Source organism: Mustela nivalis, assembly GCF_964662115.1.
Source record: "Mustela nivalis genome assembly, chromosome: 1".
NCBI classification, from domain to species: domain Eukaryota; kingdom Metazoa; phylum Chordata; class Mammalia; order Carnivora; family Mustelidae; genus Mustela; species Mustela nivalis.
This window is the reverse complement of record NC_139020.1, coordinates 45,725,091-45,869,269: the sequence shown is the minus strand read 5'-3', so window position 1 is coordinate 45,869,269 and position 144,179 is coordinate 45,725,091. Positions and strand designations below refer to the sequence as shown.

Genomic DNA, 144,179 nt, shown 5'->3' with positions numbered 1-144,179 from the left:
GTGACATCCTTGCCTACTTGGTGATTTTCTAGGAAGATTTATGGGCAAAGGAAATTTATTTGAGCATATCAGGTTTTTCAGCTTAATTTTGTTAGAAATTGTTAACATTTGTGAGAAAAAGTCTTACTGTCCAGTATGAAGTATCAAGCTTGTTTGAAAGATGAGGGATTATTGCCGGTGCTTGGCATTCTCTTTTTGCTCTGTATGTTGCTGTGGTGACCTTCCATAAAGGTTAATTGGATCTGTGGCTGCAGGGAGTTTTTTAGTAGGCTTCTAGCCCAGCGTGGAGCCCAACAGAGGCCTTGAACTCACAACCCTGAAATCAAGACCTGAGCTGAGATCAAGAGTCAGATGCTTAACTGACTGAGCCACCCAGGCGCCCCTTTGGGGGGAGTTTTAAACAGATATATTTATGTTGGTGCAGTTAGGTTGACTTTTTGGCTATAAGAAAGTGAAAATGATGTGTGTCCAGACTGAAATAGAAAAGATCATAAAAAAAAGAAAAATTATGTGCTTGTTTTGTAAGAGCTAGTATCTTCTTTTTCCTGTGAGTGTAAATGCCCAAATATGAATGGACTTTAGATGGCACTGGAAGAGTGTCTTGCCTCACTCTACGGTCCAGATCTAGCTGGTGAAATTAGTGACTTCTGTGGTTGTGCCTGCCTTCTGAAAGGCATTGGCTCTGTCCTTGTATAACCTCTGTTCTTGGGGTCTCATGTCCTTCGCTGAAAGTTCATACACATCACTGCTAGGTGTTCTGCCACCCTGGAGACAAGATGTGAATAAAAAGTAGAGATAAGTCTTGGAGGCTTCCAGTAGTCTTCTGATTACTACTAATCAGGCCCCTAATTTTAAGGTACATTCTAAGCTGCACGTGTGGGTGGATTATAAATCTATCCCTTGCTCATTTGAATCGTTACCATGACAGGTCACTTTTGGTTTCTTATAACCTGTACCAAGGGTGTGCAGACTTTAAGCTGTAGGATACCTCCAGGTTCACTTGTGATGTGTCTTTGTGCAATCCTTGAGCTAAGAATGAATTTTGTATTTTTAAAGGATTATTAAAAACAAACAACAAAGAATATGCAAGAGACTGTGTGGCCCCACAAAGCCTAAATTAAAGTTATCTATTATGTGACCCTTTATAGGAACAGTTTGCTGACGCCTGGTCAACCATTGTCTGCCAGACTTCACACTATAGCTTAACCATTTTGACTATATTTGTATATTACCTGAAGTATTATTTACTTAAATTTTTACTCTTCTTATTTTTTCTGAGAATTTATTTAAAAAGGCAAACTGATTATTATTGCCACAAATAGACGGTAACACATTAAAATAAATGCATAAGTATTATGCTAAAAATAAAGTTTGCCCATGGATCATTGGAGGGTCTATGTTTTATGACACCCTAGTTTATAGTAAAAGTATATTTTGGCTCCAGGATATTAATGTTAGCCAAAGAATGGTCAGGAATTATTAAAATACTTTGTTTCTTTAGCAGCACCTATTTTTATTTTTTTACTTATTTTTTTAAGTTTTTTTTTTTTTAATTTTTTATTTCTTTTCAGCGTAACAGTTTTCGTTGTTTTTGCACCACACCCAGTGCTCCATGCAATCCGTGCCCTCTCTAATACCCACGACCTGGTTCCCCCAACTTCCCACCCCCGCCCCTTCAGAACCCTCAGATTGTTTTTCAGAGTCCATATGGTTCACCTCCCCTTCCAATTTCCTCAACTCCCTTCTCCTCTCCATCTCCCCTTGTCCTCCATGCTATTTGTTATAGCAACACGTATTTTTAAAAAGGCTAGTGGGTAAAAGGCATATTAGGTGCATTGGAGACAAGGAGGTATAAGACATTTTTTACTCTTCGAATTTCATTTTTCATCTGTTTTGAGTAGAGGCATGTGTATTGTTCATTACAGTTTTTATTATTACATGTTTTGCTTTTGTTTTGGACCTTTGTAGGTGGGAATACATGCATTCACCCCCAGAGAACTCCAAAGAAGCAGAAATTCTGGAAGTTCTGCGCCATCCGAGAGACTGGGTGCGCTGATGCACACGAGCGGCCTTCCCGGGGCTTGGGGAGGACACAGACTGTGCGCCCCGTTCCCCGGGCTGGCGGTCTTGCCACTGTGTGGCGGTTCGTAACCGTGTCTTGGAGCTCCAGTCTCTACTCTGCAGCCTGCTTCCTTGGCAGATGCTGACGTGTATTTCAAGTACTACAAGTTTCTTTTGGAAGCTGCGGGTGACAGGTGGTGATGTGGCAGCTTGTCAGCGTCAATTGGTTGATATAAAACTCATTTATACTTTTAGAATCATTTCATATGACTAGTTTACAAAATATGGAATTGAGTTTCCCAGTGTTGAGCTAAGGGAATCTAATTATAGTTTGTGTCAGGAAACTTCTCATGCTATTTTCGTTTCCTGTATTTGTTAAAGTTCTAGTTTCCGCCACAAAAATCTGTTGGATAAATTTTATTTTCATTAATTCAGTGAGGTTAAGGCTTAATATGTTTTAGAAATCAGCTTGAAAGGAAGGTAAAATTTTTATTTTGTTGTGACTGCAGTTTCGTTGATCATGATCTTTATATGTCTTTCTCTAGAGATCATAATATTGTAAAATGTTCATTTTATAATGATATTTAGGAACACTTGAAGCTTTCTTAATCTCTGCATGTGTTAACAATTCAACGATTCCCTGTAGTTGTTAACTCTGAACTGACATCCCTGTTGCTTAAATAAGGGGCTTCTAAGATGTGCTTCTGATTTTTGAAGAACTATAATTTCTTAATGTTGGATTCTCTGCACTTTTGAATGTGAAAGCTTATAACCTTGGAGTCTGATATTTAAAATTTCCTATTCCAGACTTTTCTATACGGAAGTTTAGACTAAGAACAATCCAGGGGTTAGGAAATATTTCTCATTTGGCAAATGAGATATTTTCCTTTGTTAATTAAAGTCAACATAACTAGTGTGAGAAGCATGTAGGCATTTTATAAATGTATTTCTTTGGAAGGTGGACTAATTAAAATTTGTTCTCTCATTAAATTGGAGATTCTACAGCTCTTTACCCTTAAGAGAAAAATCACAACAGAATCCTTAGTATGGCTTCTTTGTTCACATAATAGTGTGAGTGTATTTCTTTATTTTATTATTTTGAGTGTATTTTAATTGATATAATATATTGAAGTTTGTAAGGATTATTATCTTCCTCCATATTATTAAGCCTTATCTTGGAATATGTTAAATGTATGTGATTGTGTGTGACTCTTTAGGGCTAGAAAATGTATGAACTCTTCAACTGTCTTACCACAGATCTGCTGGTAAATTTTATTATGAAATATGGCTAAGAAATGTTTGTATTTTTCGTTTTTTAAAGGATACTTGATAAAGAGAAAATAAATATTTTTTAGGACTAAAACCATCGTTCCTCATTTCTAGGCATTTTACCCACAAAAAAATACAAGTTTTGCACTCAGATTTCCATAGCAGCTTTACTGACAGTAGCTAAAACTTAGAAACAACAGAAATGCCCATTAACAGATGACTGGATAAACAGGTGATGTTATATTAGTATGTGAAAATACTACTCATTAGTGAAAAGGAACAAGTACTTGGGCAAATAGCAAAATGGCATTATGCCAAGTGAAAGAAGCCAAACACAAAAGAGGACTTCCTATATGACTATGCTATGTGAAAACCTAGAAAAGCCAAAATTCAAATAAGAGAAAGCGAGTCTGTGGTTGCTAGGGCTAGGACTGGGAATTGATTGTGGAAGAAAATGAAAGAATATTTTGAGGGGATGGAAATATTCTATATATTGATTGTGGCAGTGATTACCAGATTGTTTACATATATCAAAACTCTTTGACCTTGGCACTTAAAATCATGGAATTTTATTGTATATGTCATTTATACTTCAATAAAGCTGATTAAATGAGAAAAATACAGGCATATAGGAACAAATGTTCAAATAAACCTCAGTTTTTACAATAAAAAGTCTCTTGGTTTATAGTTCTGCTAGTGTATTTAATTGTGTTTAGGGCTGTCAGGTCTGGGCATTGGACTGAGATGAAATTTCAAAATTTCAGAGTATCAGTTTTTCATACTTTAAGTAACCATGTATTTCTCTTACAGATGAGAACTATGGGGAAAAATAAAAGAATTGAGTAACTATTAGAGAAAAGATCATTCTACTCTTACTCAGAATGAATTTGTCTTTTAAATTCATATTGATGTTTATTCTGAGTCTACTAGACGCCCAGGGTGTACCTTCTAATGTCCTGAACACCTAACTGCTCGTGTCTTATATATGCATATTAGTGGTCATAGGGGTGGGGATTTGGGGGATAGCATGTAAATGTTTTGGAGAAAATTTCTAACCACTGCTTTATATCCATCATTGTACTCAGCTTACCCACCCACACAGCTGAGTGTTTAATGAGATAAAAACTTCTGTATGATAAAGAGCGCCATATTAGAAAGCCGAATAATCTGTTCCTTTATGGTTTATCCTTCTATGTGTCTTTTCCTATTACAGTTCATCAAGCCAGGAATCATCTGACACCTCTATGCCCAGGCTAGGAAAACTCGAAGGCTAGGTTCAGCTCGGGACTCAGGACTGTGGACCACAGTGCTTTCAGGTGGCTCAGAGCGTGTATTCCAGCAAACAAGGCAGCGGTGTCATGGTTGCCTTCTGATGTAGTCCCAGACAAGTTACGTAGTATCACTTCCTCCAAACTGCATTGGTTCCCAGTGAATCACTAAGACCAGCTCCAGACTCAAAGGGAAGGGAAATAGATCCCAGAACCACAAAGTAAATCTGATTCTTTCCCTCTTTCATGGCCCTACTCAGATCCCTACTGTTGAGTATACCTTTGCAGTGTTTCTTGTTTTCCCAATCTTCTGTCCGTTGCCACCACTCTACCTTGGTCCCACATTCCCTCTTACTTGGACTTCTTCAATGTCCTACCTGTTTCTGGTCACTTTGACTCCATTCTCTCCCTTCAGAAGAACTTCCCTAATTCCCATTATCACTGCTGTCCTCAAGTATTCTAAGAATCCCCCCTTCTACAGAAAAGATGCTAAACTCAACCCAACATTCAAAGCAATCTACCAATTTACTCTGCCCTTGCTTTTCTGCCCTTCCTTCTACATTCAGACCTCATGACCACCACTCCTCATGTTGCTGAACATTTCCTAACCCTCTCCCATCCGGCATGTGGTCAGGCTGCTGCCACCTCTGCTTAGAATCTCTTATGCTTCTGTCCATCCTTCCATGCCCAGTTCAGATTTCCAAGAAACCTTCCATGGAGTCAATCTCTTCTACCCCTCTGCACATTCATCTTTTGCATTGCTCTCATCACAGTCTGTATGAACTCAGTCATTTAATGTATACTATGGTTACTCCAAAATATCCAAGGAGGGTCTTTATTTATAATGCCAGCTCTCTTGTGAATGGCTTGTTAACCCTTGTGTCTTTCAACACTGTTCTGCAGTATATTGTGTGATCAAGCTTAGTATTGTTTGGCTTTCTATATAACTGTCTTATTTCTAGTCTGTGAAGACAGAAGTTCCCCTTAAGAGAAGTATACATCTCTTAAAATCTGTTTAGAAATGGTTTTCAGGGTTGTATTGTATTATCCCTGACATAACTACTGTGTATTTGAAATTCCACATTTTAAAAAGTTGATCCTCCTTCCTAAAGAAACGTACTTGTAAAATTCCAATTTCATAATAAACCTAAATTAACACCTTTAAGTTAGTGAAGCTTAGACATTTACAAATAGTTGACTAAATCTAGTATTGTTACCCGAAACCAAGTCATAGGCGATACAAGAAAAAAACCTCACAGACCTCTTTCTAAGGGTCGCTTAATACCAGATACACACTAGCAGACCAGCAGAGCAAGGTAATTAAACTAGATTTCACCTTCCAATCAATGTACTTGGTTTTGAGTCTAGAAGTTAAAGTCATGAATCAGTAATCAGCATTTTAAAGAATGCTTCACCTATTATTATGGACATTGGGGAAGGTATGTGCTGTGGTGAGTGCTGTGAAGTGTAAACCTGGCGATTCACAGACCTGTACCTTTGGGGCTAATAATACATTATATGTTAATAAAAAAAAAAAAAGAATGCTTCACCTATTAATTCCATTCATACTTCAAAGCATGCTTGAATATAGAAATTGACACAGTTTAATCCATCATGGTTTCAAGGAGTTGACACAAATACAGTCATCTGGGAAAGCAGATTGGCTTTGTCTTCCTTTAGAGTTGCAACACCAACCCTGTCATGGACACATTTGCTTATGAAATGGATAGGGAAGTATCAAACTAAAGTTTATAAATAAAGTTGCACCAGTTGGATGCCTGTTTAACAGCAAGGGAATAATGCATCTATAAATTAAAAATGCAGGTTGGTCGGGGTGCCTGGGTGGCTCAGTGGGTTAAAGCCTCTGCCTTCGGCTCAGGTCATGTTCCCAGGGTCCTGGGATCGAGCCCCTCATCGGGCTCTCTGCTCAGCAGGGAGCCTGCTTCCTCCTCTCTCTCTGCCTGCCTCTCTGCCTACTTGTGATCTCTGTCTGTTAAGTAAATAGGTAAAATCTTTAAAAAAAAAAAATGCAGGTTGGTCAAGCTGCTTTCCTTTTCTGATTTAATAAGGCAGCCTGAGACTTTCAGAATGTTCCATGTCTGCTGTTTTACATCCTTCAAATAAGTTTAATTTGCAAAATTTCAAGCTAACTTATAGCTTATAGCTAAAGTTGGAGTTTCTTTAAGAACTTCAGTAGAGGGATGCTTGGGTGGCTCAGTTGGTTAAGTGTCCACCTTTGGCTCAGATTATGATCCCAGGGTCCTGGGAAGGAGTCCTTCCTCCGGCTCCCTGCTCAACAGGGAGCCTGCTTCTCCTTCTGCCTGCTGCTCCCCCTGCTTGTGCTCTCTCTCTCTCTGACAAATACATGAAATATTTAAAAATTAAAAATTTCAGTACATATTCTCTCTCTCTGACAAGAAAATAAAATCTTAAAAAATTTAAGTCTGTTCAAAAGAACATTTTAAATTATATCAGTACAGATTAACTTCTGCAGGAAGTAGTTTTTATTCTTTGTTATGAACTTGATTTTATATGCTATTTAACATGAATGTGATACTTAAAAGTAATGTGAATGTTTCTAGGAAACAAAGAACAAGAACCTCTTTTCATCTTTACCTCCCTCTCCTCCTCCACTGTTTTGGTAATGTGAGGCGAATACAATATCTTGTAACAGCAAGATAGTCTTTTCAGCTAACGCCCTGCCCTTGTATGTGGAGCAGAGACAAGCCGGCCCTGCTGTGTCATAATCTTTGACTCAGAGAAGCTGTGAACATAATAAAATGGTTGCTGTTTTAGGTCATTAAATTTGGGGTGACTTGTTCAATTGCAGTGGATAAGTGGATAAGGTTCAATGTCCTGAACAAAAGAGAGGAGAACAGTTTGGATGAGCTTGATGTGCCTGCAAGCTGGTATTTAGAGATGTGAGTCTAAGACTCAGGAGAAAAGTTCAATCTAGAAACAAATATTTACCAATTATTGGTGTAAAGGCAATAACTGAACAAGTGGAAGAAGGTGAGTCATGCAAGGATGTTCATGCAGTGTAGAAAGAAAGGAAAGTCAGAGACTGACTGGGGGCAGAAAAATTAGCTTGGGAAAAGGGGACAGAGAAGGAGGGTGAGAAGCATCTCCCTGAGCCAATGGAATAGAGAAGCAGGACATCAAAAGGGACAAGTTCGGGGAGGTGCCTGGGAGCCCGAGTCCATTATGCAACCAACTCTTGATTTCAGGTCAGCTTGTGATCTCAGGGTCCTTGGACTGAACCTCTCATCCAACTCCATGTTCAGCAAAGAGGCTGTTTGGGATTCCCTCCCTTTCCCACTTCTTTTGCCCCTCTCCCCGTTCACATTCAACCCTCTCTAAAATAAATAAATAAATCTTAAAAAAAAAAAAGAGAGAGAGAGACAAATTGTATATGATTGTGTTAAGTTTTAAAACATTACAATAGCTGGGGCGCCTGGGTGGCTCAGTGGGTTAAGCCTCTGCCTTTGGCTCAGGTCATGATCTCGGGGTCCTGGGATCGAGCCCTATTTCGGGCTCTCTGCTGTAGGGAGCCAGCTTCCCCCTCTCTCTCTGCCTACTTCTGCCTACTTGTGATTTCTCTCTCTCTCAAAGAAGTAAAAATTAAAAAAAAAAACAAAACCCAAACCCAAAGCATTACAATAGCTGAGCTTCTACATGAGAAAATATTGAAATAACACATGCTCCGTATGACTATGTTTGATAAATCAATTATTAAGTTTAAATTTTTGGAAATGATCTTAGTCCATAAATTACCAAGATATCCTGAGGTATTAAAAAAGTTAGGTAATAAAATCATCTCCCTCTACATATCTGATAGGGTTTCTAGTTTGTCAAATTGTGTTTAAATATGAAACTCTTTAAGGTACCAGTAGGTGGAGCACATTTGCTGAAGAAAATCTAATCCTGGGTTTGGGGGCCTTTTTGAAAGGCAGGAGGGGAGGGAAGAGAAAATGAGAAGTGAACAAGGAGGGTGAGACAAGGGAGGGGAAGAGGAGGGACAGGAGAGAGGGAAAACAGGACAGAAGAGGAGAGGGAGGAAGGAGAGACGAGAACTGCTTGGGATCTCTCCTTCATTCAACTATGGTACTGTTGGAGAGGTTAACTAGACACGTTATTCCATGTTTAATCAAGCAGGGTTATTCTGACTATCTTGACAAATGGCTCCCTTATGTTTCATTCCCCTCTTCATTACAGAGATTCTGGAGTGGGCAATGTCTATATTCCCAATAACGTTGAATTCCTAGGAAGTTCCTGAGTTGTGATTTGCCTGACGTCACGTTGAAATGCGTGCATTTTTCTTAGAGTTCATAGTGCTAATTTGACTCCTAAAAGGATACATTACCCTGAAAGGACTGAAGGCTGTTCATCTAAATCAGGAGAGCGTCTCTACGCCGGGGTATGTGCATGGGAATTCAGTGAAGAAAGATAACATTTTTATCCTTTCAAAAGTTCTACTTTTATGTGTAATTAATCATTTGTCCATAATAAATGAGTACATTGATGCATATATTTAATTTACAAATAAGCAAGGATATTTCAAGGGTACAAAGTAGCACATGACCAAAAAATTTCAAAATTTGCTTGTCCATATAAATGGTGTATAATTTTACTTTTAAGGACTAAAAATGAATGTGGAGAAATCAGAAAGCAGACTATATGGATAAATCAAAGGAAGAAAATGTACAAACGATATGGCTTAACTTCCGGCTGGAGTTACAGGGGAGAAAATGTAAATATGCTAATTTCTCACTGATTTTAGAGGAAACTAATGGATACTGTCCAAAGAAATGAAGAACTAAGATGGTAAATAAAGATGTAATAATAAAGGTATTCACTAGAATAGAAATATAAATACCAGAATTACCCACAAAACCCTCAAACATAATATGGAGCGAAAGAAAAAAAAAAACAACAATCCTGTAGATTAAGACATACAGTATGATTTCATTTGTATAAAATTCAAAAGCTACAAAGCTAGACTAGACTTTTTTTATTATTGAAGTGTAGTTGACATACAATGTTAGTTTCAGGTGTACAGTACACTGATCCAATAGTTCTGTACCTTATTCAGTGTTCACCACAAAGCGTAGTCCCTGTCTTTCATCATGTAACATTATTGCGATACTATTGAGTATACTCCCCAGGCTGTGATTTTCACCTAGGTTGGCTGTTTTTATGTGATAAAACTAATGAAAACCCAATGACTACACAAATTGTGAGTGGGGAGTGGGGAGAAAGATAGAGTCAGGACTTAACAGGGCTTCCAAGTTCTCAAATGGCCATTTCAATACTTTGACATATCAGTAGAATATTTCTTAGCATACTACTCAGATTTTCTAAATGTAAAGAAATATTAAAAATTTAGTTGTAAATCTTTTAAGCTAGGAGCTGAGAAACTTTTTACTCTGATATCAATATGTAATTTGGTGGGTTTTCTTGTTGACATCTTGATATGTGTTTTTTTAAAAAACTGAATATTTTTTCCCTAATATTTAAATTAATTTCTATACTTGGTGGACATTTTGGAAAATAAACAAAAGTATCAAGAAGCAACTAACCATCACATTTTATACACTACTCAGAAATAGTCAAAACTACTCAACATTTTGGTGTATTTCTCTCTAGCTATTTCATGCATGTTTGAATATAGGTAAATCATACTGGGTATATAATTTTGTATCCTGATGTTTCCCCTTTAATTTTATGTTGTAGGCATTTCTCCCTATTATTGAAGACTTTCAAAGGCAGGGGACAGGCTGGGACTGAAAATAGGTTTTTGGAAAGTGTGCTACTGACTGGGGACTCAAAACCATTGCTCACCCTCTTTCTCGAAGAGAGTTTGCCTTCCAGCTGGGCAGGATATTCAAGGGCTGTTTTCTAGAAAACTATTATCTGGAACAGATCTAAAGGAAAAAAAAAATATACCAGTGGGAGCTTTGGCCTTTTACCACAAAATTATTAGCTCTTCCCTTTGCATGCCCCCATTTCTGCATATCCATCTCTTCACCCCCAAAGGACCCAACCCAGTTTTTAGTGCCTCTTTAGAGGAATGGATCACCAGACTTTTGGGAAAATCTCCAAATATGAAAAAGAGAGAGATAGAAATAAGCAGAGACAACAAACCAACAGACCTGTAGTATTAATGTCCTCAGACAGGTAAGAGATTAAATTTATTATTTAGAAATATGGAGGTAAAAGAAGATGGACCTAAAAGATTTAAAAGTCATTGCTTTTGGAGAGCAGGACTGGGGTAGATAGAAATGGGATAGAAAATGGTTGCTTTTCATTATAAGCCTTATTTATATTTGATTTTCTTAACTGCAGGCATTTATTTATTAGAGTAATACAAGTATTTAAAAAAATATGGGTTTTTTAGGGTCTCAAGACATCATTTTCTTTTTTATTTTGTTTTTTTTTTTAATTTTTGAAAAGATTTTATTTGTTTATTTGACAGAGAGAGAAACAGTGAGAGAGGGAACACAAGCAGGGGAGGTGGGAGAGGGAGAAGCAGGCTTCCGACTGAGTGGGAAGACCAACACAAGGCTCGATCCCAGGACTCTGGGGTCATGACCAGAACTGAAGGCAGACACTTAATGACTGAGCCACCAAGGCGCCCCAAAACATTATTTTCTTCATGCATATTTTTCCATCATGTTAGTGTTTCTTATCAGAAAGAACTTTCCATTCTGTTACATTAATTTTTTATCATGAGTTGTCATTACTTTATCAATGTTTTTAAAGAGCTCTTCCTGTTTTTACCCTCCCTGTTAAGATAAATTAAATTCATGTGATGTTCAGAATAGTCTTTAAGAGATCAGATGTGGTAGAAAAAAAGAGTTATTTCACAGATTCTAATAACTCTTCAGGATTTGTATAACTTTCTGTGTAGCACTCAAATATCTTTTCTATACATGCTAGTAAGTAAATCCACTGTTTGTAAAATTCAAACTGTATAGTCACAGCTTTCACACCCAGCAAGGTATATGGGGAAGGTTATTTCAGAGGGTGGGTGCTGGACAATGCCCCAGATATGTGACCTCTTTAGGGTTTTAGCTTGGGCGTTTAGCAGTTACACTGAAATTAATGACCAAAAACCAAGATGACCACAGTTTCTGGGTTATGTTTTCTAAAGGCAATAGCTTTCTGGTTCAACCACAGAGACATCTCATGAGTTGTAGAGGGACTTGAGCATATTCGTGTTTGTAAAGAAAGAAACCTAAAAAAATTCCAGTTTTTATAGCTTTCCTTTTTGTTTTCTTCAAATTATATTTTAGTGACACTTGAAGGGCCTGTTACCAATGGCTGCAAAACCTCAAACATGGTTTCCTTGACAATTCCTAGAATGGGAAAATGAAAGGAAAGTTACCCAATTAAAGAACAAAAACCCACAACCCTTCACGCTCCCCTTTGATTCCCACCAAATTAGAGGAAGCTCTGTGGAGGGCATAAGCCAACCCAAGTATTAGATGGGTCACACAATCTGTGGGAAGCCACCACAATATTGTTACTTCATGGTCAGACTGGTATGAGATACAGCACAGGTGAGCAAAGAGATGAGACTGAAGAATATTTTCTGTTGAGGAAAAATGAGTTAGAAGCTGAAGAACACATCTTCCTGAAGTCTTTAGGCTTTTCTTCAGTGTTGATACATGGTTAGGTTTACACCCTGGCCAGGTTCTTATGTGGGCAGTTGGGGTAGAGTCCTCTCATTCTTATTATACTTCTGCAGTGGGACATTCTTTCACTGTTATTTGTTCCTCATAATTTTTCAGTGCCTTGCTATCATATTACATAAAGTCATAAATGCCTCAGATTCCTCTTATTAGCATAGGATGAAATTGTACATCAGTTATTATCAATTCAGAAAAATATGTTAGAGTATACACATTTGAAATGCGTGTGTACAAAGACAAAATAGCAAATGTTTTCATTGTTTGACAGTTTTCTCTACTCCTATGTCTTTTCCTTGAACCCTTCAATTTTCTCTCATTATAAAATATTTTTAATTATTTTAAAATCTCATAAAAATTTAGATGGATATCCTAAAACAAACTCATTTTCCCTTTTTTGTAACTCATCTTTTTTTTTTTTAAATGTAGAGTTTTTAGTTCATTATCATATCTCTGTGACTTGATGTTTTATCCTCTGGATTAATTTCAATACTTTCTTTTCTGTTATTACAATATTTTTCCTTTGCACACACACTTGGGCTTTCATTGAACATCTTTTTAAATCCTGGGGATTTATCACCTGTATCTCTTCATCATTTCTTCTTTGATTTGGATAATTCATGTGTCCCTTCCTTATATGTGGAAATCAAAAATCTAGCCTTACATAATTACTTCAAATAATGACAATCTGTTTATTTATGATACTTCTAATGTATCATAAAAAAGAATTAAGATGATTTATAATCACACATAAAATAGGATGGGATGAATTCAATTAGAAGTAAGAAAAGTTAGCAAAGGGAAACTAATGCTAAAAAATTAAGGAGCCAAGTCTGTATTCTGCACCCGTATGTTGCCAGAGCCACAGTTTGTCTTCTTAGTGTTATATCCCTGGTTTTTGTTCACCAGCTTCAATTTTCTTTCTTGTAGTCTGAGGATTACAACTTACTTGTATTAGTCAGGGGTTTCTAGAGAAATCAAACCAGTAGGATGTATATGGGATGGATAGATAGATAGATAGATAGAGATATAGATATATTTCCATCCATCAAGGTATATATGTGTACACAGAGATCTATTTTAAGGAATAGCCTCATGTGGTTATGGAGGCTGGCAAGTCCAAAATCTTAATCCCACAGACTGGAGACCTAGGAAAGAGCCAATGCTTCAGTTCAAGTCCAAACGAAGGCCAACGACTGCAGATTTTCCTCTTGCTCGAGGGTGGTGGGTATTTTGTTCTCTTTGGGCCTTCAGAAGATGGGAGAAGGCCCACCCACATTATGGAAGGCAATCTGCTTTACTCAAAGTTCACTGATTTCAATGTTAATCTTATTGAAAAATACCCTCTCAGAAACATCCAGAATAATTTTTGACCACCTATCTGGGCACAGTAGCACAGCCAAGTTGACATATGAAAACAAAGTGTCACACTGCTAAAGCCCTCTCTTTACCTTAATCTTTTACCCTAGCCTTTACCCTCCACTTACCTTTCTTTTCCTCTGTATGTGCTCCCTTTCCATTTTTCCTAATCTTTGAAACTTCTCTTCATCCTTTTTTTCTTACATCCTACACTAAAACTAAAGAGACTCCAAAGGGGCCATCAGGCCACAAGTTCATATTTCCAGGATTGGGTGCAACTTCACACCTTTTTTGGTGGCCAAGGACCGCTTATCAGTAGGTTCTTGGGGCATCTTGGGCTCCTGATAACACATCCTCCAATGGCCTTGCTCCCCCTCTCTCTTGAAAAAACTCTTTATGTTGCTCCAGGCCTGTCTTGAACCACCACTTCTGTTAAAGCATTTCACAGTAGGAAGTAGCTTTGCTAACCCAGGCCATATTTTCTAGGTGCTCATGAAGCCAGTACACAGGGTTGTGGCTTTAACAATTGACTTTAGTCCCAATGAGGATGAAGCAATGGGACAGTTCTGGGAAAAGCTTCCTGGGGCCCAGCCTTCCGAAGTGTCTCTGCTGCTGGAGGGGCATCTTGTGCTATCATTCTCTCTCTTGTTTCTCTGAATAGGGGCCCCAGGCCATAGTCAGGAAGTCGTGGGAATTAGTTGCTCTCCCTGGCAGGGTTGTGAAGCTTGTGAGGAAAAATAACCCTCTAGTTTTCTTTCAGAGGGAAAACAAAAACAAAAATGAAATGAAAGTAAGATCAATAGAGGACAACACACACAAAAAATATAGGCAGAGACTCAAATATAAGTCTGTATTGTCTGTCCTTCCCCCAAATTTTCCTTTTTCAACCAGACACCAGGGGTCCCTTAAATGCATACTGATCATTTCTGAAGCCTTTTACAATATTCCCATTCTATCCAGCAGCAGACGGACCAGTCACCCCTCTGTGATCTAGGGAAAGTCACACAGACTCTACTCTTAAATTACCTCATTTGGAAACTAGAATGAGTAATGTGAACTTCTCCAAATTACTGTGAGATAATGTGTGAGAAAGAGTTCTGTAACCTCGTAAGTGTTGTCTGAACATTAGGTATTTAGTAAATCAGTTAAAATCACCCCGAAGACATTAAAACAAGCGATCAGAAAAATGGACCAATGAATATTGGTCACTTTATTTTTTTACTCTCACTATATTTACTTATTTATTTTTTTATTGTGCTATGTTAGTCACCATAAAATACATTAGTTTTTGATGCAATGTTCCACATTTCACTGTTTATGTACAACACCCAGTGCTCCATGCAATATGTGCCCTCCTTAATACCCACCGCCAGGCTCACTTTAGAAGTAAGGAGTAGATGAAACTTGTCGGGAAGAAAAGTTGAGTTATTTACATTATGCTTACTCCCCTCCAGGTAGGAATTATAAATGTACCTGAATGTTTTCCTGTGTGGGGAAAGCTGGACTTTGCTGCCTTACACATAAACACCTGTGCTACCTGCTGGGAGCTTTCCACCTGGCCGGGCAGCAGTGGCCTTCAAAAGTGACCTTACCAATTCCAGGGCTTCAGTCTGTGGGGTCTTAAATAAAAAACCCTTTTGGTGTGAAAAAAAAATTTTTTAATTTAATTTAAAAATCAAAATTAAACTGCTTTTCACTTGTTCTGATCAATGTAAGAAATAATCATTACTTTTTAAGATTTTATTTATTTATTGGACAGAGAGAGAGATCACAAGTAGGCAGAGAGGCAGGCACAGAGAGAGGAGGAAGCAGGCTCCCTGCTGAGCAGAGAGTCTGATGTGGGGCTCAATCCCAGCACCCTGGGATCATGACCCGAGCCGAAGACAGAGGCTTAACCCACTGAGCCACTCAGGCGCCCCTAATCATTACTTTTAAAGCTAAAAAAGTTGAGGGATGCCTGAGTGCCTCAGTCCATTAAGCGTCCAGCTTCGGCTCAGGTCATGATCCCACAGTCCTGGAACCGGGTCCGGGGGGGAACCTGCTTCTTCCTCTCTCTGCCTGCTGCTTTCCCAGATTGTGTGCCTCCCCTTCTCTCTGACAAACAAATAAATAAAATAAAATAAACTAAGAAATTTGAGACATCCAATGGAGAAATTTAGCTGGAAAAGTGGAAAACAATTCAGTGATTCATCTATCAAAATATTAAACACATTTTAATATATATATTTATTGGGGGAAGGAAGTAACAAGTTACCTCTGTGTATCTAATTCTTTTATTTAGCCCTGTTTCCCATGTATTATTTAACATTTTAATTCTCTTCTTTATTTTTCTGTTTTGTTCCTTTATGGCCAAGTGCACATCACAGACTGGGGACAGCATTTGAAAGTATGTCACATCAAAGATGGCCAGAAGAATTTGTTCCCTGGCCCTGCAAAAGCCTCATACCCCTGACAGTCGGCCCTAGTGCCCCCACCATATCCATCTCACCCCACGTTGAACCCAGGAATATTTGGTACCTGTAACTCTTTTCTGATTCTCACGCACTGCTTAGCAGTATCATTTACCTCTTCGCAAATTTAGATTTACACTTAAATGCTCTATTTCTCCTCACACTAGCTAATATTAATAGCTCCCCTAACTGGGGATTTACTCCGTGGCCGGCACTGTTCTAAAATTACATGAGTTAATGTATTCAATATTAGAAATATTCCTATGAGACAGGTACCATTATCCCCATTGCAAGTATGAGTAAAGTTGAGGTGTGGGGCTGGGGTAAGTGTTCCCAGCCACAGGTTGTCTGAGTTAGGAAAGCTCCTTTGGAGTCAAGACTTCCCCTGACAGCTGGGTACCTTTCAGTAAGTCACCATGATTTGCATTCAATAAGGGACCTGTAAATGCAGGTGGTAGTTCTGTGAAAACAAAGCCTATTTTTTCTTTATGGAAAAAATAAAGAAAAAAAAAAAAAGACCAGGGAACTTACTCTCTGCTAATGCCATTTTTATGGTTATTCTTCATTAAATTAAACATTTTAGATTAAGCTGACTTGTACTCAATTCAGAAGCAAAGAATGTTAATGATACGGAGGCTTTTCTGGCACTGATTTTTTTCAAAGTATCAACCTGTGCTTTGGAGACATAACTAGAAACATGGACAGAAACTCCCTATTATGCAACAAACCACTTCCTGTGTCTGTTTATTCATTTATCTGCAGTATTTTAGCTAAACTCTTCTTCTCCGGTAGGGTCCTATAATTGCGACTATCTCACTACAATATCACAGTGTGGAAGAGCATGGATTTTGTAGCAAGATATTGAGGTTTGGACCTGAGATAATTCGGTGTAAATAATACTTGTCTCATTAGGGTGGTTGAAAGGATTACTTATGTTAATATATGTAACACACTTAAAACAGCGCAAAACACATAATTAAGTACTTTATATCTGTTCACTATTACTAAAACCCCACAATCTTAGGAGACACACTTAATCACGCCTTCTGCAGTCAGCAGCTTCAACTCAGTTCAACCTGAAGGATAACAAAATAGAAGCCTCCATTCTTACAGCAACATCACACACTAGATGTGAAAGGAACCCCAGGATACGCTGTTCACACTTCTCTACTATGCACCTAACAGGTGGCAGTTGCAATTTCCCTTGAACATTTCCAGTGATGGGAAGTTTACTATCTCAGGCAATTTCCTTCCATGATTGACAGTTTAATTATGAATACATTTATGCTTTATACTGAACAGAAATTTATCCTGCTGTAAATTCTACTTACTGGTTCAAATGTTGGATCAGTGGTTTTCTGATTTCTTAGGCAGAAGTGCTTTGGGAGTTTTTAAAATGTTTGATTCAACTTTTTTTTTTTTAATTATTTGTTTTGAATTATTTGTTGAAACTGAAATTCCAAAACAAGTTATCTAATATCCCTGGGAAGATTGCTTAGCTTCTCCTATTCTCCTCATTTTAATCTGTAAAACGGGCATAATTAGTAAATGAATCATCAGCATTCTATAAATGTCAGCTGCATCTTTATATAGTTATTATCATTGTGTTTGTGGCATTTTGATAGGAACTATTAGGAGGAGACCTTAAAAACCTATAACTCTAGCTTGCTCATGCTTGCTGTGGACAGTCCTCAACTGCCCTCTTCCTCAACCCAGCGGAGGTCTTTTTGAGTTTGTCACAGAAGTTTGTAATACAAACTTGACCTTGTAATACACTGAGCTGGGCCCACATCCCCAGCCTGATAATTCATCGTAAGTGATCACTCTTGCAGTCCCCGAAGATCTTCCAGGAACGATGTTCACATTCCCCGTTCTCCTGGTAGCAGATGCCTTGGAAATCCAGGGTAGCTGAGTTTAACTCACACTGCAGTGTCGAGAGGCTTTCCGTGCCGGTTGAGTGACCCTGTGTAACTGCTACCCACTGGGAATCCTGCCATTCCTGCACGTTTTGAGCTGCCAGACCCTCCGTAGGACTCTGTGGCCTCAGAATAGGGGGAAATCCACCACCGCGGCTTTTTGCTTTGGGATAACTCCCGTCTCATGTGAATCCAGTTTTGCAGAGTCTAGAGACCTGGAGATTAGGGAGACTTCATAGCACTCAATCTTCCAATTCAGAAAATCCTCTTAAGTTTTTCCTTGCAGCTCTGAGCAGGAGCTAGAGTAAGGAGGAAGTCTGAGCTTGGCTAAAATAACATCCCCCTTTCTTTATCTGTCCTATAAATATCTATGAAGCATATTTTTAAACGAGCTTTAAAAATTATAAATGTAATATATGTACATAGTAACATTTTTCTCAAACCTTACCCGCATAGGTATACAGCAAAAAACAAAAAGTTACATATCCCTAACCACTATCACCCTCCATTCTACCCACTAATAAAACTCCTTATAAGTTGTTGCAGAAATTGTATACTCTTATGTATATCATTATGCAATTATGCCTATATGCCTATTTTTTATGAGAATACTCAGGGATTCTTACTATAAACATATAAACGTATGCTCCAAATTTGGGTCATTTTTTCTGTGGCAGCACATACAGGATGCTTCTGCTTCCTTCTTTCCAAAGGCTCTATAACATTTCGTTTAAGCAATTTTTTTAACCAGCACCTTATTTGTTAATGGATACTGAGATTCTTTTTTTTGTCATTGTTACTTTAGACTGCAGTAACCAGCCTCAAAGGATGCCCTCCAGTGAGTCTCAGGTGCGGGCCTTGCCCTTGGGAATCCCCGTCCCTCACTGAATGGAGCTGACCCGTGTAAGAAGAAGGAAATATGGATACAGTGATGTGGAACTTCTAGGACTAGGTCATAAAAAAACATTGGGACATCTGCCTTGCTTCTCTTGGGTCGCTCTGTCTGGTAGAAGCCAGTTACCATGTCATGGGGACCCTCCATTCTTCCGCTGACTGAGAAGTCTGTGGGGTGAGGAATTGCGCATCCTTCGGCTTGTCAGCCATATGAGTGAGTCACACTGGAACCTGATCTCCCAGCCTCAGTCAGGCCTTCAGATGCCTCCACCCACACCTCGCCTACAGTCTTGCCTGAGAACCTCTCCCGAGACACATAAACTGTATAAGATAATGAGGTTTATTATGACTTGAAGCTTTTAAATCGTGGGGTAATTTCTTATGCAGTAATAGATAACTACAACACAAACAGTTCCATAACAATCATCTTGGTCTGCTCATTTTTGTGAAAACATGAAAGCTTATACAACAAATTCCTAGTTGTCAAATTACTGAGGTGGAAAGAATGTGAATTGCAAATTTCACTTAATAATGTTGTTTAATTTAATAATGTCTTACAATGGCAATGAATGAGTGGGTTTCCTGACATTCACCCCAGCATCACAGCCTACACTAGATTTTTGCCATTTTATAAATTTAAAAACGTATTTCTTATTTTTTTTTTTAAAATTTGGATTTCTTACTTATGGATGAGGTTGAGCATGTTTTTCATAGATTTATTAGCCTGTTATATTTGTTAACTATCAACTGCTGTCTTTTATTCACCTTTATATTAAATTGCTCAGCTTCTTCCCATTAATTTGTTAGAGCTCTTTGTATAAGAAAAATTAGCCCTCTTTTTATATGTGTACATATTTCCCCCCATTTTGATATTTTAATTTTAACATTACTTGTAGAGCTTTTTCCGAGAAGAGGATTTTTAGTCTTTGTAGGGTATCTTTTAAAAAATATTTTGGATTTTGTAAAAAACTTTATCACCTCTAAAATTACTAAAAGAAGTCTTCATATTATCTTCTTAAAAAAACATCATGTATGTTTTTTTTTCTACCAAGAGGCGATTGGAAAATTAGGTCTCAAAACACAAAAACAACAGCAAGAGTCCTGATTTGTAGTATTTGCTAATTACTGAAGTGTAAACACTTCCACCATGCCCAATTATAAGCTATCAATGTGAACCGAACACAGAGTGAACTAGGAAAGGATGCGCACAATTGGCTACTGCCAGCTGGTGTATGGCAGGTCTAGCACATCCCTGCACCAGAAATGTAGTTTGACATAAGGGATGAGAGAGATCCAGGTTCTTTTTTTGTTGTTTTCCATATGGCTTTTTCCCCCCCAAAAATGGTAAATTCACTTTTTTTTTGCTCAACTTTATCATATTCATATCTCTTATATATATTTGGGTCTATTTCTGTACTCTTTTCTCTTTCATTGATTGTCTATCTATTCCAACACACAAATAGTTTAATTACTAGAGTTTTATAATATCTTAGACTACCTGGCAAGACTAGTCCTCTTCAATAGTCTTCTCTTCCGGCATTTACCGTGGCTCTGTTCAGAGATTGCTCTTATAGATAAGTGATTGATTTAGAAAGCCTTATAGCTTGACACATGCAAAATTTAAGCCTATGAAGGCACACCACTAAAAGTATACCATCATAATGGTTATGTGATCGTGTTCCCGGCAAGACCCAAAAATACCTTTTGGTGAATGTTTTTGTCATATGTCAACACTCAGATAAAAGCAATTGAGCACATAACTTGGTCGTATTTTGATAATTTTATATAGATAGTGTTAATGCTAACTTTATGTTTTAGATACATATTTATACGAGGGAATGAAAGAAAGTAGTGCCCTCAAGAAGTTTTGATTCAGTTTATTGGAAATAGTCCAAGACAGCCAGGTGAGTTCTTTTAAGGAACTATTTGTATATTATTTATTATTATAAATTAGATTTTTTCAATGCCATACAACAGCAATTTTAAACGAATAGATTGGAGGCTGTTAGCAGACGTAGATGCTGAGGTGTGTATAAGACTATAACTTTCATTGAAGTAACTAAATTTTCTTTTTTTTCAATAATTTTTAAAAAAATAAACATATATTTTTTATCCCCAGGGGTACAGGTCTGTGAATCGCCAGGTTTACACACTTCACAGCACTCATCATAGCACATACTCTCTCCAATGTCCATAATCCCACCCCCTTCTCCCAAACCCCCTCCCCCCCCAGCAACCCTCAGTTTGTTTTGTGAGATTAAGAGTCACTTATGGTTTGTCTCCTGAAGTAACTAAATTTTCATTTTAACATAAAATTTTACCAATTACATTTTTAGTTAATATTATATATATATATATATACACATTATATATATATATATATATATACATAAATGTAAGCTTTTATTTCAACATAGGTTTTCACTGTTAAAAATGTTTGAAATCCATGAGCTGAGCCTTCAGCAAGATGTATGGATGGCTGGGGCAGAGAGTTGCGTCTCTTAACTCAATTGTAAAAAGTTGCTAGGGTTTTTCTTTTGATATTCAGTTCCCCAACCCACATCACTCCATATACCTTGGGAATGAAATGCCCTCATCTTCTATGTTTTTTGTCTTTTTGTTGTTCTAATGTTCATCTACCCTCATCAAAAAGTGATTTTAAAGATTTATTATTATTTATTTATTTGACAGAGAGAGATCACAAGTAGGCAGAGAGGCAGGCAGAGAGAGAGGAGGAAGCAGGCTTCCTGCTGAGCAGAGAGCCCGATGCGGGACTCGATCCCAGGACCCTGGGATCATGATTCGAGCCGAAGGCAGAGGCCCAACCCACTGAGCCATCCAGGCACCCCCCAAACTGAAAAAACTATTTACATTTAGAAATGTAAATAAAAAGATCAGTGGTTGCCTGGCGTTAGAGTGGAGGTAGGGATGAATAGGCAGAACATAAAGGGTTTTTAGGGCGGTGAAACTACTCTGTGTGATAAAGTAATAGTGGACACATGTCATTATGCATTCATCCAAACCTCTAAAATATGCAACACCAAGAGTGATTCCTAGCGTAAACAATGAATTTTGGGTGATAATGATGCATTACTGTACATTCATCAAATTGATGATGATGGGGAAGGCTGTGCAAGTGTGGGGCAAACCCATTCATTCAGGGGTGTGTGGGAAACCTCTGTACCCCCCCTTCAATTTTCCTGTGAACCCAAAACTGCTCTAAAAAGTAAAGTTTATTAAACAGAAGTGCAAATGAAAGATTTGAGGTGCCCCTTCTCCGAAGGGTTTCCACGTTTTAACAGGGAACAAAGCTGTAGAGCTGATGGACTAACACTTCAGTTCTGACCGCAGGTGAATGTGAGAATTTACAGACATCACAGCCTTCCCATGATTCATAAGGAAAGGAGGGGGAGCAGAGATGAAAGGCAGAAGGCAAAACTGAAAAAGCTAAAGAACTAAAGGCACAGGATTTGTGTTCTAGTTGAGGCTTTATCATTTCCTGGATGAGTGATCCCAAGACTCATTTTTCTTACCTGAGTAAGAGGCTTAACAGCAAGAGCATCCTATCAGTGCTTTTTGTTTTGTTTTTAAGATTTATTTACTTATTTTGGAGAGAGTGAGCACGGTGGTGGGGGAGATGCAGAGGAAAGGAGAGAGCCTTAAGAAGACTCCCTGCTGAGTGCAAAGCCCAAAGTGGGGCTCCATCTCCCAACCCTGAGATCACAACCTGAGCTGAAACCAAGAGTCGGTCACTTAACCAACTGGGCCACTGTGCACCCCTATCAGTGCTTTAATGAAGATAAATTGAGATCATATAAGAGAACATGCTTCATTAATTGAAGTAATACAAAAATGTTGTCCAGTCACATAGAACGTAGATCTGCTTTAGAAACATCTAGACTCCAAAATGGCAAACGGATCAGTCTGCCTTGATCTCATCAGTTTTACTCTCCTTCTTAAACCCTGTGTCTCAACTTCCTCATCTCTAAAATTGGGATAACAATATTTACTTCTCCAGATTGTTTGAAGGACTAAAATAGATAGGCTTATAAAGTATTTAGAAAAGTGTCTGTCTCTCCCTCCTCCCACTCAAGTTAAGTGCTTCACAAGGGTTGTTGTTGTTGTTACTGTTTCCTCCCTAGATCCACAGGAAAAGACGTTAGAGTCTGTCCCTGAAATTCAGCTCAATCAAAAGTCCAGCCCCTTTGCCCCAGGAGGGAAGGAACTCTGACCGTCCCACGACTTCTCTTAGGGCATTTATGACTTCCTACCTCCCTCCTCGCACTGCTCCCACGCTCCTTCCTCAACACTTTGGGTGGGTGTGTGGCTTTTGCCCCAACGTTCTATTAAAATTGCACCTGTTTTAGAGGAAGTAAACTTTAAAGGGTTCTTTGGACAGTTAAAAGTGAAGTGACACATTTAGAAACGCAGAGAACTTGAAAAAGACAACTTTACAAACACGATAATTCTATTTTAACTTGCAATATGCAGTTAAGAAGAGAACTGGAGTAACACATTATTTGTAACTGCTGATACAAATCTGAAAAAGATGTTTATTCTTCTTTTCTTCATTTTTATTTTCAGTTGCCACCTGTCTTCTTAGATAGAAATAACTTCCTTTCTATAAAGCTGCTCTGTTTCTCTGGGAGCGGGGAGACTGAACATCGCGTGTGATTGCTTTACTCATTTTAGTAAAGAGATCAGTCACCAAGTCACCCTTTGCTCTCCAGTGATAGCTCTCACCTCTTGTTTTCGCAAGAAATGATAGAGCAAATGAGTCAGCCCCAGGGCCCTTCAAGAATGGCACGCGATGCTCTGGGCAACCTCCACCTTCGCTAGACCAAAGACGTTTTACAAAAAGCCTTCAGAAACCCTTCTTCATGAAATACAGGCGCACATCTGGTTTCCTCTTTTTTTTTTTTTCCTCCTTCTATTTGTCTCTATTTGGCTTTCCGGATTTCATTTAACTTTTTCAAAACACCAAGGAATGATCTTTAGTAGGAATAAAAGAGCAGAGATAGAGTAGCCTTGATGGTCCCCTTTAAGGTAAGATTCTGCATGTTTATGTGTAAAGAAGGTATTTTGAATAGCAGAAAAGGGTGGGTGCATTTATTTTCCTAATCATCAGCACCTCCAAGTCAACAAGTACAATACTAGAAAAATCTTTTTGCTTAAGCTGCATTCTTGGTTTCCTTTCCTTCCTGAGATAAATTTGATTTTAATGAAATTTTCAAAACGAGTACCATGTTCCCCCTCCCTTGTTTTTCTATGTTTTTTAAAAAATCACAACAATGTTGAATTACTTGGAATGATACGTGCAATAAAATAATTCTTAAATAATTGGAGAAAAACAAAATATGTGGCTGAGAAATTCAAAATGAATCATAAGTTTAAACTACTTTTTAACCAGCTTTGTAAATAACCACTTGTTTGTAAAGGAGGAGGTAATTTATGTGGTGGGAGGGGGAAGAAAGATTTTGGCTCCTCTGAACTTTTATTATTGTTCCTGTATGTATATCCTCTAGAAAGTAAGTAAACCAATAATATTTTTAAATGGTTTAGTCCCTAACTATTCATTGCATCTCATGAGCATTCTTTCTTGTTGGCCAGAATTCAGTGTGTTATCAGGATGGGTAGTGTCAGCCTGGTATCATTAGACACAAGGACTTTGGGCAGCAGGACAGTGAATAAAGTGGGTGTGAAAGGAAACTCTGATATTAGAGAAACTGTTGTAACCCCATACACAGGATAGAAAAAGTCAACTATTTGACCAAAACATCTGTCTTTAAAAAAATAAAATAAAATTCTAATCGGATGAACAAACGGGACTTCGGTTGGAGTGTTTCTTTTTGTCTATTTATACATGTTCTTGTAATCACTCTGATCAAAGGGTTTGGATTAGGTAGTATTATTCTTATGCATTGGAATAAATCAATATCTATAATAAAAATGTTGAAAGATGGTAAGAAATGGCAAAGTGGGCCAGATCTATGATCCATCCTCCTTAATCCCACCTGTTTCAGACTGATCCAGGGGTAGTAGGTGGAATGACCTGGTAGTTACCCTCCAGGCAACATCTAAAGTTTGGGAAGAGCCTGTGAACAAAGCCAGTTGCCAACAACTGGCAAATATTTGGCTTGGTGATGCTTAATATTTGTTGAGCAAATGAATGGACCAAGAATAAACTATCTTATAATTATCTATATTCCCTTGAAGCGAATCTTCCTTTATATTCCTTATTGGATATGACAAGTTCTTTAAATGTCTTGCATTATCTTAAAAATTACCTGTCTTCAGCATTAAGAAAGTTTTTTTTTTTTCTCCCAACTTGATATTGCAGGATTTCATTTGAATCTTAAAGCATAAGACAGAGAGGAAATGTTATATCCCCCTAACTGATGTTCTCCCTGCCTCAGTTAAATTCCGGTTTCACTCAGAAATGGAGGAAATCTGGTTTAGTTGTAAATGACAAACCTGTAAGAAAACAAACTGCTGACCAGAGTATTTATAGCATGGCCACCGTGAGGTTAAATGTTAATTAGTTATGATTACTCCTTACTACCAGGGATGTTACAAGATCAACAGGAGCAGATAAGAAAGAGGAGCATAATTTATAAGCAATGCCAACTGAAGGTTAATTGCAGGGGAATGAGCAATTATTATGTGGTAATGACTTACTGCAATAGACTCTAATAAGGCTTTTGTAGTATATATGAACACCATTTGGAAAGGCCTGGAGGGACTAAAAGAGGAAGGATGCAGAAGATAATTCCTTTGGTTAACAAGAGAATTTGTTGACAGAGACACTACCATATTTCACAATTTCCAGGAACTAGAAACAGTTGATTAGTCACATCTCTTGTGAGTATGGGAGCGAAAGGTGGAAACCATTTGCAATATTATGGGCTACTCCTGATGAGACATTGTAGAGAATTTGGCTTATGCTTTGGGGCATTGGAATGTAACTAAAATAGATCCAACATGGAGGGGACACGGGATTAAAACAGGACATAGTATAAGATTCTCAGATTGAAATAGCTTTAGGGTAAGACTGTAGAAGTGTGATTCCAATGGCCTTCTGAAACAAATGCTGGGCATTTAAGAGAGGGCTCCAGAGTGACTTCCACCAGTGTTAAGTCCAGGAGTGTGGTCACTGGTTCCCTGGATTCACACTGAGTGTATCCAAACAAAACCCAGTCTCTTGTATATTTAATTACAAAGAATGACAAGTAGCAAAATTTAAGACCTTTTTTTTTCTTTTTTTTTTTTTTGGACAACCTTGTTCTCTCAGGTAAAAGAGCTTATTCTGGGCGTAAGGAAGCATTCTAGATTTACATCTATCCCACCAAAAATTCTGCATTGCTTAGAGAGTTCATTGGCACAACAATTTTCTGCCTCTGGCTTTTTCCTCTGTAAGGATACATTTTTACCTGATTAGGGACATTGTGGGAATTATTTCAGGAAGTACGTCAACTAGCAAGGGCTGAAATGTTTTTCAAATGCCTTGTGTTGGTTTCAAGGGTATTTATTCCTTTGGCTCCTTGTCTGTGGGGTTGCTTCAAGTCGGCAGCCCCCTTCAGTGATGCTTGCGGGTGGGGCATGTCTTTCAGTGTGGCGGTGTCTTGCTCCCCCTCTGCTTCCCTTTGAACACAGATTCAAGCTCTGCTGTTACCAATCTCGGGTTACTGTGCTATCCTTTATTAACCCTCTTTATTAAGCCACCTTGAATTATTGTAACTTTGGCAAGCCATCTTTTTCCTCCTGGGAGCCTGGAACATCAGCTGATAAAATGAGAGAATATAAGATGTATCTTCAATGTGAAGTAAGAGTTTGTATAATCTGAGAGTGAGACAGAGAAAAAGACAGAGAGAGAGAGACGGAGATCTTCCCCTGATTGTAATAAGGCTTTGGACTCAAATGGTGGAACATGAAGTGCAGAAAGGCGACCAAGGTCTCTGCTTGCCCACAGCCTGGGAATGGCTTGGTCTTTTCTAGTTGCAAGACTTACTTCTCTATTTCCCTATAGGATCATCTGATGCTGTAACACTTGCCATAGGCATCTACCATAAAACCCCTCTACTGTGCTTCAGTAATGTTTCCATGTTTTCAGTGATACTTCTTCTTTTTGTTCTTTTTAAAATTAACCAGAGATAGAAGATTACAGGATCCATACCCTCCTCTCTTGTGAACAGAGAATCAAAGTCATAGGATTTTCATGTTGTAAGGGTCATTTGAAGCCATGCAGTACAACTTCCTCCCTTCATGCAGAGAAATAGGTCTCCGTAACCAGATGGGGAAGGTCCTCATGCCAAGCCCCACAGCTAGTGTTTTTTGGGGGTGTCCAATCCCATGAAATGTATAGCCCTATTTTCATTTGTCTAATCTTTCTCTCCAGAAACTTTGGACTTGATGTGCCACTATTCAGATTTGAGACCTGAGGAGTAAAGGCCTCCATAGGGTGTTTTGCAGGAAGGATGAAGAAAGAGAACAATAGAAAAAAGGGAAAATGTTTTTAAGTCCTGTGAACATTTTCTAAGGTATGCTTTGAAGTATGTGCTTTACCAGGAAGCTTATGGCGATTGAGTCACCAAAAATTTCTGTCTTTTTCTTTTTTTTTTTTAGGTAGGGAAGACATTTTCAGCAAATAGTCAGTGGTCAGGGCATACATGAGGTAATTAGCCCACTTCCTCCTCCCCCAACTTTGTTTCAGTCGTGCCCCCTAAATGAGGGCACTGGGGTGGCTCAGGAGCTGGCATGGGCAGGGCTGAGCTGGGCTCAGGCTTCCCCCTGCTAGTTACAGGGAACGAAGTAGAGCCAGTAAGTGCTGCAGCTTTTCTATCATTGGCTGAATCCCAGGGTTTATCTGGTAAAATTAAAATTTACAGGCACACTTCATTTCATTGTGTGCTATTTTATTGTGCCTCACAGATACTGCATTTTCTTTTTACAAATTGAAGGTTTCTGACAACTCTGTGGCAAGCAAGTCTCTCTCAATGCCGTTTTCCAAAAGCATTTGTTCACTTCATGTCTCTGTGTCACATCTTGGTAATTCTCACAACATTTCAAAGTTTTTCATTATTATGGTATGGGTTATCATGATTTGTGATAGGTGATTATGGCTCACTGAAAGTTGAGATGATGGTTCACATTTTTTTTTAGTAATGAAGTATTTTCTAATTCTAGTTATGTACCTTGTTTTTTTTTTAGACATATTGTGCACTTAATAAACTACAGCATAGTGTAAATGTAACTTGTACATGCACTGAGAAACCAGAAATATATTTGACTCTATTGCCATTCATACTGTTTCAGTGTTTGGAAACAAACTAGCAGCATTTCCAGGTGTGTCTGTATTCTTAATGCAACTTGGTTGGCCTCTAACACAAATGTTTTCTTTTTAAATGTGGCAACCTCAGAAGAATATACCTGTTACCCCTTCAGTAAAAGAGATGGTTTCTTAACCATTTGAAATAAAAATTGAGAATAAGAAAACAGCATTCTCGTCAGTTTAATTTCATCTCCTTAGTATCTTCATGATGTGGGCTTCTCCTATGTAGAATTTCTACCAACGTCATTGGAGAGCTCCTGGATTTCGAGGAGCTATTGAAAGTGGGCAGGAAGGAGGATAGGATGGCCGCTTTTAGGAACTGGCACATTGGGAGAGATCTACTTTCAGATAATTTATTAGTTTCCCAGAGCTGCTGCAGCTGTGCTCTGAACTGCATGGCTTAGGACAATGGAAATGTGTCCTCTCATAATTCTGGGGGACAGAAGTCTGAGCGCTGTCACCAGGGCAATGCTTGCCCTAAAGCTCTAAGGAAGGATTTGCTTTGTTCTCTCTTCCAATCTCTGGTAGCTTGTAAATGCCATCTTCTCCCTCTCTTCCCAACATATTCCCTCTGTGTATGTCTGTGTCCATTTTTCCCCATTGGATAAGAGCATCAGTCCTGTTGGAGTAGAGCCCACTCTAAGGACCTCATCTTAACTTGATTACCTCTGGGAAATCCCTGTCTTTAAATAAGGTCACATTCTAAGGGTCTAGCAGTTAGGACTTCAACACACCCTTTTTTATTTGAGGGCACGGGCACAGTTCGTCCCATAAGAATACAGTCTGTCAATACTGGGAATGCAATGTCTACATGGCTACTCAAGCTTTCCGTGCTACTCAGAACCAAACATCCTGACTGCGACTTCTCCCCGGCGTCTCTAGCGTCTCCCCTGGCTTGGCGTGTGCTGCTTACTGCAAGTTAGGACACAACCATGCATCTCCAGGGAGTGGTCCTGGGGTGTGTGCTAGCGGGGCTTGTGTTTTTGGTGTTTTCCTCTACCCTCGCTGAGTTTCACATGAAAGGGAGACATTGCTCAAAAAGCAACGACAGTGGTGTGCGTAGCTGGTTCTCTCAGTTGGGGGTCGGGGGCTTCAGGCAGAGCTGCGAGTGATGAAAAATCGCATGGCAGGAATGGTTGCATGTTTCAGAAGTTTGGTTATGAACTAGATCACTCTGTGTTTTGCTGTTATTATTCTTACCCAAAGTTGCTAAGGATGTTCTTTTTTCTTTGAGAGGAAGTTCTCTCCTTTCTCTAAAAATTACCTAATGATAGCAGCAAGGGTAGTTCTTAATTATAGAATCTTCTAACTCTGTGAAAATGAAGCCCAACATTTCAAAAAAGTTTTGTGTTCCTAAACACGAGAGGATTAAAAAATTATGGTATTATTTAAAGGACTCCTGGGGCATTTTGATTCACTTAGGTATATTCCAGTGTACGGAAACATTTGCTTTTCAGATCTGTAGAAGTAGAAACAGGTGGATTTGCAAACTAACACGGTGTCCCAATGCGTTTAAGATTGCCATTTCATAATGATCACGTAAGCAGCCCCACGACTCCTACTTTGACCGCAACCAATGCTGTTACTACTAATAGAAGCTGAATTTATTGAGTATGTGTTCTGTGCCAAGCACTGTTCCAAGTTATTTGCCATGTTTTGACTAATTTCACTTCCACAACAACTCAGTGAGGTAGATACCATTCTCTTTAATTAATTAAAGAAACTGAGGCACAGAGCCTAAATTTATACGCCAAGTGGCAGAGCCAGAATTCAAATCTGGACTCAGACCTCTTAAACTTGCTTTCAATCACAAAACAAAAAATATTCTAGAACAATGCATTCCAAAGTCTGTGCCACAGAACACCCATTTTGTTCAAATCTCCCAAAAAAAAGGAAAAAAAAAGTTTATGTAATTAAATACATTTGGGAACTACTGCAAACTACCACCCCTTCATGTAGACTCATAATGTATGCTATATTAAAAGTTGTGAGAATTTTCCCAGAAAAGAAACCTATAAAACAGAATGTAAAATTGAAATTTCAGCTAGGCATGAAGATAAAATAAATGCTAAATTCCCAAGTGAGTTGCTAAGTCACCATGTGCAGACTTTACAAGCATAATATCTGGGTACCTATTCCACAATTCTTGGATCCTTTCAGAGAATTGAGAGGTTTTTGTGAGATTTTTTTGGGAAAGGCTGGTCACTGTGCTATGGGGTCCCCACTTTTAACTGTTGGGAAAGTTGCTGCCTCTTACACCAAGCCCAGTGGCTTCAGTGGGACTAGTTAAGAGATAAATATGTGTTCGCGTATGTCAGGGACACTGCAGACTGAGGTTGATGCAAAAGTTGACTTATTAGCATTTTGGTGGCCAATCTGGGAGCTTCCTGCTGCAAAGGGCCAAAGATGTCTCACTGCTTCCCATAAGACAATGCAGAGGGTGGTAATCACTGTGGGACCTCACTGCTGGTGGACTAGGCGTTAAATGGGATGGATGTCAGGAGGGAACAAGGAGTACCCCTTAAGTCTTGACAGTTGATGCCAGAGAGATCTCCTCGGATGCAATGTCCAAAGAACTCTCCAAATTGGCACATATGAGTCACCTTCACCATCTGCTATGCCCAAGGGACGTGAAGTCACTCAGGAAAGTAAGCACTATAAACCTCCTCACCTCTTTTTCCTGGGCTCACCTAGGGCAGCCAGATAAAATACAAGATGCTCAGTTAATTTAGAATTGCAGATGAATGTTGAACATTTTTTTATTATAAGTATATCCTATCCAATATTTGGGACATACTTATATTAAAAATTACTTGTTATTCATCTGAAATTCAAATTAACTAGGCATCTTATATTTTTATCTACAAAATCTGGCAAACTTACCCCCTCCCCACCTTTCCCCTAGCAGCTGGTGAGTAGGTGAATGGTGAGGGGCAGGAAAGAACAGAAGTTGTTCTGTTTTCTGAATTAATACTATTTAAAGAGATTTAAAGATCTTCCCCAAAGAATTAGTAGAAAAGTCAATAGATCTGCTAAGGTCATTAAGCATGGGCAGGGAATTATTGTACTACTAAATAAATTTGAAAAAAATTGAATGAGAATAAAAAATTAAATTGTATTTTGAGTGTACCACAAATCTTCTTGGTTAGATGATCCAGGTCTATCTACTTGACTTTGTGTGTTGAGCTGTTCCTCTCCAGGACCGTAACTATCAACTTCTCTTAGAAGTTGTGCTCTTCGGGATACTTTTTTTTTTAATCATTATATTTTATTTTAATTTATTTCATCATGATAAATGAATTCTTTAATCTCCATCCCCTATTTCTCCCATCCCCCACATACCTCCCCTCTAGTAACCATCAGTTTGTTCTCTATAGTTTAGAGGCTGTTTCTTGGTTTGTCCCTTTTTTTTTTCTTTGCTCATTTGTTTTGTTTCTTAAATTTCACATATGAGTAAGATCATATGGTATTTGTCTTTCTCTGACTGACTTATTTTGTTCAGAATAATATGATCTAACTCCAACCATGCCATTGAAAATGACAAAATCTCATCCTTTCTATGGCCAAGTAATATTTGATATATATATATATGTATACACACACACACACATATACATATATATTAGTCTTTATTCATTCATCTGTTGATAAATACTTGGGCTGCTCCCATAGTTTGCCATGGCAAATAATGTTTTTATAAACATAGGGGTGCGTGTATCCCTTTGAATTAGTGTTTTTGTATTTTGGGGGCAAATGACTAGTAGTGTAATTGCTAAATCATGGAGTTCTATTGTTTGGGGGACCTCCATACAGTTTTCCACAGTGACTGCACCAATTTACATTCCCACCAACAGTGCAAGAAGTTTCTTTTGTCTCCATACATTAGCCAACACTTCTTTCTTGTATTTTTTATTTTAAACCATTCTTCAGAACACATTTTGAGAAATTCTGCTTTGTTCTGTAACTTTGTGGTGTAATTTAACGAAAGGGCTGTCCTGGAGAATTTTAGCAGACTTAGGTGGGAGGCCATGGTATTAGCATATGAGGTCCCATAAGCTTTAAGATTAAAAAAACAACAACCCAATTCAGAAGGGCTTTATACAACAAAAGAAATGCTTAGGTTCAGGTGACTGGAAAGTCCAAATTAGGGAGGACTTCAGGATTGGTTGAACTAGCAGCTCAGCCATGCCACTAAGGACACAGTTTCTTTTGTTTTGTGTTGCTTTGTTTTTCTGTCTTATCTCTTTACCGTCAACAATGTTAATTTTATTCCAAGACTGGGTCCCTTGCTCTTAGTAAGGTGGTTACAAATTTCAACAGGGCCTGGGAAGGGAGAGAGCAGTGTTGTCCTGGCATTCTGGATAGCCTGGTGGGGCAGTCGCCTGCTGGCCCTGTGCTTTCTGTAGCCAGAGGATGGAAGTTACCGAGAACCTGAAGTTTATCCAGGCTTTTCCAGGGGCTGAGAGTGGGTTCTAATTTTACCAAAACATAGGAGCTGTGTGGGAAAGAACAGATAGATGATTGCCAGGGATGGGGGTGGAGTGTGAGAATGGATGCTGGGTCAAACAACAAACGTCCAATACAGCTGGGAATTTGTGTTGCTACCATTCTGCATGCAGGGGTGATACTCACAATTGTCAACAGTCAGGGCACCTCGGTGGCTCAGTGGTTGGGCATCTGCCTTCAGCTCAGGTCATGATCCCAGGGTCCTGGGATCCAGCCCCCCATAGGGTTCCCTGCTCTGCGGGGAGCCTGCTTCTCCCTCTCCCACTCCCCATGCTTGTGTTACCTCTCTTGCTGTCTCTATCAAATAAATAAAATCTTAAAACAAAACAAAACAAAACAAAACAAAACAAAACAAAACAAAACAAAAAACTGTCAACAGTCTGTACTCTCTTGGGCACCAGCCAGTCTGAAAAGATACTCTCCTCTCATTAGGCTGGTACCCAAAGGCCTCTTGCTTGCAGAGTGACTTTAATCCTTTAGTTGTTTGATATTGAAGGGTCCAGGAGCTCCTAAGGAAGGTGACAGAAGGCTATGATAGGTGGGCACCCAGAGGACTCAGAGCAGTGGCTATTTAACAGCTGAAACAGAAATATAACATTGTCTTAATTTAACAGCATTTATAATTGTACCCATGTATACTAGCTCAATTATTTTTTTTAAAAAATTCATTTACTTATTAAAGAAAGAGAGAGAGAAAGATTAAACAAAGAGGAGGAGTGGCAGAGGGAGATAGAGAAAGAAGCAGGCTCCCTGCTGATCAGAGAGCTGACTCGGGGCTCGAACCCAGGACCCTGGGATCATGACCTGATCTGAAAGCAGATGCTTAACAATTGAGCCACCCAGACACACCTAGCTCAATGATTTTTTTAAAAAATTAAAAAAAAATTAGGATTCTGAGTAAAATTCTTCACTTAATTCCTTATTTGAAAAATGAGTGGGTTAAATTAGATGATTTTACAACTCCTTTGACAGCAATGTTTGTGCTGTATTCTATAAAATTTATATAAATAAGCCTTTAATTTTATCTATCATGCACATTGTGATATGTCTGCATTAAACAGAACATAGTAAACAGTTATGTATCTTTAAATGCAGAGAACCAAATTTGCATTTAAACTTGGCACATAACATTTAACTGAATTAAGTCTGAATTTAACTAGATCTTTATGCTGAAATTTTCAAATGCACTATTTCTAAGGACCATGAGGGTCTTTCTCTTGTTTTTCATATTCTATGTTTTACAGTAAAACAAGGGGGGAAAACAACCATTTAGCGTTTTAAAAACCATAAATGTTGTTTTGACCTTAACAGAAAGCAGAGAAATGGCTAGAGTTGCCAGGCTTTCACATGAAGATGGTTCAGTGGCTGAAGTAATTCATTCATGGCCACTATTTGTAGGGTTACCGAAGGGTGGAGGGGTAGAGGGAGTAGAAGCCACAGGTCATTTCCTCTCCCACTGGGTCAGGGCCCACAGGGCAGAGCTGATGTGCAATTTGGAGAACATGAGTTTTTCTCGAGGGCTTTGCCTGCCTGCTCTCTCACTCCCTGAGAAGGCTTCTCAACTTCTTAGGTCCTCAACTGGCTAGTCTTCTCAGATACAAAAAAACACAGGGAAAGAATTTTTTTCCTAAAATAAATGGAAAATCAGTAACAGTGACAAATCTTTTCCCTATTTCCCATCGTCTTGTCCCTTCTACCTCCCCACCCATCCCTTGTCCCCAAACAGAGTTAATTATTCCAGAAGGTAGTGTTGTTTGTAGGCACCAGAATTACAGGTGGGAAGAATATTATTACGTATTTCCTATTTTTTTCCTACATAGAGACATGCATAAAATGTTTGGGATATTTTCAATTTTTCAGTCTGAGGAGCATTTAAAATATTTGCAGATCTATTTTTGTGGATATTTTTTTCTGTATTTTAAGTCATCAAAATGTCAAAGTCAAGAAAGGTTTTGACTTTCTAAGAGAGAACTTTTTGACTATAGCCAATATTTTCTCCTATCTTCAGAGCAAAAAGCTATCCTGATTTGGTAGATCCATAGGTCCTTCTTTCCTTCTTTATACATAATTTATGATAGAGTTATAGGCATGCACATATCTGCATTGATTAATCCAGTTGAAAAACCTTAGAGACTTCCAAGAAAACACATAAGCCACAGGAGTAAGGACTGATCATCCTATCCCTTTAGAGGTGCTTTCTGTTACAGGCCTAGCTAGACCTAAATAATAAATGTATTATAATGTTTTGAACAAAGTAGTTCTCAAATATAATTTATAAAATTTGCCACCCAGACACTGTAATAAATTTATTAACCATGAACAAGGACCCTGTTTTTTGGGGTCTGCGTCTTTGGCTATATACATATCCAAACATATCCATTTATGTATATAGTCTGCCTTATCTTTAATGTTACATATAGTTAATATATACTCTAACAGCAACTTGATAAACCTTAAGTCTCCACAATTAAATTATTTTAAATTAAAATTTGTTTTTGAAATATATGTAACTGTGTTTGGGCATACAGGATTCATACAGAATTTAAAAACAAAACAAAAATTACTCTCATCACCTGCGTAAGTTTGCTCATTTAGTTCTCAATAACCGCCAAGGAACAACGTTACCCACATTTTACAGGTGAGAAAACTGAGCCAGAGAATGTCAATAACTTGTTCAAGGTGACACAGACTTCTTTAGTGGTTTGTTGTTGTGGTTTCCAACTCATATTTTGCTGATTCTAAAGCCTTTATGTTTTCTACTACATCACATCATGTTTTTTATACTCCATTATTTGAAGGCATTCTTCATTTTAATTTTCTAGGTATGTGGGTGAAAGGTTGAAAAGAGTAGAAAAGTGCAAATAGATAAACTCTAACGATGACTACAATAGTAGCCATCACTATAGAGCTGAGAATTATTACCTATTACCTGAGGTGTCATCGAGGACTTTTCTTAAGACAGCTAATCAAAATACTTCTCAGAGGCACATATTTATAGTTCTCTGCTTAACATATGACTTTAACAGTATAAAAATGCACAAAACACTTGTTATTCCAATGTACAACATGCTCCATCTTTGACATGTCTGAAAGAAACTATTTTCCGAAAGGCTTCTTTAACCTTAGAAATTTATATTTTCTCTCAGAATTTTTTCTTTATATGTTAGTTCAAGTTTGCAGAGAAGCAGGCCCCATGGAGTATGAAAGAGATTTATTGAGAGAAGAAGGTAGAGAAGCTGGGGAGAAAGGTTCAGACTGAAAAAGTGCTCTGACCACTGTGGAAAAAGAAAAGGAAGGAGGACTGGATAGGTTTTCTCACAGGTTGGATTAAGCACAATAACATGCAAACTATTCAGCAGTTCCTTGGTACTAAATGAATACTCTGGAAACATAGGTCTTGTTCTTAATCTCTGTTTTTAAAAATCATTGAAATGCGAACTGTAGATACTTTTTTTAAAAAATTTTGTTTATTTATTTGAGAGAGAGAATGAGTGAGAGCATGGGTCTGTAGAAGGGGCAGAGCCACCCAGGTACCCCAAGAACTGCAGATACTTGTTACAACTCATCTGCCCTGTGCATTTTTTTGGTAAGAGCTGTACTGTTACAATGGAAAATGGATGTCAAGCCAGTGGTTTTTCCTTCCTTGAGTGCTTAGTGAACAATGTTTAGGCATCCTGAAAGCTAGAAAAGTTTCTAGGAAAGTCAAAGTGACAGAGAAAAGCTTTAAAAGTCAACATTTTCCCTAATTGATTGCTCAATTTAAAAAATTAGTTTCTTATATTTTAGAAATCTTTCAGTTGGAAATATTTACACTTTTTGAGAAGTATGTTGTTTGCAAATACTTTAAAATAGATCATATGGACTAAATGGTAAAGCTCATAGTCAACTATTATCTAATCAATTCTAATTTGCACTTAATTGAAAAGTTGAGGTATTTTAAAATAAGATTAAAAAACTGTATCTATACACACAAACTAGCCTCACCTTTGACTTAATGAGCAAGCCAATTTAATGTAAAAGTAAATTGGAAGCTTTGAACTGAACAATGACTTCCTGCACTTGATATGCGAACAAATATGATTTGGTTGAGTTTTATTAAGGCTTTGTCCAAAGTTAATAAATCCCAAAGTTATGGATATTAAATTTAAAATTGAACATGATATTAAAAAAAAATCCTGTTTTGACTTTAGAGGAAGAGACAAAATTGGGCTGAAACATTAATGCATGCTTTATACCACATCTGACATTTATTTCAGCATCCTTTATTTTACAGTTTAAGAAAGAAATACATATTCATTAGAAAAAAATGTAAAGCTTGCATAAAAATTTTTAAAAATAAAAATAAAATTGTCCTTGGTTCTACTACCTAAAACAACTATTGTTAACGTTTTAATATATTTCCAAAATAAAGCAAGCTGCAATAATTATTCTCAAAAAACATGTATACTTATAAAATAAATAGCAGGTTTAATTCTTGAATACTATGCTCTCTCATTCTTAAGAAATTATGTTTCCCTTCTCCTAGATTATGGTCTTTGGATTACTGACCTTATTGTCATCTTACCTAAGAACATTCTTAACTGACCCTCTTAAAAATGCTGCATGAAAAAATACTATTTCTTATTTAGAGTAAATATTATTTATTTAAAATAAATTTTAAATCAAGATTTTACATGTTTGGGGCAGCATATAATGTTCCTAATTTGAAAAACCCCTTTCTTTTTTAAAGCTCCACTTGGAAATCCTTACTAATATTCAGGAGTCATTTATGCAAATTTATACATGTTTTCTAAGAAGTATAAATGAGGTTCCTAGAGGACAAGTCTTGTCTATTTTTCTGCACGTAGAGCAGCGAGTGCAGCTTCTTGTCATAGCAAACAGCATTTCATAAGATGATGAACCTTTCAGTGTCTGATACTAGTTCTGGGGACATAGTCCATAGACACATAGTCTATGGTGGGAGTTTGGCACTGGATTTCTCTTTTCTTCTTGTTTTGGGAATATCATAAGAAATCGGTGGCTAGAAAAAATTTGAAAAAGAAAGAATATGAGACTATAATTCTTACCTAGTATTTGTATGCTCTGTAAAAAAAGAAAATGTTTTCCTGTGAGGTCACTGTCTTAGATGCTACTGTCCTTTAATGTGGGGTTGGGTGTGAGAGGGAGGAAAAGAGACAGCTGTCCCCTCCTTACATGCAGTATATGTTGGATTGTCTATATCAGATTTTTAGTGACCACTGAGAGGGATAGAAGATGTCATTTTCTTTTCTTTCCTTTCTTTCTTGCTTGCTTTTTAAAGATTTTATTTATTTGTAAGAGAGAGACAGAGAAAACACAAGTTGGGGGAGAGGCAGCCTCTCCACTGAGCAAGAAGCCTGATTCTGGACCCTGGGACCCTAGGATCGTGGTCTGAGCTAAAGGCAGACGCTTAACCCACTGAGCCACCCAGGTGCCCCAGAAGATGTCATTTCTGATGAATCACAATGAGGGGATCACATTCAGGGAAATGTGTTGCAAGAAAATATTCTTTTGAGATTGTATTTTCAATAAAGTGGACTTCCTCTTCCCTTGAACAGTATCTTTATTATGTTAGCCATAAATAGGTAAAGGGTTTAGTGATTTGAGATATTCACATTAGAAAAAAATAAGAAATAGAGCTTGCATTTGAAGAGTAATTAAAGATAGAAAGAATAAACTAAAACAAGGGAAGGTTGTGGTGTTAACAGAATCCATTAAAGAATCTGGGAATCAGAGGGGGAAAAAATATGAAGTGGAAAATGCATAAGTTTTGGAATCACATAAGTAGCCCTGGGTTTCATTGAAATCAAAGTTTTGTTTTTGGTCCAGTTCATTAAGAATGATGTGAAATCTGATTTCTTTGAATCCAATTTCCTTCATCTACAAAATGGTGCTGTTTCTCAATGGTCATTTATCAAGCTCTTTTTTTTTTTCTTCAGGTTTTATTTATTTGAGAGAGAGCAAGAGAGAAAGAAAGCATGAGTGGGGGGGTCGGTGCAGAGGGAGAAGCAGAGTCCCTGATGAGCAGGGAGCCTATGGGGATGGATCCTGGAATCATAACCCGAGTGGAAGGCAGACACTTAACCGACTGAGCCACCCAGGCACCCCTCATCCAGCTCTTAATGTGTACCAGATACTGTGCCAAATTCCTTACATTCTCACTTTAATTAATTAGAGTAGACATCATCTAAGGCAAGTGTAACTGTCCACATTTTATGGAGAGAAATAGACACAGGAATGTTAAGAAACTTGCTCACCTTTGTAGATTATAGATAGCAAATTTGGATCTGTGTTCTTTAGCCACAGTGCTATATCACTCTCCCTGTGGTCGTAGCTATATCATGATGACTATTATAAGCTAATAATTTAAATGTTTTATACCATGGTGTTTGAGTTAAGTTAGCTCTGCTCTTCCCAGGTAGTGCCAGAAGGAGACTATTAGCTGCTCTGGCATTTTCTTAGTTTTTATAGAGTTTATCTTCCAATTACTTGACCCATTTCCTCATTTCCTCTCAAAAGTGCAGAGTCATATACATTAGTTACTGTCTAATATGAAATATAGGCTTGGAGTTTGTGAAAAGGCTTACAGTATCCTGGCAATGGCTGGAGGAATTCTTGACTATTGTATGATTATAACTGCGAGTCACTATTTTTTTTTTTTATTACAAATAGTATTAGATTTGCACCAAAGAAAAGTTTTCCACTTAAATAGGAAATCAATGTCCAGAGAGAAAGAAATGAGTAGGAATTAAGTAAAAATTATTATACCACTTATTTCTCTAATCAAAATACAACTAGAATGACCTAAAAAGTTAAAGGAGAATGGTGAGATGTGTGTTCCTAAATGAAGTGTAACTGGGTACAGGTTTCCAGGCCCTCCCTCATAGTTACAACATATTAGAAGCAAAAGAAGTAATATTACAAACTGGAATATTTAATATTTGTAAAAATTCTTTATCTTAATGTTAGCCAAAGGTGTATAATCCTAGAATGGTCAACTTAGTTCAACAGTCATGAGGGCCTGATTTGTACAAGGATATAGATATACACAAATGAAGAATGTCTCTTCCTTCTCCTTAGCCAGGGGACAGACCACCAGTGACTCCATAGGCAGGTGGCAGTGCTGCTGTGCTATGGGAGGGCACTGGGAAACGGGGATTGAATGTTGGAATGGTCAAGCATTGATCACCATTTAAAAATTTTAAATATGTTACAACTTTGAAATTGTTACTCTTAAGGAATCAGGTACTTGTACAGGTAACAGAAAGACCCTATTGAAAAGAATCATTAAATTATTAGGGAAAGTTTCAAGGCCAGTGTAGGGGTTATACTCACTCAGAAATCAGAAATACAGTACAGTGAAGAACTGGAGGACCTATGATGCAGAATTAGTGTTTTACAACAAATTTACTTTTAGCTACTATTTTTACTTGTGTACTTCATTTAAAAAACTTGAACTAGGGATGCCTGGGTGGCTTAGATGGTTGGGCATCTGCCTTTGGCTAGGGTCCTAATCCCAGGTTCCTAGGATCGAGCCCCGCATCGGGCTCCCTGCTCAGTGGAGAGTCTGTTTTCTCTTCTGCCTCTCTCCCCTTCTTGTGCTCTCTTTCTCTCTCAAATAAATAAAAATCTTAAAAAAAAAAAACTTGAACTAAATTCAGCTTTATTTTTATTATTTATTTATTTAAAGATTTTCTTTATTTATTTGAGAGAGAGAGAGTGAGAGAGAGTATGAGAGGGGAGAAGGTCAGAGGAAGAAGCAGACTCTCAGTGGAGCTGGGAACCCTAATGGGACTCGATCCTGGGACTCCAGGATCATGAGCTGAGCCAAAGGCAGTAGCTTAGCCAACTGAGCCACCAAGGCGCACTTCAGCTTTATTTTCTTACTGCAAAATTAATGCATATTCTTTTTAGAAAATACAAAGAATAACACAAATAAAAATCTCCCTTTACCTTGCTATGTAGTGCGGAACGAAGCTAACATTTTGCTCTATAGGGTTCTGGAATTGCTGTATTCTAATGTAAATGATATAGTTGCAACCATGTGATTATTCTCGAAGTACTGTTTTGTAGCCTGCTCTTTTTTTTTTTTTAACTTAATTTCATTTAATTTATTATGAAGATCTTTTTCATGTCAGTACATGGTAGAGTATTTTAAAGGTTATATCGTCTTCCATTATAAGGATGTATAGGAACCTTAATTATTCAGTCAATTCTCAATCAGTGGACATTTAGGTTATTTTCACTTTTCTACTTTTGCAGACAATGCTGAAATAAAAATGCATGCACATATATTTTTGCACAGGGCCATAATTACATACACAATTATATTCCATGATTACATGAAAATCCTAGAAGCAGAATTGCTTTTTATGCATGTTTCTAAATTTTCTCTAGCTTAGTCAACTTATACTCCTTCGACAGTCCAGGGAATCTTGCCCATACCTCACATCTCCAAACCTGGTCAACTCAGTACTTAACATTTAAGTCTTTGCCAATTGACTAGGTAAAAATTATATTTTATTATTCTAATTTGGCTGTCTTTGATTATCATGCTAAATATTTTCATAAGTTTATTGGTAGTATTTTTTTCTATATTTGAATTATAGAATTGAAATTGCTGTTGTTTATAATCCTAAACACTGTATAAGTTATACAGTTTTGCATTTACTTTTTTCCAATTCTTTACTAATTTTCTAATTTTAAACATTTCTATTAATGCACATGAGTCAGGTGCACTGTATGACATCTTTTTCATTAAAATGGAATAGCCACCTCCATCTACCTTTAACTGGCCTGAATCTGTTTTTCGTTTTTTCTTTTTTCTTTTTTCCTTTTGCTTTAAACATGAAACCATGGGTCAAGTTTCATTTCTCAGTTGCCACTTCTCCCCTTGAGTTGTCAGTTTTGTTTTTGGTCTAAAAGGAAGGGTAAGTGAGAGGGCATCTCATTAAATCAATGTCTTTGGGCAAGATTTGTATAGTTATCTACTTTGCATATCTTATTTTAGTTTGTCATTTGAAAATAAATTTAAACATAATAATATGCATTCCCGTGTTTAAAATAATCATTTATACCTGAGAGTCTTTAAAAACAACAAAGGCAGGCATTTTTATTTGGGGATACCAATATGAACATTTCTTTAAGGAAATGTGACACTCTTTAAGAAACAACCATATACAAAATGGCAATTACATGTAGTAACTTATATAAGACTGTTCATGGGCCTTTCCCTAAACACTGGAAAAGATCAAAGAAAGCAATTTGACTTCACCTTCTTTTTTTTTTTCCTGGTCTAACAAGCTCCTCTTGGGTGTCAGTACTTCATTCCTTGGTTCAAAAACACAGGTAACTGTGGGGATTATAAATTTCATGAAGAGACAAGTTCTACTGTTACCTCTTTAAATCCTACAGTCTATTAGTTATGTATGTATATAGTATATGACTGTGGGAACAGGCTATTTATTGCACCTTTTAACAGGGAATTATAATCCACTTATAATTTCATTGTGATTGTTGATATATTTACATATGCCATTTTTCTTTATATTTCCTATTTACTATATGTTTTCTTCTCTTTATTTTCTTCTTTCTTGCATTCTGTCAAGTACTTTAGACAATATTAGCAACAAGATTCAATAGGTACTTATCAACTGCATTTGTACAGCATGTGTTTGTGTATTTGCGTGTGTGTGTGTGTGTGTGTGTATGAGAGAGAGAGAGAAAGAGCGAGGAGTATTATAAGTGACAGCTCTAGGCATATTTATGAATCTCTCAGTTATAACAACAAATTTTGGGCTATCATAGTACATTGTGTACAATAGACACTGCAAGAACAGTGTAATTTTTGAGTTATTGACTATTTTCAAGGAACTCCACAAGTCTATGGCATAAAAGGCATAAATTTAAACCACTGACCTACGATGTGATGAGCAATAAATGACCCGGTGGGTGAGGTCAAATGTGCAGAATTGACCTTTCAATTCTGCTTAATTTTTTACACATCATACCATAGCTCTAAATAGTTTACACTGTCTTAAATTTATATAAAGTAAATGGTATGCTATTCTAGAATTTGTAAATTTAGAGATTTGTAAAAGTTTTGTAATACAAATTTCTTTTCTTTTTTTTTTTTTTTAAAGATTTTATTTATTTATTTGACAGAGAGAGATCACAAGTAGGCAGAGAGGCAGGCAGAGAGAGAGGAGGAAGCGGGCTCCCTGCTGAGCAGAGAGCCCGATGTGGGACTCGATCCCAGGACCCTGAGATCATGACCTGAGCCGAAGGCAGCAGCTTAACCCACTGAGCCACCCAGGCGCCCTGTAATACAAATTTCTTAAATGATTTTCTCCGAAAAGGAAAAGAGCAAAGTTGCTTGTTGAAGACTCTCCCACAGGAAATTTTTTAAAAATTAAAAATAGTCTTTAGTCACATATTGTTTGATGTGTAACATTTTATTTGATCTAAGAATACCACGAGAATATTTATGTCTTCTGTCTTGTATATAATTAAGAGCAAATGGAAGAGTGAATTTATACAGTATAGATCATAAAGTATTCTAGCAGGGAGAACCGTTTATATTTCATTTTGAACTAATGGTAATACGGAAGTGAAATCTTTCCAATCAGAACTCATAGGAGCCAGCAGATAAAAATGTCTTGTCCCATCAGCGTTGACATACAAAGCACTCGTATATGAAGCCTAACTCTTATTAACATGGCAGTGATAGGAAACTAGCTTAGTATATCAAGTAACAAATAAGAAAGTCTCTGAATGATGTCAAATTGATATCTTTTACTAGGTCTGTAGAGCATTATAAAAATATTATGAACATTGTATCATAAATTCTCTAAATCAGCGACTTGCCCAAGTTAACTATAATTTAACTTAATCACATATAGTCAACTTAAAAAAGTTCCACCATAATTTAAAAGTTACCTTTGGATATTATAAAGTTGTTACTCACATACTTAAACCAAGAACTTTTTAATTTAATAAGATCAGTCAACTAACAGAATACTTCCCCCCACTTTGAGATTAGTAAATAGACATTTCATGTGAGTTTATGTTTTACTGTGACTTAACTCGTCATAAAAGCCTTCACTTCAATAACAATTTGACATATTGGATATTTAAAAGTAGATTTGTTTGTTTTCTTTTCAGTGTTGCATGATGCAGTCTTAGGATGCAATTCCCATTTTTATACTTCAGAAATGTAACTCTACTAAGCAGATGACAAAGACAACAAGAAGCTATGTTAGCTCATTCTCGGGTGGATTTTTGTATCTGCAGTGTACAATCAGGTAACCAGTACTACAGTTTTTCCCTGTACACTTACGTAAAGGCTAGTCATAACTGTTTACTCATAGACTTGATAAAAACAAAGAATGTTGACTCAAAGGAAAGAATTTAAAACAAGACGCAGCATTTGCAACAGACAGTCCTATACATACCAATCTCTGTGGAAGACAAAATCAAGTAACTGTTTACGGATATTCGGATGGTTGGAATTATCCTCCAGTTTTTTTTCCTGGCACTTCTGTCTGGTACTGAATGCCATCATCTCGCTTCCTGGCTATACCAGTGGCTCTTTTGCAGGAAAATTTGTTATTATTTTAATATGGCTTAACTTCTCTGAATGAACTCTGCAGGAAAACTGATGCTTACTGTTCATTGTGGCACGCACGGCTGACAAGTCATTTCTCACTTTTGAGATTGCCAGGGGGTATAGAGAATGATTGAAGGAGTCGAGATGAATCATAGAAGAGTTCTTTCACTCACCTCACCACCATCCTGTACATTTCTGCATCTATTTAAAAACTAACTGTGACCCCTAGTAATATTCCACCTTCAGTCACGCACATAGATTTCCTTTAAGACTGTTACTCTCACTAGCGTTAGTCTCACTCAGAGGTGATTTTGACTTGTTACAGTGCACAAATCATGGGACTTCCAGAAGCATCAGGTTGGTTGGTTTCTCACTATGGCCCAAATGGAGTAAATGCGTGATTGTGACTGTGTGCGCCTTCCGTACGTTGATTTTAAAATTAATTATAAGTTATTTGATGACATCTCATGCAGACTTTCTTGGAGAGCTTTTCTGTGGTAAGTTCAAGAAAAATTGCTTGAGAAATGCTTGGGAGATGACTGTGCTTTTATATTTGTTGTTAAAGTCCTGGATTTGGACCACTTAGACAAATGACAATAAATAAGATTACTCTGCAGTGATTTCCTTATATATTTACTCTTAAGGTTTGTTTTGTTTTTCTAACTTTAGATATAACTGGCAAGGCACAATTGTTAGGCTGTCAGATTAACTTTCTAGAAAAATTCATGGCAATGTGTAATGATTTGTTTTAATAATGATGTGAAATTAATACCAAGTAGTCCTCAGAGTAATTCGAGATAATAAAAATCTTGACAAGTTATGTTTCTACATGTATCTGTATGTATATATGCATATAAATAAATTTGTATTAAAATGTGGAAATATTATGGTTTAAAAATCTCTAAAATGAGATACATGTAATTTAAAATATAAATTACAACCATGTATTTTATAATATATGATTTATAATGATTTATAAATTATAGCCATATAATTTATAATAAACCTTTTAATGCTCTTATAATGTAAATTACATTTCCTACTAGAGGAATTCATGTATGACACACCAACTTAATCAAGTTTCAAACTTTTTACTATCAGAGTTATTCTATCTGTAAAATTATGTCCATTTCTCCTTCCATCATTGGAACATTATGAATATACAATACGCAAGATTTTCTAATATACAAAATTAGCATATCTACTTAAGATGTTAAGAAGTACAATAATACACTTTTCTTCAATGTTATTTTATATATTCCCAGAAAAAACTAAAGGGATGAAACAGAAGTAAGGCAGATTCTTAATCTTTGTTAAATGAGAATGATTGTCACTTGATATTCCAGTTTGGAAATTTTATTTAATTTTATTTTTAAGATTTTATTTATTTATTTGAGAGAGAGAGAGAGTGCACACAGGAGCAGGGCACATGGGGATGGGTAAGAGGGGGCAGAGGGAGAAGAGGACTCCCCTCTGAGCAGGAAGCCCAACCTGGACTTGATCCCAGGACCCCTAGATCATGACCTGAGCCGAAGGCAGACACTCAACCAACTGAGGCATCCAGGAAAGCTTTTAGTTTGAAAAATTTAAAGCAACACTTTAGAAAACCCACTAGCTTTATATAATAATTTTTAACTCAAGATTTAAAAAAAACCTTTATATTTATGAGTCTTATAATGTCCTTGAGAATTCTATAGACTTAGATATTACCAACTACCCTTAGATATGAAAGATTAAAATGATTTGTTCAGTGACCCAACATTTCTAATAAGCCATTTTTTTTTTCTTTTCCTAACACTTTACCTGATTGATTGAGCTATTTTTTTAAAGTAGCATTTCTCAAGGACACTTATTTTCCTGATTGGTAATAGTGCTTTTGCTGATTTGTTTTTAAAAAGCAGATGTCTTCTACCTTCTGTATTTTGTTTTTGTTTAACATTTGGAGATATATTTAATTGTTTTGAATTCAGTTTTAAAGTTTTCCAAGAAAACTTCTTTCTTATGATTTATAGTCCTTTTTTTCTATATTTATGAAAAAGTATTAAAAGGCTGCTATAATATCATTATTAATAGTAATGTGTTGATAGAAATTAATATAAGATAGAATACACATATAAGGAAATAATATTTTTATTTGATAAAAGTTTAAGAGAAATTAACAAATTAACTGATTTACAAAACCAAAAACTATATTTTCAACTTCCAAACAGATATGCCCAATATTTGAGATTTCTCTTAATGTGAAAGATACATAGGATGAACTTGAATTATTTGATCTCTGAAAAGATTCTAAGCTTTCTCTGATATTCAAACCTAATATTTAGAGGTACATAGTAATTCATTTGAGTCACCACTGAAGGTCAAAACATAACCCATTTTCTCTTGAATCAAAAGATGTTTACAATAGTATGTTTTCTGCAGTAAAGTCTTTTGTGGTTGCTGCTAATTACATGTTTTTAACTTCAAAGTCTTTAAAAGGAGTGCAGGTACAAGTAGACCTAATGTTTCTTAGGTGAAAGAGTTCAGGAAAGTCTCCAGGCTTGGAAAAATGTGTATATATATAAAATACCAGTAGTATCTTCATTATGGATTTTTAACTTCAGCTGAATACAGAGCATCCTATCTTACTATATTACTGAATCAAGTCAAAAAATTATATACACTACACAAATGATGCCATAGGGAATGTGTAGCACTAATATTTTTAATTAAAAGACAAAATGATAATCCACATGATGCTGTAGCTAAGCATTTGATGATCTCCAATTATATTAGCAGTAACATTTTCATTTGATAACTAAATAACTGGGTAATTAAAAACATGTAATTAAAGCAAAGTCATATCCTAATTTATGAAGTCAATGAAAACAAAGAACATAGTAAAACTCTATTGAAAAATAGTTACTATACCATCATAATGAGATATATTTTTACCAATATACCTTACAAGGAAAACAAAGGTAAACTTTGCCTGATGCTCCCTTGTTAAGATATTCTAGAAGAGCATGTGATAAAATAAGTCCTGATTCATAAACACAATACAGAATGTTTTTTCCCCCATGAGTTTTTTGCCAGTCCTAAGTTATTGTGAATGGCAAAAGGTGAAAGATAACATTGGAAAACAGTGAAGAATCACTATACAAACTTGTAAAGATTAAGGCCAGACTCTTAATTTATTACTCAGTAACAATTAATTACAGGGCACAGGTATAATTTTTGCTATCTGCATTGTTACCACTTTTCTCACTAGATGAAAGTGGGCAGAATCATTCAGATGTAGTCCAACTGGAGCCCAGTGTGAAGGGTGGTGTGGATCAAGGCATCACGGTTCTTGAGAGAGGAAAAGTCCTGAACGTTACACAAGCAATCATGAAGAAAGGAACTGATCCAAGCAGAACCTTTCTGTCAGAGTTCAAGGACCATAGGAGTTATATTTGCCTTGTGAACTTGATTAAAAACAAAGAAGTCCAGTCAGCCAAACAAAAAAACAAAAATAAAAGCAAAAACACAAAACTCAAACCCCCAAACCAGCATATGACACAATCATACCCATGAACACAGGGACTTTTCAGTCGTCTCTTTAAAAATAAACTCTTCTTGTATTTATGAAGCACTATGAATAGTATCAGCAATACTTTTCCTCTTTCTTTGTTGCTGACACCAATTAACTCTCCAGTCTATGAACAGAGATTGAAATGTCACAGTCACTTTTAGAGTGATACAGACCTCTTCCTTTTTCTGGCAAAATCCTCTGCATGAATGATATTGGAGAGAACCTTTGTGAGGTGACTATCTGATGTCTCTGTACTGCTCCCAAAGTCATAGTTCTTCACGCAAGGGCACAAGCAGTGCACGATGGCCCGGCGGATGTAGCTGTCAAAGATATAGTAAATGAAAGGGTTGATGCAGCTGTTGGCAAATGCCAGAGGCCCACTCACCTCCATGCCCAGCTGGAGAAAAGCTGATGAAAAGTAGACTTCTTGCTGCAGCCCAGAGACAATGGCCAGGAGCTTGAAAGTATTGAAGGGCAGCCAGGAGAAGACAAAGGCTGCCACGACAATAAAGATGATCTTTATGGATTTCCGCAGCTTTCTGTTATGTTTCCCCGCCTGTTGGTAATGCGCACACAGCTTCCTTGTTATGCAACAGTAGCAGGTGACAATGCTTACCAAAGGGACGAAGAAGGTAAAAATTAAGGCCACCAGGGCCCAAGTCAGTTTCGTGGATGTAGCCCTCTTCTCTGCACAGTATGGCTTACCATCAATCAGGGTGAGTTCCCTGGACAGAAGAGTAGGCAAACCCAACAGGCAGGAGATAAACCAGACGCTGGCACAGACTCCATAGGCACAGTCTCTCCTTCTGAATTTCCTGGATATGGCTGGGCACACGATGGCCAGGTAGCGGTCAACACTCATGCAGGTGAGCAAGAAGACACTGCAGTGCATGTTGACTGAGATCATGTAGGAGCTGCCTTTGCACAGGAAGGAGCCTGTCCTCCACAGTCCTAAAGAAGCTTCTTTATCCACCCAGAGAGGCAATGTGACAAGAAAAACGAAGTCAGACACGGCCAGGTTGATGATGAAGATGTCAATCAGTCTTCGGCTGCCCCGTTTGAAATGCAAGGCGCTCATGAGGATGAGGTTCCCCAATGCTCCAGTCAGGAACACAGCTGTGTAAAAGACTGGAAGGAAGATCGATGTATAAGGAACATGGGAGTGGGTGTCCTCAAGATCAGGATTTTTGCTGGTAGCGTAGAAATAATCCAAATAAACTGAGGTTGCTTCTGGGTCCATTGCTAAAGATCGGCTGCCAAATCTGGTATTTCTTCATCTAGGAAGTTTTTGTATACATTTTCAAAATCACAGGTGGCTTCTTTTATCTACTGGCTGCCTCTTCCCCACCACCCGCACCACCCCACCCCTTAAAAGATCTTGGGACAAGCATAAAAACAGAGATGAAAAAAATGCAGTTTCTACCAATCCTCAGAAAGGGCCTACAAGGAACACCACCCTGATTGGTGTTTGGTGGTTGTGTTTGTGGTTTTCTTTATTTGCATTTGCCCTGGAGACTGGGGTGCTTTTTGACTTTTGTCTTGAAGATATTGTTTTTTTTTCTCTAAATCCAGATATTAAAAAAACACATTAGCTGTTTTTCCCCTACCTACTTTAAACATATCCTTTGCTTTTCTGACACTGACAATCCTTTTGATCTGTTACACATACAAGATACTTTCTTTTAGATTTTTGACGGTGACAAAGATCCTCCTTTTAATTACGTTGAAGCGAGGAAAATAGTCTTTCACTGCAGAAAGAGTGAATTAATAATTCCCTTAATCATATACATCCACATCTGCAGCAAACATAATGATTCCAATTAGGGTATGGGATTCTTTACACTTATTTGGCTCTTTTGGATCATGCATAATTAATACTGTTTTGTTCAGTAAGTTTAAAAAGTCCTCCAGAAACTGGGAATATGTCTTGTGCTGTTGTTGTTATAACATGTAAAAATTTTAACACAGTACCTTACACATCATAGGTGCTTTGGAAATGCTAGTTTATTTGAATTAATTAGGAAAACTCTGGGTTTCATGGTCCAGTATTACTAGCAAGTATGTATTCCTTTGGTTCAACTGTAGGCCTTTTTGTTAGTTATGTAGCTGACAGGCACAGGTTTAAAAATTGCAATTTTTACACTTTTATCTGCTATTGTAATTTAACCAATGAAGTTCCTTTTATTAGATTTAAAATCCTTGACTAGGAGACTTGCTCTCTACTAATCTTCAAATAGTTACCCTTCAGCAGACCCTAGGTCCCCTCTGATCTTCTCTTCTTCACAGGTCGTAGCAGTGATTTTTTAGCTCTTGAACTATGACTTTTTAAAAAAAAAGCTCACACATCAGTGAGCTTCACATTGGGGATTACTGACCTAGCAAGAGACAGACCTCTAGTAAGTGACATTATAAAAGAGTTGCTGGTACAGGGATGATAAAAGAGAGATTTGGGGTTCCTTCAAAACACTTGAGAAACAGGCTAACATCAGAAGGATCCTATCCTATTTTTCTCTCATGTATTCCTTTTTCTACATGGAAAACTATGGTGAAATATAAATTCTGAAACTGACTCCATTCACTTACAATTTTTACTGGCCAACGTAGCTCAAGGCTCTTTCCTTTTCTCTTTCCCTCCACCTCATTTTATTGCCAAATTTCCAGTTTCAGGTTGATATTACTATTGCATAGAAAAATGTATGCCAGTGGCTAAAAACACCATTGATAAGCATGTAAGTCCTTTCTACTGAATTTTTATTTATCCCATAATTAATATATTGAAAAGAGTGATTTTGCTCTTTTTCCTGATGTGTTCTAATGTTACCCCAGTCTCAGATGTGTGAGTGTGTGTAGGGCAGGGAAGGATGAGGGCTCCCCTGATCTGGGGGCCGTCCCAGAAAGTCACTTGGAATTTGATTTATGACTTGGCTCTGCCTCCTTTTGTGTCCCTGCCAGCTCTGTGTTGTTCAGGGGGGGCGTATCCTTCTCTAAGTATAGGCTGCAGATGAGAGAAACTAATTAATGCTTTGACATTTCTGGGATAGAAATCTTTCCCACTGAGTAAGCCTTACATATTTAATAGAATAAATTCATTTTGTCAAATAGTTTGAAGTAGGACAATATTTACTTGACAAGGATTGATGGGGTAAACATAGAATATTGAAACACTACATCTATATATGTCTCTCTGTATCTCTATCTATTTTTCTCATGTCTCCAGAATTCCGCAAAAATGTGTTATAAAATGGAAAAAAGTTTACGCTCATACTCTGGAGGAAAACGTCTGGCCTATATTTATTCTGTCAGCCTTAAATTTTCTTTCAGCATTCAAAAGTTGTTGGTTTGGTGTAAACTATCTCAGATAAATCTGACTTCTTCACTAACTTTGAAGCAGCTGTAGACCAAATGTTTTGCTTTATCATAAATACAGTTACTTTGGAATATGATAGTTAATGGTAGAATGTTGCAATGCGAGAGTATCTACCATGTATCAAAACTATCCTGGGACCCAAGTCGGAAAACAGATTAAGTGTTTTAGGCAAAAACGGAACAAATAGCATAGTCCTGGGCTTTTAATAACTCCGAGAGCAAAGCTATTATAAGACAGAACCCACAATAAAAGCCAACTAGATAAAGTAGGGGAAGTCATCGTTCTAAATAAGCTTAGTGCAACGGTCATTTTAGAATTTAGAATTTTTGTTTTTTGAAATAAACATGAGGATACTAACAACAAATAACCAAGTAGACAAGATCAAAACTCAGAAACAACACTGGATATTATAAGCCTATGAAAAGGCAGCAAGAACAAAGTGATGATTAAAAAAAAAAAAAAGTTAAAAAAAAGAGTAAGATGTAAATATTAATAACTGAATGACAACACACATGCTCACTTTTAGTAATTGTTTTTCCAGAAAAAAAATGCTTAACCTTCCTTATTTTACATACAAGTACATAGATATACTTTATATTCAACTTTACATATTATGTTTTCCATCCCTGGCAGGAATAATTGCTTCCACCTTTGTGTTCTTTAAGAACTTTTACAATATGCTTATTAAGTTCTTATTACCTCATTTTCACATGGTTAATTGTTTTGATGTCTGACCTCCTAAGCTGATCATGAGCCCCTTGAAGGGAGAGACCATCCATTATCTCTGCATTGTTTCTAGCATAGGAATAACCAACTGAAGTGTTTTTTGGATTCTCAAAGCCACTGTTTTGAACTAGTGGATGCTAGGCCACATTTCCCCCATTAGAATCACCAGGGGTGACTCCCAAATTGCAGCTTTCTGAACCCTGTCTCAGATCTACTGAGTCAGAATCATTTGGCGTGGACTCCAACACATTATATTTAATAAGCCTCCAAGGTGATTCTTACACTAAAGTTTAGAATCAGTGCTCTAATTTATATATCTTAACCAACTTTATATGTTATGCTTCATTATTATTTTGGCTTTTCTTCAAATAACCTCTAAATTTGAACTTCTAGTGGGAGGGATGGGGTAATCGGGTGATGGGTATTAAGGGGGGTACATGATGGGATGAGTACTGGGTGTTAAATGTGACTGATGAGTTATTGAACTCTATATATGACATGAATGATGTATTATATAGTGGCTAATTGAATATAAATAAAAAATGAACTTTTAAAAAAAGATTTTATTTATTTATTTGACACAAAGAGAGAGACATCACAAGTAGGCAGAGAGGCAGGCAGAAGGGGGGGGGGAAGCAGGCTTCTTGCTGAGCAGAGAGCCCGATGCGGGGCTCGATCCCAGGACCCCAAGATCATGACCCAAGCCGAAGGCAGACGCTTAACCCTCTGAGCCACCCAGGTGCCCCTAAACATGAACTTCTTAGCAGTTTTCCAGTCTGGTTCTCACAAAATTTTCAGAATTAACTTAGACTTCTGGGCCCTCCCTGTTTTGCATTTCAATTCCTTAGATACATGCAGAATTGGGTCAAGTGTTGAAGATGGGGAAAGAGCAAGGTGTTGTTCACTGAGATACCTGCTCAAGGGAATATATTATCTGTCACACGGCCTTTAGTGGTTACTTGCAGACTGTGCTTCACAAGTCAGCTAAAGGTTTTGTGTGAGTACAGCCAACCATAACTGGCATTATTGCATATTACTTCTGCTTTTCCCCACATATTAGGTAGGGATTAATCAGATTATAGAGCAAAGAGCATAGCAGAAAGAAATCTCTATGCATACGTTCGTTCTACTGATTTGTTCCTGAATAAGTGACAAAGATTATGAAGCAAAGTATTTGTTTTTCCTTGATCTTATTGGTCAGAGTGATCATACATTCGTTTGAAACATTCTCTTGTCCGTTTCTTACTTGAGTATCATAAAGGGTATAAGCATTTAAACAAACCAGTTTAAGAGATCTGTTTATCTTCTAAGAGTCTGATTTTTTTATTTGGACAGTCTCTTAGTGAGTGTTGTGTAATATAAAGTAATATATCATGCCAGACTAAATGGCATGTATTTGCTGTTACCAGGGTCTTCCCCCACTTCACTTATTAGATTATTTCCTTTGGTCCCCTACACTGACATAAACAAAAGTGCTGTTCCTATTTTAGGCACATACACTTTAGGCTTCTTTGTAACAGTTGACTTAATCTGGATTTAGGTTGTGCATCACAAAAAGTGTGCTTATTTACATTGGTGTTCCCCGTATCCAGCACAATGTCTGGCATATGACAGACTGCCAATTAATATTTGTAGATCTGGATTGAATTATGCTTGAATCTTGAGTTATTTCCAATGGTTTCTTTTCACAAAATTCCTAGACAGCTTCCATTTTCCAGGATTCGTGTTTATCATTGGAACAGCAAAGGCCGGGTTGCTGTATCTTTTCTAGTCAGAAGCATAGAGACTTCCTTGTTTTCCTTATCCATCTGCATTTCCCACTCTCTCTGTCTTTTCGTACATTGTCTAGACTGGAAGTATAGAATACGTGAATCTTCTAGTGAAACTTAAACATGTGGCTCTATGACAACCCCATTTTGGAGTTACGTGATTCTTCTTCTGGAATTATGAATCAGAAAATTTTAGAGTTGCAAGTGATATTACTGATCATCCAGTATATCCATTTTATGAATGAGAACACTGGGGCTCAGAAAAGAAAGAGTCACTTGCTAAAGACTCACGTTGATAATATTAAAATAGAGGATGATTTAAACTTCTCACGTACATTTGGTCCATTCACTGTCCTTCAGAAGCATGAACATCTAAACAACTATAGTTCACTACTCTGTGCAGAATTTGACAGGAATTGCTAAAAGGAAAGCCATTCTAGATGCACTTTTCTATCTGCCTTTTCTTTAATTTCGCCATTGTCCTAAAGTGAATCGGCACAAGGAAATTCAAAGATTGAGACATTTCCTGAGGAAGGCTGTTGATTGGAACCCACAGCTTGCATATATTTCTATTTTTCTTTTTGCATTCCAAAGTTTATAAGGAAACAGCCAGGATAAAATTGTAGGAGAAAGACATAATGTAGATATATCTTTCTTAAGATAATTTTCAGTTTCTAAAAAAGGTGTGATTAAAAATAATATTTAAGTATATAAGGGAATTTGTTATTGAAGGGAATTTTCACACAAGGAGTCATCACATAAACACGTAACACAAGTTACAATACCTGCATATCTAGATTTTCAGTTATTGGACTTAACACCTTCCTGGTGAAACTAGAACCATAATTAACAAATTAAGCCAGAGATCTAGTTCAAGTTTATTTTTAAATCTAAATTTCATAATCCGTACTTGGTTGCACTAAATCATCCTTAAAACTTGTGAAAATGTGTCAGGCCAGCTACTGTTTCCCGAGGAGCAGAGTAAGGAAAGGAAGCAGAATTTAACTCCATTAATTTTGTTTTAAAGATTTTATTTATTTTTTTGACAGAGACAGATCACAAGTAGGCAGAGAGGCAGGCAGAGAAAGAGGGGGAAGCAGGCTCCCTACCAAACAGAGTGCCCAATGTGGGGCTCGATTCCAGGACCCTGAGATCATGACCTGAGCCGAAGGCAGAGGCTTTAACCCACTGAGCCACCCAGGTGCCCCTAAACCCATTAATTTTTAAGGATTTTGCTCACACAACAAGCAAGCACCCAAAATAGAAAACATGCAAAATGCAGAGATAAATGAGAAGTGCTACTGGTGTCATGAGGCAGTTCACACCCTCTGTGCTGAGTGGGCAAGACTGTCACAACCTCAAACACACAGACACGGCCAAGTCCATGCTAAATTGTAAGTGAAATATGTCTTGTGTGTTTTCTATGCATTATGCAGACTTGATGCATGCCAAGCGGCATCCTCCTTTACAGGTTTCCCGAGAAACACCAATCTCCTGAATCAAGAAGATGTAAGTATCCTCTGAACCCAGCCTGGGAATCTGGTTGTTGCAAGTCTTTCCTGGTCAACTGCAGTTAGTCCAGAGGTTCGATAACCTGCCGAAGAGAGCAGGACACCTACCTCTATAAATGGCTTACTTCCAGCTTCTAGGGGAATCAGAGGCTTTTAGATGCTGTTTATAGTGACCCTAGCCAAACATTATCGATATTCAACAGATATTTGCAAATACTAAAGTGTAATGATTATTTAATATATGCCACAGGCCTGGGCTGGACATTTTATACGCATTTTTTTCATTTACTCCTCACTGTGGTCAAATGGAATAGGGAATATTTTCAACATTCATATTTTGGAGAAAAGAAATCGACATTTAAGAGATTAACTAAGTTGTCCAATGTAACAAAACTAGTCAGTGCACCCTATTTAAGCTTGATAAGTCAGTTATTCACTCTGTCCTCAGCTTCCTTGACTATGAATTAAGATGTCCTTGTCTTCTTCCTCTTTTAGACTTCCCTTTTACCTGGGTTTATTTACCATGTGACTTCATCACAGAGGTAGTTCTGGAGGTAGGGGATTTCTAAAGAAGGCCAATGGATAAAGATTATTTCCTGCTGCAGGAGTGAATTTAGGAGTCAAACTGCACATTAATAATGTGTAATTATTATATATTATAATATGTAACTATTGTATTAGTAAATTTAATAATTTGCCTGTTATTTCCACCAATTTCTCTAGTTGGTGCTTGGCAAAGTTCTCCTTTGATCAGGTATTCTACATGAAAATCCAGGCATATATGAATATGTATTTGGCTATTACTTTATTTTATTTAGGCACCGGATATGAATATCCGTTTGCCAACTGAGGCAAAAGACATAGAACTACAGAAAAACAGATACCATGCCTTCAAACTGTCAGAGTGGTAAAAACTTAATATCAACTTTGAGCTAAATTCCAAGACATTTGGGGATGGCATAGAGTTTGAGAGCTTTTCTAGTCATTGAGCTAGTGGTCTCTGTAGGTCTCTGTTGAGAAACCTATCATTTACTGGTCCTAGGCTACGTTCATGCATCCACACGTGTGCAAAGATGTCTCTGTTTTCTATCAATGAATTTCTGTGTGATACTTGAAGGCTTAGAGTCATTCTGTTACTGCTGTGAACACATGGCCATCTGTGGATTCTGAGGCTGTCAGTGGCCTCATTTGCTCAAGGCCATGTTCCCCAAATTCAGTCTTTTCCATACTACATAAACGATTTTTTTAAATTCATGCTTTTTGACATGTCTTGTAGCCTCAGTATTATTATAATTTAATAGGTTAACTAACTGAAATTGATTTTAAAATGAAACTTTAAGCACAATAAATAGAAAATTAGTATCACTTGCCGAAAAAAAAAAAAAAGCCACTAACAAAAATTATATGAAACCCAAACACTGTCATTACATTCTACATGGATACCGTCCAGTCACATTCTTCTTAGTCTAAACTTAAGCAATATAAAACCAGAAAGACTATCTGCTTCAATGGAAGTGAGGTTCTGAGAGGAAATAAATAGGTTGATATCTCAAAAGTATACTCACATTGTTGTTGACGTGTTTAGAGGTAGGGTGTGTGACAGGAAAGCACAGGACTGGAAAACCTGTTATATAAGTCACCATCAATGACTAGCCGGGACCAGAAACAGGTCGTCTTACTTTAAGGACCTTTGTTCCTTCCTTCATAGTACATAGGATTCCATCAGCCCACAAATCCCTTTGGCGCAGCACCTCCTTTCGCTCCGGAGTCGAACTACACCCCCCACAATGCACTGCGCGCGGCGCCAGAAATGCGGTCCGCCGCCTCCCGCAGCTTTCCTTCTGTCCCTCCTACAACTCCCACAAGCCCCCACGGCCCCGGGCCTAGGCCCGGCCTCGGGTGGAGGCGGAGGCGGAGGCGCGGGAGTTATGGAGGGGGCGGGATCTGCAGGGAAGTGCGTCAGAGAAGGCGCGGGGAGAGTAGGGTGCTGTGGTCTGAGCTTGAGGGTGAAGCTGGCGGAGCAGGAGGATGGGCGGTGAGTGAGCGGGGTCGGCGTCGCTGGGCGGGGGTCGCGTAGCCGTTAGACGTTTCCAGCAGTTTGAAGAGGGGCTCCTCCTGGGGAGGAGCCCGGGCCAGGGCCGGCAGGTTCTGAGCCGCCTCGCTGCGGCGGGGTTTTCCCTTCGGCTGAGTGGTCTGGAGAGGGGCCTGGTTGGGTACCTGGGGCCCCTGGCCCGGGCGGCGCAGGACTGCAGGGCCCTTGCCCCAGCTTGCCTCGAACTACCCCGGCCCGGTAGTGCGCCCTGCGAGGTGACAGCGCCAGTTGTCCGGCCTGGCAAACAGCCACTCAGGGTGCCGGGACCTTTAAAGGTCATTTGAGAGCACCAGGTTGAAAGAGGATTAGAAAAACAAGAATACAAAACCAACTTCTGGAGTTATTGTTAATCCCTGTAATTGCCCTATCTCTTCTGTGTCACACTTCCTGTCTTCCAAACTCAGCAACCCCAGTTTGCGAGCCTGTTTTCGTGCGCCTTTGTAAGGTGTTTGGTGCGGTCACGGTGTATACTTGCAGTATTTGACTCAGCTTGATCCGCCTTGAGTCATTTTACTGCGGCCATTTACTACGGCCGTTGAGCCCTGTCCACGCCTTGGGAGTGTTCCTATTTTGCCAAATTCAGTTTTCTTTCTGGCCGAGGAGAAATCATTTAGTTTGCAGATAAGAAGATTCAAAAGTGTAAGGAATGGGGAGAGTAGATAGGAGTGGAGAATTTGGCGGCGTAGGGGAGTTTTCCTTAGCTTCGATGGATCCTAGGAGCAGATTGCTATCTAGCATTATTATATGTTACTGTTCTCTTTGCTCTTCTGCTCACCCGAACAACCCTTCTGTCTGGGTTAACAAACATAACTCTGCCTTCCAAATAGCTGCTGACTCTTAACCTTGTTTTTAGAAGGTTTTCCTCCTCAGTGGAATCTGGGAGGAGCCAATTTTCTCTGCTTGCTTTTCCTGTGCCCTTTCACACTCAAACCCAGAACACTTAATGCTCTGAAGCAATAAAAATTCAGTCTGTAATAATAAATATATGTATGGTATACGGCTGACTCTGAGCATGTCTATTGTTTGTATCTGTAATGTGTATGTCCATTTCAGTGTTGTCTGTTTTAGTGTGCAGGTGATAGACTAGAGAACAAGACCTCTGTCTCCGTAGCATCCTGGGTATGTGAGCATTCAATAAGTACTTTCATGATAATGAGTTTTATTTTGAATTTAATTAAGAACATGCTTGCCTTATTTTTATTCTTTAATGATTATACATTACATTAAGGGTCACGGGGTGGGGAATAGGATAAAGGGTGATTTTGAGATAATTCCTTTCAAAATATTTCCTGTATGTCCTTGAAGTCTAACTTTCTTCTTTCTCCAACTTTTAAACAGAGCAGTCTGAATGCCAGAATGGATAACCGTTTTGCTACAGCATTTGTAATTGCTTGTGTGCTTAGCCTCATTTCCACCATCTACATGGCAGCCTCAATTGGCACAGACTTCTGGTATGAATATCGAAGTCCAGTTCAAGAAAATTCCAGTGATTTGAACAAAAGCATCTGGGCCGACTTCGCTAGTGATGAGGCAGATGAAAAGACTTATAATGATGCACTTTTCCGATTTAATGGCACAATGGGATTGTGGAGGCGGTGTATCACTATACCTCAAAACACATACTGGTATAGCCCACCAGAAAGGACAGGTATTTCTCTTATTTTAACTTTTGTCTACTTTACCTACTCAATAATAAAGTGATGTGATGATAACCCAATTATGTATAAGCAGGTTTGTGGGTTTTTTTCTCTCTGAAGAAATAAATCTGTGTGTCTCTTCTCTCTCTACCACTTTCTTTGCCCAACTTCTATGAATTACTATGATACTCAATACCGGTTGGATAAGTAACTGTCCTTATCTTGAGAAAGCCATTTTGAATCTTTGTACTTACTCAGTAAAATTCTTTTTATAAATCTCACATATGTCATGAGGAAATAATTGGGAAAGCACATTGGAAGACTTTAAATATTTGGTAACTGGTAAAAGAGTTAGTATCCAAAACAAATTAACACACATGACTTGATAGTCTTTTCCTGTGTTAGCTGTGTTTTGGTAGTTATTATCATTTGCCCTGTAAATCTTAGAGGATATAATTTGACCAACTCTACATTCAAATCTGTGCGTATTTGAGTCTGTTTTATAACAATCTTGACAAGAGTTTGTAGGTTAAAAATATGCATTACGGAAATAAAAAAAATATAAGAAATTGTCTGATTTATTTAGCAAGCATTCTTAACATTAAAAAGTTTTAATTTCCAGATATTAAAATGGAAACTTTAGAGCTCTAAGGAACAACTTAGAATTTGTTTCTATTTATGACTACTTCTGTTGACCACTTAGTGGGAAGCACTGTATTCAGATCACAGCACAACAATTATTATACATCAAAAGGACAATTGTTATGATAATATAATGGAAAAAAGAAAGTAGGTGGGGGAGTGAGGTTGGGGGGACTGGTTGAAATTAATTGTAAAGTGTTCATTTCTACTTATGAGCATAGGAGCACTTGATGTTTGAATCTTACCAATCATTTATTAAATGCCTCCATATTCCATATAGTACATTAGGGAAGAATATAAATATCTTTGGTCCTGGGGAGCTAACATTCTAATAAGGGGTGTAGGCAGTAAGCTGAAGAAATAAGTATAATGATAGAAACAATAGTTAATTATATAGTATGTTAGAAGATGTTGCATTGTATGAGAAAATGCAACAAAATAAAGGGATATGGAATGTGTAGGGAAGGGGATATTGATAGGCATAAGTTACGATGTTCAATAGTACAGGCAGGATAGGCTTCAACAAGATGTCACTTGAGTAAAGACTATGTAGGTGAAGGAGTTAGCTATATGGAAAACTTCGGGGAGAATCTTAAAAAAGTTGGAAGAAACAACAACTGCAAGGGCCTCATGATGGGAACATTCCTGAAATAGTCAAAGACCAGCAAGGAAGCCACTGGGCTGGAATGGAGGTGGGGGAGAGGGAGAGTTGAGAATGCTGTCAGAAATTACTCTGGGAGTAGGGCAAACTTTGCAGGATTCTGTAGGCATGATGAAGGCTTCCGGTTTTTGCTCTCAGTGTGGTGGAGTATTGAGTTTTGAGCAGGAGAAATGATCTGGTCACCTAGACAGATGTATTGAAAACAGGCAGTAAACAAAAGTGGAAGCCAGGAAGCTATTGCACTAATTCTCAGGAGAGATGACTGTGACTTAGACCATGGTGGTAGCACTAAGCAGTGGTTGGATTTTAGATGGGTTTTGAAGGTAGATCCACTAGAATTTCCTGGTGGGATGCATGTAGGCAACAATGACTAAAGTTTCTGGTCTGAGGAACTAGAAGGATGGAATTATCATTACCTGAGATGGGAAGATATCTGGGGGGGTAGATTTGGCAGAGACAGTCAAAGTTCCTATTTATTTAAGTCTTTGTCTTCTCCTTCTTCCCTAGTCTTCTTGCATATCTGTTCTCATTCATTTTACTGCTCCAACTTTTTTTTTTTTTCTTCCCTTCCTTGTGTCCGTGTCTTAAGCCTGCTGCTGAGAACCAATGGCATTCATTGGGCATCCATGAATCCTGTGTGTCACTCAAGGCCAAAGAGGTTGCTGTCCTCTGGGAACATCCTTTTATATCACTTTTTATTTCAGAGAATAATTACTGAAAGGGATTTTTGTTAAATGTTTATAATTAAAACAACAAGCAGTCATTGTTATTCATGTTGCAGAGTCATTTGATGTCACAAAATGCATGAGTTTCACACTAAATGAGCAGTTCATGGAGAAATTTGTTGATCCTGGAAACCACAATAGTGGGATTGATCTACTTCGGACCTGTGAGTACACTGATCTCAGCAGTACAGTTGGGGGAAGAAGGAAATAAATTTTCCATTCATTGATCTCCATTATTGGAACAAGATGTGTCCGTCCATTGCATCAGTTTGGAATAAGATCTCTAGTGATATCCCAGTGAACTCTGTTCTATTGATAACATATTTTAAAGTTAGATACATACTTACCAAATTGGAAGTATGAATACATTGGATGCAGAATCTAGACCTCCGCAAAAGATGTTATTAGTTGGTCCTTTTAAAGAGTAAATAGGGCTAAATAATAAATTCCTGTATTTGAGATAAGCATTTCAGTTACTTGGGTTCAGATAGGGATATGTGAAAAAGTTGACAACAAGCTCTATATGAGTCAAGGGTCAGGACTACCAAAAATGTTAATCCAGTCTTAGGCTGTAGTAACAGAAATATAGATATCAAAAACAAATGAAAGTATTTATTGGGAGCATTCTGTTCTTTGACAGACTACCTAGAAAATACGGCCTTCATATTTGGACCTGATATTCAGGCTGTAGAGACTTCCTGGAGCTTGTGCATAGAATGACCATGTCATGAGGGGAAGCATTGAATAAATATGGCAAGTAGACTTGACCCTGGAATAATGTAGGGGTTAGAGCACTGATCCCTTCAAATAGTCGAAAATCCATACATAACTTTTGACTTCTCCAGAACATAACTGCTAACAGCCTCCAGTTGATCAGAAGTCTTAGCAATAACATAGAACGGTCAACTGAGACATATTTTGTGATATGTATATATTATATGCTATATTATTACATAAAGTAAGCTAGAGAAAAGAGAATGTTACCAAGAAAGTCATAAGTAAGAGAAAATACATTTACAGTCCTGTTCTATTAAAAATTTGCATGTATGTCAGCCTGTATAGTTAAACTGTGTTATTCAAGGTATTCAGTTTTGTATTGCAGATATATAAGAAGAAGTTTATTATTAAATGTGTTTGAAGGGAAGTTGGAGAAAAGACTTTTATGTAGTTCCAAAAAGTAAAATGAGCCCTAGAAGGTCAAATTTGGTTTAGAGTTGATATTAAGATATTACTAATAATTAAAATAGTGTAAAAATGGAAGTCATGTCAAGTCCATCAGCTTTCCTCTCCTGTTGAGGGAAATTATGATAATTAAAGCTGCCATTTATTGAATGCTGAGATCCTCTGCTCTGTGCTTTATGTATATTATTTCAACAGGTCTTTTATAACCACCATTCATTTACTTCTTAATCCTGCCATGAGATCCTAGAAGGATGTAGATTCATTTATATGTGGAACCAGAAGGTTTTGCTTCAAATGCTGGCTCTACTGATTACTATGTTACCCTGTATAAGTTATTTATACCTCTTGCTTCTGTTCCCTCATTTATAAAATGGAGATCATAATAGTACAACCTTCATAGGGATTTTGGGAGGATTAATACACAAAGCATCAGTGCCTGATACAGTGAGCCCTCAGTAACTGCTAACTTGTTAGTGTCTGTTTGCTTTTATCAGGTAGCATCTTTTTGAACAAAGTGCTTTAAAGAAGAATCCCCAATATTAAAGTATTCCTTTCTCACTTTTTAAAAAAAGATTTTAAAATTTATTTTAGAGAGATTGGGAAGGAGATAGCACGAGTTGGGGGAGGGGCAGAGGGAGAAAGAATCTTAGGCAGACTCTCCACTGAGCTTTGAGCCCAAGACTGGGCTCTTTCTCAGGACCCTGAGATCACCACCTGCTCAGAAACCAAGAGTGGTATGCTCAACCAATAGTGCCATCCAGGGGTCCCTCCTTTCTCACTTTTTGAGAAAAGGTCTAATAAGTACATGAAAGAAATTGCCATTGTGAAAAACTGTCTGAAATTGTGGTAACATATCTTTTTTTCTCTTTTTCAAAATCAGATCTTTGGCGTTGCCAGTTCCTTTTACCTTTTGTTAGTCTAGGTTTGATGTGCTTTGGGGCTGTGATTGGACTTTGTGCTTGCATTTGCCGGAGTTTGTACCCCACCATTGCCACAGGCATTCTCCATCTCCTTGCAGGTGAGTCTTGTCATTATACGTACCTTTTATCTTCTTCCTGTTTCCATAGAGACAGAGTCATAATTCTTAAACATTCACATACTGTTGCCCTGTCATGTTGCCTGAAAAGCTCTTACGAGGCTCTTACCTAGTTATGTTTTGTTTTCCTTCAAGGTCTCTGTACGCTGGGCTCAGTGAGTTGTTATGTTGCTGGAATTAAGCTACTCCACCAGAAGCTAGAGCTTCCTGAGAATGTGTCTGGGGAATTTGGATGGTCCTTCTGCCTGGCTTGCGTCTCAGCTCCCTTACAGTTCATGGCTTCTGCTCTCTTCATCTGGGCTGCTCATACCAACCGGAAAGAGTACACCTTAATGAAGGCATATCGTGTGGCATGAGTGGGAAGCTGCCTGCTTTGCAATTGCCATTTTATTTTTCAATATTAATATTCTCCTTGTCTCCCCCCCCCATTGTTTTTAATTTATTTTTTTTCTTTGTGGATATACCATTTTATCCTGAAAATCCATTCTATTTATTCACACAGACAGTTGTTTCTTAATACCACTAAAATTTATATGGATTATTCTGAATGAGTCCATCTTTTAAACAAACTAATCTAGGTTCAGAGTCCAGACAGCAAGAAATGGGTAGACACTTGCCACACATTTGTGAAAGAAAACTGATAGTGGGAAATTGACCCAAACACATCTACTGAAGTCTTTTAGATTTCTCAGTAAATATCTGTTGAACTGGAAACTCTTCAGTGTCTGAGAAAACTCTCATCGTTGTCAGAACTTAGGGTCACTTTGCCATTGTAGATAGCCTGTCAGCCAGAGCATTAATGCTATTTTCAAAGATTTTAAGCTATATAAAATGAGATTATCTAAGATCCTTATCCCCAAATACGGGCATACAGCTTTATTCAAGGTGAAGTACGGCAGCTGTTTAACTAAACTGTGTCTGTCTGCAAGAAAGGAAGTGAAAAATACAGTGTTTACTGGAAATTTTAATTTCGTAACTACAAGAATTCCAATTCAGCCAGACAAGAGGATTAACCTTATTTTACTTTACCTTTTTTTGTATTTTTTTTTTTTTTTAAGCTTCCTTAATGTCAGTAGGATTTTCAGTACAACCAAACCATTTTGGATTTTTGCTCCTTGCCTCCTCACACATCAGGCTTATTAAGAGTGCTTTCTTTCTAACATGACTTTGGGGTCACGGAGTAATATTTTCCAACTCCTTTCTATTTATTCCAGCTCAGTACCATGAAGAAGGTTCCACCATAATGACCCTCCGGAGCTAGGAAAACTACCACAAGACCTAAAGCTTTGGCTGGTCATTAACTTCCAACTATGGTCTTTATTTCTTGTGGTGAAATGATGTGCCTTTCCTTGCCTAAATCCCTTCCTGGTGTGTATCAACATTATTTAACATCTCCTAATTCAGTCATTTTTTTATAAATATGTCTATAAACATTGAACTTAAAAAAATCTTATTTACTTATTCCATTACTGTAGCACTTGACAGATTTTAAAAAATGTAACTTAGTAATTTCTTACAGTATCCTAAATCTGTCTTTTTTAAAAAATAAAAAAATGAGAAGAAACTCAATTGTGTATCATGTCTGAGTTGATTTAAATCTCAATATTTCAGGATAAAGAAGTACAGGATTCTGAATGAGGATCTCTGTTTCTTTGGAAAATGCCTTTTTCTGGTATCTCTGTTTTATCTTCCAAAAAATATGGGAACCCCTTGCCCTCATTAGAAAATAAGAGCTTCTTTATCCATTATGTTTCAGAGTTTTAAAAACATGTTTTTAGAGTAGTTTTATGATCCTATGTGTCCTATTTAATGTGGCTAGATTTTTTAAAAAGTCATATAATGGCTATTGGTGTTTGTGTTCTATAGCACAGAAATAATCAAGTCTGCTTCTGACTTACAGCAGAGCCAGTATTACTCTGCAGCTGATAACTGCCTATGCAGTTGCTGCTTACTCACTTTTCTACCTCTTCCTCACTTCTCACATTTCGTTGCCTTTCAACACATTTTGTGGAAGGTAGAAAAGCTAAGTAAACATATAAAGCGTTTGGGCACAGGGTTTTAAAATTATTGACCAACATGACATTTTTGTATTGGGAGATACTTATTTTGGACAACGTCCCCTCTTGTCACCCCAAGTTGTCTGTGACTGTCAGTCCAACACCAGTCTTTAATATGTACTGTGGAAACTCAAGTTACTATCCGACTTTGAGTTCCAGCCTCACTGGTAGTATCCTGAAGCATGGGAAGCCGGCATCATAAGCCCTGGTGTTACCTATGTGTTGTGGTTGATATTTCAAGCACAGCTGAGGTGGTCTTTTGTGAAGACTTTTTTCTTTGGAACATATAGAGCTGTGTTGTTTCATTTGATGTGAAAATTAGTTTTTCAGCTGTCTCTTGTGTCTATTCAGGTGGAACCATACGAAATTGGTGATATTTGACCATTTTGACAAGTATAATTTTGTTCATCTCTTTTCACCGAATCTTTGAAAGCCACCCCAAAGTTAAAACTCAATTTTCAGAACATGAGTTTTATGGCAATTTAAGAATCGGAATCATGTTTTAAAATCTTAATTTCATGATTCCTAATCTCATCAAGTGATGTGAATAAATATCTTTTAATCCTTTTTGGCAAAAGATTCATTTCAAAAATTTTTAGAGATAGCCATAAAGACAGTAAAAGTTGACACAATAAAATGGGAATAATCGTAGAAGAATTTATTTGTTTAGTTAACACTGCACCTACTATCTATGTCATGATACTCTAGGGTCTCAGTAACTTAATAATGAAGTAATAGTAATGTGTTAATACTTGCCTGCTTAAAGTACTTCTGTGTTTTTGTGTTGGGGTGGAGGGGAGGGAAAAAGTTGATAAGTTACTTAAAGATGGACTGATGTAGTCACACCAGTGACTTCAGCCTTTCTGCCCCTCTCAGTCTTCTAGACTTCTGTTCTTGTTTCTCTTCATGCAGCTTGTGTTGTCATTGGTATATTCAGGAGCAGCTTGGGACTCCCATGTTCCCATAACCTCTCACGGCCTCTTCCTTCACAATCCTTAGGCTTAAGGCTTATCTTCATAGACTGTGCTGTCTGGTTTACTTATTCTCGTCTCAAGATTCTAAGGATGGCTGTTCAAAACTACTTGGCTGATTCTGTTTAAAAAGTTATGCTTTTTGACTTTAGCTGCTTGACAGTTGTTGATTTATTATTACTCCCTACCACACATTCTCCAAATCTCTACAAAAGTTAGTTGTTGGAAACCCTTACTCTTCTTCCTCAATTTACATAGAGGAAGTTTTATGTTCTTTTTAATGAGGAAATACTGGAATGAACTCTTTCAGTTTCTGCAGTCATTTTTGCTCCTCCCTAAAAAAGAAGGAATATATTATGACTGGAGATATTGCTAGGATCATGGCATCCGCAAAAAGCAGCACAGTGTGTGATGGTTAAGTATCTAGCTCAGAAGACATTCTGGAATACTAAATTTGTAATCCCAGGTCTGTCACTTAGCCTTTCCAAGCCCCACTTTCCCCATCTGTGAAATGCTATGATTATCATACCTGCCTCATACAGTTGCAATGAGGATTATGTAAATTGCTGAGCCTAAAGTACTTGGTACTCAGAAAGTGCTAGTTATGACAGGCTGCATGAAGAGGGGATGAGGTTACCAAGCCTAAAGAGCAGAGCTTCTCAGCCTAGGCTGCATGCTGGAATTGCCTGGAAAACTTTAAAAAATATTTGCGCCCCAGACATTTTGTGATTTACTCAGTCTGAGGTGTGTCCAGGTCACTGATTTTTTTTAAACCTTTCAAAGTGATTCCAGTGGGTAACTATGTTTGGAAACTATATTTGAAACTTCGTTTAAAAGCAAGAAATAGGATTCCCTGTCTCCTAGGCAGATTGTCAGAAACTGACAGTGGGCTTTGTCAAATAAACAGACCTGGTACGGTGCCTGCTTTCTAGAAGCCATTTCTTTCTTGTACTTTCCAACACTCTCTTCTGGTAACTAATTGGCTTTTGGAGACAGGCACCAATCCATCCCACCAGCGCTGGATGGAGATGTGTATGAAGAATGTGCCTGCAGACCCAATACACTCCTGTGGCTTGTCCTAAGGTTCAGATTTGGCAAGAAGTATAGGAAGCCTCATTTGTTTTGTCTTCAATTCCAAAATATTTTCTTTAATCTGGTACTTTCAGGGACTCTGTACTTTGGAGTGGCTAGGTCTCAATAAATAAAGTGAATACTCTGACCCCTGTCTGCTTATCAATTCATTGCATTCCTGCTGTTTTGTTTACAATCACACAGGAGAGGGGCATGAGTTACTGACATCAACCTTTTCACAAGTCAGAAGTACTTGAGAATGCACATAGAAAATGAGGATAAAATAGTATCTGCCTTGACAGGTTACTGTGGCAGTTAAATAGATCCTGAAAGGTAAGAGCTTAGTAAAGGGTAGGCATTTGTTTCTGGAGGCCAACACAGCATGTGGGGAGGAGGCAGCCTTTGCCTGGCCTCTTTGGTCAGGCTGTATGCACTGGAGTTGGAACTGCTCTGGCTTGTCCTGTGACTGCCATTCAGCAGGGATTAGGGCTGGGCCTAGTGCTATATTAGTGGGGAGAGTCTAGTTTCCAGTTTAAGGTTCAGAACAGTTCATTACATGGACTTTTTAGCCATCCTTGCATCTCAAAGTGGAAGAATTTTTAAAGCTTCTGTTTGTATCTTTTGTCTCAAACGAGACATCACTTAATGTGGGATCTTTGGTTTTTCAATGATTTTGCTAAGCGTCAGTTGGTGATTTAAGATTAGCTGCCTCAAAAATCTGTCTTTATCTTGTTTAAATCCACATCCATTGAGGGAACAGGAAGAAATTGGATTTCTGTGGCTTATTCTCAGACTCCTAAAATCAACTACTACCACCTGCAATGCAATTTGATTCAATTCAATTTGATTCAGAGCTAAGCATAGCGGGGCACCTGGGTGGCTCAGTGGGTTAAGCCTCTGCCTTTGGCTCAGGTCATGATTTCAGGGTCCTGGGATCGAGCCCCACATTGGGCTCTCTGCTTGGCAGGGAGCCTGCTTTCTCCTCTCTCTCTCTCTGCCTGCCTATCTGCCTACTTGTGATCTCTCTCTGTCAAATAAATAAATAAATTCTTAAAAAAAAAAAAAAGCTAAGCATGGCAATAGGTTTCAGGAACACACACCATAGGTCCAATCTCTGGGTATTATTCATGAGTACTTACAATAAATTGTAGAGTGGGACTTTTCTTGTTGTCCCGAACTTAAAGGAGCATGTAAGGTCATGTAAGACAAGAAATTAACCAAAAAGATTCTAGAAAGACTTCAAACAATTAGGGCTATAAACCCCTTCTAGGACTTATTTAGAGGTAGCAGAACCAATTTTATTATCCTAACTCTGCAACTATCACCCCAGGCAGTGTTCCTCCTTCCTCCACACTTGAAATAAGAAGATGATGGGAAGGAAAAAAGGGAAGAAGAGGCCTGGGTCATTAAGTTGAGGATATTGTGGCCTCTCCTCTCCTCCTCCACAGCAGGGAGGTAGGGACTTCCTCCTGGACACCATTCTAGACGAACAAGTCCAGCTACCCTCTGGTCCATTCAAGACTTTCACATCCACAGAACTGCCTTAGATTTAGACAAATCTACTGAAAATCCCAGCTTTTTTTTTTTTTTTTTTTTTCTGCTTGAGAATCTGCCAATTCTTTTTTACATCTCAGTGGGATAAAAATGTCCATGTTCATGTTTGTTGTGAGGGTTAAATAGTAGCTGCAAATCACTTAGCATGGTGTCCAGCACATCTTTGGATTTCAAGAAATGGTAACCATAATTAATCTGCAGATGATTTCAGATCCCCAGTCTCACCTTCTCTCCAAAGCTCTAGGTCTAAGCTTTCTAACTGCCTTTAAGACAGCTCCATTTGAATATTTTCATGATTCCTAAAACTTAATATGTCCAGATTAAACTCATCTTTCTTCTCATAATTTCTCCTGTTCCCATTATATTTATGTTTCTTCCATCACCTAGATTTTCAATGCTGACAACATCTTCAGCTCTTGTTTCTGTGCCTTATATATCCAGTTGGTTATCAAGGCTTTTTGACTCTACTCCCATAAGGTCTATTTCACTAAAACCCACCTGTCACCCTGGTTCAGGCTCTTGGATGACAGTAACTTCTCTGCTCATGTCCTCACTGCCAGCTCTCTCCTATAATCCATTTTACACACCCTGCCAGTCCAATTTGCAAAAGCTTAGATCTGATCACATCAACCTTTTATTTAAAAATTGTCAATGAGGGGCACTTGGGTGGCTCAGTCTGTTAAGTGTTTGCCTTGGGCTCAGGTTATGGTCTTGGGATCCTGGGATCCTGGGATCCAGGCCCGTGTCATGTTCCCTACTCAGCAGGGAGTCTGCTTCTTCCTCTCCCTCTGCTTCTCCCCCTGCTCATTCTCTCTCTCTGTCTCTCTCTCAAGTGAATAAATAAAATCTTTAAAAGAAAATTTTCAATGACTCCTCATTGCTTATAGAAACAATCTAGAATAGTCTAGATTTAGTCTCCCATCCAAGTTCTAGAACTAGCTAGCTGTATCTTTGCAGTATTTTCTGTTTCCCTCCTTTAGCTTTGTTCAAACTCACTATTGCTTTTTCCCAGTTTGTGTTTTCTTAAGTGCATGCTTCTTATTATTCTGCCTTTATTTCTGGAATACTATTCTTCACATATTCAAATTCTGTCCATATCACATTGTTGAAATTACAGTTTCAAAATCATAACCATTTCTTTACCAAGTAGACTAATTTAAAGCTTATCTAAAATGTCTTATTCTTTTGAACTCCTTATAACACACTGAGCACCTTCTTTCTTGTGGCTTTGGTCACTTCCTGCCTTGCATAGCATTGATTAATATGCATTCATCTTCTGTACTAGAATGTATTGCTTATTTAATCTTTGTATCTCCAAACATCTTCCACATTGCCTTGCAAAGAGTAGTCGCTCAAGAAATAAGAGGTTTCTGAGTGATAATCCCTGAAATTATTAGAAAGCCTCAGTGTAAAATATATGCTTAAAATTACATTATCTAGGAAAGAATTAGAATTGATAGACAAGAGCTCAAGTCTAACACTTCGGAGGGAAAGCTCTATAGCAGGTCCTGCAAGGTAGCTGAGATTTATAGATTTAGCCTTCCCACTTTTACCTGGAAGAGGATGTGGGTGCAGTTCTTTGCCAGTTGTGATGGGAAATGGACAATTTAAGTTAATAATTTAGGCTTTTGTGAGTTTTTGCACATTTTATATGAAGAGCTTAATCTAGAAAATGTTTAAAGTTTTTTTAAATCAACTTGTTTAGAAGACATTTCAGAACTATATAAAACACTGATTAAAGAAATTGAAGATGACACAAACAAACGGAAAGATAGTTCATATTCATGGATTGGAAGGACAAATATTGTTAAAATGTCCATACTACCCAATCTATAGAATTAATGCAAATGCTATCAAAATACCAACAGCATTTTTTCACAGAACTAGAACAAGTAATTCTAAAATTTGTATGGAACCACAAAAGACCCCAAGTAACAAAAGCCATCTTGTAAAAGAACAAGACAGGGGGTATCACAATCCCAGATTTCAATATACACTGCAAAGCTGTAGTAATCAAGATCGTATGGTACTGGCACACAAATAGACACAAGAATCTATGGAGCCGAAGAGAGCCCAGAAATAAACCCATACTTATATGGTCAATTTATCTTTGACAAATGAAATGAGGAAAACAATGGGAAAGAGTTTCTTCAACAAATGGTGCAGGAAAAACTTTTGCATGCAAAAGTTTAAAACTGAGGCGCTTTCTTACATCCTATGCAAAAATAAACTCAAAATGATTAAAGACTTAAATGTGAGACCTAAAACCATAAAAAGCCTAGAAGAGAGGATAGACAGTAATTTTTCTGACAGTAAATTTTCTGACAGTAATAGCAACATTTTTCTAGAAATGTTTCCTAAGGCAAGAGAAACAAAACCAAATTAAACTATTGGGACTACACCAAAATAAAAAGCTTCTGCACAGCAAAAGAAAGAGTCAACAAAACAAAAAAGACAACTTATTGAATGGAAGGAGATATTTGGAAATGACATATCTGATGAGATTAGCTTCTAAAATATATAAAGTACTTAATACAACTGAACACCCAAAAACCTAGTAATCTGATTAAAAATGGGCAGAAGACATTTCTCCAAAGAAGACACATAGAAGGCCAACAGACCACAATATGAACATTCCTCAAAAAAATTAAAAATAAAATTACCATATGATCCAGTAATTCCACTACTGGGTATTTACCCAAAGAATATGAAAACTGTAATTCAAGAAGAAATATGCACCTCTATGGTTATTGCAGCATAAAAGCCAGATAATGGAAGCAACCCAGTGCCCCTTCATAAATGAATGGATAAAGTAGTTGTAATAAACACACACCGATGCACACACACAAATTGGAATATTATTCAGTCATAAAAAGAATGAAATCTTGCCATTTGCAACAACATGGATGGATCTAGAAGTATAATGCTCATTAAGATAAGTCAGAGAAAGACAAATGCCATATGATTTCAATTACATGTAGAATTTAAGAAACAAATCAAATGAGCAAAGAAAAAAGAGATAAACAAAAGAACAGACTTAAACATAAAGAACAAACTGGTGGTTACCAATGGAGAGGTGGAGGAAGAGTGAAATAGGTAAAGGGATTAAGAATACACTTATTGTAATGGGCACTGAATAGTGTATAGAATTATTGAATCATTATATTGTACACCTGAAATGAATACAACAGTGGATGTTAACTGACATTAAAAAAAAAAAAAGTTGTTTTGTTGAATAAGATATAAATCTTACATTTGTTTTAACATGTTCTTAATTATTTGGTTAATAGAAGTATTATAACCTCATGTCAAAGTAAAAATGAATAAAGTTTTATACTTTATTATATTATACATAAAAAAAAAGTAATGGAGACTGATGGCACCTAATGTTAAAGAAATGCCATCACTGGTAATATACAGACTGGCTCTGAGAGCCACCTATTGAAAAAGCTGAGGAATAATGACAACTATTCAGGCAACAAATTTCAGGAGAAACTCAATTGCCTCAAAAGCCCTTTTTAATTCCACTACTAGTTTTCATGAACAAATTGTCATTTGTATTGTAATGTTTACTGTATGTTACTGTAATGTTTTTCTTTTGTGATATATTATCAGAGCACATATAAAATAATAACATGAATAAAACCAAAAAAGATTCAGAACTCAACACTGTTGGAGAAGTTTGATGCAGTCAATCCTTATCTATCTTTATTTATATTTAAACTATGAAGTAAAGTTCTACAATGAAATCAGGGCATTGTTCCATTGTTATAAGTTTAATAGGTAAATTGAGGGGAGTATGAGTACTTTAATGGAATGAAGATGTCTCATTTCAAAGGCATAGTCATCAAGAGGTAACTTTTCATCAAGAGAAAATTCTATCATAGATTTCCAGTCAGGATCTGTTCACAAAGAACTCTGTCAATATTATGCCAATCTCTCTTGATTTCTAAAATAGTACTCATCTTGATTAATAGATATTTAACAAACAATAATTTATTTCCTTCAAAGGAAATTAGTCCAATATTTGGTTCAATAAATAATTTTTACATTGTACTAAGTTGCCTTAGATGATTATTTATTTATCAACAATCTTTGCATTCTGTATCATTATTCTTAGGATACCTTCCAAGCTCCTGAAATGGCCTTATGCTCTCACCAGCAATTTTCATTCTCCAAAAAGACTGACTTTTGAATTTTCTCAGTGGGTCATGCCTACCATAGTTTAAAAACATGACCTTATAATTCTTCATTCACCCGGCCATTCAGAGGTATATTTTCTGTCTTCTTCCCCTGAATCTGGGCTAACTTGTATTGCTTTGACTAAAAGAGTTTGATTTAAATAATACAATGAATTCATAAAAGGTTATGTGGCTTGAGGTTGGTTTTCTCCTGAAACAATTGGTTTTAGAATACTCACTTCTGGAACATTCCTTCTCAGAACCCACCTGCCATGCTGTGAAGCCCAGGCCACGTGGAGAGACCTTGAGTAGATGATCCAGTCAAATCCCCAAGCTAAGCTCCCAGCTGACAGCCAAGATCATCTTTCAACCATGTGCTCAGCCAACTTGGATGTCTATTCCTTCTAAGCCTTCAGATGACTCTGGCTCCACCACTGTCTTAGTGTAAGTCTGAGAGCCTCCAATCAAGAACCACTCAGCTAAGCCCATTCAATCTAAAAACTCTAAGAGATAATAATAATTTGTTGTTTTTGCTGCTACATTTTGGGGTCATTTGTTATACAATCACAGTATCTAGAACAATCTCCTTTCCCACCACAGGCTTTCAAAGGTATTTTTCTCTTCCTGAATGGTTTTTCTGACCACCCCCCCACCCCACCCGATGCTGTCCCCACTCTTTTGCATGGCTAACTCCTATTGATTTTTTAAATCAAGCTTAATATTTACTTATTCACCAAATTTTCCCTGGCCATCTACCTTGGGCTCATTCTCCCTCTTATTATTTCATACACTGTGAAGTTCTTGACAATAGTAATAGAGTTCAAGTTGGGGAGTGATTCTATGTGTCATCTCTCCTATTAAACTCTATGGATGCAATCATCCCATACCTTAGTATAATATAAGGGACGTTCTGGGGTCACTAAATACTATCAAAGTCCTTTTTGAGAAGGACATGGAAAAATTTCAGTCCAGTCTGGTAATCTAGGTCAGTTAGTGAAATATTAAAACAAAAAAAGCCATTCAGAGTTGAAACTGTCTCTCTTCTTAGCTTAGGCTTGTCTCTGGCTGGGAGACCTACAGTAGGGGAGGGAAGTGAGCTGTCTTTTCTGCCCTCAGTCACTTTCTTCTACATAAACAAAAACTTTCTGGCCTTCCAAGGTCAAACTGTGGAAAGAATAGGTTAGGAAGAAGGATAGTATAATGTGGCTGGTACAGATGTCATCTGACCGGGGGGTATGTAGCCCATACACAATTGCTGGTTCTTTCTCTTTAAAAGCCATTTCAGGGGAGTTTCTCAGAGACCCTCCATCAGCAGATCTTCAGACTATATTTCTTTTAACAAGTGAAATCAGTGCCTCTCCTTTAGCTGTGGGCTTACTACTCCCTCCTCAGTCCTTGCGTTCTTTGTGCTTCAGAAAAATAAAAACCAGACCCGCAAGAGACCAAGTGACCCTTGGAGAAGTAGGAGAACTCGGATTTATTTTACACCAGTGGACCCAGATGAACTTGTACTTGAACTTCTGGGCCCCGGAAAACAGGGTTATGGGCTTCTATAGGGGACTGCAGGCAGTTAGGTTCCAAGAGCCATGCTGACTGCCGATAGGTGGGTTTAAACTTGGGGAGAAGGGGCTGCTTTAGGTGGGAAGAGTAGCGCAGGAGGCCTGTGGCAGGAAGCCTGTTTACAGAAGCAGAAATGGTTGGTTATTTCTTGCTCCCTGTAGGGCTTATGGTTATCTCTAGCTTATTATTAGCAACTTTTCATCTTCTGGGGCCTCCTGGCCTGGGCCTTCCCTGGGTAATTTTCCTCTTCACTGGTAGTGTGATTTCTTTCTGTTGGGATCGTATTACTCTCAGGTTGTTCAGGAGTTCTCTCTCAATCTCTCTCTGTCTCTCTTCTTCCTCTTCTCCTTCTTCTTCTCCTTCTCCTTCTTCTTTTTCTTCTTCACCAGGACTCCTATTGTGAGGGAAACATTTAGCGCCCAAGAAACAAGAACAGTTAAGTCCCTCTCAACTGAACTCCCAAGTTCTCACACTACTTCATGCTTCAGGCTCATCTGGCCAATCCCTTTTATTGTCAGACTTTTCAAGTGTGAGTCAGATGTTCTTACACAGATTTCTCAAATGCCAGGGGGCACACGCCAAGTTCCCTCAGTAAAACCCTTCTCAAATGGCAAGCTCCCTCCTTACCATAGTGGATGGGACATGGGGAAAGACTGTGAGCCTGCAGCATCTCTCCCCAGAGATGTCTCTCTCCTTATTTTCCAAACTTTGATTCACCCTAAAGCATTTACATATCTTTGTATGGGGAGTGAGACCCAGAAAGTCCCAAGATGGGTTTTTAGACCCACTTTCTGCAAATCCTGCATTTCTCTAATATTTCAATTTGAAATGCAGACCTTCTGATAAAACTAAACTGAGATGACAGGGTAGCTTACATTTAAATCCTCTTAAAAATGGAACTGTAATAATTTTTATTTATCATCTTCTTCTTTCCCTGGGTTAGTTAAAATCCACAAGAACAGAAATCTTGTCTGACTTCCGTCATAGTATACCACTACTTAGCACAGTGCATACTATATGTGGAAATGCTCAGTGAGTACTTATTGAATGAATAAACAAGTTATGCAGTTGACTTTTCACCCTGCGTGAATTAATCTTTTAAGTCTGGTTATCCACAATCCTCATTTCTCAGAAGTAGCCATGTAGATATACATATAATTATTAAGTTCTGTGCTTCACTGTTTCCTCTCATCAGTCCTCAAATGAATAAAAGTTATTTTCTTGGTGCACATTGCCTCAGGAGGGGAGTAATAAATCTTCTATCTTGAAAATTCATATTTCCCTGTAAGTAGGGGCTACATAATTAATTATGAATTTAGTTAAATAGAAGAAACAAATGAGAGGGGAAGCACTGTGGAGAATAAAGTTCTGTTAGTATGTTTTGGTCAATTATATTGAATACACTATAAATATCCTGTACCATTTTCTTTCCTTTTCTTTTTTTTTTTTTTAACTTTTTATTCTTTCCTTTTTAAATAGCCTGAATTAGATACATTTCTAAGGAGCAGGGATTGTGCCTACCTAATTCTTTTCACTGTGTGTAGCTCTGTATCATTTCCTGTACTAACAGGAGCTCAGTACATGTTTTCCTGAGGATGGCAGGAAGAAAGATGACACACTGTACAGGAGGGGCAGAGGAGGTCACTGGAGAGCAGTGAAAAGGAGGACTACCCTCGGGTTCCTGGGAAATTATGTCAAAGATTTCATCTCCTTGGTGGTCATAGCTTGCTTCTGCAAGAATTCTTGTCATAATAAATTTCAGCATTACATTTGTTTCTTGCGATAAGACTGAGAGTGTGCTCAGGTGATGTGTCTTTGAGAGCCACACTTCCAGTGTAGCCAACATAAAACTAAGAAGATAACTTGTATCCGGAGCTCCATCCTTCCCACTTTTAGTTCTGTTTCTTCCTGTCCAGCCTGGTGTCCTCAGGCTGCCCCTGAGGACTACATATTTGGGGCATTATCTGACTTTTGGTGTGTGAGAATAATAGCTTCCTAGGTTTGTGCCTCATTCCTCTAGGCTGCTTTCTTCTGAATCACTGTCAAAATACCCACTGAATTCATTCGTGCTACTGGTATAATGAGTCACTTCTTCCAGGTAAGCTATTTCCATTTTAACCCCTGAACTTCCAAGAACTTATTCTTAATTTTTTGTTTTATAGCATTCTTCCTTGTCTTTCTTCTTTCCTTCTTTCTTTCCTGCCTGCCTTCCTCTCTCTCTTCCTCTCCTTTCTATCCTACCTTCCTGCATTCCCCCCACCTCCGCACCACCCCGCCAAATCTTTAAATACCTCAGCTGGTGCCAGGCATTGCAATAGGCCCTGGTAATGCACACGGCACCCCTGCCCTCTTAGAAGTCATGTAGAACATGGGCTACTACTAAAAACACAACACAGATTATTTTCGCTAATGTGGAAGCATGACAGATTTTATTTTGAGTCTAAGAACAATACCCTTCATTAATTAATCATGCTATTGCTTGCTCATTTGGCAAGAAATACAAAGTTTATTCACTATATTTGTCTCAATATTCGAATGGTGGAATATGTCACTGCTATAAAGACAGAGAGATATTTTGACTAGGAGAATAGTTTGGAACCCCTCAAATTACATTACTTTGACACTCATAGAACTACTTTAGGAGTTCTCTTCCGGGGTTGAATAAATCAATTTTCCCTGCCCAGTTGTTCCCAGTTGTGGTCATCTCAAGTAACTCTTTTAGTCTATGTTCAGATTTATGTCAAATATGTTAAATGTATGTCTCACAATCTCCTTTAAGAGGACATACCTGGAAGCCTAGGTGCCAGCCTAGTCTACCCATCAGGGTCACAGCCCAAAGATGGTTTTTTTCTCATGTTTCCTCTTTGCTTTTATGAAGAATTAGTTTCACACAGATACATATGTCTGTATTAAAAAAAAAATTCCCAGTGTTTTTTTTCTCTTCATTTGGGCTTTTATCTCAGTCAGTTTTCCTTTATTTCACAGGTAGTTTTTTATCCTTACTTTCTAAAGTATTAAAGAAAGTGCATCTTTAAGTAATATCATCATATAATGATTCATTTCTCCAAAGTTAGCATACTAATTTGATAATGCACTCTTTCCCACATTTGCACTTGGCTTTCATTCCTTTATGGAGAATTGCTTTGTGAACATGCTAAGCAAGACTAACTAGTCTTGTGCCTGTCTGGTATTGGTATTGACTCAGCAACAAAAACAAACATAAAAGTATAATGCAAAGAATTGAAGATAATTTAAACTAAATAAAATAATAAGTTCTAGTTAATAAAAGGAAAACACATATTTGCTTAAAGTGAATTATATTAGGTGTCAACTTCATACCTACCTCCTGCCCTATAAAACTGAAACAATTATAAAAAAAGTTATTGTTTAACAGTCAACTGTCTACTATGTAAGATTTTCTTTTTGAAAAATAAATGTAGTTAGCTTATTTATTTAGCATTAGTTATTTTTGCTTTTTTAATCACTTACTATATATCTGACTACATATGAATTAATCAGTGAGTTAATAAATTCTCCCTTCTGGGCCTTTTTGGTTATTTCTCTTCTTTTTAATGTTTTCACTATAAAAAAGTGATCTGAAACAGTTCATTGTTTCAGATTATTATTATTATAATAATATCATATTATTATTATTATTATTACACACCCAAAGCCAGGAAATTATTCAAACAACATATTTTATAGTTTGTAATAGTAAGTTGGAAAATGTTTTTAGTGTAATAAATATTGAAATACTTAAGTATGATGAGAGGCAGTATTTTGTAATGCAAAATTACACATTCAAATGTTCGAGGGGGATAGGTAAATAGCATAAAAAGTTCTAATTATTGCCAGATCTCCCAACTTTTTAAGAGAGGTTAAAATTTTAAATGTTCTCCTGGTTTTTAAATCTTGGAAATTAATTTTTAAAAAGTACTGTGCTGTTCTGCACTTCCTAGGCTAAACTAATCTGTGCAGCCCCTGGAGGATATTTGGGACTTCCTGTGTGGTAAGTGAGACTGTGGGTTTTATAGTTAGCTGGGAGTTCAAATAAAAAATGCTACTGTAATCCCACCCCCTTTGGGGAGGGTATGTGCTTTTGTGAGTGCTGTGAAGTGTGTAAACCTGGTGATTCACAGACCTGTACCCCTGGGGATAAAAATATATGTTTATAAAAAATAAAAAGTTAAAAAAAAATGCTACTGTGGAATAGTGCTCAAGTGACTAAACCATACTGAGCTTTATTTTCTTGCATGCTACATGGGGATAATAACTGTACTTCTCTCATAGTATTTTGGCTTTCTGGAGGGATAGACGTGAGAGAAGATCTGAGGAGCCCAGAAAATGAAGAGCCAAATTCAGAGTTCGCTGCTATACTTTTTGTTTCGGAACAACCATTTCATATTTTTTTCCAGGGGAAAACAAATTTTACAAAGAACAAGTGAGTCAAGCAGCCCTTAACATTCTGTATCTGAACTCAACCCTTACTCCTGCCCTATTACCTTTCTCAGTTTTCCTAAGTCCTTATACTCGGTATAAGCTAGGATGACGAACACACTCTATTTTATACCACATGTTCTTACAGTGTGTTGCTGATGCTTTTCCCATTAAGGGGTCTCGGTCCCCTCTCCTTGAATGTAAGTAAAATGTTGTGGCTGTCTCAGTGATGAAAGGTAGCAGAGTGACATCCAAAATCAGACCTTCAAAGTGCCATGCAGTTCTGCCTTGTTCTCTCGGTACACTCATTTTTGGAACTCGGTAGTCCTACTGTAAGGAAACTCAGATGTACTTGTTTCCTGGGACTGCCATAAAAAAGTATCACAAGGCAAGTGGCTTAGAAACAATTATAACTTATCACCTCACACATCTGGAGCCTAGAAGTTTGAAATCAAGGTTTAGTCAGGGCCATGGTCTCTCTGAAACCTGTACAGAAGGATCATCCCTGTCTCTTCCTAGCTTCTGGTGGTTTGCTGGCATTTGGGGGATTGTCTGGCTCACAGCTATATCACTGTAACCCTCCATTTTCATATGACATTCTCCCTCTGTCTCTCTGCATTGTCTTCCTTCTGCATATGTGTCTCTGTGCCCAAATTTCCCGTTTTACGTAAGACACTGGTCACATTGGTTTCAGGCCCTCCCAAATGACCTCATTTAACTTGATTAACTAAGTAAAGATCGCATTTCCAAGTAAGGTCACATTCTGAGGTACTGGGAATTAGGACATCAACAAAGCTTTTTAGGGGCACAATTCAACCTGTGAGAAGAGGTCATAAGGAGACACTCCACGTTGACTAGGATCCCATCTGGCAGCCGGTTCCATGGCCAGTCATAAAAATGGAAGAACTTTTAAGATGATTCTAGCCTCAGTCATCATATGGCTGCAACTATGTGATAATACTGAGTAAGAACTTGCTTAGGTGAGCACAGTCAACTCCCCACCATGGGACATAATTATTATTATCGTGTAAAGTTACTGAGTGTAAGGGCCATATAGCAGTAACTAACTGGAGCATAGGTCACAGTGGAATAGAAAGGAAGTTTTCTTTCCGCAGGGGCCAATATGTCTTGTAGTTCTAATATTTTATAGGACCTGTGACAGGATCATGCCCTGTTTGCCTTCTGCCTAGACCAGCTCTGGCATTTTTCAGATGAACATAATAAATCTTCTCCTTTTTAGATCCCTGAAGCCTATCTTTCACCTTTTACCGACAATTCTTTCACTCCCTGTATGAACAATTAATAACACACCTTTCTTCAGACCCTACCCTGGCAAATATGGTACATATTCTCTTGCTGCTCCTTGTCATGGAACACTTTTCTCATGGAGTTTCTGTTGTTTTTGATGGACACAGAAAGCCAAAAGAAGCATGGAATTTCAATCATTTGAAACTAACATATCTTTCTTCAAAAATGCTAACTTAGTTTTCTACCTTAAACATTAGAAATGGTCAGGAGCAAAATGTTCAAGCTGAATGTAATATATTGTTATCAATGTTTTCAAATTAATCTTTTATTTTTATCAAAATAATTTGTATGCTTATTATTTTACACGGCTTAAAATGAAACAAGGCATCTATAACTTCACTGCAATTTCTGCCTTCTCCAACTGTCAGTCACTTCAACTCTTGTCACTGTTTTTTTTTTTTTTTTGGATTTACTTTTATATTTCTAAACAAACATAGAAGAAAATCTGGATGACTTTGGGTTTTTTTTTTTTTTTTTTCCCTCCCATGCACACTGTCCCAATATAGTCCCATCTGGAGAGTTATGGTATTAAACTGAATTAAAGTTTTAATAGTAAGTATGATTTCTAGAGTTGAATGATCAGTAGATATTATATTCTCCTTCTCTGATACTTAATCAGCATGACTTATGAAGCAATATTTAAAATCATTTTGGGTGCCTGGGTGGCTCAGTCAGTTAAGCATCTGTCTTTGGCTCAGGTCATGATCCTAGAGTCCTGGGATAGAGTCCCACGTCAGTCTCTCTGCTTAGTGGGGAGTCTGCTTCTCATTCTCCTTTCTCTCTCTCTCTCTCTCACAATAAATAAATAAAATCTTTAAAAAAATAAAATTAAATTAAGACGTGAAATTGGTTCATTGATGAAGCAGACCTACACAAGCAAGCATTGCCAACTTTAGAGTAATTTTTCTGGGCTGGCAATAGGTATTAAATGAGGACTAATATAATTCTAAAAAGGGATGGTCTATATCGAAGAGTTAAAAGACTTGCATAGAGGTGTATGTAAGGAATAAACATTCTTCATGTCACCAAACTCTGGATAGTCAGATAGTTGAATTCAGCCTGGTAACAGGAGATGGCATATTAAGATTCAGGTAGAACCCCAATAATTAAAATGTGAAAAGAAAGTATTGCCAGAATTACAAATACATACAAATTAGCTCAAATGTTAATCTTTGTATACATAATGAGGTCACATTTCAATGTTAATTGATGAACCAACACAGAGATTCTTGTTCATATAGTATCAGTTTGTAAGTCTCTGAAGTGACAATGCTTCCTTGGGGAGGTAAGACTTGTCATAATATGTAATATTCCTAAATGAATTAACCACTTAACAGAATTAATTTCCCCTGACACATTCATCCCTGTTTAACATTACTGTCTTCAACCATCATGCCATCATATTATTCACTGATAATCTGATATAGTAAACATTATTCAAATTCAACGTGAGACTATCTAGAGAGATGCAATAGACTTAATATAGTTGATGAATGTCTTCTTGGAGAACTACTTGAAGGATATGTAAAGCCCCATTGACAAATAGGACCTGGTAGAGTTAGGACGATTAAAAAGTGAATAATAAATGAGAAAAATAAAAGCACATTCAGTGGATAAGAATTTGTACAATAAGAATTAGGAGGAACACTTGGGAAAATTGGTGGAGACTTTGGACATTTTACAAAATTGTCCCATTATTAGTATTCATTATTATTACTCCTTCAATTCAAAAGTTAAGTAAAGGTTGTATCTACTTATCACACTTTATTCTTCTGGAAAATAAGGCCAAGAAAAATACTTGACACTTAACTCATTGTTTGCCAAATTTGTACACATTTGTGATTATAACTAAATTTTGGTTAAGTGTAAGATAGCATACTAATTTCCATAAGTTTGTTTTGTTTTTCAAAATAATGTCCTAAACAAATCTCTTTTCTCCACTTACTGTGGAATATTGGTCAAGATTTTAAAAGGATTAATTTTATGAAACTTTTCTTCCTATATCCAGCAGTACTTATGTGAAAACAGTCTGTGATTCAATCCTGTCCAGTAATCAATTCTGACATTTCAGACAGTAGCTTGTGCAGTTCGGATTTATTGCTTAGAGAAAGATCAGAGCACAACAATGTCAATCTCACTTGCTTTTTTTCCTAAGCATAACTGAAAATCCAGACAGAAGGAATAGACTGAGAAAACCTCATTTTTTGTTGTTGTTTATTTATTTATTTATTTTATTTTTAAAAAATTTTAAAACCTCGTTTTTAAGGACTGTTCCAAAGTATAAATTTACTTCATAAAATTAGATTTGGGAAGCATTTATGATAAGGTAAGAGCTAGGTATCACCCTAGAAATGTAGATGTAATGAGTTGGGGGATTAAAGCAAAGTCATAAGGAAATACTTAGTGTTTGCTGAGATGGTATTCTGTAACTTACATTCCTGGGGGGTGTTCTGGGAATGAGATGGAAAGACAATCAAATGCCCATTGAATTTTGGAGAAATATGGCAAGAGGAACTTTCCAGAGGGACCCATGAGAGCTTTCAAAATCTTACACTAAACCCATACTGAGCATCATCAGAAGTGTAAAAATGGTGCCCTTCAGTCTTCTTGTGGATCTTTCCTTCAGCTAGGTGCTGGGGTATATCAATTATCCAAATACCAGTTTTTCCATCTTCTTCTTCTTCTTCTTTTTTTTTCTGTGATTTGTGGGATTTTTTCTAGCTTTATTAAGATAGAATTGTCCTATAACAATATGTAAGGTTAAGTACATGAAATAATTTTTTTTTTTTGGTGATAGGAATAAGTTTTTTTTTTAATTTTCAGCATAACATTATTCATTGTTTTTGCACCACACCCAGTGCTCCATGCAATCTGTGTCCTCTCTAATACCCACCACCTGGTTCCCCCAACCTCCCACCCCCTGCCGCTTCAAACCCCTCAGATTGTTTTTCAGAGTCCATAGTCTCTCATGGTTCACCTCCCCTTCCAATTTTCCCCAACTCTTAAATATCCTAGACAGGGAGGTCAAGAGAAATTACTCAGAAATTAGCAGAGGGAGAAAACAAGAGAGACTGAGCCAGCAGACTTGACAGAAGACTTGTGAAATTAAAAAGTAAAGGTTTAGGTGAAATCGTGTTTCCACATCTAGCGTGGGGACTAGATATGAGCACAGAAATAAAAACTGAAAGTGGAATCAAGAGATAACCAGAAAGTCAAAGATCAAACATCTCAAAGGGATATAGCACGGACAAAGCTCAAACTGTAACATGACACCTGTCTTTAATGACATATCAGACAAGTACCTATACATTTAGATGCACTCAAGGAAGGGCAGTGGTAGGGTTGGGTAAAGCTTAAATTGATGGGGTTTAAATTAGATACCATAAGGGATACCTGGGTCTCAGTCAATTGAGCCTCTGACTCTTGGTTTGGGCTCAGGTTGTGATTTCAGGGTCATGAGATGGAGTCCTGAGTTGGGCTCCCAAATCAGTGTGGAGCCTGCTTGAGATTCTTTCCCCCTCTGCCTCTGCGCCTCCTCTCACTTTTGTGTTCTGTCTCTAAAATAAATAAGTAAATGAAGTATTTTAAGAAAATAAATTAGAAACAACCAAGAAAGATCTTGAGATGTCTCAATTTCAAATCTTAAAATGTCTGTTTATATGGCATTAGCTAGATTAGATTTTTTTTTGGAAGCTACAAATGGAAACAAAGTGATTATGAGTTTGTATTCGTGAGTTGGGGGATTGGAAATATTGCATCTATGTTCCCACAAATTTTTCTAAATGGATTTAACCTCTTGATTTTCCATGTGAAGTCAGCTTTAGTGGCTGGCTAGCCTGGGGCAGAGCTGTAATCCATCAATTGCCTTTGGGAATTTAGATGTGACCTCAGAGCATCAAAAGAAGAGATAGAAGGGGAAATTTTTCTTTTTGATATGGGTCCTCCTTAATCCAGAAATTAGTCATTAAAATCATAACAGTGTTCTATTACTTAAGAAGATGGAAAAGCTGGTGTTTTGGTAACTAATATATCCCAGAGTAGTGTTTCTACTCCTTTGGAACTTTAACTTGGAAATATAATACTCACTTTTATTTGATAGCTTCATTTTTTTACTACATTTATCCTAACTATAGTGTCCTCCACAATGCTATTAAGACTACTTCCTCAAAATTTACTTGCTTCAACTTTGTCTCTCACGGTTGTGAGTGATTTCATTGGTTTAAGGTTCACATGTCCCTAAGGTCTTTCATCCTAACTGGAGTGCTCATACTCCGTGCTATTAAGGTAAACTGCCTCTAAATGTTAAACAGAATTCTCCTTTATGTGTGCAACTTATATTTTTTTCCTTTTGGAGGCTGATAATCCCAATCCCTGATGCTGAAACTATTCATGAACTTGGCAACATTTGAAGCTCTTTCTTGAATAAATTACAAATTTGGTTTTGATTTTTGTTACTTTGAGTTAAGATTTAGCAGTTTTCTCTTTCCTGTATATTTTCTCCCATACGTATTGCTTCCTAAATTGATTTTATTATTATATATTATAATATTTTACATATAATTTGTGCATTTTCTCTGTGTAATTTCACTTGGAAGTATTTTCCACCTTTAAATCATTAGGTTATAGTAGATGTCATTTGTTTCCAACTTTCATGAGATCTTTTTTTCTTCAGAATTTTTTTCAAGACAGTTATTACTTCCTTATTTCTTAAGCTATAGATGAAAGGATTTAGTAAAGGAACTACTATTGTAAACAAAATCGCAGCTGGAATATCCCTATCACCTTCTTCAAGCAAATTTGGTCTAATGTACATGAAAAAAAGAGATCCATAGAATAATGAAACGGATAAAAAGTGGGATGCACAGGTAGAAAAGGCTTTGACCCTTCCTTCTTTGGATTTCATTTTGAAAATAGTAAAGAGAATGTAGAAGTAAGATATTAAGACACTGCCTATGGTGAAGACTTGAATTGAGCCTGAAAAGACAAATAGTACCAGTTCATTGATATAAGGGTCAACACAGGAGAGTCTGTATAAAGGAAGAATATCACAATAAAAGTGGTTAATGTGATTAGATCCACAGAAAGCTAACCTAAACAGAAACCCTACATGAATCATGGAATGCAGGTTTCCAGCTATGTAGGCCCCTGTGGTCATCTGAACGCAGAGTTTCTTTGACATCATGGTGTGGTACTGCAGAGGGCTGCATATGGCCACATAGCGATCATAGGCCATTGCTGCCAGGAGAAAGCAATCTGCAGTTTCAACAGTGCAAAGAAAATAAAATTGTGCCATGCATTCATAGAGGGAAACCACTCTGTTCTCAGAAAAGAAGTTCCCTAACATCTTAGGAGTAATGGCACAGGCGCAGCAAGAATCCACAATAGCCAAGTTGCCCAGAAAGATGTACATTGGTGTGTGAAGATGATGCTCTTTTGAAATCAGTATCACCAGGCCTAGATTCCCCACCATGGTAATCAGATAGATGACAAAAAACACCACAAACAGAAGGGTCTTCAACTCTGGGTTATCTGTAAATCCTGTGAGGATAAACTCACTTTTCATGGTATGATTTTCTTCAGTCATTCCTGACTTCTCTGTTGAGAAAAAAATTGTGGATAAATGAGGTACTAATTTATAATATGTCCAATTTGACTGCTAAACTCACTGGCTTAGAAGGACAAGGAGAATATTTTTCAAAGCTTTCATAGTTTATGTGGACATGGCACATGCCCAATTCTGGGGTAATATCTATCTCCTGACGCTATTACCTATGTAGCTACTCTTTTAACATTCTTCCAGCATATTTTCAAGAAAAATAACAGATTATATGCACAGGGATGGCTTACGAGGTCTTAAGAGAAATATTCAGTGCAAACAACTTCTCTATATGGGTTAGGTAAGACGGATTCATAATTTTACTGCCAGCAATTAGCATCAGTGTTCTCAAACAATTTCAGTGACTATATATGCACTGATTAACAATGATATTGAAAAAACTATTTCCTACACTCACGTTCAAAGCAGAATTATTCACAGTAATGAAAGCTGGGAACAACCCAAATGTCCATTGATGAGTGAATGGATGAACAAAATGTGGTGTATACGTACAATGAAACATTATTCAACTTTAAGAAAGAATGAAATTATGACACATGTTAAAAACATGGATGAAACTTGACGATGTCATGCTAAGTGAAATAAATTAGACACAAAAGGACAAATGTTGCATGAATTAAAGTCTTACTTACATGAATTAAAGTCAAATTCATAGGGAGAGAAAGTAAAATGATAGTTGTCAGCATGAGGAAGGAAATGGGTGGTTATTGTTTAATATGTGTGGAGTTTCATTTTGGTATGATAAAAGAATTCTGGAAACAGTGATGATGGTTACAAAAAATATAAGTGTACTTAATACCACTAAACTATATACTAAAATATGAGTAAAATTTTATTATGTGTATTTTATCACCATAAAAATTTTTTAAAAGACTATTTTCACTTGCAAATTTTTAGCAATTTACTGTCATCAATGATAACAGAATATACATTTAAAAATAAAGTGCTTTTTGGGTAAAAGTGAGCTATTTCAAAGGTATTAAAAATTGTGGAGGTTGGGAAGGGAAGGCATTGTGGATGGAAGCATACAGGAAAGAGAGGAAGAGAGAAAAGAAAAAAAGGCTGTACATAAAATATTTTAGGTCATTTATAATACTATTTATGCATGCAATGTAAATTTTTATATATGCATGAGAAATTTAAATGCTATCAGAAGAAATTGGAGAAATCATGAGTTAAAAATTGATAAATTTAATTATTTAACTATATGTCAAAAACATCATGAGTAAAATCAAGTGTCAAATGCAAACTGGCAAATTATTGCAATAAATATAATGTTTCTATAGTTTTTTTCTAGAAATAGCTTATAGAAATCAGCAGGAATGGGGCGCCGGGGTGGCTCAGTGGGTTAAGCCTCTGCCTTAGGCTTAGGTCATAATCTCAGGGTCCTGGGATCGAATCCTGCATTGGGCTCTCTGCTCAGTGGGGAGCCTGCTTCCTCCCCTCTCCCTCTGCCTGTCTCTCTACCTACTCGTGATCTCTCTCTGTCAAATAAGTAAATAAAATCTTAAAAAAAAAAAGAAATCAGCAGGAATAATCACTAGATAAAGGAAAGGAACAGAAAAATCTCAAAGGAAATATAATTTAAAAAATAAAAGAAATTGTTTTCACTAGTAATCAGAGAGACATCATTTTAAGTTAGGAGGACAAATTTACTTTGCTTATCAAAATTGAATTTTTTAAAAAAGAAATGACAGTTTATAGTGTTGTGTAAAATACAGTGAGATGGGAACTCAAATGCATGCCTAGTAGAAGTATAAACTGGTATAATCATTGGAAAATAATTTGGTAATAATTTAACTGTTCATACCCTGTGACAAGTAACTACAAATCTCACAAAAAAGAATTAAAACTTCAGATAAAGACTTACATATAATGGTGTCCATTGTAAAGTAATTTATAATAGTGAAAAATTAAAAACATCTAAATGGTAAACATTTGCTCAGTATGATTAAGTATGAATCATTCATGTGATGGTATATTGTGCAATCATTATTTAATACTTCATTTAGTGATAAAAGAGACATAATAAAACATGTGAAAACTAAAATATGATGTTCATATACAGAATAATCCTAATTTTCCAAATAAATACTTACTATGAATGTAAAGGAAAGGCAGTACAGAAACACATCAAAATGTTAATACTGGTTTTCTCTGTGTAATGAGAATTATAGGTCACTTTTTTCTTTATGTTTTCTTCTATTTCAAATTTTCTGCAATAAATTTTGCTTTTATAATCAATATGTAAAATTTTTAAATTTTTATTTTCTTATTTGACAGAGAGAGAGAAAGAGAGAGCCAAAGCAGGGGGAGGGGCAGGCAGAAGGAGAGGGAGAAGCAGGCTTGTTTTAGTGAATTCAAGAATCATTTGTTCATTAACCTGGTATTTACTAAATGACTGCTCTGTGCTAATAATACTTTCTTAGAATGTCACCTGATCCTCTGGACATTTCCACATTGACAGTTTTCTGGATATTCATTGACCATAACCATACTTTGTATTCCAGGAACTGAGGAAAGGCATTTTAGAGAGATGTAAGCAGATCTTTTCCTTTTTGTCTTTCTGAAAATATTATTAACTTTTAAATCTCAGACTATTTTGGATTGATTCCTTTAGGAGCAATATTTAAAAACAAAACACTTGAGGTCATTATATTTTAATTAGTTTTTCATTAAAATGGCTTACTGTTGGCAACCTGAAGTCTAAAAATGAATATTTTATATTTATATAATTTGAATAACTTTTTTCATTTAATGCCTTACACTGTCAGCTTAAAGTTACATAAAACAGTAAGATTTCCTTCAGTTTTCCTGGTTGATTATAATTAGACAGAAGTAAGTTTTACATTGATATTCTTATTTCTCTAAGAATCAAAAGGGAAACTGGAAAGTTCCCTCAAATTACATCAAGATATTAAAAGAATGGCTTAAAATTATAGCTGATCCTTGAACAACACACACTTGAACTATGCAGGTCCATTAAACTTGGATTTTTTTTTTTCAAATTGTAAATGCATTTTCTCTTCTTTATGATTTTCCTAGTAGGATTTTCTTTTCTCTAGTTAGCTTTATTGTGAGAATACAATATGACACAAAATATGTGCTAATCAACTGTTTATGTTGTCAAAAAGGCTACCAGTGAATAGTTCTGGTTAACTACAATTATTGGTGGTTAAGATTTAGGGGTCAAAAATTATATGTGAATTTTCAGTTATACATGGGGTCAGCATCCTTATACCTACATTGTTCAAGAGTTAACTATATACTTCTTTCTTATAGAATTTGTTTAATATGTAGGGAATGTCCAACACAAACAGTTTAAGCACCATTTCATTATAAAGAATAATAATCTATTTAATCTGTTAAGTTATAAGTTACATTGCAAACCATATTAAAGAAGTTTCAAAAATACTGTTAATGTTTTCTGTTATTACTATAAAAGCACACCTTTACTTGTTTATTTTTGGTAAATTTAGGCTTCTCTTAAATTCAGGAGTGATGTAAATGAGTTATAGCTATTTGTATAATTCTTACGCAATAGAATTTACACTAAAGTAAAGATTGAAAAATAAGAATTGCAACCAAAAAAACCTTAAAAAATTTAAAGAATTGTTTCTGGAGGTTAATATTTCCAAAAAACCAAATCAAACAAAATAAAACAAAAAACTAAAACAGATTTTAAATACTTGCTTACCTGTTTCTCTGTTAAGAGTTTTAGAAAAACTAGTTGGTTGTCTGGTGCTGATTTTTAAAGTAGATCCAGAAATAAAACTCTATCATTCTGAATGTTTGGTAAAATATTTCTACCAAAAGGTCAGTGATAATACTTATGTCATTGATAGAGAATGGTTTAAAAATTTAAATAATTCTGAAGGGATTTACTTGGCATTGGCATCAAGTATAGCCTGAGAGACCTAATTTTTTAAACATTACAGACACACTGAATGGGAATAATTAAATGTATCCTTTGAGACCTGGAGAGTAAATCAAATGCCCATTTCCAAACAAATTTTAAGGGCTGTGTTTTGATTTTAATTTACTTGCATTTATAATATTTATCCTTTTCATCAATCTGAAAATAGAATTCTAAGTGGAAAGAAAAAAATTCCCACTGGATTGGTCAGTAAAGGATCATAGAAGAAGTGAAAGCTAAGATTTGTTGCCACAAAGAGAAGGTGTGGTGTGAACAGGAGTCATAAAGTAACACCTTTCCCACCTTTTAAAAAAACCAATATACAACTTCTAGAATCTTCCTTTGAAAATATATTCATAATGTGTTTAATCTTACATCTTAGTTACTAGAATAGACTTTAATTTTTTCTTGCAAATTTCAGAAGCATCTTCTCAAAAAGCTCCTGTCCTCAAACTACTCCCTTATTTAGGACTCTCCTATCATTTATAATGTAATGAATCTCTATTGTCCATCAACCTCAATCTCAATTCGTTTGGTTAATTATTTATCTCGATTGTCCTAATTTTTCATCACTTGAGCTTGTTTTCTCTCTTTATATTCCACTCTCCCTGTGTGCTATTCCTATGCCAAGCTCTTCTCTTCAGTGAAAGTGAGTAAGTCACTTTCATTCTTCATTTTGTGCCTTTTGCCTCATCTGTATTCTGTCCACCATTTTCTTTCATCTATGAAAATCCTTTCTCCTTTTAATCTTCAGACCAATGTCCATATAGCTTTCCTATGATAAACTTCTTTGTTTTCTTCCCAACCTCCTAAGCTCTTGTTACCCATAAAATACCAACCAGTTAACAGTATTTGCCTTATACTGTCCCCTAACATTTCATAGGTTAACTCTGGCTTCTCTCCACTTGTTTACAACCTCACTAATATCAGGTTCATGTATATATCTGAGATATACCCTAAGAACACAGCAAAGAACAAAGAAGAAAAAAAAAATCCCACTGCTCAGAATTTAAATTCTAGAGCAATGTGATTGTTTCAGGTGAGGACCACATTTCCCTGACAATGTAGGACTAAGTGTGTGCCAGTATGGCAGAATGGGGAAACTTCCTCCTGTAATAAGAGCTTGGTAAGAAATGATGGGGAAGGGCCTCTACCAAAGGAACTATGAAGAATGATAAATGATGCTTCTAGCTTACTATTACAGTCTTTTTTTTTTTTTAAAGAATTTGTTTATTTGAGAGAGAGAGAGCACAAGAATGGGGGGAGGGGCAGAGAGACTGGCAGATTCCCCACTGAGCAGGGAGCCAAACGTGGGGCTCAATCCCAGGATCCTGGGATCATGAGTTGAGCCAAAGGCAGACACTTAACAGACTGAGCCAACAATGCATCCCACTATTCCATTCTTAACCCATGAAATAATGTGGGGTCAGTGAAAGATTCATGGAGTCAGAGAAAAGAATTGTGCAGCTTATTATTATTCTACTTTTTTCTTGCAAATTTACAAAAATTTTTATGCTTGCTTAAAACTTTTGGAAAACCTTTATGTTTAGTACCACAAATGTTAGGGGGCATTTATTGCTCCATTTATTCATACATTCATGTGACAAAAACTTTTAGTGCCTACTATGTGCCATCACAATTATAGACTCTGTTCTCATGGAGTTTACATTCTAAGAGGACAGAAATGAGAAAAATAGCGAAAATCAGTGTTACGCTGAGAATAAAATCGCATAGCGTGAGAAAAACTGTCTAGGAGTTACTTTAGATCAGATGGTTTGAAAAGCTCTATAGGAAAAAGTTAGCAGTTAATCTGAGACCTGAGTAGTGAGAAGCCAGACATTGCAGTCTGGAAAAGAGCATGATAGGAACAGAGGAAGTACTGAAAATTCCTTAAGGCAGAAATAAGATTTACATGTTTGAAGAATCCATAAAAGCCAGATTAAAGTGGATGGTAATGGGATTGAAAAATTGATCTTGTAGGGATTGTAACATAGAATATAGAGTTTGCATTTCATTTTCAGTGCACTGAGAAGCCTTGGGAGAGTGTATTAGCTTTCTATTGTTACTGTAACAAGTTGCCATAAACTCAGTAATTTTAAAAGAACAGGAATTTATTCTACAGTTCTGGAGGTTAGAAGTACTAAATGAGTCTCACTGGTCTAAAATTAGTGTCAATATCCTTTATGGAGGATGTAGGGGAGAATATTCCTTTGTCTTTTCTAGCTTCTGGAGTCTCCACGCATTTCTTGGTTCATGGCCCCCTTCGACCTTCAGAGCCTGAAATAGCCACCTAAATATTTTTCACACTGCATCACTCTGACTCTGACTCTTCTGCTTTGTTTCAACTTTTCATTTTTTTTTCAAATTTAAAAAATTACATTGGGCCAACCTGGAAATGCAGGATTATTTAATTTCCCCATGCATGTAGTGTAACATATTCAAAATTTCCAAATATTAGGATGAAGACCTCTTTGGTGGGTCATTATTCTGCCTACCAAACCAAAGGTTTTTTCGGGCAGGGAAATGGCATTGCCTTATATATACTTTAGGACAAAGACTCTATCAATCTCTCAGAAAATGGATCATGAAGGATGAGAGTGGAACTGGGAGACCAGCCAGGAGGATATGGCAGTAATTCAGAATTAGGATGGTAGTTATGGACATGGAGGAATGTAGATGGGTTTGGATTGTGTTTTGGGGATGAGTCAATAGGATTTGTTGATGATTTAGATTTGAGAGGGAGATGTGAGGATGTTAAAGAGATAGAAATGAAAATGCCTAGATTATTTTGCCTTGAGCATCTAAGGGGAAGATGGTAGCATTTATTCAATTGAAGGACATGAGAAGAAATACTTTCTTGGTGGGGGAGTGAAGGTAAAAACCTGAGTTTTAATTTCTCAATGTGATGTTTGAGATGCATATCAGTTATTCAAGCAGAGATGTCAAATAGGCAATTGAGTATGAAAGAAAAGGCTGGAGATTAGGAGTCCTTGGCATGTGGATATTTAAAGCCTTGGAACTGAGTGAGATCAACAAGGAAGAGTGGGAAAGCAGAAGAGAGAAGGGTGATCAAGAGAGAGAGCCCTTTGGTACTTTCTGCTTTAGATTAGACCAGATTATCCAGCATACAAAATGCCTGGTTGGTGTAAAATTCAGTGATCTAGAAATTACAGGAAGTATCCTAAAAATAAGGAGGTCAGAATGCCAAATCAGGAAGTGTGAATTTCACTTAGTAGGCCCTGAATAAATTTGTCAAGGGACAGACTACCAAATCCAAGTTTCAGAAAAACAATTCCCTATGTGGCTTATTGCTTTAATCTTTATGATACATTTTAAATATTGATATGGCAAGGGTGATAAATTAATCATAGGTCCATTGATATCTATGGTATTGGTACATTAGTATCAGGTACCTACCTGATATATAGGTACCTAATCATTGTACATAAGGGGCACCTTATGTACAATGTAAGATTATAGCTGTGGAATAAAGATGACTTTAAATTAAGATTTTTATATATAAAACAGTGAATACAACAAAAAGACCCAAATTCATGTGATGAATGTTGTTTTGCTTTTCTAGACATGTCTTACTCATCACCAAAAGTTGGTAGTGTTTGTTATAATGCCAGGCATAGTGCTAATAAGCAATAGTAATTCACAGCAGTATAAGACCAAATAATTCTTTGCTGTGACTTACCTTACTGGAGAGGCAGTCATGTAAATTATTAGAATGCAAAGTGATAGAATCTATAGTATAAATCATACATTCAGAACAGATGGGAGTGACTTAATTTGCTTGGGCATGTTAAAAAGGTTTTCTGTAGGACAACTGTCTTTTTTCCAAATAAAATAATACTTTAGATATTAAATCTTTATTTGGAAGGTGCAAATCTCCACAGCTCCCAACCTTTTTCCAGATTTTCATTTTCTCCCTGAGGAATTAGTCACCACTGTTGCCAAACTGTTGGTGGCCACAAGAAGAAATTCTCCCATTCACTCTGACCCAAATGATTCTCTGCAGCACAGAAATTATGAGGGATCAGTTGTACATGTCTTCACTTGACTTGGAGATAACTGGTGGAAAACAAAGTGTATTAATATGCAACTAGAAGAGCAGTTCTCAACAGTCTCTCCCAACTGAGAAAGCAGGTTGGGAGATGATGTTGACACTCCTCTGGGCTTTCTCCAGTAATGAGCCATTGCCAGATGGCTAGGTATGATTCCTCTTTAGTTTCTCACATTCAAGCTAGTATATTGTTATGCAAAGGAATGAGAAAAGTATTACTGAAGTAGTCTGGATTTTATGCTTGCTATGTTTTAAAAATATAAATCCTATTAAACAATGGTACTTTATTATTAGAAACTAATTGTGATGCACGCCATAACTGATTGTGACATATCAGGGTGTTTTGATAGTTTGAAGCCTGCTGATCTTGATAATCTGGTTTAGATGAGTGAGTTGGCTCATCTTGCATTTATGGTTTTCTATAACAAGGCTTCCTTACTTATCTCCAAATCCAAAAGGCAGATATTTTTCTCAGTCACCTGGAAGTTCAGACATGGCTCATGTCCAAGAGATCTATTTGTAAAAATGTGAGAGACAAACGAACAAGTAGGAGTGCCACTCCTAGTTTCTTAACCCGAAGATTTAACTCCCCTGTGATTGACGCTGCATGTCCAACCCTCCAGGGGGAGCTTCAAACCTAACTGCAAGAATATAGACATATCCTCAACTGAGTAATCATATTAAAATATCCTCCAGTTAGGCCCGGCATCTCTATAAGAAACACACATTGATAAAAAAAAATGATAGGGGGTATTTTATTATAGATTACCCAGAAAAGGCCATTTGATACTGCCTTTGAAAGATATGTAGACATTTTCTCAGCAGGAAAGATTGGAAAGGGAAAGCTAAGCAAAGTATCAGAGGCATGAAATCTCATGAAGTATTGGAATAGAATAGAAATAGAATAGAAATAGAAGAATAGAAAGTAGCTCCCAGTCTGGCTGCAGTGTGGGTGTAATTAGAGAACTTGGTACTCATAATTATGTTATAGGAGATTACTTAATGGTTGATCCAGTTTTGACATCCTCTGCCTGAAATAAACACTGAATGAATCAGCTGTTGATAATAAACTAACTGCTCAGAAGTTCTTAAGTCATTCAGTATATACCAGACAGGGTCTCTGAATTTGTTGTTGTCAAAGTCAGGACTTCCTTAGAGAGATGTAGGAATTGAGAAGTAGAAAGTATGGATTAAATTGTGCTCAGCAGAGAAATCCATAAATGGAGATACGGAGGGACTTGCCCTATCCACCCATCCTTCCCTCCTACTTTCCTTCCTTCCTTTGTTCTTTCATATATTGACACATTTATTTTGTATAATTGTATTCTAATATGATGTGTGTCTACTTTATGTCAGCCACAATGCTAGTCACTATGGTTAAGCAATAAACAAAAGCAGATATGGTATCTGTCTCCCCTCTCCTTAAAGAATTGGAAAGAAGTTAGGGGAGACAGATATTAACCAAAAAATCACCTAAATTAATTCTAAATTACAACTTCACTACGCAAAGATCAGATTATTAGTGATATGAGACATAATAGAGAAGCTTACCCTGTCTGAAAAGGCACTATAACATAGTAGTTAACCCCATGGGCTTTGGAATCAGAGTGCCAAAGTTTGAATCCTGGCTTTAGCATTTTCTAACTGATCTCAGGAAAATTAGTTAACTTCTCTGTGGCTCAATTTCCTCATCAGAAAAATGGATATTACAATGGATTATAGTCTGAAAATGGGGACTAAGAAGGTAGTTTTGAAGATTTAATGAATTATGTTTAAAACAGTATGAGAGCTCCCAGAATCTAGCAAGTGCTCTTTAAATGTTACATGTTGTGTCACTCATCACCAGTGCCACCAGCACTGTCATTACCTATAGTGGGTCGGAGAGTGGGGGGAAGTGATGGAAAGATTTCCTTGAAGAAGTGATGACTGAGCTGAAATCTGGAGGCTGAAGAGAATTTTCCAGGAAAAGATAGAGTGGGTGAGTTGTAAGGAAAACATACACAAAGACCCTATTTCTGGAGGGAGCATGACAATTTCAAGGTAGTGAAAGAGGTAAAGAGAGGCAAAGAGAGTTGAGGTAAATGGTGCAAAGGAAGGTGGAGAGGTGGGGAGGGGACCCACATTATAAAAGTATGAAAATAATTTTAATAATATATATTCTATTTAATTCAATGCATCTGAAACATTCCAACACATAATCTATATAAAATTATTAAGAAAGTATTTTACCTTCTTTTCCTTCCAAACCTTCAAAATCTGGTGTGATTTTTATACTTACAGCATGTCATAATTCTGACTATATACATTTCAAGTACTCATTAGCCATGTGTTGAGGAGTTACAATTGGAAAGAATGGGTCTAGGGTGGGGAGAGAAAAAAAAAAAGAGAGAGATAAGAGGGAGCTAAAAGGAGAGGGGGAGAGTTGGTGTAGTGGAATAAAAGCCAAGGAAATAGTGGTCCTTTAAAAAAAAAAATGAGTGATCAAAAGATTCAACTGACCAGACCTCCCCATCATAATTTTTTTAAAAAGATTTTATTTATTTATTTGACAATAGATGGAGAGGCAGGCAGAGAGAGAGGGAGAGAGAGAGAGAGAGAGAGAGGAAAGCTGGCTTCCCGCTGAGCAGAGAGCCCGATGCAGGGCTCGATCCCAGGACCCTGAGATCATGACCTGAGCCAAAGGCAGCGGCTCAACCCACTGAGCCACCCAGGCGCACCCCACCCATCATAATTTTTTTAAAAAAATTCCCTAAAGCTGCAAAGTTCTGCCCTGTTTTGGAAAACCTTAATTGACCTCAGTGTCATCTCTTTAGTTCTTGTTCCATTTCTCTCAATTTTTAGCACCACGCTTCTTAAAAAGCATTCTACACCTGCTGTTTTCATTAACACTTTTAAATTGTCTGCAACCCAGATCTCATTCCCATTATTTTGTAAGAACAGTGACCAATTGGACCGAGTCCAATTATATTCCCAGAACCTTCCTTCTCTTTGATGTCTCAAAAATATTTGAAAATTTAACCATTCTATTGTTCTTAAAGCTGTTTCCATCTCCACAGAGGCATTTTTTCAAGTTCCATCTCTGACCCTTTCTTCTCTCTCAAAATTAGTAACTCATATCTGGATGCTGCTGGCTTCCAAATCTTCATCTACAGCCATGATCACTCCACATGTCTGATGCCTGTGGGATATTTCCATAATTTCTAATCATGCCTCAAACTTGTCACACTTGAAAGGGAAATTACTGGTACCAAGAAAGAGCTTTCCCTGTTAACTTCCCCAGTTTGTAACAGAATGAAGGAGATGGAAATGGAAAAATATCTCTGAGGAAACAACACATAAACTGAGGCCAGTCTCTTGGGATGAACACTGAGCAAGTATAACGAGGTCCCTGCCCTCATGGAGCTTATCATCGCATGGTGGAAAGACAGTCATTACAACTGTACTAAGTGCTATGATGAAAATTATATTTAATAGAGGTCTTACCGTAGCCTGGGGTAGAAGTTGGGAAAATTTCCCAGAGGAAATAGCATGTAAACTGAAGGTTTGGCAACATGTGATTTAACCAGATAATAGGGGAATAAATGAGACAAATGGCATTTATGCCATAGATAACATTTGCAGGCTCTGAGTTGGGAAATTGTCCTGGTGTATTCTGGGAATGGAGAAACCAGTGCATGTATAGCATTAAGAGGGTAACATTGGTAAATGAAGCTAGAATGGGAGTGAGGGTTTAGATATCAGAGGACCTCATAGTCCAGGGTCAAGATTCTCAAGTGTATTCTAAGAGGAAAAAGGAAGACATTCAATATTCCTAGGTTCAAATCTTCAGGATCATCTATGACACTGCTATTGTCTTCACTTCCCATATCCAATTTGTCATCAAGTTGCCAACAAATTCCATGGTTTCTTAAAAGTTCTGTTATGTCACTCAGTATTATGTTCCATGTTTCTCAGTTCATGTGCTTTAGACTCCGCGCAGGGGGTCACAACCTGGAGATCAATAAGATCAATATTAATAAAATTCTTTTTTCATATTTTGGTTAATTTGCAAAATTAACTTTTTGTACAACTGACCGTATATTATGATCTGGTACTATCCATCAGTTATTAATTGATTGGGTCCTGTGGCATTGTAAAGCGGAGTGTTACCTACAGCAAATAGGTGTTCAGAAATGAAATGTAACACTGACCTGGTACTATAGAAAAATGTTAAAATTTTATCTCATGAATATGTAGGAGAGCTTGGCCACTCCAGTGAACAGTTCTTTCAAGATAGAAGCACTATATGAAGGACAACCAAGAAAACTTTTCATTACTAGTGGGTACTTTTATAGACTCTCTGAAACCTTATTGTACTAGCATACTAATTTTGTTGTAATTATTGTTGTCTGGTTTAATGTTTTTGTGTCTTTTCATTTTTTAGAGCACGTTGCTAAAATCATTAATGTCTTTATATAAATTGGTTCATTTTAATTTTAACTCATTAGCTGAGAATATTTGCATGAATTAATAATACCCAGTGAAATTTTTAGTAAACCTGAATGTCCTCACTAGAGATTTTATTAAAAGTTTCACCCTTAGAGACTGGGAATTGGATAAGTTCCATAATTACAAATAGATTTTGCTTTGTTTTCAAACAATGCACAATGGACATTATTAGGAAAGAGATAGGGATTTCCAGGAAATGTACATTAGTGTGACAGAATGAGGAGAGAGTTTGTGTTGAGGCAGCCCTTTAGACCAGAGACATCATTAGCAAGAAGGGCTGAGTTCATTTTTCAAAGATCACACTTTCATTGTATTTAAAAAAAAAAAACCTAAAAAATATCTCCTGAAGGCCAATAATCTTTTTATTAAAGAAAAAATGACAACAATCCAATGTCAGGAAAACCACACTAGGGACCTGACCCCAGTATATATTAAAGTTTTTTTTCATAAAGGACTTCTACACTTTTTAGCTTTAAACTGATAATGACTTCTCTAGTAAAGGACCTTGAAGCGTTATTGGCCTGAATTTCTCCTGGCATCGTCAATGACAATAACTTAGTGAACAAATATTTCATGCTCTCCTTCTCTTGTGAAATATTATGAGAGCTTTCAACAACAAGAGTACCCAGTAAGAGTAATAACAGTCTGGGGCACATGGCTGGCTCAGTCGGTAGAGTACACAAGTGCTGATCTCGGGGTTGTAAATTTGAGCTCCACATTGGGTGTGAGATTACCTAAAAATAGAATAAAAATAACAGTTCTATTCTGTCCTTTGTTCTCCTACCTAGACTCCCTTCTACTTGTGTGAGTGTATGTGAATATTCCTAGGCTCATTAAAGCTTGTCACTAAACTCGTCTCTCACTATCTAGGTTCCTGCTGGAATTCTGACTGGACCCAGAATCAAAACACTTTCAGCGAAGGTGAAGTGGGATGATTATGACTGGCCACTTCAAGCCATGTTTGAGAGAGAGAGGATGGCTCCTCTTTTAGTGAACGAGCAGCACACTCACTCCACCACATTGACTCAAGCTGCTTTTTGAACCCAGGATCAGGAGCTGAATCAAGCCAACCTGACTTGTTTTGATATGTCCATATGACACTGCCATGAAAACATTAAGTGAAGGTAGTTCCATGGACAGAAAGCAACATCAATATTCTCTATTTCTTTGTGAGTTTACATTTATCAAAATGAAAAGTTTTTATTATAAAATTATTACTTTTATCTATGCTCAGAAAAAATGAAAAAAGACAAAAATGAGAAATATATAAAAGGAAATTAAAATAAAATACACACACGGTGGTTATGTGAAATAACTACTATTGCCATTTATATGTATCTGTTCAGAGTTATTTTTCATATTTGTTTAGGAAGGTGGAATCATAATGGAAACAGTATTTTAGCTTAACAGTATTTTTTTTTTTTAAAGATTTTATTTATGTATTTGACAGAGAGAGTTAGCAGGAGAGGGAGAGAGAATCTGAAGCAGACTCCACACTGAGCCGGAGGTGGGGCTTGATACCACCACCGGAAGATCGTGACCTGAGTGAAACCAAGAGTTGGATGCCTAACTGGACTGGGCCACCCAGGTGCCCCCAATTTGACGGGATTAAAAAGAACCCTGCTTCCAGCAACAAACAATCTATGTCATAATTCAGCAAGTGCTCAAGTGCTAGAAGCCCCTTCCTTCTTTCTAATATGTTACCTGTCTAGCTCATGCCACCTACCAAGCAAACCCCAATCCTTGTTGAAGCCGCATCCGAAGCCCCAGTCAGAGTTACAGTGCAAAAGCCCCTCAATCCAGAGGCCCTGCCAGGTGTGGGTGAACCAGGCTCTAGCCCAAAAGCTATGCAGGGGTGGAATTTCCCGAGAGGAACTTGCGGAGTGCACTATGCTTGCACCAGACTGCCAGTCTCTCTATTTCCTTCCAGGAGTCTGAAGGCCATGGGTCAGCTATGTGGGCTTCTGGCCTGGCATGAGGCGACACCACTATGAGGTCTGCCAAGGTTCAGGGTCAAAGCAACCTCAATGCCCCATCCCATGCCATATGCTTGGAGCCTGTTCCTCCTGGTAACAGCAAGCTGAGAATTCGACTCAGGAGACCACGGTGCTTGGTCTGGAGACTTTCTCCTGAAGAACAGCCTCAGGTACATACATATTGGATTGGTACCATTATTTGTTTCCAAGTTTATTGAGATATGTTTGCATATGGCACTGTGTGAGTTGAAGCTGTACAACATGATGATTTGATACATGTATATATTGTGAACTGAGTATGACAGTAGGTTAGTTAACACCTCTGTCACTCACATAATTATCATTTTTGTGTGCATGGTAGAAATTTTCAAATTTATTCTTAGCAATTCTCAAGTGTATTGTCAACTGAGAAAAGAGAGCTGAAATGAAAGCATTTATGTGAGGTTTAACAACTGCAATTTGGGGAGCACAGATTCAGGTTGCAATCCAAATCTGTCCCCAGAGGGAACAAATATCAAAGATGTTAAACGACAAAAAGGAATGCTTGTCGTATGTGTAGTTTAAAGAATTTTGATTGGTATTGATGGCAGAAATCTTGACTAAATTGGTTGCTAAGCTTATCATTCATCTACTATCTCATTGTACCAGATTGCAGGCTGAGTTCTTAGATTTTTACATTGTCCCAGTTCATCGGTCATGGTTCATTTACTTCCTTACTCACCTCCTGACTCCATTTTAAAGCCCCTTGAGATGACTTACTCCAATTCATTTTATAACCAAGTGAGTTCACTCCTTGGTGAGTTACAGATAGAGACTATACCAAGTGTATGTTATGAAGCTTGTGCTCCTCCTTGGGCAGAGATTTTGACATTATAATGAGGTAGAGGTAGGTGTGGGATATTCCAAGGTCCATCTTTGCAGGTATAATTCAGTGATCAAGCTCAAACTGGCCTAGGCTGGCCTGTTGTTTGCCTCTAAAAGATAAAGTTAACATTCCTCTGAGGAATGGGAGGTCAGTGGGGGTCTTGCTGGTGACAGTTTTAACCTCTTTCATCCAATATGGTTTCAATTTCACCTTTCATGTTTTCCCTTTTCCATCCAGATTTTTTTTCTGAAAGCATTGCTGCTCATCCTTAGATTTACCCAGAAAGTCATGTCCCACATTGGGATCAGGGGGGCAGTTTTTAATCTTTAATGATTATTTCAAGGAGCCTTTGAGAAACAAGGAAGCAATCAGGAAATGGTTCTTATTTTCCTCACCTGAGAGCTTTATTAAGCCACATGGCAGCTCAGAATAACCAACTTATGGACTAATCATAATCAGGCTCTTGTAGAAGTTTTAGGTGGATCTTTCTAAGCAAGGTGATGAGCACAAGAAGAGCAATTAGCAATATTTTAAAAGCCTGATGGATACTACACATTAATCTAGGAAATTATTAAGAATGTTAAATTACTAGGTATCTAAGGGCTCTATAAGCTATTTAGAGTGATAGAGCAAATCTGAGGAAGTAAACTCTTAACATCAGTTGTTGGCAAGTTAGATAGGCTAATATAGTTCCATATTTTAACAAGATCAAGTCCAAAGTACAAAAATGTAATAATTGCTAACAACTCTTTTCACTAACCCCCCCCCCCCACCTTGTGCTCATACTTTCTTGGAGAAAAAAAAATAAATAGAGTAATATTAGTTCCTTGAGGCCAGAGTGGTTTAATTTCACTCCAACTTGTCCAGTCCATAAAAACCATCCTGATAAAAAGCATCTAATAAGGCCATCTGAGCAAACATAAGCTGCATTGTTGAGTGAGTTACAGCAGAAGTTACAATTTTTAGAAAGCATTTGGTCAACATAATATGGATGTTATTAAGAATAATAGTTACTAAACCAGTTTGTGTTATCGTTTAACCATGATACTATTCCTGATGGTAACCAACTAAAGAAATTAGTATAATCTCCAATTCCTGGCATGTGTCCTATCAGCTAATAGGCTATTATCCTTTACAGATTTTAGTTCTTGTGTTATTCTGCCAGTTCAGTTAACATGAAAACAACATTCTTCAAATAGGGCATAAATGCCTCCTTTCTGGGCTAAGATACTAAGTGCACTTTTATTCTGTAGGGTAGTTTCTACAAGGCTACCAATTTGGGTTTGTTGATACTCAAATCCTTGAACCTCAAGCACTGAAGGTGGTGGTCACCATGACTATGGATAGCTTATATATTGCCTTTTTCAAGTCTGTTACTCTAATCCAAGGAAAGAATGCTCATGCAAAGACATGACTAAGGCCCTTTGTGTCTCTAATTGCTTTGTGTCAATCCAAATTTTTAACCTTCCCAGTTTCACTGAGGTCTTTTTAACTGATATAATACAGGTCTCAGATTTGGTATATGAGCAGTGGAAGGAAGAATTTTTCTAATGGTGGCATCAGGGGCAAGAACTACAATCATACAACATTCTTTCAATTTAATGGAAAGAGTAAATATTGGTGCCACATAATTAAAAACATCCAAAACCTTCTAGGGGTGAGGCATATGTGGGTCCCTTTGCTCCGACTCTTTTATCACTTTCCAAGGATGAAATCTTGTGATCAAAATGTAATCATCTTCACAGACTACATGGCAATCTGGTTTATTAGAATTCCATCAGAGATCTTAAGAATATCTTATATTTCTATATACTTGAAGCAATAAATGAGTTTGAATATTGTGAGTCAGATTCAGGTTAAGGTATAAAAAACTTCTGGGATAAAGATAGAAAGAATTAAGTTTCTACCATTCTCCAAATTTTTCATCAATATCCCATATTGTCCCATTGTCTTTAAGGGGGATATTGCTTCCTAATATCCAGTTTCATTATAGATCTTATTTCCCCATCACAAGGATACATTACAAGGAAGCATTTTGTAGTTGTATAGACTCCAGTGTGGAGCAAGTTCATGATCATCTGAGTCATATAAAAGTGCAGAATTACAAACATGCAGTAAAAGAAAACCTGATGTTTTATCCATACCATTTATATTTTTAAAACATAAGAAAAGATTATTTGTCAATGCCTAAATCTGAGTTAGAGGTATTCCCTTATGAGCAGGGGGAATCCAAAAGAAGGTATTTATATTTGGGGCATGTTTTCCGGATGGTAGTTGATGAATATGTTCCAAGACATAAAAAGAGAATCTTACATTTTTATCAGTGAAGTGTTTCCATCACTCTAAGGATAGAGGTCAAGCTATTAATTCAGGCACGTTATGAGGATGGTTTGCTCTGGCATAAGTCCAACAGGTTTGCAGAATAAGAAAGTTTTTGCAGGGTAAGAGCAAAAGAATGTGGTAAAGCTTGACCATCAGCAATGAGGATCACAAGAAGAAAAATAAAATGTTAGGCTAGGGGCTAGAACTATTCCAAATAACAGAGGCCATTGTAAGGAGAACTTAAAGATATGTTGACTAGTATATGAGTTCCAGGCAGGCTAGAGCAATTAATAGGCAAGAGATTAAATCTGTAGGGCAATAGCCAATATGAAAATAGTGCTTTTTCCTGATACTATAGGGTTTTTACCACCAACAAAAAAATCCTACTGTGTTACATAGCAAAATGCATTAGAATACTTATTAGGACAAATACCCCAAATGTTTCAATAGTCCTTTAGAACAAATTCCCCAAAGAATCTAAGGTGTGCTTTCCAAGTTTAAATGCCAAGTATAAACCTTGGAATTCTTCACTTTGTGTGAATAGGTCCATAAGAAGGAGTACAGGATACATGTTACAGATGGTGTCACATTCCTTCATAGAAAAATAGATAAAGGAGCTTCCCCAATAAGATGATTATGAAAAAGTAATGAAGAAAATAGCAAGTTATTGGTATAAAGAACAAAAAAAGGATTTGAAAGTAAACAGACCTTGTTGCAGTGTGTTAGGACAACTGTGTACACAGATGTCCTCTGCTTCAACCCTGAGTCAATAGGAGTTTTAGGTCTTCAGTTAGTTCTGATGTCCACTGAAGGGCTGGAGCTTTCTTTAAATGAGAAACATGAATCCAAAAGTCAATGCCTGAGTTTAGCTGTGCAAGGGTTGGTTAACAGTATCCTGTTGGGTCCTTTCCATAAGGGTTGTAGGGTGAGTTTGTGGCGAAGTCTTTTTTGTTAGACAAAATATCTAGGCTGTAGATTATGGCAGAGGAGTTCTTCATGGGAGTATGCTGGGAGAGGGTTTTCCTACCAAGCATGCGTTTTTCTTTAATGCCTTTACCAGTTCTTTATAGTATTCAAGTATTTAACCTTTGGGTTCATAGGCTCCAGAGTCTCATAGATCTTCCACCTGTGATGAAGAGAAATAGTATCTATTCTCCAAAAGGCGTGTCTCTTCAGTTTAATAACGTACGTGGCAGAGCCTTAGGCCAGGGTAAATCAAAAGTTTCTATAATTTTAGCTAAGTGTGTTTTAATTATGCCATTTTTTCCCTTTGCTGACCCCGATGATTGAGGATGGTAGGTACAGTGAAAATGCTGTAGAATAGATTAAATTTCACACAATGCCTTGATTATTTGTTCTGTGAAATGAATTCCTTCATCACTATGTAATTCAGATGAAATTCCCTAGATAGGTATGATTTTCTCTAATAATGATACTGGGATTAATGCTGAGGCAGTGACAGGTTTCCCCCAATGAGAGTGCATGCATACTATTATCAGTACATATTTGTATCTTGTGAGGGGGTCATATGGGTAAAATCCAATTGCCAAAAATCAAAGGGCCTTGAGGGTAATGGGAAATGCCTCATGGAACTATGACCAGGATTATGTGTATTGCAAATAAAACAGCAATGGTAATTTTCTGCTACAGTTTTATGAGATGGGTTCCAAAAATACTGTTTTCACCAATCTGTCATTTTATCCATGTTCCAAAGGGTCATTTCATGGACAAATTTTAAAATCACTTTCTGTAAGCAGTCATGAAAGGCAGGCTGCCTATTTGGGCTATACCAAAGCTATGTGTTGGGATCAAATTTGTAATTTGATTCTATTTACTTCTTTATTTCATTAGTAGTGACATTCTTTTGAATGTCCTTAATTAGTTGTTTCAGGTCACCCAAAAGGAATTCATTTAAGGTCTCAAAAGGAGTTAAGGTTGACATTAATTTTAATGTGAAATGATTTTCTAAAGTTGCAATTTTTACTATAGCATCTGGTATGTGATTGTCCTAATTTTCCTCTACTTTTGCTGCATAATGACCAGGAACTTTCATTATAGGTAGTTGTTTGGGTTGCTGAGATGATCAATTAATTTCAGGACATGAGAACTATTTTTAATTTGTTCTCCAGCAGAAGTTAGATATCCTCTGTTTCTGAAGCATTCTGAAATACTGTGCAGTCCCAAATACATATCACCTGTCTACTGTACATGTTAACTATTTTATCCTTTGCCAAAAGGCAGGCCTGTGTTAAAGCAAAAAGTTCAGTCTCGGGCCAGAGAAACCTCTGGTATGGGGCTTGCTTTAGTAACTTCAGTAGTTGAAGTTAGAGCATGGCCTGGCTGTTTTTCCCTCTTTCAAATATGAACCATCTCTTAAATGGGTAGTAAAAGGGTACAATTGGTTTCTCAAGCTTATTCTGAAGAACAACAAGGAAATAACCTATCCTCTTACTGCAACGAAGTAGAATCTTTGGTAACCAAAATAATTCAGCATTGCCAGTAAGAGTTTTTTGAAGACCCACGGTTAGTAATTGGTCAGTCATTGCAATACAGTCACGAAGAGTCTTATCAGCAGGAAGAAGGAGAAGATTAGCTGGGATCAAGGATGGCACTTGGTGATTGTAACATTTAGAGGTGAAAGCAGGAGGATTTCATAGGAAATTAATCTGCCAGCAGATAGGTATTGAGCCTGGTGAGAGTTAACAAAGGTTCTACAGAATGAGGAACATCAATAGTCAAAAGAAAGTACAAGACTAATTCTTCTACACTTTCCAGCAGACAAGCAGTTACTGCTATGGCTCTTGCATTGGGTGACAGTCCTTTGGCTACAGAGTCTAACTGCTGACCATAATATCCTAAAGGCCTCTATACTTTTGAGTTAAAATGCCTAAGGCATTGCCTTCATGTTCATAAAGAAAAAGAAAGGTAATTTAACAATATGGATGTCCCCAATGCTGGAGGGTCTTTGTAAACTATGTTTCTTCAAATCCCTTTTGCTTTAGTTCAGTCCACTGAAGTGACTCAGATTGATTAGCTTTAAGCAGGGTACATAAGGGTTGAACAATAGCAGAGAAATTAGGGATCCAATTCCAGTAAAATCCAAGTAACTTCAGTTTGGGAAATGGGGAAGGAACAAATTTGTTTGTTTTTTCTGGACCTTGGAGAATCTTTACCAATGACAGGTCCCAAATGTGACTTGTGGCTTCTTAAATTATGTTTTCTTCTTGGATATCTTATGTCTATTTGTCACCAATTTCATTAGTAAATGGATATTGTTGGTTTCTCAAGCTTCTTCTGAAGGAAAACAAAGAAGCAAGTTACCCTCATGTTGTAACAAAGTAGAGTCTTTGGGAAAAATTACATCAGCTATGTTGGCTTTTAAAATCTGAGAAAAACAAATAGAGATTTATTTCAATGTAGCCCTGTGGCATGAATGTCCAAGTATTATATTGTTTTTCCTAAGTGGAAGCAAGTAAAAATTGACTTTCTGGGATCCATTGGTATATTGCAAAAGGAACTACAGAGATCCCTTACTGTTAGTAGTGAGGGAAATAGCACAGTTTAAAGTTTGAGGATTGGGCATAACAGAGTGCCAAGGTATAACCATTATTTATTGCTCTATGGTCTACATGAATCTCTGTCCTTTTCCCTGACGTTTTTGGATGGGATAAATTGGGATGTTATAAGGGCTGGTGCATGGAATAATTAAACCCTTATTTAATATTCCTTGATTGTGAGTTTAATCCCTTTAATGGCTGTAGCATTCAATGGGTATTGCTTAATATTGGGAAGGGGTTCAGAAGAGTCAATCTAAACTGTTACAGAAGGAGCAGAGTGTGTGTATCCAATGTCAGTAGAACATTTAGATCAAAGGATTTCAGGGACAGTGTTAAGAACTCTATGCTGTGTAATTTGAATTATGGGAAAGACAGGTATTAGTACTGACCCGTTTGTTGTAGATTCTTTTATGATTTGTTGATCTTTTATTTCTAGAGATATTTCTTGCTTTTGAGAGAAAGAAATATGGTCCTGGTAAGTGTTCAGAGGATCACATCCCAGTGAATTAACAGGAGCTGTGGGAATGAGAATGAGTGGGTGCCCAGCAATGGTCCCAATAAAACAGGAATAAACAAGGATTTAAAAAGAACCAGAGTTTTTCAGAGTCCATATTCTCTCATGGTTCACCTCCCCTTCCAATTTCCCCCAACACCCTTCTCCTCTCTAACTCCCCTTGTCCCCCATGTTATTTCTTATGCTTCACAAATAAGTGAAACCATATAATAATTGACTCTCTCTGCTTGACTTATTTCACTCAGCATAATCTCTTCCAGCCCCGTTCATGTTGCTACAAAAGTTGGGTATTCATCCTTTCTGATGGAGGCATAATACTCCATAGTGTATATGGACCACATCTTCCTTATCCATTCGTCCGTTGAAGGGCATCTTGGTTCTTTCCACAGTTTGGCGACCGTGGCCATTGCTGCTATAAACATTGGGGTACAGATGGCCCTTCTTTTCACGACATCTGTATCTTTGGGGTAAATACCCAGGAGTGCAATGGCAGGGTCATAGGGAAGCTCTATTTTTAATTTCTTGAGGAATCTCCACACTGTTCTCCAAAGAGGCTGCACCAACTTGCATTTCCACCAACAGTGTAAGAGGGTTCCCCTTTCTCCACATCCCCTCCAAAACATGTTGTTTCCTGTCTTGCTAATTTTGGCCATTCAAACTGGTGTAAGGTGATTTCAAAGTGGTGGGGGGTGAGAGGTTGGGGGAACCCGGTGGTGGGTATTAGAGAGGGCATGGATTGCATGGGGCACTGGGTGTGGTGCAAAAACAAGGAATACTGTTATGCTGAAAATTAAAAAAAAATTAAAAAAAATATTAAAAAGAACCAGAGTATTGTAAACTCCCACCATTTGAATTGTACTTTGAGGAAGGGGGAAAGAGAGGCTGGTGGAGTTAAGAACTGACAATGTTGCTCCTATGTGTATAAGAGTTCATGGTACCTCATTACCAATGATAAGATCTATTTCTCTTAAGATGTTGGTTAGTAGTGGGGGGAGCTTTCTTTTATCTTTGAAGCCTCACTATTCTGTCATGTGAACAAAAGGTAGATTATTTTTTCCCAATTTTCTGAAAGAGAAAATTAGGTGTTTTGGTCTCTAACTCAAAAGACATATAAAGACCATTCTTTCAATGCCCAGGCTTTTTGTAATAATGATAAATTCCTTTAATAAAGATTGGATGTTGATTTCTTTGTTGCCTTCTAGATAGTTAATTGGTGTAATTGAAAATGCATGATCTTTGCAGCCTAGACCTATAAATCCATGGCTTGCAGGGTTTTCTGTTTTACTCTCTGCTATATAGTGCAGGATAACTGAATGCAGGTAAGTAATTATAAATGCCATCTTATTGTTTTCTGGCTATTTTGTAGTCTTTTTGTTCCATTCTTTCTCTCTTGCTTTGAATTGATGATTTTCTGTAGTGGTACACTTTGATTCCCTTCTTTTTATCTTTAGTGTACCTATTGCAGTGTTTGGCTTTGTGATTACCATGAGGCTTTCGGTACCATTTTAATTTCATTCCCTTTTGATGGATATCTTGCTTAACTCTACTTTCACTTATCATGAACAGGCTTCTAAGTAACATCTATTTAAATACATCCTTGCTCTCTGAGCCAATAAAAGTAAAATGTCTGGATCAAAGTGCATGAATATTTCAGAGGTTTTAAACCTTTTTTTTTTTTTTCTTTTGCCTATTTGCCATCCAGAAAGATTGTAACAATCTGGAAAAAGTCTTTGTTCCATGATACTCCCAACAATTTGGCTATCATCATCCCTTTTAATTTTTGCCAAACTGATAGCTCTTCTTTCCCCTCACCTCCAAAAGTAAAACAAACAAAACCCCAAGGATGTTTTAATTTCCTTAATTTATTTAAAACATTTTAAAAAGATTTATTTACTTGAGAGAGAGAGAAAGTGAGAAAGAGAGCATGAAAGGGGGGGAAGGGTCAGAGGGAGAAGCAGACTCCCTGCCGAGCAGGAAGCCTGATGCAGGACTTGATCCCGGGACTCCAGGATCATGACCCAAGCTGAAGGCAGTCACTTAACCAACTAAGCCACCCAGGCACCCTAATTTTTTTTTTTTTAAGATTTTATTTTAAGTAGTCTCTGCAGCCAAAGAGGAGCTCAAACTTATAAGCCTGGGATCAAAAGCCGCATGCTCTACCAGTTGAGACAGCCAGGTGCCCCTTAATTTCCTTAATTTAAATTTAAATAAATTAAACATAGTTTCTTAAATTTAGTGGCTATTTGTATTTCTTCTTTTTTTGTATGTCCGTTGGTACTTCTTTCTATTTATATGTTTGCCTTTTTCATACCAATTGCAAGAGCTTTTTATATATTAAAGATGTTAATCTTTTTCTTTTGTAAAGGTCTTAAATATTTTTCTTATATTATTATTTAGCTGTTAACTCTTTTTTTCTTAATGGTATAGAAGTTCTAAAGTTTTACATAGTCACTGTAAGATGGTCTACCCAGGAGAACTGTGTTCTTGCCCACTAGTTAGAAGGGAAAAAAAACAAAACCAAAAACTATTCAGTAAGCAGTTTCAAAGAATTACAAAACCAACAAGTCAAACATGGAGTAGTAAGATACCCAGAGATGATGAATAGTGGGATGTTCCTATGGAGAGGAGTGGTATTAACAGAATCCATGATTCCAGTCACATGCAGAGTTTTCCTTCAGGAGCTGGTATTGATAAAGAGGGGCAGCTTATACTGGAGACACTGCCTATAGCACAGCAAGAGGGAGAAATATTGTGGTTTCTTTCTCTAGACTCTTGAATTTCTTACTAGTACCTCTCATTGTCCAAGTCTAGTCTAAAGTTACTGGAAAGGGAATCTGGGAAACAGAATTTAGAGAAGCCATTTGATTGTGAAACAAAACAGGAAAAATTGGGAAATGAATTGAGGGCAAACAGGAAAATGATCAGAAGAAACTCATACTTTAGTTATTCTCTTTATGATTTCTAGATTTGGTGTTTTGGTAATAAAGTTTTTTCTCAAGATTTTTTCTTGTACTAGTTGTATTCAGTTTTGGTTCTTACATATTTTGATAAAAGATGTGAATAGAAATCCAACCTTATTTCTAAATGGCAGGCTCATTTTCCCATCACCATAATTTCTCCATTGATTTAAAATTATACCTTTAACATCTTTTTTTAAATTTATTTTTTATTTATTTTCGGCACAACAGTATTCATTATTTTTTCACCACACCCAGTGCTCCATGCAATCCGTTCCCTCTATAATACCCATCATCTGGTACCTCAACCTCCCACCCCCCCACCACTTCAAACCCCTCAGATTGTTTTTCAGAGTCCATAGTCTCTCATGATTCACCTCCCCTTCCAATTTCCCTCAACTCCCTTCTCCTCTCTAACACCCCTTGTCCTCCATGATATTTGTTATGCTCCACAAATAAGTGAAACCATAGGAAAATTGACTCTCTGCTTGACTTATTTCACTCAGTATAACCTCTTCCAGTCCCATCCATGTTGCTACAAAAGTTGGGTATTCATTCTTTCTGATGGAGGCATAAATTCCACTGGTATTCTTCAAAGAGCTGGAGCAAATAATCCAAAAATTTGTATGGAACCAGAAGAGACCCCGAATCACTAAGGAAATGTTGAAAAACAAAAATAAAACTGGGGGCATCACGCTACCTGATTTCAAGCTTTACTACAAAGCTGTGGTCACCAAGACAGCATGGTACTGGTATAAAAACAGACACATAGACCAGTAGAACAGAGTAGAGAGCCCAGATATGGACCCTCAACTCTATGGGCAAATAATCTTTGACAAAGCAGGAAAAAATATATAGTGGAAAAAGGACAGTTTCTTCAATAAATGGTGTTGGGAAAACTGGGCAGCTATATGTATAAGAATGAAACTCAACCATTCTCTTACACCGTACACAAAAATAAACTCAAAATGGATAAAAGACCTCAACGTGAGACAGGAATCCATCAGAATCCTAGAGGAGAACATAGGCAGTAATCTCTTCGATATCAGCCACAGCAACTTCTTTCAAGATATGTCTCCAAAGGCAAAGGAAACAAAAGTGAAAATATACTTTTGGGACTTCATCAAAATCAAAAGCTTCTGCACAGCCAAGGAAACAGTCAATAAAACAAAGAGGCAACCCACGGAATGAGAGAAGATATTTGCAAATGACAGTAGAGACAAAAGGTTGATATCCAGGATCTATAATGAACTCCTCAAACTCAACACACACAAAACAGACAAGCATATCAAAAAATGGGCAGAAGATATGAACAGAGACTTCTCCAATGAAGACATATAAATGGCTATCAGACACATGAAAAAATGTTCATCATCACTAGCCATCAGGGAGATTCAAATTAAAACCACATTGAGATATCACCTTACACCAGTTAGAATGGCCAAAATTATCAAGACAGAAAACAACATGTTTTGGAGGGGATGTGGAGAAAGGGGAACCCTCTTACACAGTTGGTGGAAATGCAAGTTGGTGCAGCCTCTTTGGAGAACAGTGTGGAGATTCCTCAAGAAATTAAAAATAGAGCTTCCCTATGACCCTGCCATTGCACTCCTGGGTATTTACCCCAAAGATACAGATGTCGTGAAAAGAAGGGCCATCTGTACCCCAATGTTTATAGCAGCAATGGCCACGGTCGCCAAACTGTGGAAAGAACCAAGATGCCCTTCAATGGATGAATGGATAAGGAAGATGTGGTCCATATACACTATGGAGTATTATGCCTCCATCAGAAAGGATGAATACCTTTAACATCTTCTGAAATTTTAAAGCAATTTAGGTTTACTTCTTTACTTTTATTTAGTTCTATATATCTCTTTGTATATTTTGACAGTCTACCATATTGCTTTGTATTCTAAAAGTATGTGGCAAGCATTTATTCTTCCAGATGATTCCTAGGATAATTTTGTATAATTAAGACAGAACATGAGAATTAAAAGAATTGGAAATGCTTAGGTATACACATTTATTACCCAAAGGACATTCTTCTTCCTGTTTATGCTTTTTGAATCAACCACAGAAAAGCATATGAAAGTTTAAAGACCTATATAGCAAAACTGCAATGTTGTTACCCCCACTTAGGTTTCATGGTCACTGATCACAGTCCTAAAGAACCACTAGTACAGGGCGCCTGGGTGGCTCAGTGGTTAAGCCGCTGCCTTCGGCTCAGGTCATGATCTCAGGGTCCTGGGATCGAGTCCCGCATCGGGCTCTCTGCTCAGCAGGGAGCCTGCTTCCTCCTCTCTCTCTCTCTCTCTCTGCCTGCCTCTCTGCCTACTTGTGATTTCTCTCTGTCAAGTAAATAAATAAAAAATCTTAAAAAAAAAAATAAAAGGAAAACCTTGATTCCTTTAAAAAAAAAAAAAAAAAGAACCACTAGTACAGACTGTGGAAGAAAGGCAGGGGCCCTGGGTGAAACATTCACAAGAAAAACCTGGAATTGATAGGCTATTTGACATCTGAATTGGTGATAAAAAATATCCAAAGGGAAAAAAAAAACAAGGAGATTATTAACCCTAAAGAAAGGAAAATTATGTGGAAGAAAGGAAACATCATCACAGTACTCTATGTGTTTTTCCTATGAATATAATTTATAATTTATACAGTCATAATGTTAACATTGAATATTGATAAACTTATAATTCTAATATAGCTATATTGAAAGGGTGAGGGGATATGAAGAATTAAGTGTGGAAATTCTCATATTTCAATGTAGGAATTTAATAATTTTTAAAACTACAAAATCAACAAAAAGTGTTGTTCCTGGGTGATTCAGTCAGTTGGGTACCTGCCTTTGGCTCATGTCATGATCTCAAGGTCCTGGGATTGAGCCTGGCATGAGCCTCACTGCTCAGCCAGAGTCCGCTTCTCTTTCTCCCTCTGCCCCTCTCCTCTACTTGTGTATGATCTCTCTCTGTCAAATAAATAAAATCATTAAAAAAATCAACAAATAGCGACATAAGCATATGATTTAAAAATACAAGCATGTCTAACAAAAGGACAGGTCGAAGATTGGATAGTGGTGTGGGAATTGATATTTCTTCACTAAAAACTTTGAAGTTGTAGGGGGATAAAGTGATCTTGAATAAGTAGATGAAATATTTAATGAATACTTATAATTAAGAGCAAGGATGAGCTGGCCCAATATGCCACAGTTCATAAGTGACAGAACCTGGATTGAGACGCAGTGAAAGGTTGGGAGAACTAGAGCAGAGTAAAACCTGTCAGTAACCTAGGGCTAGAAGGGGAACTTTTCAACTTGATGAAGAACATTTCTGAAAAAGCCATAGCTGTAGGTCCACTTCTGAATGGCAGTATGAGAAGTTCCGTGGCCCAGTTTCCAACAGAACAGCATAAGTGGTGACAATTTTATGTAAAAACATGATTTAAAAATCTTTGGGAAGTGGGGGTGTCTGTGCTAGTGTTCTGGCTCGTTCTGGCCACAGAGGCGGTCCTAACACAGGACTGCATGACAGGGCCCAGGGCACCACAGGGTGCTGAGGAGGACTGGCTCAGTGTCCTCCACGGGCCTGGGGTTCCTCTGGATGAGCTGGTGGGCGCATTCTCCCATGTACGAGGAGAAGGAAGAGAGCAGCTACTACAGCTACAAGCACCTCTGCGTGCGCAATAACGTGCTTGCATCTAGTGCAGGGGGGCATGCTGACCTCTGGATTTCCCTCTGGGCCCCCTGCAGATGCTGCTGAGCCTACACTATGATGAGAACTACCACCAGGTGAAGTATGACAACATGGGGCTGCCTGACATCGACAGCAAGGTGAGAATGGAGATCAATATGGTGCCCACCGCTGCTTTGCTCTACACACCTGTGCTCATCAGAGGCCATGAAAGCCTTGTGCTTTGGGCTCTGTGCCCACATTAAGCTGTGAAAGCTGAAGTGTTGTGAGGACAGGACTCACCTGAGAGCACCAGCGAGTTCATATCTCTACTACTCCAGCTTAGGGCTCCTTCCAGATCAGGGATTGCTACAAACCTCATACTTCCTCATGAGATGGGACCTGGAGATGTGGCCACTCTGGTTTCAGGCCATAGCAGTCTGGGTAAGCTTATGGTGTCAGCATCCCTCCCACTGCCTACAGGTTTTTTTGGCACCAAGTGGATGATGTTCCTGGCTGTAGGTATTTATGTCCTCTTTAAAAAAAGAAAAAGAAAAAGAAAAAAAAAATCTCTAGAAATTGTGCTAAGGGTATGCAGCAAATGAAACATTCATTCAAGAAAAGAAATTAAAATTTGGTAAGAACAATGAGAATCTATTGCATTTGACTCATAACCTGTGCCTTCCCAGCTCAGTGTGACTAAAATTCCACTCCACTCATGTGTAGCCAAGAACACAAAAATTCCCCCCAACATCTCGTCTACCTCCTAGTAGTTGACTGTGTTACCTCCCAGGAGGCCCACAACTACAACTTTTCTCATCTCCTTCCAGGTATGTATTGTGGAAGTTTAATTCTGGGTGACTGTGATCAAGTGTTTGGGGATCCCTTCTACGCAGTCCTCACTCATAAGGTAGAGATTGTGACACAACATAAATACCAGGACCAGATCACCCTTGAGCCCAGCTCATTTCTAAGGCACTTGTTCCAGACTGGGAGGGGCAAGCTGAGATCAGAGGTTGCTTGCTGTACCTACCCAGTGACCCATTTCTGTAGCAGGGTTATCACATGGAGAGAAGTGGGTCACTATCACTACTCGCAAGTCTGAAATTTGAGTCTTACAGATTTTACCCAAAAGGGAAGAAAGCCCTTAAGAACAGGGACTTCCAAAAGTGTCCCCCGCAGAAAGTGACTTTATTGGCTGAAGATGATTAAGAGGAGTTTGGTGGAACTATTGGTGAAACATCCAGCTGGTTTGCCAAGAAAAATACAGGATGGGAGAAAGTAAGGAAGAGCTTGCCTCGAGTTAGAAAGAGTCTCAAACATTATCCTCAAAAACTATGCTTCAAAGGGGCCCAAATTTAATTGGATATAATGTGGTACAATTTATTCCCCAAGGCATTAAAAAGAAAGAAAGAGAGGGAGAGAACATGCTTATGCTGTTGCTGGGAGTTAATGTGGCATAAGAGCTGCATATGGTCAAAGAGATAAGAGGACCTCTGATAAAGTCATGGTGGAGAGCAACATTACACTGCAGAGGAAATGGACTTCATACAAACACACACACACACACACACACACACACCCTCCAAGTCACTAAACAAAAATATAACAAGACTCAAGGATGAGTTTCATTGCATTATCTTACACGTATTATCTTAATACAGTGTATTATCTTAAATGCCTAGTTCTCAACAACAAGAAAAAAGTCATGAGATAGGCAAAAATGTAACCCATCCAGCAGGAAATCAGCAGAAAACATAAATTGCCTGTGAGAACATTGGATTCAACAGAAAAAACTTAAAAATAATCATAAATGTGTTCAGATCAGAGCTAAAGGAAACAAGGATTAAATAAGTAAAGGAAGGTGTGAATGCAATATTATGTGAAACAGAGGCTTATCAATAAAGAGAAAGTATAAAAAACAAATGGAAATTATGTAATTGAAAAGTACAACTCAAATTTAAAAAATCACTACAGAAACTCAACTGTAGATTTAAACTGACAGAAGAAAGATCAGTGAATTTGAAGTTATATCAACAGAGAGTATGCAATCCAAAGGAAGAAGGAAAAAAAGAGTGAAAAAAAAAAAAAAGCACAGGCCCTCAGAGAGATAAGGCCCCACTAAGTGCATCACTATGTGCTTTTGGGAGTACCAGGAAAACACATTTCTGATAAAAGATTACATAAAAAGATTCAAGTTATTTGTTGATAAAGAATTTAAAAAAGCACAAAAACAATCCAATAAACATTGGGTAAAAAGACTGAGCAAGCATTTTACCAAAGAAGAAATACAGATGATAAATAAGGATATGAAAAGCTGCTCTACATTATTTGCCATAGAGAACTGCAAATTAAAGCAATAATGGCATATGTAAAGGAACACCTAAAATTAAGAAAAACAATACCAGTTATTGGCAAGAATAGGGAATGACAGGAACACATACATATACCCTTACTGTGCCTACTGTCAGAGCCCAGAAGCAATGACATTGCTTAAACAATTAGCATACCTATGGCCCAGATTTTTGTTCTTAATACCATTTTCCAGTCAAAGAAATTAGATCTACTTGAAGAAATAGCAGATTTGGTGACTAGGGTAGGAAATAAATATGCAGGATGACCCTGGAGCATCTTGTAATGCCAGAAAATAGAAAAAAAAAACCAACAAAACAACAAACAAACACAAACCCACCCTGCATACACAATGATGGGTGTGTGTCAAAGGGACACAGGAACCAATGGAAACAGCTCCCTGTGGCCAAAGCTAGCATGATTTGAGCAGCAAAATTAATAAAGTAGTGTTTAATTTTATCAAAGTATAAAATAAATATCTATGATTCTATTTTGATGTAGATAGAGGTTTGCATATATAAACAAGTGAGGTGAATAGAAAATCTTCCATGCAGAAGAATTCCAATTTATACAGATATTTTGCCCCAGGGAGGTGGTCCATTTCTTTCCTCTCTGTAAGTGTGGACTGTGGATAGTTACTTCCTTACACAGAACACAGTAAGAGAGGGAGAAAAAGCAGCTTCACTGCTAACAACACTACCTCAACCAGTGGTCAAGGTCAACATCAAGAGTTACAAGTTGTGAGGACAGTATTTGTCATGGACAGGATGTAATGAAAATGGTGATTTACCTCCGGGGCCTTTTCTCAACAAAGCTATCCCCCCAACCTAATCATGAGAAAAAATTATCAGAATAATCCCAATTGAGGGATATTCTACAAAATGCCTGATTAATATTTCTCAAAACTTACCAAGGACTTCAAAAACAAGGAATGTTAGAGAAACTATCACAGATGCCTGATGTCTGTGATGAGGGAGCAGGAGGCTGGCTGAAGACAAAGCAAAAGCTGGTACCTTGAACCCCCTTTCCATCCACTCCCCCTCAGTAATATGTGTAGCATTCCTCAGGCACCCCTGACCTTATCAATAGCACAAATTTCCAGAGGCAAATAACTGAGTTCCTCAAGCCCTAATGTCTCCCTCTCCACCATAAACAAAACTGGAGGAGGCTGAGGTAGAAGGGAATGTAAATATAGTTAAATCTTTTCTAAACCTAAATCTCACTAACAAAGACGATTGATTAGGACATCCCTCCAAGAATCTCCCAACTATCTTGATGTTAATTGCTGGCCTAAAGACAACATTGATCAAGCCGCAAGGCCTCCGGTATCAGGGTACCTTGTAGGCCCTCTTTAGCATATGAAAGCTTCGTTGAAACCTCCCTTCCCCTCACCTTCCCCAACCAAAGGGTACATAACCTGCCATCACTTGCAACCCGGGGCAGCAGCTCTTCTTGCCCACGGGTCCTGTCCCCGTGCTTTAATAAACCACCATTTTGCACCAAAGATGTCTCAAGAATTCTTTCTTGGTCATTGGCTCTGGACCTCAGCCCACTGAACCTCACTTAGGTTCTAGAACTTCATTAACTGAAGCATGATGACTAAATGACTAAATGATGACAATAAATTACATCTTGATGACATGATGACTAAATATAAAGTGATATGCTGAATGGGATTCTGGATGCAAGGACACTAGATTAAACTATAGAAATCTGAATCAAGTATGAATTTCACTTCATCATGATGTATCTATATTGGTTCATTAATTATAACAAAAGTACTATACTAAGGTAGGAGGTTAATGACATGGGAAAATGGGTGTGTTAGATATGGGAATTCTCTATGTTATCTTTATTATTTTCCATAAATCCAATACTGTTTGAAAATTTTTAAAAAAATTTGCTAAAAATTCTTTGAGGTAAAGTTCTTGTTTCTCAAAATGCAGCCAGAGAACACTTGGCCGAAAAACAATCACCAGATTTCTGCTTCCAATGACAATAATTGATTCAAAAGTTATTGTCACAGGATTCTAAAACTGTTGATGAAAAATTATTAGGGAACAAGAAATTCACATGATGTCATTGTACCACCCTACAAATTAGATTTTTATAACAAAGAAATATGTTATCTTTTTCATAGAGCTGATGATACCACCCTAATGAAGTAGTTGTTGAAGAGTTTCAGTTAACAAGACAAGCTAATGTGATAGGCTTCATCATGAGATAAGAAAAGCAACACACTTGTGATTTATAAATTTTTAAATTTATTTATTTTTATTTATTTAAGATGAAACAACATTAGAAATATTGGGATTCCAGAAGAAGAAGAAAGAGAGAGGGGGGCAGAAGATATAGTGGAGAGAATTATTGGAGGGAATTTCCCTAATATGGCAAAGAGAACAAGCATCAAAATCCAGGAGGTGCCAGAGAACCCCCCTCAAAATCAATAAGAATAGGTCCACACCCTGACACCTAATAGTAAAATTTACAAGTCTTAGTGACAAAGTGAAAATCCTGAAAGCAGCCTGGGAAAAGAAGTCTGTAACATACAATGATAAAAATATTAGATTGGCAGTGGACTTATCCACAGAGACCTGGCAGGCCAGAAAGAGCTGGCATGATATATTCAGAGCACTAATGAGAAAAACATGCAGCCAAGAATATTATATCCAGCTAGGCTATCATTGAAAATAGAAGGAGAGATAAAAATCTTCCAGGACAAACAAAAACAAAGAATTTACAAACACTAAACCAGCTCTACAGGAAATATTGAAAGAGGTCCTCTAAGCAAAGAGAGAGCCTAAAAGTAGTAGATCAGAAAGGAACAGAGACAATATACAGTAACACTCACCTTACAGGCAATACAGTGGCACTAAATTAATATCTCTCAATAGTTACCCTGAATGTTAATGGGCTAAATGCCCCAATCAAAAGACACAGGGTATCAGAATGGATAAAAAAACAAAACCCATCTATATGTTGCCTACAAGAAACTCATTTTAAACCTGAAGACACCTCCAGATTTAAAGTGAGGGGGTGGAAAAGAATTTACCATGCTAATGGACATCAGAAGAAAGCAGGAATGGCCATCCTTATATCAGATCAATTAGATTTTAAGCCAAAGACTAAAATAAGAGATGAGGAAGGACACTATATCATACTCAAAGGATCTGTCCAACAAGAAGATCTAACAATTTTAAATATCTATGCCCCCAACGTGGGAGCAGCCAACTATATAAACCAATTAATAACAAAATCAAACACATCAACAATAATACAATAATAGTAGGGGACTTTAACACTCCCCTCACTGAAATGGAAAGATCATCCAAGCAAAAGATCAACAAGGAAATAAAGGCCTTAAATGACACACTGGAACAGATGGACATCACAGATCTATTCAGAACATTTCATCCAAAAGCAACAGAGTACACATTCTTCTCTAGTGCACATGGAACATTCTCCAGAATAGATCACATCCTGGGTCCTAAATCAGGTCTCAACCACTATCAAAAGATTGGGATCATTCCCTGCATATTTTCAGACCACAATGCTCTGAAGCTAGAACTCAATTACAAGAGGAAATTTGGAAAGAACCTAAATACATGGAGACTAAAGAGCACCCTTCTAAAGATGAATGGGTCAGCCAGGAAAATAAAGAATTGAAAAAAATCCATGGAAACAAATGATAATGAAAACTCAAGAGTTCAAAATCTGTGTGACACAACAAAGGCAGTCCCGAGAGGAAAATATATAGCGGTACAAGCCTTTCTCAAGAAACAAGAAAGGTCTCAAATACACAACCTAACCCTACACCTAAAGGAGCTGGAGAAAGAACAAGAAAGAAAGCCTAAACCCAGCAGAAGAAGAGAAATCCTAAAGATCAGAGCAGAAATCAATGAAATAGAAACCAAAAAAAGAATAGAACAAATCAATGAAACTAGGAGCTGGTTCTTTGAAAGAATTAATAAGATTTATAAGCCCCTGGCCAGACTTATCAAAAAGAAAAGAGAAAAGACCCAAATACGTAAAATCATGAATGAAAGAGGAGAGATCACAACTAACACCAAAGAAATACAATTATAAGAACATACTATGAGCAACTCTATGCCAACAAATCTGACAATCTAGAAGAAATGGATGCATTCCTAGAGACATATAAACTACCACAACTGAACCAGGAAGAAATAGAAAGCCTGAACAGACCCATAACCAGTAAGGAGATTGAAACAGTCATTAAAAATCTCCAAACAAACAAAAGCCCAGGGCCAGACAGCTTCTCGGGGGAATTCTTCCAAACATTTAAAGAAGAGCTAATTCCTAGTCTCCTGAAACTATTCCAAAAAATAGAAATGGAAGGAAAACTTCCAAACTCATTTTATGAGGCCAGCATCACCTTGATCCCCAAACCAGAAAAGGATCTCATCAAAAAAGAGAATTACAGAAAAATATCCTTGATGAACACAGATGCAAAAATTCTCACCAAAATACTTGCCAATGGGATTCAGCAGTACATTAAAAGGATTATTCACCATGACCAAGTGGGATTTATTCCAGGGCTGCAAGGTTGGTTCAACATCCACAAATCAATCAATGTGATACAACACATTAATAAAAGAAAGAACAAGAACCATATTATACTCTCAATAGATCCTGAAAAAGCATTTGTCAAAGTACAGCATTCCTTCCTGATCAAAACTCTTCAAAGTGTAGGGATAGATGGCACATACCTCAATATTATCAAAGGCATCTATGAAAAACCCACCACAAATATTCTCAATGGGGAAAAACTGAAAGCTTTTCTGCTAAGATCAGGAATATGGCAGGGATTTCCATTATCACCACTGCTATTCAACATAGTACTAGAAGTCCTAGCCTCTGGAGACATATCTTTTTTTTTTTTTTTTAAAGATTTATTTATTTATTTGACAGACAGAGATCACAAGCAGGCAGAGAGGCAGACAGAGAGAGAGGAGGAAGCAGGAGGAGCAGAGAGCTCGATGTGGGGCTCGATCCCAGGACCCTGGGATCATGACCTGAGCCGAAAGCAGAGGCTTTAACCCACTGAGCCACCCAGGCGCCCCCTCTGGAGACATATCTTGAAAGAAGTTGCTGTGGCTGATATCGAAGAGATTACTGCCTATGTTCTCCTCTAGGAGTATGATGGATTCCTGTCTCACGTTGAGGTCTTTTATCCATTTTGAGTTGATCTTTGTGTATGGTGTAAGAGAATGGTTGAGTTTCATTCTTCTACATATAGCTGCCCAGTTTTCCCAGCACCATTTATTGAAGAGACTTTTTTCCACTGTATATTTTTTTCCTGTTTTGTCGAAGATTAATTGACCTTAGAGTTGAGGGTCCATATCTGGGCTCTCTACTCTGTTCCACTGGTCTATGTGTCTGTTTTTATGCCAGTACCATGATGTCTTGGTGATCACAGCTTTGTAATAAAGCTTGAAATCAGGTAACATGATGCCCCCAGCTTTATTTTTGTTTTTCAACATTTCCTTAGTGATTCGGGGTCTCATCTGATTCCATACAAATTTTTGGATTATTTGCTCCAACTCTTTGAAGAATACCAGTGGAATTTTGATTGGAATGGCATTAAAAGTATAGATTGCTCTAGACAGTATAGACATTTTAACAATGTTTATTCTTCCGATCTCCAAAGGAAAAGGAAACAAAAGCGAAGATAAACTTTTGGGACTTCATCAAAATCAAAAGCTTCTGCACAGCCAAGGAAACAGTAAAAAAAAAAAAAAAAAAAAAACCAAAGAGGCAACCCATGGAATGGGAGGAGATATTTGCAAATGACAGTACAGACAAAAGGTTGATATCCAGGATCTATAATGAACTCTTCAAACTCAACACACATGAAACAGGCAAACATATCAAAAAATGGGAAGAAGATATGAACAGACACTTCTTCAATCAAGACATACAAATGGCTATCAGACACATGAAAAAATGTTCATCATCACTAGCCCTCAGGGAGATTCAAATTAAAACCACATTGAGATACCACCTTACACCAGTTAGAATGGCCAAAATTAACAAAACAGGAAACAACATGTGTTGGAGAGGATGTGGAGAAAGGGGAACCCTCTTACACTGTTGGTGGAAATGCAAGTTGGTGCAGCCTCTTTGGAGAACAGTGTGGAGATTCCTCAAGAAATTAAAAATAGAACTTCCCTATGACCCAGCCATAGCACTCCAGGGTATTTACCCCAAAGATACAGATTTAGCGAAAAGAAGGGCCATCTGTACCCCAATGTTTATAGCAGCAATAGCCACAGTTGCCAAACTATGGAAAGAACCAAGATACCCTTCAATGGATGAATGGATAAGGAAGATGTGGTCCATATACACTATGGAGTATTATGCCTCCATCAGAAAGGACGAATACCCAACTTTTGTGGCAACATGGATGGGACTGGAAGAGATTATGCTGAGTGAAATAAGTCAGCAGAGAGTCAGTTATCTAATGGTTTCACTTATTTGTGGAGCATAACAAATATCATGGAGGACAAGGGGTGTTAGAGAGGAGAAGGGAGTTGGGGTAAATTGGAAGGGGAGGTGAATCATGAGAGACTATGGACTCTGAAAAACAATCTGAGGGGTTTGAAGTGGCAGGGGGGTGGGAGGTTGGGGTACCAGGTGGTGGGTATTATAGAGGGCACGGATTGCATGGAGCACTGGGTGTGGTGAAAAAATAATGAATACTGTTATGCCTAAAATAAATAAATTAAAAAAAAAATCCTAGTCTCAGCAATCAGACAACAAAAGGAAATTAAAGGCATCCAAATCAGCAAAGGAGAAGTCAAACTATCACTCTTCGCAGATGATATGATACTCTATGTGGAAAACCCAAAAAACTCCACCCCAAAACTGCTACAACTTGTACAGGAATTCAGTAAAGTGTCAGGATATAAAATCAATGCACAGAAATAAGTTGCATTTCTCCACACCAACAACAAGACAGAAGAAAGAGAAATTAAGGAGTCAATCCCATTTACAATTGCACCCCAAATCACAAGATACCTAGGAAAAAACCTAGCCAAAGAGGCAAAGAATCTATACTCAGGAAACTATAAAGTACTCATGAAGAAATTGAGAAAGACACAAAGAAATGGCAAAATGTTCCATGTTCATGGACTGGAAGAACAAATATTGTGAAAATGTCTATGCTACCTAAAGCAATCTACATATTTAATGCAATCCCTATCAAAATACCATCAACTTTTTTCAAAGAAATGGAATAATTCTAAAATTTATATGAAACCAGAAAAGACCTCAAATAGCCAGAGGAATATTAAAAAAGAAAGCCAACGTTGGTGGCATCACAATTCCGGACTTCAAGGTCTATTATAAAGCTGTCATCATCAAGACAGCATGGTACTGGCACAAAAAAGGACACATAGATCAAAGGAACAGAATAGAAAGCCCAGAAATAGACCCTCAACTCTAGGGTCAACTAATCTTCGACAAAGCAGGAAAGAATGTCCAATTGAAAAAAGGCAGCCTCTTCAATAAATGGTGTTGGTAAAATTGCAGAAAATGAAAACATGCAGAAAAATGAAATTGGACAATTTCCTTACACCACACACAAAAATAGACTCAAAATGGATGAAGGACCTCAATGTGAGAAAGAAATCCATCAAAATCCTTGAGGAGAACACAGGCAGCAACCTCTTTGACCTCAATCACAGCAACATCTTCCTAAGAACATTGCCAAAGGCAAGGGAAGCAAGGGCAAAAATGAACTATTGGGATTTTATCAAGATCAAAAGCTTTTGCACAGCAAATGAAAGAGTTAACAAAACCAAAAGACAACTGACAGAATGGGAGAAGATATTTGCAAATGACATATCAGATAAAAGGCTAGTGTCCAAAATCTATAAGGAACTTAGCAAACTCAACACCCAAAGAAGAAATAATCCAATCAAGAAATGGGCAGAGGACATGAACAGACATTTCTGCAAAGAAGACATCCAGATGGCCAACAGACACATGAGAAATTGCTCCATATCACTCGGCATCAGGGAAATACAAATCAAAACCACAATGAGATATCACCTCACACCAGTCAGAATGGCTAAAATTAACAAGTCAGGAAATGAGAGATGCTGGCGAGGATGTGGAGAAAGGGGAACCCTCCTACACTGTTGGTGGGAATGCATGCTGGTGCAACCACCCTGGAAAGCAGCATGGAGGTTCCTCAAAAGGTTGAAAATAGAACTGCCCTATGACCCAGCAATTGCACTACTGGGTATTTACCCTAAAGATACAAACGTAGTGATCCGAAGGGGCACGTGCACCCGAATGTTTATAGCAGCAATGTCTATAATAGCCAAACTATGGAAAGAACCTAGATGTCCATCAACAGATGAATGGATAAAGAAGAGGTGGGATATATACACAATGGAATACTATGCAGCCATCAAAAGAAATGAAATCTTGCCATTTGCAAAACGTGGATGGAACTAGAGGGCATCATGCTTAGTGAAATAAGTCAATCGGAGAAAGTCAACTATCATATGATCTTCCTGATATGAGGAAGTGAAGATGCAACAGTGGGGGTTAAGGGGGTAGGAGAAGAGTAAATGAAACAAGATGGGATTGGGCGGGAGACAAACTATAAGTGACTCTTAATCTCACAAAACAAACTGAGGGTTGCTGTGGGGAGGAGGGTTGTGAGAAGGGGGGTGGGGTTATTGACATTGGGGAGAGTATGTGCTATGGTGAATGCTGTGAAGTATGTAAACCTGCCGATTCACAGACCTGTACCCCTGGGGATAAAAATAGTGGCCTTTAATTGAATTCTTGATGAAAAATAAATTGCTAAGAAGGACAATTTGGGGAAAATTAGGAAATTTTTTTATGTGAACACCCTATCAGGTGATGTTAAATTTCTTGTGGTTAATAATGATATGATAGGGTGCCTGGATGGCTCAGTCAGTTAAGTGTCTGCCTTTAGCTCAGGTCATGATCCTGGGGTCCTGGAATCAAGCCACATTCACCTCAGCAGGGAGCCTGCTTCTCCCTCCCCTTCTCTCCTCACCACACACCCTCCCACTAGTGCTTGCTCTCTCTCTCTCGCTCTTGCTTTCTTTCTCTAATAAACAAAATCTTAACAAAAATATGACAGTGTAGGAAATGTCTTTGTTCTTATGAGGAATATGTTGAAGAATTTATGGGTAAACTGTCATAATCTCATTGTTATGTCACATATACATTTTCAGATGGATTATTGGACAAATGTGGTGCAATGTTAACAATAAATCATCTTAATTTAAGAAAATTCATGGACACTTTCCCAACTAGGCTTGAAATTTTTCAAAATAAATCTGAAGGAAAATGTCATTGATTCACGTTTTTCTTAATTCTCTGCCCTATTTCTCTATCCACATAACAGCTTAGTTTCTTGTTAAGTTGTCCTTTCCTGCTACTTTCACTTCTCTATGTTGTGTACGATACAACTTAGTGGTTAAGAACATGGATTTTGGATTGGATCCCTCAATTTAATCTCCTTGAGCTCCACCTTAATATTTCTGTGGACAAATTAGGAAACTTCTTTTTTCCCCATTTTTTCAGTGGGGCTATAGGAAATTAAAATATAGGAGTAGAAGTAAAAAAATACAATAGATAAGCTGAGTAGTTAAATGGATACTGATGAAAAGTTATTTGCAAGCTAAAAGAGTATGCTAGGATTAATTTAAAATATAGCAGAAAGTGAGAGATGAGGCAAGAGACATGAATACATCTGTTAATATTTATTGAATTGTAATAAAAGCATTTTTTCCAAACAAAGTTAGCAGTAAGAAGATCTATTGGATTTTAAAGTGAGAAGAGATGGTTAATTCCAAGGACCTTGAGTCTTCCTCTCTGTGATTCCCTCAGCTATGCCCTCATTTGTGTGTTGACTTCATCTCTAGGCTGGTTTCTCTTTTGGAGGCAAAATGGTTGTAGACTGTGCCACATTTCATATCCACAAAACATGGCATTCAGGGGAAGAAAGACTACCTTTTTTACTGAATCTCTTTTAAAACAAAGGAAGCCTATATCCCAGAAACTTCCAGAAAATTACCTCTTATGTCTCATTGGCCCCAAATAAGTCATGGATTCTTCCTTTAACAGACCTCTAGGCTTCAGGGCTGCTAAGGGTTAGAAGTGGGTAGTGCAGAAATACAAAAACAGAATTTGTCATATTCCTGGAAAAAGGAAAGGGATTAAAGCATGTGAATTTGACAACTAAAAATATCCCCTAAAATAGAGAGTGGCTAAAAAGGAAAAGCATTCTTAGAACTCAGGTTTCCAGATTCCTTTACACCCTTAAAAAAGTGTTAAAGACCCTGTAGAGCTTTATGTCTGTGAGTTATATCTAATACTACTTACAATATTAGAGGCTAAAACCATGAAATTAAAATTATTTATTGACTTGTTATAAAAATAACAAACCCATTACATATTAATATAAATGATTATATTAAAGGAAATGGCTAATAAATGGCCAGATGTGTTAGATACCTTTTTAAGTATTAATGATAGGAAATTAGTAATACGTAGGTTGGTACTCACAGGAAGAAGATAGGCCTTCATTTTATTATCCAGTAGTTACAGTTTCCTACTTTTTCTTTAAAATGTTTATATCTGTGCCCTCCTCTCCTTTTATCCTCCAGTGTCAGTTCTCATCATCTAATATATGAATTCTTGCAGTTAACCTTCATTCCAATCAATTGCTGGATTAGTTTTCTAAAAAATACAGTCATATTACCTGGTTCTAGGAAGTATTCAGTGTCTGATGCCTCTTGAGATAAAGTCCGACTCTTAACGGTGGCATTTAAGATTCTCAGTAACCCGATCCCTTTCCACACTTACTTCCCATATTCCACAACAGCTTTTAACAAGAGTTTTTGTCAGCTTTCTGACACTGTCCATGGTTCACCTCCTTCATCCCAGTTCCCAGTGTCACACTTATTTCCATAAACATTGACTGTTATACTCATATCTTTTTTCCTCCAAACATCATTTTTTAAAAATTATTTTTAAGGCACATCTTACTTCTGATTCTGCATAAGGACTAAATACCCTAGGTGACAAGGATCTCCATTTCCTAAGCTCCCAAGCAACATTGATACAAATTCTAGCTCAATCTGAATCACCTGGTTGAACTTGAGCAAGCCACTCATTGTTTGAAAGTATGAGGTTTTTACTGAGAAAATCCATATAAAATCATATCTAACCAATAGGTAGGTAATATATATGAAAGTTCTAGCTTCGTTCCTAGCAGATAACATGTCCTCAGTAAATTACTTTTTTCTTTCATATTTGCGTATTTAAATGACCAATAAATATTTTTGTTTAGGTATTTACAATTTTCACTAATTTGTGCCTCATTTATGCTTTACAACATCTCCAACTTTTTGTTAATGTTGTGAATGTATCAGTAACTTACACTGGAGTCAGTACAAGTTGGTGGAATTTCTGATAACAAGATAAGTAATATCAGAGAAAAAACTTTTAATTTAATGTATTCAAGCTTACACTTCATTTTTGAATGACACCTCATCAAAGTATATGAAAATATCCAAATCCATGTGGATATAAAATCCACAAGTATCAACTATTTTAATTACAGATTGATAAATCACCAGTGTATAGATATGGTATTTCAGAGAACTTGAGGATAAAATTGACTAACACTAAAGATGAAAATGGTCTTTTTTATTATACATTTTATTAGTATTCTTGTTTTTAGTAATTTTTAATGGTGGTAAAAGATATATAACAAAATTTCCACTTTTGAGGATGAAAATTTTGATTTGAGAATATTCTGTGTGAACTAATATTCAAATATATTATCTTGAACAAACTCAAAGAAAATTAAGAATCAAATATATACAGTTTACTTCTGACAGATGGTGTTGCTTGATCAGGGATTAATTCTTGAGATCCTGGGATATCCCAGAGTTTGCTTTGGAATTCCAGAAATTTGTCAACAATATTATATGGAGGTGATCTTTATATACACTGACTTCTATTCCTAGTGTTACATTTATTGAAAATTGTAACTCAATATTCTTTGAAACAAAGTTAATAGTTTAACTAATTTCTTTGTGAAACAGTTTGTTACCTGAAGAAAAATTACTTAGTTCATTATACTGGAAGGTAGTGGCTTAGATTTTGGAAAACATTGTAGCAGAATCTCTCCTTGATGAACTTAGTAATTTGACTTCTATACTATCATGTATTAGTAATTGAATATTTTATGTACAAAGTGGCTCTCTTCTACTTTCTCAACATTCCATGATTTAAAAAATTATTTTCAAATTTAAGTTAATTTTCCACAGAAGATATTTCTTTTAGAATGTCATAAAATATTCTTTATGATTTTTTTCATAGCTTTTATTACTTCCTTATTTCTCAGACTATAAATAAGAGGATTTAATAAAGGGATCACTAGAGTATAAAAAACAGCACCAGGTATATCTTCATCAGCTTCTTTAACTGAATGTGGGCGAAGGTACACAAAGAGAAGAGAACCATAGAATATTGAGACAGAGAGGAAGTGAGATGCACAAGTAGATAAGGATTTGCCTCTTCCCTCTTTGGATTTCATTTTGAAAATAGTAAAGAGAATGTAGAGGTAAGATATTAAGACACTGGCAATAGTGAAGACTTGAATTGAGCCTGAAAAGATAAATAGTACCATTTCATTGACATAAGGGTCAACACAGGAAAGTCTGTATAATGGAAAAACATCACAAAAAAAGTGATTAATTTGGTTTGACCCACAGAAAGTTAACCTAAAGAGAAATCCTATATGAATCATGGAATGAAGGTTTCCAGCTACGTAGACCCCTGTGGTCATCTGAATGCAGAGTTTCTTTGACATCATGGTGTGGTACTGCAGTGGGTTGCATATGGCCACATAGCGATCATAGGCCATTGCTGCCAGGAGAAAGCAGTCTACAGTTTCAGCAAGGGAGAAAAAATAAAATTGTGCCATGCATTCATAAAGGGAAATCGTTCTGTCCTTTGAAAAGAAGTTCTCTAACATTTTGGGGGTAATGGCACAGGAACAACAGGAATCCATCAGAGCCAGGTTGCCCAGGAAGATGTACATTGGTGTGTGAAGACGACGCTCCATAAAAATCAATGCCACCAGGCCCAGATTCCCCACCATAGTGATCACATAGATAGTGAGAAACACCACAAACAGGAGGCTCTTCAACTCTGGGTGATCTGTAAATCCTATGAGGATAAATTCAGTGGTCAAGGAGTAGTTATCCTCAGTCATGTCCACCTTCTCTGTTGAGATAGGAATTCTGGAGGTATAAGATTCTAATTTAAAGTATGCATAAATTTCCTTCCAAATTTTTCTTTTACAACAAAGAGAGGAGCTTCTTTAAACTTCCCTTAGTATCTCTGGATACAGGCACACACATTCCCCTAAAATGCCAGCTTTATAGCCTCTGCTCTGTAAATCAGTATTGCCATGAATATTTTTGTAATTTCAAGAAGAATGCTTACAGTGGATAAGGTTTATCTTTATGAATTCATGCATGATTAGTGTAAATTGATCATTCCTATATTTGGTTCATTGTTGGAAAATATTTCAGTGCCAGTTTTTGTGTTAAAGATCCTTAAATTTACAATCCATTTTCATATATACACAGTTTTTAACTGAGCAAAAAGCTTTCATATACTCTCCCAGGGGAGTGAATGCTTGAAAATAACATTCAACAGATATTAAATTTATATCTTAGGAATTGTATGAAGATCACAAAGGATTAAAAATGGGATCTTCACCTTCAGACAAAATTACTTGGAATATCCAGTGAAATAAATATCTATATATCTTCACCTCTTTTCATCCCTTTCCCTGGTGTTAGCTCTGTCCATGCCATCATTCCTGTTGATCTTTGCCCAGATTTCTAAATCCCTTCTTTCTTTATGTAAACCATACATATAATAATTACATATAATGTTTATGCATACATATAATGCTACTTAGGAAAGTTTAAACTACATTCTCCAGACCACATTGATTTTTACTTCCCGGATTCTCAAGCATATCCTAGATACCCAACACAATCTAGAGTTGCTTGTGTGTCATCTACGTGGCTTTTCCCCCTCATATATGCACATACAGTTTCTTTATTATTGTAGACAATTGCGTTAAGCTATGACCTATACTTATAGTAAGAGTTATTTAATACTATAGAGAAAAAAGTATTGATTCCAGCCCTAGCTTCAAACACCTGAGATAGGTGAACTTGTCAGTATACTACCACTGATCCTTAGTGGCAGCTTTGGTTTCTGAAAATTGAGACTGCTTATCTTGAAGGATAGCCTACAGAAGGAAATTCTTCAAAGTTTATCATTAAAAACATTATGTATCATTCTCTAATCCAAATTAACCCGTCTACTATTTTCCTATTTCCTAAGAAACTTATATATAAGATTTTCTGAAGAATATCACAGTACTTTAAAAGCTAAAAAAAATAAGCTTGCCTGCTTGCCTGTATATTTTAGTTTTGTAACACTTAGCAAAGGGGGAAAACCTTAAATCTTAATATGATTTTTGAGATGGGGCTCCTGGGTGGCTCAGATGATTAAGCATCTGCCTTTGGGTCAGGTCATAACATCCAGGTCCTGGGATTGAGTCCCATGTCTGGCTCCCAGCTCAGTGGTGAGTCTGCTTCTTCCTCTCCCACTACCTCTCCCCTTCCTTGCACTCTCTGTCTCTCTCTCTGTCAAATGAATATACACAAAAAAAGGTTAAAAATATGATTTTTGAGGACAAAATTTGTTTACTTTCAAAGACTATCTTTTATCATTACTTAGTGATCCATTAGGATATATTGACCAATCTAATTATGTGAATTCTATGGTCAAAATGTGTTTATTTTTCCATAATTAAAACATCAAAATGAAGGCACAGGTTGAATGTTTTATTTTCTTGTCTTAAAATATTAAATATAAACCATTTAATTATTTAGCTATCTTAGAAGTAACTTTCAGTGTACTTTCTGGATTATTTAACAGAATTAAGCTGTATTCTTACCTGTATGTTTTGAAAATTTACCTTATTATCAGAAAAGATCAGCATGGACTCAGTTTAAATCTCATGCTAATTTACTATAAATTTCAGTTGTGGGAAACCTAGAAAGGTGAGAAGTTGAAATCTGGGAACAATGAAAAAATGCTACCTAATTCAGATAAATAAATATTATGGGTGCTAATAGTAAAGGTAAAGATAAATTTGAATACTTCTTTACCTGAATGTTGAAGAGTTTTATAACATCACATTGCCTTTTTTTTTAAAATGGTGTTAAGTCTTGTAAAATTTCAGGATATAAATTCTGGTCTCAAAAACATTTGGGATTAAAAGAATGTAAATCTGGAAGACTACTAATAGTTCAGTGTCAATAATTATGTTCCTTACAATGCAAAATTAAACTTTCCATCAAATGCTTATGGGACTTCCCTACAATGACAGCGGATTTCTATGGGGAGATTCAGTACTCAAAACATATTAACTCTGTGACATATTAAAGATAACCTGTGAGACAATGAGGTTAAAATAAATGATCTTAGTTAAAGTCACAAGTCATTTGATATTATCTTGCTGATTCTTATGTAACTGACATCATTTTTAGAATTCTGTTCATTATCCTGTGCATATAAACATAAAAGGAGCAAAAGAGAGTCTCAGGTCAGTTTGGACAGTTACTGGAGATTAATAGGGTTTATGAAAGATGATGACCATTTAGAGAGGAGACCAAAAGTTGTAGTAGGGTTAGCTGGCTCATCAACACCTTCACTCTGAGTTGAATTTTTTCCCATGTATTGCAAAACCCTCATGAAAACGTTGCTGTTACCCTTTAGCCCCACATATGATTTACTGAGTTGTCCTCTGTTCTTTTCAGTTCACCCCAATTCCTTTATCTCTCTTACCCTGTTTTCCCCCTTCACTCTACTAATCACATAGATATACTGTATATTTAATAAAAATACCATACGTAGATCAGGTCTATAAGCAGTCACTTGTTTCCACTGCCACCATTTGCTATAGACATAACATGGAAGGGATTTCTCTGTGACATTCATTCCTTAATTTCTTTTTCTTTTCTTTTTCTTTTTTTATTTTATTATCATATAATGTATTATTTGCTTCAGGGGCACAGGTCTGTGAATCACCAGTTTTACACAATTCACAGCACTCACCATAGCACATATTCTCCCCAATGTCATAACCCATTCACCCTATCACCCCCCACCCCCCAGCAACCCTCAGTTTGTTTCCTGAGATTAAGAGTCTCTTAAGGTTAGTCTCCATCTCCCGTCCCATCTTGTCTCATTTTCTCCCCTCCCCTCCCCCCACAACCCCCTATTTCTCTCTCCAATTCATCATATCAGAGAGATCATATGGAATACTATGCAGCCATAAAACCCCCGAAATCTTGCCATTTGCCACGACGTGGATGGAGCTAGAGGGTATTATGCTAAGTGAGATAAGTCAGAGAAAGACAATTATCATTTCTTCATTTCTAAAGCCTTCAATAGTGGTACTTTGTAGTGCTTAACACATATTTGTTAAATGAATTAAAAAAATGATACTCTACTGCCCAGGAATTTGCAATGGTCTCTTATTAGTTTTTAAACCGAATTCTTTTTTTTCTTTTTTTTATTTTTGTATTCCAGATACTCCACAGTCAGCCATCTTATCTATCCCCTTCCTTTCTTCCTCTTAGGTCAGGGCACTTGGTCATGTGCATCCCTTCATTGCTTTTCTGTGCTTCAGCTAATTCACTTACTATATTTCCCTCATCTAAATCTCCTTCTCTCTTTCCTTCCATCTCAAAACTACTTGTCCTTGAGCTCAAATCAGATCTCCTTCATGAGGACTTTCCTAGGTCCTTAAACATAATTGATATTTTCTTTTCTTGATTTTCATGGTACCTAACTGCTTTTATAATGCATTCACCACTGTATCAAGTGTGACTCATATGTGTCTTGACTGTAAAAGTCTTGACTGCATATTAAGTCACCAATCATGTCGTGCATCTTTTTGAGAAACTGACAACAAACTGAGCTAGATCTTGCTGCACTAACTGCTAACATTTCCATTCTGCATAACTTTTATCAAGTACTTTCAACATGAAGGGTATTGGAAAAGACTATGAGAAGTATGTGCACAGGATGTGGAAATGGTGGAGATAAGTTCTTAGTTCTTATATGTGACTCCTGACAAGAAGGTCATCATCTAGTGGACAGAAAGAAAGGCACTTACATTGTGAACTAGTTTGCAATTTAGGCTGTAATATAAAAGAAATGTGAACATGTTATGTAAAAATATAGTGAGGGAAATGAATGGTGACCCGGAAGAAGAAAGGAAGGCTTCCCAGAGGAAGTATAATTTCAGATAACTTTACAGGATAAGCAGGATAAGAATTGGGGAAGAACATGAGGAAAAGCAGTAGACTGAGGGAACCATGTATAGAAGCCTGGACTTTAAGAGGAGTCAGATCTAATTTTTTTAAAAAAGGACAATAAACTAGAGTTGCTGAAGTTTATTTGTACATGATAACAAGGAGACACAATAGGTAATATAAAAAGAATAGGAAAATAGATTGGAAATTTTCTTATTTGAATCCTTCCCATTTATTTTCTCTGCCCTGCCAATTCACTACAACCTTCTCTCTCTAAGGTCACAACCAACTTTAAATGTCAGCCCTGAAGAATATTTAATTATTTTATTTTATTTTTTTTTATTTTTTATTTTATTTTATTTTATTTTTTTTTTTTCAGAGCCAGAATTTATTCACTGGTGGAATGGGGATAGTTTTAGCACATATTTCACAGAATGTCACAATGATCAAATGAAATAGTACATGTGAAGTTACTTTATAGGGTGTAAATCTAATTGAAATATTTAACTAAATGCATATATTACATTTGGCCATCATTCTAAGGAATATTTAATTATATTCCTAACCAAATATAGTGTTTTGTACTATGAAGTCTTCTATGTCTTCTTTGGGTAACCCTCTCTGCCTTTGTCCTCTTGATTGTTCCATCTAAGTGTTGACACTCAGTCGTGTTTCCCTCTTTGCCCAGAAAGAATGATGCTTCTTTTTGATTGTATCCTTGACCTCCCTCTTTGTTTCATTTTAAAGTTTTCCCCACATTATCTTATCTTTTCTTGAGTTTTCACCTATCTTTCATTTGCTGATGTCTTCACTAGAGAAAATATTTCAAACCATTTGGTGTACATTCATATTAATAAGATCACTGGTAGTATGTTCTAAATATATATATTCTTACGTACAAATTAGATAGATGTACCCATATACTAAATTACTATGTACTATAAAACATGAGAAGAGGAATTCAAAAAGAATTAGAGTAAAGAAATGGTATTAAAATGTTTAGTTTTATGTATTCATAGATTTAACACATTGTTTACTCCTCACTAACACTATTATTAATTAATAATCTTATTCAGAAAAATGTGACTTATGGATTATTTAAATTATAGCTTAGCACTGTGATACAGCAATTCAAACACTTGCTTGAATTTATTTCCAAACATCTCATAATGTCTTACAAAGTTGAAAAGTTACTATACACAGATAGATCTGCTCAAATGGGAAAAGAATGCAAGCTTTGAGTGGGTCTCAGAACCAGAAAGCTTTCTTCAGCAGGTTAACACTGACTGAGCAGACCAATAGTATTAGAAATACCTGAGTTGGAGTTTATGGAAATAAACTGGATATAGAATATCCAATATTAGAGTTTATGGAAAACTGGGATAGGAGAACCCTAACATACACCCTTTTGGTTTCAGAGCGAGACTTTATTCTCTTTAGGAGAGAATTATAAAATATTCAAAAAATAACTTCCTGTTGTGCTATGAACCTTGCTAGAGGAAGAGATTCTAACCTTGGGACATCACATGACCAAGAGGCCAGAATTGCCTTCATGAGCTGGACAGACAGATAAGTATAAGTCAGACAAGTAAGTATAAGATTGAGCAGGCCTAGGAGTAATTCACTAGAAGATGAGAAAGGCACATGCAAGCATCTGGCATGAACAGAGCCTGAGAATACAATAGGTTGCCCAAATAGGTAACCCAGACCTCTGTGTCATCCTCCACCATTGCACTGATCTCTTGTCCTCATCTCACTTGTCGACGTCAGCAGCCATGTTGGTTCATAGATAATTAGCTTGGTATATTGGGGCAAGCCAAGATGTATTGCTGCTAAATACTGTTAATGACTGTTCCATGGAAAGTGTAAATTCCAGGTCCCTGCCTTAGGCGTGGAAACTTTGATGGGAGAACCCAAATCCCTACTTCTTCACCAGATTGGCTAAGGTCTTTGTTGTGACTATAGTCAACTCAACCTTCTGTCCAATGTTACTTCCTTCAATCCATCAATAATTATGGAGCCTGAGAGCATTCTCCAACAAACTTCTACATGCACAACTCCATCTGAGAGTCTGGGTTTTGTTTTCTTTTAATATCACAACCAGTTGCTACAGAAAATAAAGAAAATCACAATGTCATGTGGGCAGAAGACTGTAGTCTTTGGAATGCATTTTGTGATACTATTTTTTTAATTGTTTCCTGAATGAAAATTAAAATGAAAAAAAAGACTAACAGCAGTGAGAGCTGAAGCCACTAATATTATTCAGTGAGAGATGATAGAAGCATAGTGTGTGAGAATTACTATAAATGGAAGGATGTGGACACATGTCAGGGTATATTTCTGAGATAGAACTGATAGATTGTGTGAGATGTTACATGTGAAAGCAGAGAGAGATGCAAGATTTCTTCTTTGCCCAACTAGTTGGAGGATGCTCCATCAAGATAGAGAAGACCAGGGATATCCATGTTTATAGGCAAATTAGAGTGGCCTTTTGATCATGTTAAATTTGAGATGTCTTTGAAATATTCAAATTACTTCAAATCCTGCTTAGCAATTGAATAAGTTTGGAGATTAAGGAAGATGTCGGGCTGGGAATATGCATTTTGGGTCACCTTCATATTAATGAAATTAAAGCCATAAAAATAGAGGTACCTGGGTGGGCCAGTGGATTAAGCATCTGCCTTTGGCTTACTATCTCTGGGTTCTGGGATAGAGCCCTGCATCAGGCTCCCTGCTCAGCAAGGAGCTGATTTTCCCTCTCCCTGTCCTGCCCACCCCCACCACTGTGCTCACTCTCTCTCTCTGTCAAATAAATAAATATATACAAACATACATAACATACATGCATATATAAATCTTTTTAAAAATCCATAAAAATAGATGAAATCATTTAAAAAATAATAGAAATACTAGAATAAAGAATCTTACAGCTGAGTCTTTTTCAATCCTATCATTTCAACTATGGGTAGAGGCAGAAGAGTCCCAATCCTGCTACTTATTGCAATTTAGTTTAATTACTCTTAAAAAAAAAAAAAAAAAAAGCCTGTCTTCCCTTCTGCAATGTCAATATAGGGGCCAGAACTCTCTTGTTTTTTTGCGCAGGTAGACTAGAAATAAACTTAGTTTATATATGTGCATGTGAGTGTAGGAACAAAAAAGGAGGCATAAAAAAAAAAAATCAGTGAGTGAGGAAGAGTTAGTTAATAAATACTTTTAGCAGTACTGATTAGCCATGAAAAAATAAAACTTTAATTCTCACTTTACAACATTATGACATCAATCCCAGTTGAGTAAAAGTTCTATGTATAAGAATTTGAGGTATGAAAAAAGATAAAATATTAATTATGTTTATATAATATCTCTGAATGAGATGGAACTTATACAGTTAACACAGTGGAAAAGATGAATGGTTAATCAATTAACCTAGGACTATTCATTAAATAACTTTTCTTTACTGATCTATTTATGATGTTCTTATTTTACATGAAAGTTTACTTTTGGATAATCATTTTCCATTGATCTAGTCACTGATTCTTGATTTAAAACCAAATTGTTTTAATTATTGGAAGTTCATTATATATTTTAATACATGATACATCAAGTCTGTTTGTTGGTTATTAGTTTTCTAGAAAAATTTTAGAATTATTTTGCCAGGTTTCTAAAGAAGTCTTCCTTGGATATTTATTTGAGTAACTTAATCTGTGTATTATTTTTGAAAGAAGAAGTCAAATAAAGTCATATCCTCAATTCATGCTATATACTAAATAACTCCAGGAAGAATTAAGAGCCTAGTGCAAAAAATTTAACTATTAAACAAATGAACGATGAGGAGGAAGAAGAGGAAAAAGGGTAGGAGCTAGAAGAAAAAAATATTGGTTAATAGTATATGTCAGATTAAGAAAAATTCTAAACAAAGCATGTAAGGGATTACATAAGATAAAAATTAATAAATGTGAGTATATAAGATTATATTTATCATTTATAAATAACACATATATTAAAATAATCTTAACACACAGAAATTATTAGCCACAAATAGTTACATTTTAATATCCTTTGTCTGTAATGAGTGGTACAAATAAATGAGGAAAATTGAGACTTAAAGAAAAAATGATCAGATAATTTGTAGAAGTAAAAATGACCAATAAACACATAAAGTAGTAATACATTTTACTCCTACTCAAAATATTAAAAAATGCAGCAGTACCTTCATTAAAATATTTTTAAATGCTTATTGAATATTTACTATTTATGTTGCTGTTCTATATTCGTAATACATTATATGATTGACCCTTTTAAAAAAAAAAGAACCTTAGTCATACTATGTGTTAAAGTAGATCTTAATCTACTGTAGCCAATTTGTTATAATTCATTGTTAATTATTCTATAAAATGTGTGTTTGACTATGAGTGTTCCTTATCATTCCATTTTTGCTCATTCTTGGATTCTTATCTAGATCAGACTTCATTATTTTAACCTCTCTCCCCCCAGACTTACTGACATATGTCTCCCATGTCAGTTTTTGAAATGAAAATTATCATTTTATTTCCCTGCTAGGAAATTTTAAATGTTTCAAACAGTATGATAGGACCAGATATAATATCTTCCATTAATTAGACAAGATAAATCAGGGTGACTTTTCTACACATTCAGACATTTAAATTTGATGCTATGTTGGTTTATTAAGGTTTGGAATAACAGCCTGACACAATTCAGAGATGGTAATAAGAGTTGGTAATGAAAGTTACCATTGAGTGTTCTCCTGATTTGCTCTGATAATTGTGGAATTTGCAGTAAGATTTGCCAAACAATTTTGAAATTATATCCATATATCTTTGAGCAAAACAGTCTAATGATTTAGAGATAAATATTTTATATAAAAACAGTTTTCTTTTTATTTGTCCCTTTTTTATAAAACATTTTTATAAATCAAAATCAATTTTCCATGGAAGACGAAGTTTTTTAAGAATATTATTCTTCATATGTTTTTTTAGAGCACTTAGAACCTCCTTGTTTCTTAGACTATAAATAAAAGGGTTTAATAAAGGAATTACTATTGTATAAAAAACTGCCACTGGTCGATCTTTATCCCCTTCTTCAAAAGGTCGAATATACATGAGAAGACAAATGTAAAATATTGAAACAGATAGAAAGTGGGATGCGCAGGTAGAAAAAGCTTTACCTCTCCCTTCTTTGGACTTCATTTTGAAAATGGTGGAGATGATGCAGATATAAGAGACAAAGACAATGGCAATGGTGATGATTTGAATTGGCATTGCAAAAATATAGATCATTAGTTCATTGATATAAGGGTCAGTACAGGAGAGTCTATAGAGTGGAAGAATATCACAAAAAAAGAGATCAATTTGATTAGACCTGCAGAAAGTTAACCTTAATAAAAGCCCTACATGGATCATGGAATGCTGACTACTAGCTATGAAGATCCCTATAGCCATGTGAATGCAGAGTTTCTTTGACATCATGGTGTGGTACTGCAGTGGGTTGCATATGGCCACATAGCGATCATAGGCCATTGCTGCCAGGAGAAAGCATTCTGTAGTTCCAGCATAGCAGAGAAAATAAAACTGTGCCATGCATTCATAAAGGGAAATCGTTCTGTCCTTTGAAAAGAAGTTCTCTAACATTTTGGGGGTAATGGCACAGGAACAACAGGAATCCATCAGAGCCAGGTTGCCCAGGAAGATGTACATTGGTGTGTGAAGACGACGCTCCATAAAAATCAATGCCACCAGGCCCAGATTCCCCACCATAGTGATCACATAGATAGTGAGAAACACCACAAACAGGAGGCTCTTCAACTCTGGGTGATCTGTAAATCCTATGAGGATAAATTCAGTGGTCAAGGAGTAGTTATCCTCAGTCATGTCCACCTTCTCTGTTGAGATAGGAATTCTGGAGGTATAAGATTCTAATTTAAAGTATGCATAAATTTCCTTCCAAATTTTTCTTTTACAACAAAGAGAGGAGCTTCTTTAAACTTCCCTTAGTATCTCTGGATACAGGCACACACATTCCCCTAAAATGCCAGCTTTATAGCCTCTGCTCTGTAAATCAGTATTGCCATGAATATTTTTGTAATTTCAAGAAGAATGCTTACAGTGGATAAGGTTTATCTTTATGAATTCATGCATGATTAGTGTAAATTGATCATTCCTATATTTGGTTCATTGTTGGAAAATATTTCAGTGCCAGTTTTTGTATTAAAGATCCTTAAATTTACAATCCATTTTCATATATACACAGTTTTTAACTGAGCAAAAAGCTTTCATATACTCTCCCAGGGGAGTGAATGCTTGAAAATAACATTCAACAGATATTAAATTTATATCTTAGGAATTGTATGAAGATCACAAAGGATTAAAAATGGGATCTTCACCTTCAGACAAAATTACTTGGAATATCCAGTGAAATAAATATCTATATATTTTCACCTCTTTTCATCCCTTTCCCTGGTGTTAGCTCTGTCCATGCCATCATTCCTGTTGATCTTTGCCCAGATTTCTAAATCCCTTCTTTCTTTATGTAAACCATACATATAATAATTACATATAATGTTTATGCATACATATAATGCTACTTAGGAAAGTTTAAACTACATTCTCCAGACCACATTGATTTTTACTTCCCGGATTCTCAAGCATATCCTAGATACCCAACACAATCTAGAGTTGCTTGTGTGTCATCTACGTGGCTTTTCCCCCTCATATATGCACATACAGTTTCTTTATTATTGTAGACAATTGCGTTAAGCTATGACCTATACTTATAGTAAGAGTTATTTAATACTATAGAGAAAAAAGTATTGATTCCAGCCCTAGCTTCAAACACCTGAGATAGGTGAACTTGTCAGTATACTACCACTGATTCCTAGTGGCAGCTTTGGTTTCTGAAAATTGAGACTGCTTATCTTGAAGGATAGCCTACAGAAGGAAATTCTTCAAAATTTATCATTAAAAACATTATGTATCATTCTCTAATCCAAATTAACCCGTCTACTATTTTCCTATTTCCTAAGAAACTTATATATAAGATTTTCTGAAGAATATCACAGTACTTTAAAAGCTAAAAAAAATAAGCTTGCCTGCTTGCCTGTATATTTTAGTTTTGTAACACTTAGCAAAGGGGGAAAACCTTAAATCTTAATATGATTTTTGAGATGGGGCTCCTGGGTGGCTCAGATGATTAAGCATCTGCCTTTGGGTCAGGTCATGACATCCAGGTCCTGGGATTGAGTCCCATGTCTGGCTCCCAGCTCAGTGGTGAGTCTGCTTCTTCCTCTCCCACTACCTCTCCCCTTCCTTGCACTCTCTGTCTCTCTCTCTGTCAAATGAATATACACAAAAAAAGGTTAAAAATATGATTTTTGAGGACAAAATTTGTTTTCTTTCAAAGACTATCTTTTATCATTACTTAGTGATCCATTAGGATATATTGACCAATCTAATTATGTGAATTCTATGGTCAAAATGTGTTTATTTTTCCATAACTGAAACATCAAAATGAAGGCACAGGTTGAATGTTTTATTTTCTTGTCTTAAAATATTAAATATAAACCATTTAATTATTTAGCTATCTTAGAAGTAACTTTCAGTGTACTTTCTGGATTATTTAACAGAATTAAGCTGTATGCTTACCTGTATGTTTTGAAAATTTACCTTATAATCAGAAAAGATCAGCATGGACTCAGTTTAAATCTCATGCTAATTTACTATAAATTTCAGTTGTGGGAAACCTAGAAAGGCGAGAAGTTGAAATCTGGGAACAATGAAAAAATGCTACCTAATTCAGATAAATAAATAATTGTGGGTGCTAATAGTAAAGGTAAAGATAAATTTGAATACTTCTTTACCTGAATGTTGAAGAGTTTTATAACATCACATTGCCTTTTTTTTTTTTAATGGTGTTAAGTCTTGTAAAATTTCAGGATATAAATTCTGATCTCAAAAACATTTGGGATTAAAAGAATGTAAATCTGGAAGACTACTAATAGTTCAGTGTCAATAATTATGTTCCTTACAATGCAAAATTAAACTTTCCATCAAATGCTTATGGGACTTCACTACAATGACAGCGGATTTCTATGGGGAGATTCAGTACTCAAAACATATTAACTCTGTGACATATTAAAGATAACCTGTGAGACAATGAGGTTAAAATAAATGATCTTAGTTAAAGTCACAAGTCATTTGATATTATCTTGCTGATTCTTATGTAACTGACATCATTTTTAGAATTCTGTTCATTATCCTGTGCATATAAACATAAAAGGAGCAAAAGAGAGTCTCAGGTCAGTTTGGACAGTTACTGGAGATTAATAGGGTTTATGAAAGATGATGACCATTTAGAGAGGAGACCAAAAGTTGTAGTAGGGTTAGCTGGCTCATCAACACCTTCACTCTGAGTTGAATTTTTTCCCATGTATTGCAAAACCCTCATGGAAACGTTGCTGTTACCCTTTAGCCCCACATATGATTTACTGAGTTGTCCTCTGTTCTTTTCAGTTCACCCCAATTCCTTTATCTCTCTTACCCTGTTTTCCCCCTTCACTCTACTAATCACATAGATATACTGTATATTTAATAAAAATACCATACGTAGATCAGGTCTATAAGCAGTCACTTGTTTCCACTGCCACCATTTGCTATAGACATAACATGGAAGGGATTTCTCTGTGACATTCATTCCTTAATTTCTTTTTCTTTTCTTTTTCTTTTTTTATTTTATTATCATATAATGTATTATTTGCTTCAGGGGCACAGGTCTGTGAATCACCAGTTTTACACAATTCACAGCACTCACCATAGCACATATTCTCCCCAATGTCATAACCCATTCACCCTATCACCCCCCACCCCCCAGCAACCCTCAGTTTGTTTCCTGAGATTAAGAGTCTCTTAAGGTTAGTCTCCATCTCCCGTCCCATCTTGTCTCATTTTCTCCCCTCCCCTCCCCCCACAACCCCCTATTTCTCTCTCCAATTCATCATATCAGAGAGATCATATGGAATACTACGCAGCCATAAAACCCCCGTAATCTTGCCATTTGCCACGACGTGGATGGAGCTAGAGGGTATTATGCTAAGTGAGATAAGTCAGAGAAAGAGAATTATCATTTCTTCATTTCTAAAGCCTTCAATAGTGGTACTTTGTAGTGCTTAACACATATTTGTTAAATGAATTAAAAAAACGATACTCTACTGCCCAGGAATTTGCAATGGTCTCTTATTAGTTTTTAAACCGAATTCTTTTTTTTTTTTTTTTGTATTCCAGATACTCCGCAGTCAGCCATCTTATCTATCCCTTCCTTTCTTCCTCTTAGGTCAGGGCACTTGGTCATGTGCATCCCTTCATTGCTTTTCTGTGCTTCAGCTAATTCACTTACTATATTTCCCTCATCTAAATCTCCTTCTCTCTTTCCTTCCATCTCAAAACTACTTGTCCTTGAGCTCAATCAGATCTTCTTCATGAGGACTTTCCTAGGTCCTTAAACAGAATTGATATTTTCTTTTCTTGATTTTCATGGTACCTAACTGCTTTTATAATGCATTCACCACTGTATCAAGTGTGACTCATATGTGTCTTGACTGTAAAAGTCTTGACTGCATATTAAGTCACTAATCATGTCGTGCATCTTTTTGAGAAACTGACAACAAACTGAGCTAGATCTTGCTGCACTAACTGCTAACATTTCCATTCTGCATAACTTTTATCAAGTACTTTCAACATGAAGGGTATTGGAAAAGACTATGAGAAGTATGTGCACAGGATGTGGAAATGGTGGAGATAAGTTCTTAGTTCTTATATGTGACTCCTGACAAGAAGGTCATCATCTAGTGGACAGAAAGAAAGGCACTTACATTGTGAACTAGTTTGCAATTTAGGCTGTAATATAAAAGAAATGTGAACATGTTATGTAAAAATATAGTGAGGGAAATGAATGGTGACCCGGAAGAAGAAAGGAAGGCTTCCCAGAGGAAGTATAATTTCAGATAACTTTACAGGATAAGCA

At 36.9% G+C, this 144,179-nt stretch overlaps 6 protein-coding genes, 1 long non-coding RNA gene and 1 pseudogene across 12 annotated transcripts in view; 4 read left to right on the top strand and 4 right to left on the bottom strand.

Annotated features, from left to right (window-relative positions):
- CPOX (coproporphyrinogen oxidase) overlaps positions 1–4,002 on the top strand; it is a 15,733-nt gene extending 11,731 nt beyond the window's left edge. The window contains exon 7 of the mRNA XM_082683553.1: positions 1,969–4,002. Within this exon, the coding sequence (XP_082539679.1) occupies positions 1,969–2,056 (88 nt within the window). The 3' untranslated portion in view covers positions 2,057–4,002. The remainder of the gene's footprint in view (positions 1–1,968) is intronic.
- Positions 4,003–46,482: 42,480 nt separating this feature from the next.
- On the bottom strand, positions 46,483–57,076 carry GPR15 (G protein-coupled receptor 15). 2 transcript variants are annotated; one of them, XM_082686210.1, is made up of 2 exons: positions 56,860–57,076; positions 46,483–49,198 (listed from the first exon to the last, which is right to left on the bottom strand). In XM_082686210.1, exon 2 carries the CDS (start codon positions 49,159–49,161, stop codon positions 48,079–48,081), a length of 1,083 nt encoding a protein of 360 aa, XP_082542336.1. In that variant the 5' UTR covers positions 49,162–49,198; positions 56,860–57,076; the 3' UTR covers positions 46,483–48,078. The 2 variants fall into 2 exon arrangements, with proteins under 2 accessions (XP_082542336.1, XP_082542337.1); XM_082686211.1 differs by having other exon boundaries at positions 46,483–49,049.
- Positions 57,077–57,143: 67 nt separating this feature from the next.
- CLDND1 (claudin domain containing 1) lies at positions 57,144–64,838 on the top strand. 4 transcript variants are annotated; one of them, XM_082695453.1, is made up of 6 exons: positions 57,159–57,329; positions 58,455–58,505; positions 58,725–59,034; positions 61,108–61,215; positions 63,114–63,251; positions 63,405–64,838. In XM_082695453.1, exons 3-6 carry the CDS (start codon positions 58,743–58,745, stop codon positions 63,623–63,625), a joined length of 759 nt encoding a protein of 252 aa, XP_082551579.1. In that variant the 5' UTR covers positions 57,159–57,329; positions 58,455–58,505; positions 58,725–58,742; the 3' UTR covers positions 63,626–64,838. The 4 variants fall into 4 exon arrangements, with proteins under 4 accessions (XP_082551577.1, XP_082551579.1, XP_082551578.1 ...); XM_082695452.1 differs by having other exon boundaries at positions 57,240–57,329; positions 58,440–58,505; XM_082695450.1 differs by having other exon boundaries at positions 57,256–57,329; positions 58,462–58,505.
- Positions 64,839–73,389: 8,551 nt separating this feature from the next.
- Positions 73,390–99,748, top strand: LOC309846515. The gene is made up of 4 exons (XR_014301972.1): positions 73,390–73,547; positions 78,954–79,104; positions 98,247–98,328; positions 99,369–99,748. It is a non-coding gene; the product is annotated as an uncharacterized lncRNA (long non-coding RNA).
- On the bottom strand, positions 85,024–85,992 carry LOC309841047 (olfactory receptor 5K1; the record flags this gene model as incomplete). Its single annotated transcript, XM_082683858.1, has 1 exon — positions 85,024–85,992. One exon carries the CDS (start codon positions 85,990–85,992, stop codon positions 85,024–85,026), a length of 969 nt encoding a protein of 322 aa, XP_082539984.1.
- A 734-nt stretch (positions 99,749–100,482) lies between the features above and the next one.
- On the top strand, positions 100,483–115,572 carry LOC309849823 (uncharacterized protein; the record flags this gene model as incomplete). Its single annotated transcript, XM_082702816.1, has 4 exons — positions 100,483–100,644; positions 114,441–114,521; positions 114,702–114,804; positions 115,496–115,572. The coding sequence occupies exons 1-4, from the start codon at positions 100,489–100,491 to the stop codon at positions 115,570–115,572; spliced, it is 417 nt and encodes a 138-aa protein (XP_082558942.1). The 5' UTR covers positions 100,483–100,488.
- Positions 115,573–129,082: 13,510 nt separating this feature from the next.
- On the bottom strand, positions 129,083–130,012 carry LOC309846505 (olfactory receptor 5K1-like; the record flags this gene model as incomplete). The annotated part of the gene is made up of 1 exon (XM_082695449.1): positions 129,083–130,012. One exon carries the CDS (start codon positions 130,010–130,012, stop codon positions 129,083–129,085), a length of 930 nt encoding a protein of 309 aa, XP_082551575.1.
- Positions 130,013–139,085: 9,073 nt separating this feature from the next.
- On the bottom strand, positions 139,086–140,035 carry LOC309846504 (olfactory receptor 5K4-like; annotated as a pseudogene). The gene has a single exon. The product of its transcript is annotated as an olfactory receptor 5K4-like (transcript).
- Positions 140,036–144,179: the final 4,144 nt, after the last annotated feature.

Coding starts and splice junctions, on each gene's coding strand:
- GPR15 (XM_082686210.1), bottom strand. CDS start 49,161: ATGGACCCAGAAGCAACCTCAGTTTATTTGGATTATTTCTACGCTACC.
- CLDND1 (XM_082695450.1), top strand. Junction 61,216..63,113: donor GATTGATCTACTTCGGACCT/GTGAGTACACTG, acceptor TTTCAAAATCAG/ATCTTTGGCGTTGCCAGTTC. Junction 63,252..63,404: donor CATTCTCCATCTCCTTGCAG/GTGAGTCTTGTC, acceptor TTTTCCTTCAAG/GTCTCTGTACGCTGGGCTCA.